The sequence below is a fragment of the Erpetoichthys calabaricus genome, chromosome 5 (genome assembly GCF_900747795.2).
Source record: "Erpetoichthys calabaricus chromosome 5, fErpCal1.3, whole genome shotgun sequence".
Classification (NCBI taxonomy): Eukaryota; Metazoa; Chordata; class Cladistia; order Polypteriformes; family Polypteridae; genus Erpetoichthys; species Erpetoichthys calabaricus.
Window position 1 is genome coordinate 172,505,067 of NC_041398.2, and position 144,179 is coordinate 172,649,245.

General features: G+C 38.3%; 2 protein-coding genes and 1 long non-coding RNA gene across 4 annotated transcripts in view; 1 reads left to right on the forward strand and 2 right to left on the reverse strand.

Moving 5' to 3' along the window:
• Positions 1-25,378: 25,378 nt before the first annotated feature.
• ino80b (INO80 complex subunit B) lies at positions 25,379-69,175 on the forward strand. The gene is made up of 5 exons (XM_028802233.2): positions 25,379-25,555; positions 42,324-42,519; positions 65,204-65,322; positions 66,284-66,456; positions 68,229-69,175. Exons 1-5 carry the CDS (start codon positions 25,513-25,515, stop codon positions 68,685-68,687), a joined length of 990 nt encoding a protein of 329 aa, XP_028658066.1. The 5' UTR covers positions 25,379-25,512; the 3' UTR covers positions 68,688-69,175.
• LOC127527805 (uncharacterized) lies at positions 44,064-45,302 on the reverse strand. The gene is made up of 2 exons (XR_007934945.1): positions 45,106-45,302; positions 44,064-44,755 (listed from the first exon to the last, which is right to left on the reverse strand). It is a non-coding gene; the product is annotated as an uncharacterized LOC127527805 (long non-coding RNA).
• Positions 69,176-101,456: 32,281 nt separating the features above from the next.
• Positions 101,457-144,179, reverse strand: part of intu (inturned planar cell polarity protein) — a 160,911-nt gene continuing 118,188 nt past the window's right edge. For both annotated transcript variants that reach the window (XM_051927641.1, XM_028802234.2), the window contains exons 9-16: positions 129,804-129,857; positions 128,152-128,214; positions 122,845-123,063; positions 118,671-119,162; positions 115,931-116,025; positions 115,533-115,722; positions 103,255-103,409; positions 101,457-101,620 (exon numbers count right to left, since the gene is read on the reverse strand). In XM_051927641.1, the coding sequence (XP_051783601.1) occupies positions 101,509-101,620; positions 103,255-103,409; positions 115,533-115,722; positions 115,931-116,025; positions 118,671-119,162; positions 122,845-123,063; positions 128,152-128,214; positions 129,804-129,857 (1,380 nt within the window). In that variant the 3' untranslated portion in view covers positions 101,457-101,508. The remainder of the gene's footprint in view (positions 101,621-103,254; positions 103,410-115,532; positions 115,723-115,930; positions 116,026-118,670; positions 119,163-122,844; positions 123,064-128,151; positions 128,215-129,803; positions 129,858-144,179) is intronic.

A 144,179-nucleotide genomic window follows, 5' to 3' on the forward strand; every position in this document is an offset into this window, starting at 1 on the left:
CAAGTGCACTTATGGACACCCTTATGCTCGAACATGGTGTTTGTTATGGACAATCCATGACCAGCACAGAAGTCCAACAACTGAACACCACTCGAGTTTAGATCAGGGAGGCCGTTCCTCCCAATCACGCCTCTCCAGGTTTCACTGTCATTGCCGAAGTGAACGTTTAAGTCTCCTGGCGCATAAGCACAAACAACAGTCAGAGTCCTTCCCCCAACTCGAAGGCATAGGGAAATAACCCTCTCGTCCAACGGGGAGAACCCCAACGTACAGGCCTCAAGCCGGGGGGCCATAAGCAAGCCCATCCCTGCCCAACGCCTCTCACCCACAGCAACTCCAGAGTGGAACAAAGTCCAGCCTCTCTCAAGAGGAATGGTTCCAGAGCCCAGACCATGCGTAGAGGTGAGCCCAACTATATCTAGCCGGTACCTCTCAACCTCTCGCACCAGTTCAGGCTCCTTCCGCACCAGAGAGGTAACGTTCCATGTCCCAAAAGCCAGTTTCAGCAACCGAGGGTCGGAACGCCAGAGTTCCCGCCTTCGGCTACCACCCATATCACATTGCACCCGACACATACGGCCTATCTTGCAGGTGGTGGGCTCATAAGAGAGTGGAACCACGTTGCTCCTTCGGGCTGAGCCCAGCTGGGCCCTGTGGTCGAAGGTCCAGCCACCAGGCGCTCACCAGCGAGCCCCTCCCCCAGGCCTGGCTCCAGGGTGGGGCCCCGGGTACCCTTTCCCGGGCAAGGGAAACGCCGATCCTTGTTTTAAGTCCATATGGGGTCTCAGAGTCGAGTTAGTCTGGATCTTCACCTCAGACCTGTTTGCCTTGGGAAGCCCTACCAGGAGCATGTAGCTCCCGACAACATAGCTCCGAGGATCACTAGACCGTACAAGCCCTTCTGCCACGACAAGGCCTCGATCCAAGAATAGTGTGAAGTCATTTGCAGCATTTCTTGACTATGTTGCTTGTTTTGCAAATCGGGGTTTATTGTTTAACATTCCATGCTCTTTCTCTCATTCTCCTGACCCCTTGCCTACCCCTGATTACTGATTATAAGTCTGTTTGTTTTGTTATTCTTCATTTACCTGGTCACACCTCCATTCTGCTTTTAGGCAGGTATTTAAAGCAGCTGATTTTTGTTTTTGGGTCATCTCTGTCACTTTAAAGCCTTACAAAACGTGTTTTCTTCAAGTCTTTTATAACACACTCTCAGTCTCCACTGTAGTTGGGCATAATGGGTAAATTGTGCATAATGTGCTCTTTCACTTAGCAAATCAAGATGCTTAATTAAAAATATACAAGATGCTTAATTAAAGTCACTCTGACTGCCTTATTGTTCGTGAAAGATTTGGTGTGTCATATAAGTCACAAACAGTTGTCTTCCTGTAATTTTCACACATTACAGTCTCCAAAGTTTAGAAGAATAGTGCAATATATAATAATAAAAAACACCTATGAAGTCAAAGTAGAAAGGCCAGAATTGATCAAGCTACCAGCAAGGTCACAAATACTCACCTGGGGCTTCATGCATAAAGCCATGCATAGAATTGACACTATAACATGGTGTACGGACAAAAGCGGAAATGTGCATACACACAAAAAAATCCAGATGCATTAATCTGTGCATTCATCAACTTCCATGTTCTTCCACCACATAAATCCCGGTCAACGTGAAAAATAACGCACATGCACGTGCCTGCTGCCACTCCCCAACTCCTCCCAGAATTTCGCCTCTTTGAATATGCAAATCAATATAAATAGCCCTTAAGCTTAGCATTCTGTGAAAAGATAATGGCAAAAACATGGGGGAAAATAGAAGAATTTCAGCGAATACCAAGTAGAGGCAAGGAAAAACGTACTATTTGTTGGTTTAAACAGTGGTATAAACAACAAAAGGAAGTTGATCGAGTGACATAGAGTGTCAGAGAAACTCAAAATCTCAAGTTCAAAAAGTTGCACAGTGCCTGAAATAAAAAGAAGTTGTCAGATATCAAAGTCGCCATGAAAAGGCGAGTCGTAACTCACCATCTGAGTGTCATGTGGAAGCTTATTAGGGTACAGAGAAAAGAAAAAAAAAATAGGGACACAGTGGGAAAAAAGCTCAAAATGTCAACTTTAATCTCAAACTTTCCACTTTAATCACGTAGTTTATTTTGTCATCATAAACTTCATCTTAAAATTGTTTAATTTACTAGTTTCTCAAATCCCATCGTAACTAAAGTAGCACGTTAAATGCTTTGTATTGTATGTGTTCTTCTATGTGCTCTATGTGTGTGAATCACTACGTGCTTCTTAAACGGGCTTTCTCTTCCTCCGACAGGACACAGAATCCATTACATTCATGATATTACAGTTCTCTGAATAATTGACATACTGAGATGTATACTTGATATCATTTTCTTGATGATAGGAGTTAAAGCATGTTATTAAACATGGGAACATGGTGGCGCAGTGATAGTGACGAGTTGGCACCCCATCCAGTGATTGTTGCTGCCTCAAGCAAGATGCTTGCTGCGCCGTGCACGACCTTCGATGAAATAATTTTTTTTTTTGATTTTATTGATTTTTATTGAGATCACACAACATTCCATACAAATAAATCAATTTTTACAAAAACAGGATCGAAAACAAATCAACCCCCACCCTTGAGAAAGAGAGCTAGGCCAGCAGAGTAAAACTTAAAGCTAGTAAAAATAAGTAAATAGATGAATTAATAAGTGAATAAAGATAAATGGAGAAGAAAAAAAATTGGAGAGAATCTGCTTCCTCAGTGCTTTGAAAGCTTATTCTAAAATGTTATTAATTAGATCCTGCCAGGTTCTGAAAAAGTTCTGCACAGATCCTCTAAGTGCAAATTTGATTTTTTCCAGTTTCAAATACTATATAACATCAGTTAGCCACTGACTTAAAAAAGGAGATTTAGGATTCTTCTAGTTGAGTAAGATAAGTCTATGTGCCAATAGTGTAGTAAAGGCAATTATAGTTTGTTTGTCTTTCTTCACTTTAAGCCCATCTGGGAGTACCACAAACACAGCTGTTAATGGGTTAGGAGGGATTTTGACACCAACGTGGTCTGATAGGCATTTAAAGACTCTGGTCCAGAATGATGTTAATTTGGTGCAGGCCCAAAACATGTGGCCAATAAGGCTGGAACTTGATTGCAATGTTCGCAGTTTGGATCTTGCCCTGTAAATATTTTGGACAATTTTAAGCGAGACAGATGTGTTGATGAAATAATTTATTGCAGCAGTACTGTCTCTTTCAAACATACTAACCCCCAATTCCTGTCCTTTTCTTTCTCCAAGTACCCAATTGCCACACAATCAGTTCTGTAATAGATGTTAAGCCATCTGTAAGCTTAGAATGCAGATTCTTCAAAACTTTTAAGGAACATTGAAATATCTTTGTAGTACATGTTTAATTATTCTATCCATCTATCCATCCAGTGTTGCGCCAGGTCCAGCAAGCATACAGCGCGAGGCAGAAACAATCCGTGAACGGGGCGCCAGCTCATCGCTAGTGCTGCGACACTGTGTCTTCACATGTTTAATATTATTAACAATATAGATTATTTCAGTAATGTTAACATTTTATCTGTATAATGTAATAAACATATTTTGCTGCATTTCATCTTAAAAATTATCTTGTCATCATATGTAAATAAGCGCTTCATAAAGTGGCTCAGGTTGTGCAATATTATAACTGTATTGCAAATTTACAATGAGGTATTGTAATTATAAGTACAAACAGTTCTACAAGGAGCACTTGATGGACTGATTGAGTGCGTTTATAGTTCTTGGGATGAATGTGTTTCTGAACCGCGAGGTCCGTACAGGAAAGGCTCTGAAGCGTTTGTCGTATGAGAGCAGTTCAATAGACTGTGTGCATGGCTGAGGCAGCGTGTGCTTGATTGCGTATACCGATAATTCTCTTTCTGATCAGCTGCTGTAGAGCTGTGATTCCACATACAGATACAGTGGGATAAATACTTGCGAGTAACAACGCTAAAGCAGCTATGGTATTTGGAACAGTTTGGCCATTCCGTGGACCATTATATTGTTACAGGTTAATTACAATCATATGCCTTAAACTAATAAACAATATGCGGTTAATTTCAGTGTATATGATAAAACTGCGTTAGGGATGTGAATCTAAAAAAGAAAGGGAAACTACACTGGAACAAAAGCACTGTTTTGACGCTTTTCAAAACCTGCTGCCAGTTTGCAAAACCGAGCGGAGAACTTGAGTACACCTTGGATTGAGCTAGCGTGAAAATGTGTGTGGCTTTACGCCAAGTTTAGGTTTTATACATGGCGATGTGAGCGTGGAAATGGGCCTACGCAACATTTTTGTGCATAAGCACCGTTTATACATGACCCAACTCTTTACAAGAGTGTTGTGCAGAAAGGCTGTTCTGAATGTTCTCATATATTGTGTCAAATCATGAAGCAGATGAACTACAGCAACTGAAAACAACACTGGATTCTACCCCTGTCAGCTAAGAACTGGAAGATGAGATTATAATAAGTACATGATTACAAAAATTAGAAAACTGAAGACTGGAAAAATGTCACGTAGTCTGATGGATCTCAGTTTCTTCTGCGACACGAAGCTGGTAGGGTCAGATTTTGCTATAAACAGGAATGACATCACTAGGGTTGGTGTCATCCAGTGTGGTAACCGAGGCTGAATTAAGACCCCCACAAGTCCCTAAGTGAATAGATGAACAGAGCTCCTTAACAAGAACTTTATCATACTTTAAACAATGCAGCATACAGATACCCAGGCATTAAGGCAGTGCACTATTAATTTGCACAAACACCCGATCTTCTCATCCAGTGGAGGGGGATTACCCCTTGGTGATTTCAGCCCATGGACACTCAATCATATCATCAGGCAGGAAAGTTAGGGTTTAGGGGGGGCAGTCCCTTTGGTGATTTCAACCTGTGAACACTAAATAATTTATTGATTCTGCCTTGGTGATTTCAGCCCAAAACAATGCACAAGTCAAGAACAGTCATTTGGGTGTCACACCTTCTGATAGTGTCACCAGGTGCACTCCACACCCACCTAGTCATGCCAATTGGAAACAGCATAAAGCAATGGAGCCATCTACACAACAGACTTCCAGCACAATGCCAGTGCCTGCCATCTGCAGAAATTTTCAAATGACTCATCCATGAATAAGCTGCATTAATAATGGAGATGAGTCAGAGTACAGGAAGGTTGTGGAGGACTTGTTTTGTGGTGCAGGGAGAACCACCTGCAATTCAACATCAGCAAGACAAAGGAGATAGTGGTGGATTTCTGATGCGTCAAGGAGCCTCTGAGGCCTGTCACCATTCAGGGGGAGGACCTGGAAGTGGTGCAGACCTACAAGTACCTGGGGGTCCATATAAACAACAAACTGGACTGGTCTGATAACACAGTGGCTCAGTACAAGAAGGGCCAGAGCAGACTGTACTTGCTAAGGAGACTCAGGTTTTTGATATGTGCAGCAAGATGCTAGAAATGTTTTCCATAGTAGCCAGTGTGGTGTTATACTCTGTGGTCTCCTGGGAAGGAGCCTGAGCTCAAAAAGAAGCATAATGCCTGAACAAACTTACTAGGAAAGCCTACACCATCACAGCACAAACCCTGGACACCCTGGAAGCTGTTGTGGGAAAGAGGATGTTGGCAAAACTGGATGCCATCATAAAACTCCCATCCACCCCATTCAGAAGGTGCTCTCTGGGAGCACGTTTTAGCCAGAGACTCTTTTCACCACGTCTCTGGGGGTCTTTTCTGCTCACTGCAATCAGGGAATTCAATGCTCCCACCCAATGTACTCATTAATTTTTTATTTATTTATTTATCAGTTGATTGATTGGAGGTATAATCTGTCCTGTGAGTTGGTATTCCTGTTTTTATGTTTCTGCTGCTATATGCATCTGATTTTCCCCATGGGAAAATATTTATCTAATCTACAGTATGTAATAGAATCTAATATAAAGTTTATACACAGGTAAGTGTACTTGGGAAAGGTATAAGAACTTCAGATGGCCTAACAATCTATTTTCTGCTCTCTGTCTGAGGATACAACCCAGAAGGGCAGTCAGGGACTGCAGGACTTTTTGCAATGTGCAACAAGATTAAGACAGAAAGACTAGGCCCAGGCCTTATGGTCATATCTCCACACTAAGAACTTTAAAAATCACTTTAGTTAAAAAGAAAAAAATAACAGCATTCTCTGTTGGACATCAAAGGTACAGAAATTCTATTAATGAAACTCTCACTGGTACCCAGTTATGAGAACACTAACAGTAACTTAAGCTGTTAACATAGGGCCTATCATGACCTATAGAACATTACTAAAAGTACAGTGAGTAATTCAACTAAAATATATATATATACAGTGGAAGCTCGAGATACGATCACCTCTGTATACGAGAAATTCAAAATACGAGGAAAGTATGAGCGAAAAATTCAGATCTAAATACGAGCATTGGCTCGCGTAACGAGCCACGAGCCAGGCTGTAGGTATAGCTCGCGGCTTAGCGAGGGGGCGAGGTAGCAGTTGCGAGCCGTGATCTGCGTTGTCTGCGTTTCTCACTTAAGTGCACAGGTGGGAAACTGCCCACATCCATGATTGTTCCTGTGGCTGATGGGCTGCAGCTGCCATGTCCTCCCCGCTTATATAGAGAAGCGCGAGCCGGTTAAGGGGGAGAAGAAGTAAAAGAAAAGAGATGAGAGAGAACAGAGGGAGGAGGAGGAGGAGGAGGAGGAGGCGGCGGCGGCAGCAGGCAGGCAGGCAGGCAGCAGTAGGAAGTCGGTGCGGGAGAGCGAGCGAGTGCAGGCTCGCGTGTAGCTGAACAGTGAGCTGAACAGGCGAGCCAAACAGCTGAAGCAGGACGGTGTAGAGAAGGTCAGCTGCATTAAGAGTGTCTCGCCTGTTGCAGAGCCCGCAGGTGAGACGCTAACAGAGAAGAAGCACCGGGGATTGTCATCTGTTTTATAAAGACTGCATCCTTTTGACGTTTTAACCTCGTGTTAAAGGATTGTTATTCTTGTGTATTTTAAACCTCCACTTCACAACTGTTTTAAGGATTATTTATTTAAAGATTTATTGAATGCTCTACTGCACTTTGGACACCTGTTTTGATTCTTTTAACAATCAGTTATATTATTTACCAGTGTTATTTATTAAAGGTAGACTACAGTATATATAATTTATCAGTGTTATTTGTTAGGAAAATTGATTTTTATGTTAATATATTTGGGGTGCGGAACGGATTAACTGGATTTCCATTATTTTCAATGGGGAAGTTTGTTCTAGATACGAGAAATTCGCTATACAAGCTCAGTGCTGGAACGAATTAAACTCGTATCTAGAGGTTCCACTGTATATAGTTTATCATCTATATGCTACACCGATCCCTCTCTTACTTGGACAGAGGCAGTGGTGCTGTAAGAATTATGTTTCTAGACTTCTCTAGCGCCTTCAACACAATCCAACCTCTGCTCCTTAGGGACAAGCTGACAGAGATGGGATTAGATTCATACCTAGTGGCATGGATCGTGGACTATCTTAAAGACAGACCTCAGTATGTGCGTCTTGGGAACTGCACGTCTGACATTGTGGTCAGCAACACAGGAGCACCACAGGGGACTGTACTTTCTCCGGTCCTGTTCAGCCTATATACATCGGACTTCCAATACAACTCGGTGTCCTGCCATGTGCAAAAGTTCGCTGATGACACTGCTATCGTGGGCTGCATCAGGAATGGGCTGGAGGAGGAGAATAGGGACCTAATCAATGACTTTGTTAAATGGTGCGACTCAAACCACCTACACCTGAACACCAGCAAAACCAAAGAGCTGGTGGTGGATTTCAGGAGGCCCAGACCCCTCATAGACCCAGTGATCATCAAAGGTGACTGTGTGCAGATGGTGCAGACCTATAAATATCTGGGAGTGCAGCTGGATGATAAATTAGACTGGACTGCCAATACTGATGCGCTGTGCAAGAAAGGACAGAGCCGGTTATACTACCTTAGAAGGCTGGTGTCCTTCAACATCTGCAATAAGATGCTGCAGATGTTCTATCAAACAGTTGTGGCGAGCGCCCTCTTCTACGCAGTGGTGTGCTGGGGAGGCAGCATTAAGAGGAAAGACACCTCACTGGAGCTGGACAGTTTAACATCTGTGGCAGAGCGAAGGGCGCTCAGCAGGCTCCTATCAATTATGAAGAATCCACTGCATCCACTTAATAGTATCATCTCCAGACAGAAGAGCAGCTTCAGCAACAGACTGCTGTCACTGTCCTGCTCCACTGACAGATTGAGGAGATCGTTCCTCCCCCAAACTATGCAACTCTTTAATTCCATCCGGGGGGGTAAACGTTAACATTTAACATTATACATAGTTATTGTCTGTTTTTCACCTGCATTATTATCATTCTTTAATTTAATATTATTTATTGTATCAGTATGCTGCTGCTGAAGAATGTGAATTTCCCATTGGGATTAATAAAGTATCTATCTATCTATCTAAAAAATCATTGGTTTCTGATGTTTTGGTTTTGTGAGCACCCCCTAGTGGTTGCAATATATATTAAACAACATAAATAGTCAAGCAACTGAATAACTTCAAACAAAATCTATCAAAATATTATAGTTATTGGAAATATTAAATACTTTAAGGAGAGTGGCACTGGAATTTTATTTTTACTGTAATTTTACATTTTTACTGTAAAACTCTTAATCCAGATGTGAAGCAAACACATGTCATTGCTCAAAAATAAAGTGTGAAACGTATTGTCAGAGCAAGAGCAGAAAGTAAAACCTACAATTATATCTGCTGATAAATTCTTTAGAGAAAAATTCAATGTCAATTCAAATTCAAATGCCTCAGGCCAAGACTCAGTCTACTTAATAAATTCTGAACTTCCTCTAGAACTTTTATATCTTTTTTATAATTAAGTGACCAGGTCTGCACATAGTATTGCAAATGTGCCATTACACGTCTTATACAGTTCAAGTAAAACCTTCCTTGACTTGCTCTCCACAGTTCTCCATGTACATCTGTTTTCTAACAACATTTTAATTACTTCCTAACACTGGAAAAATGGTCAGGACGAGAACTGAAGTACTACTATTAAGTGTACTACCTAGTAACTTATTCCATGTAACTAGATTTCCCTCTGCATGCTCATTAATGGTTTGAACAAAATTTAACCAGTTTCCATCTGTGTGAAATGCTACACATATATGCATCTGAAAATAAAGGTATAAAAGATGTAAAGCTGATATGTGAAACATCTTGGTGGCTTGCCTTTACATATGTCTTGTACAGCTTGGATGGACTTTGCAGTCTGTGTGTCCTGCCTGCCCGCGCCTGTCATTTGACTCATTAACATGTAAGTGCTACCGAAGACAGTTTTTCAACATATCCTTCCAGCTGTTTCAAAAACTATTATGCATTCGGTCACCTTCTAGTTGCATTTTATCACAATTATAATGTTGTAAAATATGTTCTTAGATTTTTCAGGTAAGGAAATTAGAATTTTTGAGGTAAGGTTATTATACTCACTGTAGCAGATAAGGCTTTTGTTCACCTCTTGGACCCTCAGGTACCACTCCAAACACCAGGTATAAGCACAATACTTCTTTATTGTACTACTATACAGTGCACCAAGCACCCTCCACTCCACACTATTCATATAATAAATCTATACATATTAATAAAAGGCAAAGCCCTCACTGACTCACTGACTGACTGACTGACTGACTGACTGACTGACTGACTGACTCATCACTAATTCTCGAACTTCCCGTGTAGGTGGAAGGCTGAAATTTGGCAGGCTCATTCCTTACAGCTTACTTACAAAGGTTGGGCAGGTTTCATTTCAAAATTCTACGCGTAATGGTCATAACTGGAACATGTTTTTTGTCCATATACTCTAATGGAGGAGGCGGAGTCACGTATCGCGTCATCACGCCTCCTACGTAATCACGTGAACTAAAAACAAGGAAGAGATTTACAGCACGAGTCAAACGCGGGAACGAAGGTAAATGACGTTAATTTTTGAGTGTCTTTTAATACTGTGTAAGCATACATATTAACACATGTGCAATTAAACGTGTGCATTTACGGGGTGATTTCTCAGGCTTAAAAGCTCGCCTTTTATCAAACGCGGGAACAAAGGTAAATGACGTTGTTCACTGTCTTTTAATACTGTGTAAGCATACATATTAACACATGTGCAATTAAACGTGTGCATTTGCGGGGTGATTTCTCAGGCTTAAAAGCTCGCCTTTTACTAAAAAGGTAAATGCAAAACTATTTTCAATCATTCTATGATCTGCTTCTCACAACTGAAGGCACCGTGGCTGATGTTACGTCACTTGCTGGCCAACCATAAGCGTTACCTGGTAGGTAACCAGCCACTCACTTCACTCCCTTACGGGAATCGAACCTCTGAGGTTTTCTTTTGTTCTTAATTAAAATTTAAAAGCAATACTTCATCGCTGCTAAGCCCCTCTAGCGCTGACGTCCAAGGTTCGATTACCGTAAGCAAGTGCAGTGAGTGTGTACGCCTGATGAGCCAAGAATAAGGGGGAAAGACGTGTCGCGTACTCTTTGCATTATTTGACAGTAAACTATTTTCAACCATTCTATGATCTGCTTCTCACAACTGAAGGCACCGTGGCTGATGTTACCTCACTTGCTGGCCAACCATAAGCGTTACCTGGTAGGTAACCAGCCACTCACTTCACTCCCTTACGGGAATCGAACCTCGGACGTCAGCGCTACAGGCAAAGCCCCTAAAATTGCGCCACGCCGTGTGGTTCGTTTATTTGACAACATGTAGATCGGGGTAATTACATTCCGCGCCACGGCGTGTGGTTCGTTTATTTGACAACATGTAGATCGGGGTAATTACATTCACGGCATTCGTAGTCTGATTCACAATCTGATTGTATGGGTGGTTACCTACCAGGTAACGCTTATAGTTGGCCACCAAGTCAGGTCGAAGTGATCACTCGAGTGAAGGCAGCTTCACAAAAAAACAGATCCTTAACAAACTGTTATTAGTATATTTTCCCTCAATTTAAAAAGGTTTTCTTTTCTTCTTAATAAAAATTTAAAAGCGGTACTTCGCCGGTGCGAAGCGCGTGGATTTGACCGACTGACACATACAGACATATTCATGAGTGCAGGTACTTCGGAAAGAAAGCACCATGTAAACCTAAAGTTTAAATTAAGTTCATAGACCTACAAAAGGTTGCCATTCATTTGAGGCAAGATTGCTTTTCTTCTGTACAACTATACGTTGCATTCTCAAGAGTGTGCTTGCACGGCTTCGGATATAGATATATATATATATATGTATGTATGTCTATATATAAATATGTAAGCTTATAAGTACTGCCTTACTTCTCTTTAAGAAAGGAAGATGTAATGATACTTGATTTAAACGATTCCATGTCTTCCTGGGTTTGCTTAGCTTATTGTCAATATCTTTACACCTTTTTTTAAGACTTATTGACTGAAACGGGCTTTCATGAAAAAAGTTAGGGCTTTGCTACAGGGTACACCCTCCACAAGTTAAGCAAGTAAAAATAAAATATATATTTCTGTTTTATTTAAACCTTTTAAGTTCGTATGCATAGCCCCATTTGGCTGTTTAATTTTTTTTTTCTTTCTTCAGTAATATTTAATCTCCTTAAAGAAAAAGAACATATCCATTTTACTTTTTTTGTATCTCTTTAGTAATATTTTAGTGTAAAAGGATAACCAGTATTTAAACCTTTTATGTTACTTTATATATTTATTTTACACAATGTTGAAAAATGAATAAGAAAGCTACATATTTTGGCAGCTGCTGCTTTAATTTTCAATGAAATGAAAAAAGCTCTCCAAGAGAAAACGTCAATGAAGAAGAAACAGCACTATCTAAAAATGAGAAACCCTCATTTATAAAAGTTTGCTGCAGATGACTTAACTGAAAATAAATGAATAGTTCCTATGTGTATAATACATATTTATCTATTTTACTTATGCCTTTATTCCAGCAACTTGCAACATCTGAGGTACAATTTGTTACATTACTTTTGTTTTTTGCAGCACAGGCAGGTGAAGTGACTTCCTCAGGGTCACACAGTGGTGTCAGTACCAGGATTTGAACTGACAAGCTCCGGGTTTACTGAAATATTACTGAAGAAAAAAAAAAAAACGAAAACGGGCAAATAGGGCTATGCATACAGATGTCCATCCATCCATTATCCAACCCGCTATATCCTAAATACAGAAGCCAATAAGTAGATATGTATATATACAGTGTATGTATATATACAGTGTATGTATGTATATATGTATGTCTATATTTATATCTATATATATATATATATATATGTAGATATGTAAATTTGTATATGTATATATATATGTATATGTGGATGTGTATATGTATATATATATATATATGTATATGTAGATATGTGTATATGTAGATATGTATATATATAGTTACATAACCTCTTTAACACACTACTTCTCCGCTGCTGTATTTTGCTATATATATATATATGACAGCAACACTCATAACAATGACAACACAAGTACATATATATATATGTAGATATGCATATATATATGTGTCAATATATCTATGTATGTATGTCTAGATATATATATATATATATATATATATATATATATATATATATATATATATATATATATATATATATATATATATGTATATATATATGTGTGTATATATATGTAGATGTGTATATATGTAGATATGTAAATATTTATGTACAGTATATATATGTGTCTGTGTGTGTGTATGTATATGTATATGTATATGTATATATATATGTATATATATATATATGTATATATATATGTATATATATGTATATGTATATGTATATATATATGTATATATATATATATGTATATATATATATATATATATATATATATATATATATATATATATATGTGTGTGTGTGTTTATGTATGTGTGTATATATATGTTGATATGTGTATATATATATATATGTATATATATGTGGATGTGTATATGTATATATATATGTAGATATGTGTATATGTAGATATGTATATATATGTATATGTATATATATGTTTATGTGTGTGTGTGTGTGTATATTATATATATAAAAGACAGCAACACTCATAACAATGACAACACAATTACATTGACAATCATGTTACGTTATTTTTAAAATGTTTCCTTTTTTTTCATAACCTCTTTAACACACTACTTCTCCGCTGCGAATCGTGGGTATTTTGCTAGTCACCAATATAATACACTCTCCTCCTCGCCCAGACACTTCGCCCTCCTACCTCCCAGCTCAGCTCAATGTACTGGACTTCCCAGAGTCCTTTTATACACCCTGACTTGAAGGTGTTCCTGCCCAACAGTCCACAGTTCCTTATTCCTTCCGGGTCAGGGTAAACAGTCCTTTTCTTCAACCCGGGAGCACGTTGTTTCTTCCTGTCACGTGACCATGACGTACTCCCGGGTTATAGGGCACATAAGAGCCTATGAGCCCCCCTACAACGACTCCTGGTGGCCCCCAAGGTATCCAGCAGGGCTGTGTGTAGAAACTACAAAGTCCCTGAGGCCCTGCTGGAACTCGGGGCACGTTTATGCTGTCCGGAGAGCTCCTCCTGGCGGCCTGGGGGTGAGGGCCAGAGTAAGAAGCCGGCAATCCACCACATCACTTATCATTGCACAAGAAGAGTGGTCACATATTGCATGTTGATTGCCACATGCAAGTAAGAACGTTACTGTACTCTATGCACGTAACAATAATGTCCCAATAAATCTATTCACTGATAAGATTTATATTCCAGAGCCAAACCCCTTGCTATGTAACTATATCACTTAAACTTTATAAAATTGGTATCAATTGCCACATATCTCATCCAGGTCAATTTGCAGTGATTTTTCGAAGGCCCCAAGGTAACAGTAAACCTGCCTTGCTTAGTGGTCCAGTGAGTAATATTCAGGAGTAAACTACAGCCCAGTGGCCTAAAGCACAAACTGCATGACAGACAAGTAACATCACTTCAGCTGTAGAGAGGGACAGTGTTACAATGTCTCATCTTTATAAGTACAGTGGATCCTTGACTTACGAACTCAATTCGTTCGCGAGGGCTGGTTGTAACTCAAGTTGATTGTAAGTCAAGACTATTTTTCCCATAAGACATAATGGAAATACCCATAATGCATTCCGAACCTCCCACAGCAACACTTACTTAACCTTTTCATAATAAAAAAGGGTTGTACAATGTGCATAATTTACTAAAACACCAATAATTTTTCTAATATACTAACCAAAAAGTTATAAAAAGTGCCTAGCCTACCAGAAACAACAATTTCATACTGTACTCACCATTTAATTTGACATCTTTGGGCTGCAGGAGGGGAGGAGGAGGAGAATGAAATGGAAGGTGGTTATTGTTTGGAAGGAGCCTGCTTATACAAATCTTTTCTTTGTAAAATTGTCAAAATGGTGGATTTCGACATGCTGTACATATTAGCGAGATCGGTCACATGAACACCACTCTCATAGTTCCGCACAATTTCCTTCTTCGTTTCGATTGTGATCGCTTTCGTTACCTTCGTTACCTTCGTTACCTTCTCTTCCTTCCTTAGCAATTATCGAAAAAAATTATATAAATCACTGCACTGACCGAAATTACGTCCACAAACACATGTATCTGGGCTCTGACTGACGCTTACGAATGCTCTCAGCTATTTGTTTACAATCGCACAAGTGGATACACATGAATGCATTCAGGTCATAACGCAAGATGTTGGTCGTAAATCAAAACAAAAATTTTGGTGGTAAATTAAGTTGTTTGCATGTCAGGCCGGTCGTATATCAAGGGTCGACTGTACTGTATATACTTACGGATAGATTCTCCCGTGGATAAGTAGGGAGTTGATTTTAACGTAAAATTTCTGGTATTTTATAATGTCAGTCGTATAAGTCGAACACAGAAAACTCACGGTATTGGTCCAAGAGATTATGATATGCTAACACCCACCTGAGAGAGTAACCATGGAGCACACAGCCTTTTTTTCTATGTATTGTGCCTAAGTGACCACACGGTAATACCCAAACTATTCTGAAGAGACATTTGCACTGTTTTGTGTTTTTTGTATCTCACACCCTCATACACCTTTATTGTAAGAGCATCCCTTATCTACAATGGAGAGTTCGATCAGAAGAAAATATGAAGCTGGTTTTAAATTAAACATAGTTGAAGTAGCGAAAGAAATAGGTAACTGTGCTGCTGCAGCAAACTTCGATGTGCCTGAGAAACTAATGCGAGATTGGAGGAGGCAAGAAGATGTAAAAAAAATATATATAAGCATCACATTTTTTTTTTAAATTTTATTGTAATCATTCCGTACATATAGATCAATGTTTACAAAAAATAGGATTGAAAGCAAATCAAACCCCACCCCTGAGAAGGAGGGCATGGCCAAAGGAGTAATACTTAAGGCTTGTAAACATGCCTAAATTATTGAGTTTAATAGGGCAAAAAAAGATAAATGGAGAAGGAAAAGAAATGTGGAAATAATTATTACTTCTTATTCTAAAATATTATTGATTAAATCCTGCCAGGTTTTGAAAAAAATCTGTACAGATTTGATTTTTTCCAATTTCAAATATTAAGGCGCCATCTACGAGGTGAGTGTGGGGGGCATAATGATTTTAGCTCCAAAACTAGAGGTGCATGATTGGAAATAACAATTGTGTCGTATTTACAAGATTTAATCGTAGGCAAGAAATTATTATCTATAAAGAAATAATCGATTCTTGAGTAGTTATGATGCACTGGTGAGTAGAATGAATATGTTCTTGAGTTTGGGTTTAGAAACCTCCAGGGGTCTGATAAGTTGTGGTTGGTTACAAACTGTGTGATTGTCTTTGCAGTGTTAGATGTCGTCCCCCCTGTGGCAGGAGTCCTATCTAAGAGTGGATTTAAAACACAATTAAAGTCCCCGGCCATTATAATTTTATGAGTGTTCACATTGGGAATGGATGCAAATAGATTTTGCATGAATTCCTTATCATCGGCATTGGGTGCATAAACATTTATCAAAATCATTTTACAGTTAAATAAGTTGCCCATGACCATCACATATTTTCCTTCAGGATCCGATACTACATCTGATGCTACAAATGGGACTGTTCTATGTATGAGAATTCCCACACCTCTAGTTTACTTTGTAAAGCTAGAATGGAACATTTGGCCAGTCCAGTCTTTTTGTAGCCGGAATTGATCATTGCTTAGTAAGTGGGTCTCCTGTAAAAATACTATTTTAGCGTTTAAGCCTGTTAGGTGAGAGCATACTTTCATTCTCTTTAATTCGTGATTCAGGCCTTTAACATTCCAGCTCACAAGATTAACTGTCCCATCATGGAGACATTGATTCTGAATTTTTAATGTCATTTTATAGTCTTAACTGGTAGTGTGGCAGTTTTAATCTTAATTTCCAATTTTCCCACGAGTTATTGCCAAACAGCCTATTGTTGCGTTGATAGTTATAATTATAAGGATTAAAAGGACAGATTAGATATAGCCTGCTCTCCTTCTCTCCCCCCCTTATCCCCCCCCCCCCCCATTTTGCCTCCCCACATGAGGCTAGACCCCACTTCACAATGTCCCAGTCCTGTGACATACCGAGAGACAGAGCACATCCAAAACAAAACAAGCCCACCCCCCACCCCCCCACAGCGGCGTTTGAGAATTAAAAAGTAGAGATATCTATTGCAGCTAAAGTTTAAATACTATCTGCCAAAAATATAATCATTAACAGTCTTTAAACTTAAAATATAATCTTCAGCAATTTTAAAATAATAAGATAATAAAATAATGAACTCTGGGAATAGTATTAAAAAGTGGTCTAAGATAAGCATAGTAAATCCTAATGCAATATAATAATAAACCAAGGGTATGATGTTAAATAGTCTCCTTTAGGGAAGTAAAAGAAAAAAAAACAAACAAACCCTACTTTAATTACTTAAACACACTCACGTCTATAACTGTAATTAAAACATAAACATATAGCGTCCAAGTAAAGAAAAGGATATATGATTATAATACCCATATCTTTACAAGTGGATCAGACAGCAGGTGATAGCTCCTTGCCATGCCATGACAGGATTTGGCTCATTATTGTCTTTCAATAGAGTGTCTGGAACAGCTTCTTTAATTCCTTTTCAGCTTCCTCCTTGCTTGAAAATACATAATATTGGCCACAAACTTCCACTTTCACTTTGGCGGGATACAAGGGGCTGTATTTGATACTGGCTTTCCGTAACAGCTGTTTAATGTTGAAGAAGGCTGCCCGTTTTGCAGCTGTTAAAGGTGAGAAGTCAGGGAAAATACGAATGAGATTATTTTCAAATATAATCTCTTGCTTGTGTCTGAGAAGTGCCATCACATCAAGCTTACATCGTAGTCGCTTAAAGTGAACAATAAAAGACCTAGGTTTAAAAGGTATTTGAACTGCGTATACGATAAGCTGCTGCTATCTCGGTATCTGGTTTAAAGTCATCTCCAATTATTTTAGAGAGTAATTCTACTGCAAATTTCATTGGGTTTGTACTTTCTTGTTTCTCAGGTAGACCTTCGATTCTAATATTATTCCTTCTGCACCCATCCTCCAGGGCTGCAAGTCTGTCTCTGAGTTTTTTACATTTGGAATTCGCAGCTGTAGCTTTTTCATCGGCGTTAGATGCCAATTGTTCCACTGTTTCAATTTAAGCCGTGAATGATTGCTTAACGTCATCCAGCTGATCTGCAAGTTTTTTCAGTTTGGATCTATTTTCTTCAATGTGTTCCTCTATTTTCCCCACTATACCATTGAAGGTCGAATCAAAACAATTAAATAGACGCATTTCCTGGTCTTTGTTATCCTTCTTAAGCCCCTTAAGCTCCTTCTTAAGCTCATTTATGGCTGTGGACGTGACAGTTGCCAGTGTTGCGATCATCTCTTTCAGTTCGGACAGATCGCTTCGGCTTTCATGCTTCGCGGGTGGAATTGCCGCTCCTATTACAGCCAATGCTTCGGGCTCGCGAGGAGTACATGAGAGCACGTACTGCAGGGCCTTTTCTAGTTTCGATTGATCTTCTTCTGAAATCGGCGATCCATCGTGACCTGCATCACTTGCATCTTCGCTCCCATTTTCGCTCTCAACTGGAGACGATGCAGTGGAGCGAGGTCCTAGGAAGTCTGCACATTCGTCTGCCAGTTCCAGGTCAGTCTCCAAGAGGCCATACCTCGCACTTGGGCTTGATGTCTGTCTAGACTTTGATGTAGTTTTAAGTTTCTTTTCCGGTTCTTTCTGACCTCTCTTCTTGTTACTCATGTTTATATACTGTAGTGGAAGCTCCTCGGGTCGGGTAAATACAGGATATCTCTAAATAATAAGAAATACGTGAGAAAATAAAGCCGCTGCTAATGGAGCTCCGCTTCAGATGTCCATCTCCTGTAATGGACGAGACCAACATTTTTGAACGGTGCATAAGTCAGGTCTGATTTTATGATTGATTTTTCGGGTTTCAAGACCTGACTTATACATGAATATATGCGGTATTTCTCACATCTCTGCACAATGCAGTTGGAAGAATGCACAAGTTTCAAATTTTCTTCCACAAAAGGTAATAATAATGTCAGTCGTATAAGTCGAATGCGGAAAACTCACACTATTGGTCCAAGAGATTATGATATGCTAATAGAAAGGTCTAGAAGTTTTTGCACTGGGTGTTAACACAAAACACAACATCAAAAAAAAAAAAGCTTGAAATTGCAATGCATGGTGCCCTGCATCACTACAACACATCACATATTTTAAAAATATACTTTATGAAACAATAAAGGGATAACACTTTTGACCACAAGGTGGTGCCATTGAGCCCCAAACCTCAGACACAACGTTACGCAACACAGTTCAAGGTTCAAGTAATTTTTTTTTTAAATTTTTCACCAACACTTTAAGCACAAATACCAACCAAAACACTCCAAAAACAAATACATTTCGTACTCTTTCCAACTTCAATTGAGTGTCGCCTGCTGCCACCCAACTCTGACTCCACAATGTGAGTTGGCGGGCCTATTTTAAGTTGAATCTGGGGATGCATCCGGTGCCAGAGCACGTCCTATTGGAAGCACTTTTGGTTGAGATAGAAACCAGGGAGGTCCTCCCCCGACAGCACCCTCTCACAGCACCCAGGGACCCTGACAGGATTGCACCTCTGGACTCCAATTCCAATGTACCCCTGGAGATGTCCAAACTGGGAGTTTGGGACACTGACACCTGTTCTATTGGGAAAGGAACTGCTCCTGGCCTCCGGCTTCCACTGGTCCATCATATATAATACACCAGTCGAGCAAGAAGCTGTTTCCTTGTCCAGCCGGTGTGCTCACCTGTCCTAGTACTCTGGCTTCCTGTCAGGGCAAGAAATTATCCTCCATCCTGGCTGGGATGCCTGTCCTTCCTCTCAGGCACTTACATACTTTAGGTATCCATTATAAGCAGTTCTTACCAGTATATTCATATTTCATAATTATGCTATTATCAATAATACATTTTAATTTAAAAGAGTAAGACTTTTGAAATACAGTATGTTATTGTCACTTTGTACACTTTTCTATCAGGTTAAAATAAGTTTATAATATATTCTACAAATTGCATTACCTCTAAAGTTTTAAAATTTGCCTTCTTTATTTAAAAGAGCCATGAAAAAATGTTTATGAATATAAGGAAGTATTATAAAATATGTAATAGCATATATTACTTAAATACTTTGTGAAAGAGGACAAAGAAAAGTAAACAATTAGGGAGACACTGCAACCCCATATATTGTAAAATTCAAAATAATAAAATGCTGTTCAGCAAAAATAACATCTCTGAAGACTTGAGTGTGAAAATTGATTTCCGAAGATGGCAACATTTCCATCAAGAGCATCATTTGGGGGTAGCAAGTGGGGCGACCACCCCAGACCCTGCGCCTAAGTGGGCCCTGCTTTTGAGGTCTGCGTTGAGTGGATTTGTCAAGTTATATTCTCCAATATATATATATATATATATATATATATATGTATGCATATTTGAGATGCTTCTAAGAGGAACCCTTTTAACATCCCTTTTCAAGGTCAAATTCCATACATGTACATCTTTGAAAACATTCCATAGTCCACCTTCATGGCCTGAAAAGATAACCTTCCTAAAATAGATATAGCCCATTACTCGCTGGGTTGGCTTCTCCTATCTATAGAAAAACACATTGCATCCAGATTAGACTATGAAGATGGCATTAATGACTTGTCCAATAAGAAGGCAAGAAAAGTGCATATTCGTCTCTGAAGCTGGAAACCAGTAAGAGATTTCATGATGATACCTCTATGTTAATTTTACACTTCCTGTCGAAACACTGAAACTCACATTTTATTTGTAGGCCATTAACATGATAGAATATTAATGCACAAAAACATGTTTCGAAAATGATAACCAGCTGACATGACATCAACGTGAGTTATGATTATGACATCCTGCATATCGAAACTCAGAGTATACTTGCAATTTGGGTAATTTTCTAGAAGAGGCCCTGTTAATTTCTGCATGACACCGTATCGCATTTTGCACTGTTGTGGTATTGTCATGAATTATGAATTGCATTTTTTAATAGTTATATTTTGATATCTTGGAAAATTTTACCTGAATACTATAATGAGAAATTCTGGTATATGTTAACATTATTTTTATTAAATTCACATGCAAATTAATACAATCCACACATGCCGGTAACAGTGTTTGACGTAACCAGCCCCGCGTGGGGTTAGTCAGCCCTAGGCCCCGCACACCCCTAAGGCTGCCTCTGACTTCTGTTTAGATACAATGAAGGAAGAGGCAGATCCAGGTGGATGGACACTGGAAGTGATGTCAGAGGTGATGAGGTTATCAATTATCTGGTCTACAGAGGGAGAAAGAGACTTTAGTATACAGCACCAACACTGCAGATCGGCGAGAAATTACCACCACCAGTGACTTTAAGCTGTCCCCAAGGCACATGTGTGTGACAAGTTGTATAATTGTGAATTTCCAATTGGGATTAATAAAGTATCTATCTATCTATCTATCTATCTATCTATCTATCTATCTATCTATCTATCTATCTATCTATCTATCTATCTATCTATCTAATCATTTGCCTTAATTAACATTTAACCCTGTTTGCATGTATACACTTTTAAGGCTTTTTAACACTCTAATTGTTAATCTCGCACTGACAATTTTGCCACCTATAATCACTCATAGAAAGCACAATAAAACGCTATCTAAATAAAACCTCTCTTAAAATTAAACATTCTTAGCTAAGACAGGAATGTATAGCAAGGGTCTCCAACTCTGATCCTGGAGTGATATTGTAGCTGCAAGACTGACTTTTTTCTGCAGCTTTACCAACCATTGGTCAATGTACTTTCTGATTTTCATTCGATAACAAGAGGTGTCAATCAAGGACAAGCTGACATATGTGCAAATTCCTACTGACAAAAGGGCACCTTTCTTATTAATATTTGTAAGTGTTCAGTGAATTGTGGTTAATTTTAAAATCCATTTTAGTGATTAATAATATTTCTGAACATAAGGATATTTGGTATCTTTATTTTGTTAATCATAACGCATTTTGTTTTCCTCCTTTTGAGTCATAGGCAACACCATTTTGTAAAGCTCTGTTTCTGCTTTGTTTGCTAAATGCATCAGGACAGGAAGTTAAATTTTGTGATATAAAGCAGCTCATAGCTATAGAGGATGGTGGCATACTAGTTTACATGGTCCAAGGCTCTGAATTCTTAACAGAACACATTTTCAGATTAATTAGTGGTTTCTAATGTTAACATCGAGTTAGCTGGTTACTCTGATTAATAACTCTGCTTTTTTATATTCAGCTTTGGTACTCTCGGTTTATTTATTTATTCATTTATTTCTTTTGACCATAGCCTGTTTCAAGCTGACTTCCTTGCCATCTTGGATGAAGAAAATAATGTAGGCACTGGATCAATAACTGGAAGGGATCTCAGAAGCTTTACCTTCCTTTAAATTTAGTGGTACACATCTCTTCTGTCTCTTTTTATAGCAAGAAGCTGAACAACTCTCTCTTGGGAACAAGAAAGAACTTTCTTCAGTCCTGAAAGGCATTCTTCCCGTAGGAATAAAAAGTCAAAAAAGAGATCTCTTTAATATCATTTTTGGTTTTCTTCTAGACAAAAATGAGATTGGAAAAAACAAAATGGATGCATTTTCTTTTGTCTCATGCTTCTCAGATTTTTTGCATCTTCTCACAAGTGTTTCCTCTTGAGTTTCAGTAGAGATCTCGGCAACATCACACTAAGGGTTTCAGATTTTCCAAGTAGAGCGTTGATAATTTTTTTTTTTTTTTGTAATTTGAAAGTGTTTGTGTGCTCAGTCATATATGGTGAACTGTTTGGACAGTTGTTTATGGTAATAAAACACTTTACTATGATTGCAAAATGTAGTCCTTGCTTCTGAATTATACTATTACTGTAGTTGCTCTAATTTGTATTGTTCATACGTATTCTAGAAAAAAAGCAGGAAGTGTGTCACAGTGGTTAAAGGTTAGAGGTTGTAGGTCCAAATCCCACTGCTGACATTGTGTGACCATGAGAAAGTCACTTCATCTGCCTGTTCGCCAATTGAAAAAACAAAAGAAATGGAACCAATCGTATCTCAAATGTCATAAGTCACCTTGGATAAAGGTATCAGTTGAACAATAGTCTTGAAAGAGACTAGAACACGACTAGAAAATATACCATGCTTTTCAAACCCATTTCTAAATTTTGACTTATTTTACCTCAGTTGTATCTCATGTTACATTTTCTTCTAAAGCTATTGATCACAAGGAATTTTAGAAGAAACATCAGTGACAACGTTGATTTTTAAATTAAACATAAATGAGAATCTCTTTTAAGTCTCATGAGCCATCAAAGTCAAATTTTCTTATGGGTATGTATTGTCTTCGAACTGAATTCCCCAAATTAGCTCTAAGAATCCCCTCCCCAAGCTTAAGCCCTTTCTAGCAGCCAGAGATCATGTAGGTAATTTCAGTGCCTACAGACATCTGCGAGAATGACTTGCATACTGTATGTTTCTACACATTGGCAAAAGACACAGAAAGGGCATAAAAGCAATCTGAGGAAAACAATGTCAAACCCCAGGCTAAGACAAAGGAGCACATGGCAAAGAAAAACTTCATCACCTCAGACTTTATCGTTTCAATCTGGACGCATTGATATGCAAGTGCACACTGCACCAGATGATATTTTTAAAGCACTGGTACTATAAAATTGTTTTGTCCGTATCCAGATAAATTAGAACTTTTAAGTAGCTAGTAAACCACCAGGTAAAGGCCTGCCTTCTCATGCTTGAGTGTTACTGTGAAGACAGACAAACAGACAGACCTGGACAGATTCGCCTATGTAAATATTTGCAGAGACGGAAAGAGGTCGATCTTTTTTTTTTTTTGTTAACTTCGCTTTTTTTACCATTTTTTTCTGCCGTCACATTTTCCAGAGGCGAGACGCGATTATTTTTAAAAACAAAAAAGGACTACATTCACGTATTCACCAGGTGCACAGCATCAACTGGCAAAGTACAATGAAATGGAAAGAAAGAACGCGACTGCTCTCATGCGTCAAATAAGCGCAACACCACTGCTTTGCTGACTGGTGTTAGTTACCAGGCGACATGATATGAGTGGATATTCTGTCAGGGCAGACTTTAGGAAATATAAAGCACTACTTGCAAAGTGGGCTCATGATCCACCTGCAGGCCTCCGCCAGCAGCTCCACGATTCAATAGCTCTGCTGGACAGCCAATTGGATTGCAGGTTTTTGTATCTTGATTTACTTGATTGAGTCAGATAACGCCGCCCACCCCTCAGCCTCGCCCCTTCAACCCTAATCTTAAACGCTTTGTAAACAGGCGTTTTCACTGACTTATAATATAAAGTGACAGCCTCCTCAATAGAGTGAAGCTCTGGAGGTACGCAGCTGGAAACTGCAAATCTTGGCAGCTCACTTCGTCGTTAATATATAAATTGAATTATGGCATGCCACAATCTACAGAAAATTATTTGATTGTTGTTTCTTTAGGAGATCAAGGATGAGGTCAATTCATTTTTGGCAGTTGATGAGACAGTAGAAATTTCACATCGTATATAGCTGTTCCATTTTAATGAGTTAGGAGGATATTACGGGCTTAATTCGAGAGGATTTTATTGGTTTCTTTGATATGTGAGATGCAAACACTGATAAACAAAAATCTGTGACGCTGACAAGTACTTGTTCATACTAAGCAGTAAAGTACAGACGTACTGTAGATCAGGTTAGGCGATACTAATTTTCTTTTCACTTTCCATTTTTGTTAACCACGCAAAAAGTAGTAGACATATTTGTAAAGTTCACATAGTAGATATAGTTGTATAAAGTTCTGAAATAATGCACTTCTGAAATTCTGTGAAGTACTGCACCAGTGTGGCAACTGAAGATAGTGTTCATTCTGTTGAATCATACCATGTATGAGTGTTCCATAACATTGTTTTCATTCTGTTTTACGTTAAAATTGTGCACCATAAGACGAAAGTGTCTGTTCATGCCATTTAAGTTAGAACGATGTGCTATGATGCGAACTCTTGCTGTTAATGTCCATTTGGTATTTCATTTAATTAGATGAAAATCCCTTAATTTGCTTTTTCATCTATTAAGATGCGTTATATATCAGGAAAATGAAGTTATAGGGAGTAGTATGTTTATTGATAATCTAAAATTATCAGCATTCATGGACAAATATTTTCCCAAGGTTGTGAAAATTAGTGTCCCTGAAGTTACACCTACATTTTCAGTGAAATTAATAACGCAGAAATAAAAGTAAGCACTAATTTGTGTCCTGGAATTAAAATGCAACAAATCCTGCCATGTTAAGTGCAACTTCTCCACTTTGTGAGCCACTGCTCACTAAAAGGTGGGTGGGTGCGCATCATCGGTGTTCAGGCTTCCTGTTAATTACACAAAAGAAAAGCTGCAAATAATTCAGTTTTGTTTCATTACTGTGCAATTATCTTTAATTTCATGAACCGATTTTAGCTAAACAAATGAAAACTCTGTAATGCTTTAAATGCGTTAGGATATTGATTTATAGTCCGTTTTCTTTTATTAAAAACCTACCAAACGAATGCCACTTAAAACAACCAGTAGCAGCTCGTGCAATAAATTCGTTTCCATGGGAATCGTTTGCCCTCTGCAGGTCACAGACGGTATTGACATCTAAACCCAAGAAACTGCGCAGTGGAAATTTAACAACAGTAGTGGCGAGATGTCGTAAATAAGGCGCTGATTCCTTCGTTATTGTTAACGACGTGGATTTTAATTTACTTATCCTTGGCTCAATGGGGAAGAAGAAAGACATGTTTCACGATAAATTCCTTTCAGGTGAGTAAATGGGCTTTGCAGTTGAGCGGAACCATTATTAATGAAGGCCTCATTGGAGCCCGGACCCTAAAGTGAATCGGGCATTGGTATATAACACCGGTAAATGACAGGCGTTATAGCTTGGTTAGCTCTGGTTAGAACACATAAACGACTAGAAAATAGAGTTATCCTAGCTGAATGTAAAGTAGAATGCACGTTTAAAAGTTTAACGAAACAAATTAAAAAAAAAAACATTTAAATTTATATCTTCCATGATAAAGTTGCGGCCTACAGGCAATAGCGAACTTTTCAATGAGCAAGGTAAGCTGGTTGAGTGCGCATGCACGGCAGCTACGTCAAAACAAACTTAACAGTTCACGAAAAGCAAATCAGGCTGTTTGTTGTGGTTGTCAATTTAGAGAAGCATTTTGGAATGATGTGTTTTTGATCGGTAGGATTTAAAACGCGTCACAGTTGCCGTAAGATAATATCTGATGAATGTTCTTTTGAAACCGCTGCTTTCTCTGCTATAAATTTGAGTTTACAAAAATTGCATGTGGGATGTGTCAGATCATACCTAAAAGGAAGTGCTATTGCAAGATTTTTTTTTAGTGGGTGTCCAGATAGGGCCAGTGACTATCACGGGGTGGCACACAAAGTCCACAGTATAGGCAAATGACAACATACGAGTTACGTAATAACGATTTTATATTAAATAGAGCAGAAATCAGAGCGTTCATTGGCGTATTAAATGTAAATTTGCCAAATACCAATTTGAAGCAGTCACTTGAAGTAGCTAACCGCTGATGAATGTTATTCTTGATAATCTAATTGGGTCACGTATTCTCTGTAAAATTAAGAGTTAATTACGAATCGCAGAATGTTAATGGCCTAGTTTAAATTAAAGGCACCACAAACCAGATTTCATGTTTTATTTTATTTCCAAGTAAGCTAATTACAGTAAAAACATACAGTATCAAACAATTGCACGGGAGTAACTGAAGCATATTAATAAGCAGTCAAACATTACATATACACATTTATATTCTCTGAAAATCTTCCTGACAGTCAAGTAGTTACCCATGCACAAATGAATTGGCAAGGACAAAATTATTTTATGTGTGGAAAAGAAGTTAAATATAAGTGTGTAGTTTATGTTAGATACAGCTACATCAGGCAGCTTGTAATTTAGGTCAGGTTTGACATGAATAGGTACAGCGTGTTGCCGCACCCACCACATGACAAACCGTCTTGGGATTCTGGTTGGCAACCTTCCCAGGCAGAAATGTGGTCCATTCCCACCCTCCGGAAATGACCATCTGTCTGCTGCAACCAAGTATTACATCGGTGTCCCCTTGGCCTGGTCCAGCTGCTCGGGTCCTCAACAATGAGGCTCCTGCAGGCAGATCACCCTCGGGGAATCTCACTACATGGCCATAGTGCCATAACTGATGCTCCCTCACAATGCAGGTAATGTGATGTACTGTAGCTAAACTTAGTTTGCCAGTTACACTAACTGAGCAGCCAAAGTTCCCTGCTTGGCTACATTACCATTATGTAATTTAGTGCATCTCTTCTGTAGCTGTAGTTAGCATCATAAGTTCCCACCATTCAGACAAAATGCCTTCAACACAGCCGTCCACCCAGAAGAACTGTCTAGGGTTTTCAGCAGCAAGAAATGGAAGAGTTTTGATCTGAGGATGCAAATAAGCATGTTGGTACCATACTGGGACCCAATAAAAGGTTTATTACCATAATAACTGCAGAGCCATCCACAGACAAACAATAATTACCATACAATAAAAACCGTAACTTACTGTTTTTGTTTCCATTAAACAATATTTCTCATACAAATGTTACTAGATGAGTAAAACAGAAAGCAACCATTTAGCCTATCTGAAAGTTTTATTTTCTGCTGTTATTGCAGTTCTTAATGTTCCAACAAACATGCCCTTCACAGTACCAGACTGATACTTTTCAAACCATTTTAAAATAAAGTGAAGAGAATGAATGTGTTTTTGCCAAGGCATATTAAGTTTAATACAAAACCTTCTTTGCTTGTCTGTTACTGATTTTTGGATTCAATGTGTGCTGTCTGCGGTGGGTTGGCACCCTGCCCAGGATTGGTTCCCTGCCTTGTGCCCTGTGTTGGCTCCAGCAGACCCCCGTGACCATGTGTTCGGATTCAGCGGGTTGGAAAATGGATGGATGGATGTGTGCTGTAAAGGCGAATCTGCAATGTGGCACTGCCTGCTTTTCCGTTGCCACTGCATGTAGCATGTGGCATAGCACTAAATATAACCCCAGGCTATTGACATCCCCCTCCCAAACACCCCAAAAATCGTTTCATGCTTGTGCTACATCCAATAGGATCATCTCGACATTTCAAACTAGCACCATGGTGCATTCACCACGCACATTTGTGTGTTTCCCTTTATCTTTTATGCATTTTCTCTGGTTGATTGTAACACTGGTTTGAGCAGTGATGTTGTCGTAAAGAATATTAATTAGCTGTTCATACCATCTGCGGTGGGTTGGCGTCCTGCCTGGGATTGGTTCCTGCCTTGTGCCCTGTGTTGGCAGGGATTGGCTCCAGCAGACCCCCATGACCCTGTGTTTGGATTCCGCGGGTTGGAAAATGGATGGATGGATGTTCATACCATAGAAATGTAAGTTGTTTGTAAAGCATGCGTGCTGTTTTTATATGCATAAGTGTCAGATTGAATCCAACTGCAGTAAATAGTACTCCAAATAGAGGGCAGTATATCACTCTCCACAGAATGCACACTCGAACAGATTTGGTTAATTTTATTACGTGATCATGTGGCAGACAATCGCAAATTTGCTACCCAAAGTTTAAGAAATACTGGTGAAGTGAATAAATGGATGAGGACATGCTGTTGAAATGTAGCCACCAATGCTGCAGTTTTCAGCATCAGTGAATTTAAAGAGGGCAATCTGCAGTGGCCAGTACTTTTTGTATAGTGCCTGTGGCCATCCTTTACTACCTCATGGAAACACCATTGACTGTAGAGCCTGGTGGTTAGTATGTTCGAGTGGCTGGACTGACATTTAAATTCCATTAAATCAGACAATTGAAAATACAGATGTGTATTAGCTGGTTGTCCAATAAAACAAATGATGAATTAACAGTAAATATTATGTTGTCACCCCTCGTCTGTTGCTCATTTTGAGTGAACCCTCAAATTTTAAGACAGATTTCAACTATTCTGTTCCTTTTTTGCCAACAGTTTCGACTAAAGATGACCATAGTTGTGAATATTTTCGTAGGTTTGTTTTTATTTTGGATGAAACAGTAATACTGTAGAAAAAGAGCAAAACCATGCTTATCTTTCTGAAGAATTCAGGGTAATCCATATGTTCAACAATTTGCTGGGGATGTCATACCATACTGTGGTCTACTTGGGAAGCACCAGCTCAGGGATGACCGATATGCACATGAATGAACTGATCAGGGTCATCAGCAGCATTACTGAACTGACTTCCTTGGACTCAAACATTGGCATAAAAGAGAATACTGGCAAAATTAGACTATCAGATCAAATGCTGTAGCCTTCCACATGGTGTATTGTTTGAGAGCCCCTGTAGTCCTCATTCACCTCAATGTAATACAAAGCACCAATGGACCTGTCCTCTCAGTCTGGTCATTCTTTACTCTGGCTCAGGGGTTCCCAAGCTCAGTCCTTGGAGTACCACTATAGCTACACAGGCTTTCATTCCAAAAAGGAAAGGGACCCCATGATACTTGAGGTCTCAGATAACTTTTCGCAGTGTCTAAGACCTTAATTAGCTCAATAGGGCTGTGGCTTGTTCACAGCCATCTTTAGGATATCCCAGTGCAAAGCTGTATAAGTTCTCAGACTCCTCAAACCTTTTCCCAACAATCAGCAGCCATGGGCTCCTCTAAGGAGCTGCCTATCACTCTGAAAAATAAAATAATTGATGCTCACAAAGTAGGAGAAGGCTACAAGAAGAGAGCAAAGAGTTTTCAGGTAGCGGTTTCCTCAGTTCATAATGTTATTAAGAAATGTCAGTTAACAGGAACAATGGAGGTCAAGTTGAGGTCTGGAAGACCAAGAAAACGTTCTGAAAGAACTTCTTGTTGGATTGCTCGAAAGGCAAATAAAAACCTCCATTTAATTGTAAAAGATCTTCTGGTACAGTCATGGACAAAATTATCGGCACCCCTGGAATTTTCCCAGAAAATGCACCATTTCTCCCAAAAAATTGTTGCAATTACAAATGTTTTGGAATACACATGTTTATTTCCTTTATGTGCATTGGAACAACACAAAAAAACAGAGAAAAAAAGCCAAATCTGACATAATTTCACACAAAACTCAACAATTGGACAAAATTATTGGCACCCTCAACTTAATATTTGGTTGCACGCCCTTTGGAAAAAATAACTGAAATCAAGCACTTACTATAACCATCAACAAGCTTGTTACACCTCTCAACTGGAATTTCCGACCACTCTTCTTTTGCAAACTGCTCAAGGTCTCTCAGATTTGAAGGGTGCCTTCTCCCAACAGCAATTTAAGTGTTCAATCGGATTTAGATCCGGACTCATTGCTGGCCACTTCAGAACTCTCCAGCGCTTTGTCTTCAACCATTTCTGGGTGCTTTTAGAGGTATGTTTGGGGTCATTGTCCTGCTGGAACACCCATGACCTCTGACGCAGACCCAGCTTTCTGACACTGGGCCCTACATTGCGCCCCAATATCTTTTGGTAGTCTTCAGATTTCATGATGCCTTGCATACAGTCAAGGCATCCAGTGCCAGAGGCAGCTAAACATCCCCAAAACATCTTAGAACCTACACCATGTTTGACTTTAGGTACTGTGTTCTTTTCTTCGTAGGCCTCATTCCGTTTTCTGTAAACAGTAGAATGATGAGCTTTACCAAAAGGCTCTACCTTGGTCTCATCTGTCCACAAGACGTTCGCTCAGAAGGATTTTGGCTTCCTCAAGTACATTTTGGCAAACGCCAGTCTGTTTTTTTTATGTTTCTGTGTCAGCAGTGGGGTCCTCCTTGCTCTCCTGCCATAGCGTTTCATTTCGTTCAGATGTCGACGGATAGTTCGAGCTGACACTGTTGCACCCTGAGTCTGCAGAACAGCTTGAATAAATTTTGAAGTTGATTGGGGCTGTTTATCCACCATTCGGACTATCCTTTGTTGCAGTCTTTTATCAATTTTTCTCTTCCATCCACGTCCAGGGAGATTAGCTACAGTGCTATGTGTTGTGAAGTTCTTGATGATGTTGCACACAGTGGACAAAGGAACATGAAGATCTCTGAAGATGGACTTGTAGCCTTGAGATTGTTGATATTTTTACACAATTTTTGTTCTCAAGTCCTCAGACAATTCTCTGCTCTTCTTTCTGTTCTCCATGCTTAGTGTGGCACACTCAGACACACAACAGAAAGGTTGAGTCAACTTTTCTCCATTTTAACTGGCTTCAGGTGTGATTAATATATTGCCAGCACCTGTTTCTTGCCACAGGTGAGTTCAAATGAGCATCATATGCTTGAAATAAAACAATTTACCCACAATTTTGAAAAGGTGCCAATAATTTTGTCCGTCCCATTTTTGGAGTTATGTGTGACATGATGTCAGATTTGGCTTTTTTTCTGTTTTTTTTTGTGTTGTTCCAGTGCACATAAAGGAAATAAACATGTGTATACCAAAACATTTGTAATTGCAACAATTTTCTGGGAGAAATGGTGCATTTTCTGGGAAAATTCCAGGGGTGCCGATAATTTCGGCCATGACTGTAGATGTAGCAGAGTCTGGAATGGTGGTACACTGTTCTACTGTGTAGTGACACCTGAACACATATGACCTTCGTGGTAGAGTAAGCGAAATAAAAACTTTCCTTCATTCTAGCCACAAAATTCAGCACCTGAAGTTTGCAAATGAACATCTAAAGAAGACTGATATATTTTGGAAACCAGTCCTGTGGACTGATGAAGTCAAAATAGAACTTTTTGGGTCAAAATTTGCAAAGGTATGTTTGGAGAAAAAAGGGTGCCAAATTCCAGGAAAACAACAACTCTCCATCTGTTTAGCATGGGGGTGGATTGATCATGCTTTGGGCTTGTGTTGCAGCCAGTAGCACAAGGAACGTGTCATTGGTAGACAGAAGAATGGATTCAAATAAATAACTAGCAAATTCTGGAAGCAAACATCACCTGAAACACACCTCCAAGTCTACAATGGGATACCTCATAGAGACGCAAGCTGATGGTTTTGTGATGGCCCTCACAGTCTCCCGACCTAAACATCATTGAAAATCTGTGGATGGATCTCAAAAGAGCAGTGCACGAAAAACAGACCAAGAATCTTGCAGAATTAAAAGCCTTCTGCAGGGCGAATGGGTGAAAATACCCCAAGTAAGAATTGAAAGACTCTTAACTGTCTAGAAACCGCAAGCTATGATACCTGCCAAAGGGGACTTACTAAGTACTCACCATATCGGGTGCCCAAACTTCTGCTTCAGACCATTTTCATTTTTTTGGTATTTAGTACCTGTGAGTGATGGAAATAAAAATGTATTCTTTCTTTAATAGTTCAATAAATGTGTCATCTTCAAGTTTATGCCAATTTTGTGATCAGTTCATCTTGTGCCCACTGATCTGTTCACAGTAACAGACATTTAAAGCAAGGGTACCCAAACCTTTGCATGCCACTATATTTCCCGTGTTGGCATACTTGGTTATAGATCATCGCATGATAACCATGTGCTTTGAGTTTTAAACAAATACTCCACCGAACAGTTACATATTTTTATGTTTTACTTACCCCTTGCAGTGTTTAGTAATGTTTTAAGCTCATTCATTTTTGTGTTGTCTGGCAAAGCACAGTCAGGCCATTTCATATTTGTCTGTGGTGTCTTTCTTGTCTTCACCTATGCAGAGATCTTGATCAACATAACTAATAAACCTTTATAACTACGGAACTCTGGTGGTATTTTAGGGAGACTTTTTGGCCTTTCATTGGCTTCCCTAAGTTGCATTTTTGTTTGTTTGTTGGGTTTAGGCGATGGTATGCGGCTTCTTTTTCTTGATTATTGAGCCACCAGTGGTCTGAGGGAGATTCAGAAACCTGGAAATAGTTTTGTACACGTGTACTAATGTATTCTTTTTATCACTTTGTCTGACTTCCATAAAATTTTCTTTAATCTTCATTTTATTATTGTTCCTTCAGACTCTCTGTGCAACAAAACAGTCATGAACAGACTGGCATTTTTTATCTAAAAATGTGGCAATTGTATAGGCAAAGGCCAGTAGGAAGGCAATTATCCCTTTACTTGGGTCATTTCATTTATATGTGAAAACGGAACTACTTGAGCACAAGTGTTTGAATACTTGTGGAAACAGAATAGTATAGTTTTTGAGTTTAAAGCTATCTGTTGACAACTCCTTTCATCTTTAAAAATGTTCTTCTTGAGAATGCAACATTTCCATACAAATATAGGCTGGAATAAGAGGGCTAAGTGACATTTTTAAATCTAGCAACATTTCAAAAGCTTTTAAGGATCCAAATACCATTTGTAGGGCTTTGTGTGCGAGTACCTCAGTATATCTGAACATCACTGCTGATTCAGGCGCATTTCTGAAAGGACTTGTTTCATCAGGCAAACACTTCATGAGGCTTAGAATTTTTATAAACTGAACATGGTACGTGATGGTGAATTCACCATAATGCCGTGGTTCCCCCTAGATCTTAAAAGAATACTTCTCCCAAAAATTGTATAATTTTTAAACTGTTACTTAGCCTGTGTTGTTAGGGCCAAGAAAAACTGTTAATTTCATGTTTTTATGGAAAACTGAGACAGGCATTAATGGGGACCCACAGCAATGGGGTGTGTGTGTGTATATAGATACAGTATGTTTATTAGTTATAATTAAGGCTATTTTGTTTTTCTCATTGAATGTATAAGACAGTTGTAATGATAGTACAGAGAAATTTATGAAATACTAATGATGTTCTTATAATTTAAAAGTGATTTAAACTTTCATGTAAAGAATTGTTCAGGAGCAAGTTAGACTTGTGAATTAATAAAGAACAATTCAAGATCAATAGAGACAACAATGATTCTGATCTTTTAACTTCCTTAACATTACATTTTCTTCTCAAAAAAACATGTAAAAAGAATTGCATTTTTTTTGGCTTGAAAAATTACATTTTTATTAAATCTCTCCTTTGTACTGTAAAACATGCAAAACACTAAAAGTACAAAGTCAGAAGTGTAAAAAGTATAATATGAAATGAATAATAATGATGATGATGCTAATTCCATATATACTGTCAAAATATGTCTTTTGTGTGAAATATTTTTGAACGGGAAAACTGCTTAGGTGCGCAGTCTTTTACCTGACACTATTCAGCATTACGGCACTTCTCAACAATTCTTTTGATCACGCCATCATCAAGAAATAACTTCAAATAAGTAAGTGGATCTGGGCCATCAACCTTCACTTTAATTCCTGGCCGCCCCACAAAATCAAAATAAGGTGGTGCTGGTTTATTTGAAGCAGGGTCAATAGAAACCCAAACACAGTCATCATTTTTGGTTTCACTGTCTGTTTCACTTTCACTGCATGAAGACAGATTCACTTTGTCAGGCTCCTCAACATCACTGCTTGTATCACTGTCAAGAGCGTGCAACCCCAGAGCTTCTGAAAAACATTTCATTTAAGGTGCAATCACGAGGCTAGATGAAGATGTGTCTACACCATTTCCCAGATAACGCTTAGGACTGACATTTATGTACAGCACACCTATACCATTGCCTGAGTAATCCTTGGGTCTAACACATACGTGAAGTGTGTCTATACAGTTGCCCAAGTGACACTTGGGACTAATGCTTTTTTCCACAGTCCAAGTGATGCTCACATGTAACACTAGGGAGGTTGAAGGACATCAGTAATGTAATCGGAATAAATAACAAAAAACAGAGAATGCCAATGGAAAATGGTAAAAATATGTCACTATGCCTCCAAACAATAAAATAGTATACAGTAATCCCTCGCTACTTCGCGGTTCACTTTTCATGGATTCACGACTTCGCGGGTTTTTAAATACTGTACAAGTGATTGCCCGCCTATCGCGGAAGTTATGTTACAGACCCATCAGCAACAGGAGAAAATCCGCGATATAGAAAGACCATATAAATAAACATTTTTATAGTTTAAGCCTTAAAATTCCCATCCCACATGCTTTAAACACATGTAAACTTATAAAACACACTTTGTTAACACATGATATGTGGATGTCGGGCTAAGGATATGAGTAACATCTCACTATTATAAAACATTTTAACTTCACGCAAGACAAGACAGTGAGACAGGAAAATAGGTGATGTACACCTAAAAGCCTGATTGTACAGGCTTTTAAATTATTGACACGCAGAGCGACAAGCAGCACAAAGCCAGCACAAAGTCCACTTCTCCTTAGCGTTCATTCAGCTCCCCACCCCCTTGACAATGCGAAGTGGCAGGAGCGTACTGCGCTTCCGGGGAGGGGGGGTTTGAGCGAAGGTGCGTTCAGCTCTCACACACACACACACACACACACACACTCCTCGCGCAGAGCGACAAGCAGGCATTTTGGCAGAAGCAGCACAAAGTCCATTTCTGCTCAGCGTGAGTTCAGCTGCCCCCCTTCACAAAGCGAGTGCAGACACATTGACGTCTGATCGCTGCGTGCAGTGTGCAGTGTTGGTCTGAGGTGTTTAAGAATGTAGAAAGTGTTTAAGAGCATAGGAAGTGTTTATAAGAGCATGGGAAAGGTTAACAAGAGAGTGAGAAAGGTTTATAAGAGTGTGGGAAGGGTTTATAAAGCCTTAAAATATGTATAAATAATAAAATAAATATAGGTCGCTACTTCGCGGATTTTCACCTATCGCGGGGGGCTCTGGAACGTAACCCCCGCGATAGGTGAGGGATTACTGTATACAATTAGGTCCATAAATATTTGGACAGAGACAACTTTTTTCTAATTTTGGTTCTGTACATTTACCACAATGAATTTTAAATGAAACAACTCAGATGCAGTTGAAGTGCAGACTTTCAGCTTTAATTCAGTGGGGTGAACAAAACTGTTGCATAAAAATGTGAGGCAACTAAAGCATTTTTTAACACAATCCCTTCATTTCAGGGGCTCATTTCATTTCTAATACTTGGTTGAAAACCCTTTGCTGGCAATGACAGCCTGAAGTCTTGAACTCATGGACATCACCAGATGCTGGGTTTCCTCCTTTTTAATGCTCTGCCAGGCCTTTACTGCAGCAGCTTTCAGTTGCTGTTTGTTTGTGGGCCTTTCTGTCCAAAGTTTAGTCTTCAACAAGTGAAATGCATGTTCAATTGGGTTAAGATCAGGTGACTGACTTGGCCATTCAAGAATTTTCCACTTCTTTGCTTTAATAAAGTTCTGGGTTGCTTTGGCGAGAGAGCTCCTTTGACCGCATGTTGTCTGTTCACAGCAAAATCTTCCACATGCAAGCACCACACCTCAAATCAACTCCAGGCCTTTTATCTGCTTAATTGATAATGACATAACGACGGACTTGCCCACACCTGCCCATGAAATAGCCTTTGAGTCAATTGTCCAATTACTTTTGAGCCCCTGAAATGAAGGGATTGTGTTAAAAAATGCTTTAGTTGCCTCACATTTTTATGCAATCGTTTTGTTCACCCCACTGAATTAAAGCTGAAAGTCTGCACTTCAACTGCATCTGAGTTGTTTCATTTAAAATTCATTGTGGTAATGTACAGAACCAAAATTAGAAAAAAGTTGTCTCTGTCCAAATATTTATGGACCTAACTGTAATAAATGTACATCTTTATGCAACTGTTTGGCTCCCAGTAGGCAGACTTCATTAAAATTTAATACAATTATTTTTAAAGGAAATTTGTGGGATTTCATTGGGATGTTTTAAAAAGAGAGTGCTAGACACATTTTTGAAATTTATAAAGCTTCCATTTAAAAGCATTGACACCTTTACTAAATCGTATGTCTTAAAACAAACATTCTGAGTGATTATAATGACTGAGCATTTACTGTTTCAAATTTACCTTCAGAGAGGTAATTTCAACTTGAATATTTTATATATCCTACCATTTTACTCATTCCTTAGCCAGCCCTGATGGTTAAAAATTCTCTTAACAAACAGACATGGACAAATTTGTTGGTGTTTCTACAGCTTGTTGAAAAAGTGCTGCATGCCTCATGAAAAGTGATTAAATGAAAGGCAATTGTCCCATGTATACCAGTATATACTGTATCATCAAGTAAAGCAAAGCAAGTGTGAAAAGAGATCAAGTATTGCTTATTCTACAAAGATGTTCTAAAATGGCCTGGACACACTTGTTGGTACCCTTAGAAAAGATCATAAATAATTTGATTAGAGTGTTTGTTTGTTTTTTCAAACTAGTTGTTTTCCTTTAATTACTATTATACATGTCTCCAATTGTGCAATTAGTCATTCAGTTTAAATGGAGAAAAGTAGTCACTCTGCCGTTGGGTATTGTCATGTATCCCACACTGAACATGGACCAGAGAAAGCACAGGAGAGAGTTGTCTGAGGAGATCAGAAAGAAAATTATAGATATGCATTTTAAAGGCAAAGGCTATAAGACCATATCCAAGCAGCTTGATGTTCCTTTGACAACAGCTGCAAATATTATTAAGAACTTTAAGCCACTCTCACTATTCTTCTGCCCATTCTGGGGTTGATTTCCCTCTTGTGGCCAATCACTCTGAATGCAGCCACAAGAGGGAAATCAACCCCAGAATGGGTTGAAGAATAGTGAGAGTGGTAGACACAAAGCCAAGGACAACTTCCAAAGAGATGTAAGCTGAACATCAAGGTCAAGGCTCAGCAGTGTCTGATAGTACAATCTGTCAAAAATAAAAAACACAGACTGGAATTTGCTAAAATGCATATTGACAACAACAACAACATTTATTTATATAGCAAATTTTCATACAAAAAGTAGCTCAAAGTGCTTTACATAATGAAGAAAAGAAAAATAAAAGACAAAATAAGAAATTAAAATAAGACAGCATTAGTTAACATAGAAAAGGAGTAAGGTCCGATGGCCAGGGGGACAGAAAAAACAAAAAAAAAACTCCAGACGGCTGGAGAAAAAAATAAAATCTGCAGGGGTTCCAGGCCACGAGACCGCCCAGTCCCCTCTGGGCATTCTACCTAACATAAATGAAATAGTCCTGTTTGTAGTTAGGGTTCACACAGAGTCACTTGATGCTGATGGTCATACAGACTTCTGGCTTTTAATCCATCCATCATTGTTGGAACATCACGGTGCTTTGAGTAGCTGTGCCACCACCAAAAGGACACCGGAAAAGGAAACAGAAGAGAGTAGGGGTTAGACAGATTTTAGAGCCACAGACAAACCACAGTACTTCTGGAAGAATGGCCCTTGGGCAGATTAGACAAAACTGGAGCTTTTTGGTAAGTCACATCAGCTACTGCCCAGTGTCAGAAAGCTCAGTCTTTGTCACAGGTCATGGATCCTCCAACAGGATAATAACCAAAGCACACAGCGAAAAGAACCTAAGATTGGCTGAGAACAAAACAGTAGCCTTTTCTGAAGTGGCCTAGTATGAGCCCTGATTTGAATCCTATTGAACATCTGTGGAAAGAATTGAAACTTGCAGTCTGGAGAAGGCACCCTTCAAACCTGACACAGCTGAAGCACTTTACTCAGGAAGAATGGGCCAAACTACCTGTTGACAGGTGCAGAAGTCTCATTGAGAGCTACAGGAATCGCTTGTTTGCCGTGATTGCCTATAAAGAATGTGCCAGAAAATACTAGGTTGAAGGTCCCATCATTTTTGTCTGTGCCATTTTAATTTCTGGTATTATTTGAAATATTATGTTGAATGAAAATTCTAAAGTAAAGTCTGATTTTTGTTAAATATAGAATAAACAATGATGTGTGCCAATTACTTTTGTCCATTTCAAGTTATTTCAATTATTAGTTCTTCCTTTTTATGGAGTTACCAACAAATGTGTCAACTGAAAAGAAAAACATTTTTATTCAGCAACATTTGGCTTTGTAAGTCATTTGAATACAGTGAATAAACTTACTCGGAATTTACATTACACTATAAACAGTCTCATGGCTGCATTATCAGCAGATAACAGTGCAATGCATTTCTCTGGCTTTACTTGTATAGTATTAGTTGACGGTATTGAAAGCTCCCACAATACTGCTCTTTGAAATAACTATATTGGCAAGTACTTTTGCATCAGTTAGTATTGTTGTATCTTAGTTTTTATTAGTATTCTCCAAAATGTCTTATTGTTAATTTTTGGTGTTAAATTGACTGCATATTTTACTCATTGCTGGTTTAATCAAAAATGCAGTTATTTCAGACAATGTTGACTGCATAGGCAAGATTTATAACTGCCACAGCTCCAAGATTGCCTTTGTCTGAGTCTCAGGGCCATGAAATTGATTCATTAATGAAAAATATTTTTTCCTTAGGTAGTCAAGAATTTTGTGTTGGTGAATCAGTTGTGGACATGTAGCCTTTTCTATATAATAATTCAGGGAATGAGTAATGTAATAGATAGAGAAACATTTTATCTAAACACAATTTAAATAGGAAAGGAATTCTCTTTTTACCATATGTTACTATCAGGCCCTAATGTTAAGCTGCTCGCTTTGGGAGGCAAATTGCCATTAAATGTTAAATGGTTAAATTTGCTGGTACCCCAGTCACCAGTAAAATGAACTGTGCTGTATATTAAGTGTTAAGACTGTGCTTAATTTATTATGGCAAGCAGCTTTAATTAACATGCATAACTTTTCAACTAGAATTATTTTTAAATTCAGCATATGTGTTTATGTATCTAAACATAATGAGCTTTTTCAGTATTTTGGAGATAAAGAAGACATTGGCATAAGGCAAACACAGCTCTTCCAGACTTACAATGGCATCCTACAGTACACCAACAACATGATCTCCTTTAGAGAGATGTACCCCGTCTGAGCTAAGATCATATTAATCTGGAAACCTTTTTGTTTTTTTTCTGTTTTTCATACATCTTATATGTAGAGACATAACCCAGAAAACAGTTAATTAAAAGTTCATTTCAGTTAACTTGAAACAATTAAGTTTTGCTTTTGGTTCCACCATTTATTTTTGAGGATTTGGAAACTTGGATTGAGAAATTTCTTTGTCTATAATGGATTTTTTTTGTCATTGCATTTCTCAATTGTGGAATATGAGTTGGGCTCTTTTCAAATTTTATAGAAACTCTATACAATGTCTGGTAAAGCAATTGAATATGAGAATACAGTTAATGATAATTGTAGTCATAATTCAGTCTTTTCTAAAATTAAATAGGACCATCTGTATGCTTATGCTTGAATAATTAGGCCATCTGAATTTCATTTTGGTGGACTTAGTTGTAGGTCCACAAATTATAACTCTTCAACAAATCATTTGTGCAAAATACCAGATGCTGTAGAACACTAAGTTTAGAAAGCACATTTAAATGCTTGCTGAACTATAGGTTTCCACATATATACACAGTCATATGAAAAAGCTTGGGAACCCCTCTCAGCCTACATAATAATATACTCTACTTTCAACAAAAAAGATAACCGTGGTATGTCTTTCATTTCCTAGGAACATCTGAATACTGGCGTGTTTTCCGAACAAAGATTTTTAGTGAAGCAGTATTTAGTTGTAGTGTGAAATTATATCAAATGTGAAAAACTGTCTGTGCAAAAATTTGAGTACCCTTGTAATTTTGCTGATTTGAATGCATGTAACTGCTCAATACTGATTACTTGCAACACCAAATTGGTTGGATTAGCTCGTTAAGCCTTGAACTTCATAGACAGATGTGTCCAATCATGAGAAAAGGTATTTTAAGGTGGTCAGTTGCTAGTTGTGTTTCCCTTTGACTCTACTCTGAAGAGTGACAGCATGGGATCCTCAAAGCAATTCTCAAAAGATCTGAAAACAAAGATTGTTCAGTATCATGGTTTAAGGGAAGGCTACAAAAAGCTATCTCAGAGGTTTAAACTGTCAGTTTCAACTGTAAGGAATGCAATCAGGAAATGGAAGGCCACAGGCACAGTTGCTGTTAAACCCAGGTCTGGCAGGCCAAGAAAAATACAGGAGCGGCATGTGCGCAGGATTGTGAGAATGGTTACAGACAACCCACAGATCACCTCCAAAGACCTGCAAGAATATGTTGCTGCAGATTGTGTATCTGTATATCATTCTACAATTCATGGCAATTTGCACAAAGAACATCTGTATGGCAGGGTGATGAGAAAGAAGCCCTTTCTGCACTCATGCCACAAACAGAGTCGCTTGTTGTATGCAAATGCTCATTTAGACAAGCCAGATTCATTTTGGAACAAAGTGCTTTGGACTGATGACACAAAAATTGAGTTATTTGGTCACAACAAAAAGCACTTTGCATGGCGGAAGAAGAACACCGCATTCTAAGAAAAACACCAAATTTGGTGGAGGTTCCATCATGCTGTGTGGCTAGTTCAGGGACTGGGGCCCTTGTTAAAGTCGAGGGTTGGATGAATTCAACCCAGTATCAACAAATTCTTCAGGATAATGTTCAAGCATCAGTCACAAAGTTGAAGTTATGCAGGGGTTGGATATTCCAACAAGACAATGACCCAAAACACAGTTCGAAATTTACAAAGGCATTTATGCAGAGGGAGAAGTACAATGTTCTGGAATGGCCTTCACAGTCCCCTGATTTGAATATCATCGAAAATCTATGGGATGATTTGAAGCAGGCTGTCCATGCTCGGCAGCCATCAAATTTAACTGAACTGGAGAGATTTTGTATGGAAGAATGGTCAAAAATACCTCCATCCAGAATCCAGACACTCATCAAAGGCTATAGTAGGCATCTAGAGGCTGTTAGTTGAGCCTCCTTTTGCAAATATAAGCATTGATGTAATATCTCTGTTGGGGTGCCCAAATGTATGCACCTGTCTAATTTTGTTATGATGCATATTGCATATTTTTTGTTAATCCAATAAACTTAATGTCCCTGCTGAAATACTACTGTTTCCATAAGGCATGTCATATATTAAAAAGCTCAGCCAATGATAAACAAAAATCCAAAGAATTAAGAGGGGTTCTCAAACTTTTTCATATGACTGTAGTTTTGTTATATAATGTATCTTAGTTGTGTCCATTGAACTTGCCTAAAAATCATTTGAAGAAATATATTTTATGGAAATCAGTGGTATTTTAGCATGAGATTCTAATGGCCTACACAGACCTAGGATAGAGGCACCGTGAGAAGAAGTGGAGCCAGTCTGCGAAGCCATACAAAAGCAATTGATGTGATTCATGATAATAATAATGACAACTCCAGAAATGGGAAGATGTACAAATTCATTAACCCTATATATTATATCACCAAAAAAATCAACTAATGGGCCACTCAGAAGGGCTTTAGCCCTGCAGGGTCAATGGGCCTCGCAAAGCAGTCTGGAAACAAGTTAGTGGCTCGAGACACAACAAAATTTATCATACACTTAAAAAAGCTTTCTGTAGATAAGAAATTACATTGAGCACATCATGAAATATTGGAAAACCTCAGTATGATAATAACAAGTTGAGTTTGCTGTCAAAAATTTAAGACTGTGTTCTGTTTTTTGGGCAAGTTTACACTTAAGTTTGCCCTTAATGCAGAAGCTTCACTGCTCACGACCTAAATTTAAATGTTTTTTTGTTTAGGTGATGGAGATGACTCTGCTGGCTATAGCGGACATAAAAAGAAACACAAAAAACACAAGAAACATAAGAAGAAGTATCATCATGAAGAAGGTGGACATAGTTTTTCTTCAGAAGCTCTCGAGTCTGATTCGGGTGCTGTGAAACCTCAGTTGAAATTAAAAATCAAGCTGGGTGGGCAAACCCTTGGCACGAAAAGGTAAGCATTTATCCAGCAGACGGAAAAAATAGCATGATTTGCTGTGACAGTTAAATTAGAGGTTCTTGATGTTTAAAATTGACACTGTTTCTGTTGCAATGATGCTATTCTAAGTAGGCCATATTTATGATTTAGACACATTTTATAGCAAAAGTTTAATTTTTGTCATTTCAGTTGGTGACAATCAAGTGGCAGCACTGCGTATAAAAGACATTTAGGATATTACAACAACAACATTTATTTAAATAGCACATTTTCATAGAAATTATGTAGCTCAAAGTGCTTTATATGATGAAGAAAGTGAAAAATAGAGTTAGGGAACACTAATTAACATAGAATAAAAGTAAGATTCGATGGCCAGGGAGGACAGAAAAAACAAAAAAAACTCCAGACAGCTGGAGAAAAAAATAAAATCTGCAGGGGTTCCTAGGCCATGAGACCGTCCAGCCCCCTCTAGGCATTATACCTAACATAAATGACCTTAATCAGTCCTCATTGTATTCAGGGTTTACATGGAAGAACTTGACGGTGACGGTCACATGGACTTCTGTCTTGGAGTTATCCTAGTGTTAAGGACAGTTTGATCAACCCTAATCCAAAATTCCAAAATCAGAAACTCTTTGAGTAACAACATGACACCACAAGTGGAAATTCTACACCTGACCTTACTTGCTGATGTGTAGCTCTGACCAAAGTACACTGCAAAAAACTAAGAAATAAGATAAAAACACTGAATTTCAGTAGAAAATGACTTAATATTAGTGAAAATATCTGTCCATGCAGCAAGATAATTTTACTTGCCAAGAAATCTTAAAATAAGTTAGTTCCAGTCTAGAAATAAGAAAGCTCTTATAGGTGTTCAAAGGTTTGAAATAAGTAGAAAATGCTGTTTTTTAGAACAAATTACTTGAGATTAGACTTTCTACAGTGGAAATACACTGAATATTAGAAAATAATTTTTAATTCGGTTGTTTTGAATTCTTAATTTTAGCACACTGAAAAATGAAGTCCAAGGAACAAGAGAATAAATCACTAATATAAGTGGAAAATTCTTAATACCAGTGGAGAAAGAGAGTCTTGTTACTTGAAACAAGTTAGCTCATCTTGAAATAGGTAGTCCAATATTTAATCTCGATTATTTAATTTAATCATATATTTAATAGATAGATAGATAGATAGATACTTTATTAATCCCGATGGGAAATTCACAAGAAATGTTTGAAATAAGCAAAATTATATGCCAGTGGGGTGAGATATATTGACTTGGATTTTTAAAAAATCCTGAAAGTAGTTCATTTCAACACATGATAAGCTATATTTGCATGATATATACAACAGATTTCAGTCCACCTACAAAAGAACAAGGTAAAAGTAGCACAGTGCTCTCCTTTTAGGATGGTCTTCATTTCAAATTGAAACCAATTATTTTAGCAGAGGTTTGAATTAGGAATTCATTCCTACATTCAAGACACATAATTAATATATAATTTCCTGATATATGTTGGCTTCCTGAATAGATAAAATAACTTACAATAAAGACATAATCATTAACATTGCTCTTTATTTAAGTATTACATCAGTATCCAACAGCACTACTGCTGTGTTTACAATACAGAAACAGAGAAAAACATAAGCACATGAAAATTAGTTGACACAGGAAGATTACCTTGTATATAACACAAACGTCATATCCATATCATTATTGTACATTGTAGTTCAGGACTGTCTCATCTTGTCACAGTCAGAAATGCATAACAAACTTAATTACATAAGCAAAATTTTAACAGTGGTAACTTTGCCAAAAAACAAGACAAAGAAAATACAACCTAACATGTTACAATCCACAAAATATCAAATTATCTACAATTTATCCAATTGATTTTCAAATATGGTAATGGTAATTATATACAGTACATCATAGACATGCATTTCCTGTTCTACATTTGGCGCTCACAATTTTTCTTCTAGCATATTTGTATTTTCCCTTCAAATTGCATCCAGTAATATTTCAGTTTGAATTGCAGAGAGGACCGCGGCAATGCACTTAGGATATGTTAGATGTAGTGCATAATAGTACGCCATAAGGTACATGATACCTTCCTACAACATTTCTTGAGGGAAAGTTGTCAAATGGTCACTTCCAATAGCTAGCATGCAGTTATCTTGGTCCACAATAAGGGCAGCGCTAGTCAGTGGTCAGTCTTTGCTGTAGAAAGGCATCAGGATTCTCGGAGGTCTTCAAGACAAACAAAAACCAACAAAGAAAATAGGCTAAATTTATTTTATCCTCTGTAGTCCTATACAGATTTATTATACATTTACTTATTATAATACTGAATTAATGTGCTAATTTTAACAAAAGCAGTTATACACAGCTTGTAATTGAAATAGTAAAGAAATCACTAAAAATTGAAGATTGTTATAGTCTGTTGAGCCCTTTTAATCAAACCGTTTAATGTACTGTATAATGTCGTTCCTGTAGCTAACATTAAAAACAACCCTGAAAATTGCTGCCAGTCACAGATGGATAGAATTGCAGTAACTGTCTTAATTTTTTCTTTAAGCAATGTAAAAATACAGTTTTACCTTAAGGCCATGAACTAATGCCTCATGTTTTGTTTCCCAGCTTTTTTGGGGGTAGAGAAAGTGAAGGAAACATGGATGGCAGAGCTCTTAACATGGCGATGGCATTTTTCACTAATGGAAAAAAAAAAAAAAAAAAATCTTATTAAATATATCTTTCGCATTATGTTCTAATATAACTCAAACATTCTCCTTTTAATGAAAACAACAACATACAGCAAGCTTTAAATTAAGAATGATTTATAACAAAAATGATATGATGTCTGATATTATTTTTACCTACTAATATGCTAGAACATGAACAAACAATTGAAATGAACCTTACATAGATCAAATTTAAAGTTTTAAGTATTATTTAAAATATTCCTTCATTATTTATACCTAATAAAGGATAGTGTCAGTCAGTTTATTATTCTGTTGTGTCTTAAAAAGATGCTAGACAAAACTATTTACAATGCTAATGCTACAATTTACAACTACAATTTACAACTATTTACAATGCTAATAAATGGCTTTTTAAAAACATAATTAAAAGGAAAAATTAATTTCAGAATAACACAGTGCAACTTTCTAATACAATGAAGAAAAGAGAACCTGGAATTCACAAATCAATGTTACTGGCAAAGAGAACAGTAATAATATTTTGCATGAAAATTTCTTAAAGTTTGGCTTACTATAATATAGACTAGGTCTTCATGGAAAAAATGGCATAAAAAAGTGCAACCCTTTGAGCATCAACTGCAAAATATCATAACTTTAAACAACTTCAATTTGACTTTCATTTAGGCCTATCATGCTGCAACACTGAGTAAAGTGCATAACTAACTATAAAATGAGTTTGAATAAAATATGAATGACAAATGTTACCATGATCGTGCATATGTGGAGACTTCAGGATCATCTTCATTACTCCATACAGCTGTGCTTTTCCATAAAAACTGGTCCATCTGCTCTTAACTTCTATGATGTAGTTAAGATTATTCCAACTAAGAATACAACACATTTGATCCATTACCTATAAAATAAGCACACTCTAAGTCAGCACATATTTTGTTTTAAGAAACCATTTTCAAAAATATTTCAGTCAAATGTCTACATTTGATTTCACGTAAGTGTTTTATGTACTTACATGATCCAGTTCTTTAAAGCATGGGTAAGCCTCCCATAGAATCTATAAATGACATCTGTGAATTAAATTCATGATCAAGGAGCTAGGTAACTGCAAATTTATTTGGCTTTGGTTTCTTGTAAAGGTCCTGTAGTGTTTTGTAGTGCCTGGTGTGTATTTAGTGGCTGTCAACTATTGTGTCAACAGCTGCATAAATTAATAATCCAATCAGTTGTGTTTTCTAAACAGTCTGATCTAAGATGGGATATGACCATCTCTATTGTGCACTTACCAGATGGTTCACATTCTTTCTCTGCTGTAACTTCTTGGGTACGACTAGAAGGTGACACAATAACAAGCGTCGCTGAAGCAATAGAATTCCCCGAAGATGCAGTGGAATCAGCCTCACCTGAATTCTTGACTTCAGCAGCATCAGGCTTGTCAGTGGTGATGCCGAGACATCTCTTTATTTATTTGAGGCATACAGTCCTGTCGCTTCTGAGGTGTGCAGATAGATATTCTGTAGCCTTTTCAGGAATTGTTTAAACACAGGTTCCTGTATTGAGATTACACTCTTTTAAAAAGTGTGCAAGTGAATACAAGGTGTGACTACTCAGTCTAAAACCCCTATAAAAACTAGTTACTTACACTCACCCATGAATTTTGAACTTCAGCTGCACATAGCTTTGGATAATACTTGACTGTACGTTTTGCCATTGAAGAAACCTCATGTTTGGAGGTATATTTGTCTTCCTTTGTTGTTGTCCTCAGTATGGGCACTATGTTGGTCACTGTATTTCTAATTAATCTACAGTGCAGATCCTTTGAAAGAATACAATATTCCTCTTTCCCTATGCGCTACAGTGTTTTCTGACCTGCTCCAACTCACTGTCACTATGAAGTATGTATTCAGGGCTTGGTAGTTGAATGATTTTAGAGGGGCTGGCTTCTCTTAAAAGTTTTCTGGAACATTATTGCTCACTGGATTGATGGGTATGTGAAAAACAGGCATTTTTTAGAGTATTGCATTCAGAAGAGGAGGGAGATGTGCAGCTGTCTTGTAAGTTATCTTGCTACACAGAAAACTGCAGCTCATGTTAAAAAAAAAAAAAAAAAAAAAATACAGGTAAAGGACATTGAAAATAGTCACCAGTTATCAATAAACTGTTTATGAATTATGAAATTGATGAAGCCTGACATAAATGGAAATATTTACTTTTATTTAACATAAATGAAATTAGTAATCAAAGACAGCATTGCTCAAGTATCTGACCGCTTATATTTTCATTGTTAAAATTTTTAGGCAACTAAAAACAAGATGGTAGTCATCATCTTTACTTCCTGATAAAACACAGAAATGATATGTGCTCAGTTATCTATTGATATGGAGTATTTTCACAATATGTTGTATTGAACTAAATAAGTGCTACATGAGCACTGCGAAATTCTTACTTCTGTGTGCTAATTAACATGTAACATGCTATCATTCTCTGGCGCCATGATAAAGTTTATCAAAACATTTGTAAATTAATATAGACTTTGTATAAATGACAAACATACATAAATATGTGTTTACACAAAGATTCATATGGTGAGGTGAACATGTTTGGGAAACAGCCTTGATGGATGCATGAGCTGTCTTGTGCTCAGGTGACATTTCAAACTGCTTTTATTGAATTATGGAAAATTTTAATTGAGAAGGACCAAGCCCAAGTTTCTACTCTTCAAATGTCCACATCTATAAATATATATTTATATTGTCATCACTTTAATATCATAAACGTTCTCCTTTTCCCTATTATCATTTGTATTTCTCCCCTGCTTGATCTCAAATATCATCAGGACATGGACACTTCTGACATAAAAGTTGCTACAGAAGCCTTTAATCTCAACAAAAAGAACATAGCAAAAGTGATAATAACTATATTGTTTGCTTGACAATATTTCTTTAAAAAATAAATAACTAAATAATGCTGACCTCTTGATGTTCTGCTGGCCATGAGGTTTTCTTCGAAGGAAATGTTCAGATCTTCACGTGAAAGAGTCCCTAGAAGATCTTCTGTAACATTCGCAACTTGAAAACAGAGAAGACCAGTAATTCATTCATATTTGGACGTCATCTGCAAAATTACCGGCAGTCATTTCCAACTCTGGTTTCAGGCTTTAAGTGCTAAATTTACAAATTTTTATAAGTTTAAGAGTACAAGTGCAAATCATTAGGGATGCACGATAATATCGGATTTATATTTGTATCGGCAGATAATGGGTTAAAATAATTTTATCGGCATCGGACCGATGACTAAATTGGACCGATAATTCGAACCGATATTGATGACGCATTCACTGTGTTCCGGATGTGCCGGACGTTTAGGCGACGCTGGGCTACTGTGCGAAAATGTCTGCGGTGTGGAAGTTTTTCAAAGTGAGTGAGAGTGACATAAAATATGCCATTTGCAACACTTGTTTGACTAATGTTTTGCGTGGAGGGACCAAAGTGCGAAATTTCAATACCACCAACTCAATTACACACTTGAAGACAAGCCATCCTGACAAATATACATAATTCCTCAGAGCACAAGAGGAGAATCCTGCGCCACCGCGCACAAAATCAAAAACTGCCGTTAATCAACGTGTTGATCAGTTACTTGAAAAATCAAAGAAATTTGATAAAGATAACCCTAAAGCTAAAACAATTACTGCAAAGGTGATGGAATTTATTGCTCTGGACGATCAGCCATTTTCTGTTGTCGAAGATACAGGATTTCGAAGGCTGCTTGAGTATCTCGAGCCCCGTTACCAGATACCCAGTCGCCGTTATTTTTCGGACATAGCGCTTCCAGAGTTGCATAAAATTGTGGAAAGTCATGTGCACACACTCCTTGCTGAAGATGTCACAGCCATAAGCTTTACCACTGATATATGGACATCTGATATGAGTGCTATTAGTATGCTTAGTTTAACTGCTCAGTGGATCGACCGCAAGTTTGAATTGCAGAAAGCAATCTTGCACGCCCAAGAATGCTCCGGATCACACACGGGTGCTGCACTCTCTGTAGCTTTTAAAAGAATGTTTGAAACATGGAAAATACCCAAAGAGAATGTTCATGTAGTATTACGAGACAATGCACGCAACATTGCAAAGGCTATGGAGGAATGCGGGATCCCAAGTTTGCCATGTATGGCTCATACTTTACAGCTTGCCGTGAACGATGGCGTACTATCCCAGCGCAGTGTCTCTGATACAATAGCGATCGGCAGAAAAATAGTCGGTCACTTTAAGCATTCACAATTAGCCAACTCGCGTCTCAAAACTATACAAACTGAACTTGGTATGCAGCCGAAAATGCTTCAGCAAGATGTTTCGACTAGATGGAGCAGCACATTCTATATGCTGCAAAGCTTGCTGGAGCTGAAAAGAGCCCTTGGGGCTTATGCCTCCGATTTTGAGTTACCTGCAACTCTAACGCCTAATCAGTGGGGTTTGATCGAGAACATAATCACACTCCTTGCTCCATTTGAACAACTGACAAAAGAAATTTGCCAGTCTGAAGCCTTGGCTTCTAACGTTATTCCCTCAATTAATGCCTTAAAACGACTGTTGACTAAAAGTGCTCATACTGACTTCGGAGTCAAAACCAGTAAAAGCGCTCTCTTGGAGGCTGTAAACAATCGTTTCATTGAGATTTACAAAGAATCCATGTACTGTGTTGCCACTATTGTAGACCCGAGATACAAAGACCGCTATTTCGATGCAGATGTAAAATCACTGGCATTCAAAATGTTGCAAGCTCAGGTGGAACTTGCATCGAACGAAATGCAGACGACTGAATCACAGATAGATGGTCCACAAAAGAAAAGGGCCAAGAGAAATGACGAAGTGGCTTGCACGCTCTTCGAAATGTACAACGAAATTCTTGAAGAGAACACATTGATGCCTCGGGAAAACAGCCAGATGACAACAGAGGTGAGTTAAAAAAAAAAGCTCTGTGGAGATCTTTACAACATTGTTTTAAGTAAATAACATGGGCTGTCGGATATAATATCACTATTCTAACATAATTCGAATGTATACAAAATCTTGGAAGGCAAGAAAGAAAAACGGCAATCGAATGTAAAAAGAGCGGTTGTTGGTTTTACCTCGCACTAACTTTGGCTTCATGTTACTTAAGACGTGCTGGACACTTTTGTGGGATTTTACAGATCTGTTTTTGCACGTAAGTTTTTAGGATCAGTCTATGCGTATTTCTAAATTGTTAACCCATATTGTTATTAGACATTAGTTAAACGGCCGGCATCTTCTGTGTTAAACACAACCATTTTAAAGATTGCTAGTTTTCATCAAGCGACTGAGCCTACTATAGCCTATGCTTCTTTGCTTCATATTGTTGTTCGGTGCGTGTTAACTAAATAGTTTCATACATAAACAAACTCGTTTTACATTTTTTTGTTACTTTGAAAAATGCTGTCTGCTAATAATTGATTATAATACTTTGTTGAGGTCTTTCAAGTATTTTGTGTAACATTTAATACACTTGTTTCATTTGTAAAACACTTAAAGGGTCACAATGCTTCAGTTTATTTACTGTAAAAAATAGACAAAGGGATATAAGGTCCTCTGGCCTCTAGGAAAAAAAGAAAAAAAATGACTGCATTTACTTTGTTTGAGCAATCACTGACAATTTTGTTTGTTTTTCTTTTGAACGTTGTCTTTAGAAAGTGCCAGTGCGGTTTGTGTCTTACTTCTCTTTGCGTTGCTTTTTGTGGGACAGCCAATCACATTCATGGAAGACACTGTTTTCAACTGAGTCTCTTAAGCAATAATGAGCAACTTGTAAGCAGATCATGATCATGCCCAATGCGTCGATCGTGTTGCATTCAAAAAAAAATTTTTTTTAAACGTTAGTCTATCATATATCCTCCCTATGGCATCTGCCACTTGATTGACATACAGGGCGGCCAGTCTGAGATCTCTTTTCTTCTAACACACTAGTCATCCCGCACTCACGATCAAACGCGCGAGCTACTGCAAAACTCCGGCTGTTGATCTAGTTAGCCTTCCAATTTATATCGACTAAAGAAGGGATTTAAAAAAAAAAAATTTGTTTGGGCAGGGTATGGGCTGGATGTGGAATTGGAAGAGGATTTTTTACTCACAATGTCACAATCGAAGTGCGTTTGTCTGATATGTCAATCTATCATTGCTATTCCAAACAAGGAAAATGTGGAAAGGCACTTTCGGACTGTTCATAAAAACTACGAAACTGACTTCCTTCCGAAAAGCGATCCGAGAAAGAGAAAGGAGAGGGAACTAAAATCGCCGTTAATCGGACAGCCGTCATTTTTCACATTCAGCTGAAGTCTGAGGCTCATGGACAGTTTTGGAACTTACTCACAGAGAAAAAGTTCCCAAAAATGAGGAAATGTGCTGCCTCCTTGACTGCATTATTCGGCTCTACTTATTTATGCGAGTCAGCCTTTTCCCATATGAAGATTATTAAATCCAAGTACTGTAGTGACCATAAATGTATTGAATTGTTATTGTGCCATAAGGGTTATTCAGTTATGCAAGGTATGACAACATATATTTTATGTATAATGTATACTCAGTATGTATATATATATATATATATATATATATATATATATATATATATATATATATAATTTTTAATGTAGGTAGATCATTTCGATCTGGTCATTTTAAAAGTAGCTCGCAAGCCGAAAAAGTGTGGACACCCCTGATCTACAGTGAAAAGCAAAAATATTAATAATAAAATGTTTCAAAAAACAGCAAATACAATACAGACATGCATTCAATTCAAATGCCATATACTTTTTTTTATTGTAAGGATTCTAATCTTAATCTGACAGCCCTGGTAAAAGCCAAAATGCAGATCTATCTTTTAGATATGAAAGATGACACAGAATATAATATTGTATATGTATGCATGCTACTTGGCAGGTGCAGGGATTTCTTTCTGAAGCACCAATCCCGAGGAATGAAAATCCACTGAAATATTGGAACAACAACTGGAGTCGGTTTCCTACCATTACCAAAGTAGCACGCAAGTTCCTGTCAGCCCCATGTACTAGCGTGGATAGCGAGAGATTATTCAGTTTGGCTTCTAATGTGATCAACGAAAAGAGAAACAGAATTTCCTGTGGCAAGGCAGAGATGCTCTTGTTCGTTAAGAAAAACCTCCCCATCATGCTTAAAAAATAGAAAAGAATGATAAGCCTCCAGAAAAAAAAAGTTACTTATTTCTTTACTGTTGTACGCTTTTCTGATTTTTAAAATTATAGATTGGTTAGATTTATTCCATCAAAAAAGAAAGAAAAAATGTTACATGGTAAACTATTTAATACTGCAGACTGTAAAACAAAGGATCAGATAGCCAGTCAAATGTGATTGAGCAGAAGCCATTTTAATGATTGTAAATAATCTGCAAAAGTTGTTATTCTTAAGTTGTATTGCTTATTTCATTGTAATTGTACATTTTACCATTTTTTTTCAGTTTTCATTTTTTCGATTATTGTTGAATTTGTTGTATTTGTTCCATCAAAAAGAAAGAGAAAAGTTATTTAAAGCAAAAATCTGTAGAACTGTTACCCATATAACCAACAGGTAGCCAGCTAAATGTGGCAGATATCATTTGTTTTTAATGATTGAATGTGGTGTGCAAAATTGTTATACAAATAAATGTTCACTTTGTCTGTAATTCTTGTCCAGACAGATCAAGTCTCATTTTTCTCTGTATCTTATAAATATGTATATCGGCATCGGTATCGGCATCGGCAGATAAGTACATAGACATTATCGGATATCGGCATCGGCCCAAAATTCCCATATCGGTGCATCCCTACAAATCATGATACCTTTTTATAAATGTTTTACATTTTGTTTCCTTTCTGATCAAGTATATCATACTGAGGTTTTAGGCAAGTAGAGATATCATACAGAGGTGTATTTACCGTGTTGCCTGATCAAGGGCACGATACATACAACTTACTAACTTAATTTGTGAGTGTATAAAATTAGCAGGGTGTTAACATTTCACTCAGACTGGGGCCTTCACCTGTGCCATTAAAGTAATAAAGAGCACTGTCTCACTCAGGGCTGACTCTAGAATATATATATTTATATGATGCGCTCATGTATGGCATTGATAACGAAGTTAAGGGGGAAAGGTGCTCCCATTGCAGTTTCAAGTGCAGCAATCTTTTTATAATCGAGCAATGAGCTTACAATTGTGGATACCTCAAAATCGATAATAATTTTAAAATACTGGCCTCTAAATTTTAAAGTTTTTCTTTAAAGGTATCTCAAATAGAAGTGACTTGGGTCATGTTCGCTTTTACTACTGGTAATAACATGAGGCGCGTGCAACACAGTTAGAACTTGGCACATTTTTAAAAGATACATTTCAATTTATTTTTAAGCAAGCAGAAGTCTGTATAAGAACGTCTTTAACAACTTTTTAAATAAATCACTGTAACAAATAAATCAACGACATTTAACTAACATTTATTTCATAATAACTCTCTGTATATATGAAATCTAACAATCATGGCGCTCGATAAAAAGAGTCCGGTGTTGCTGTGCAGCCTCAAACCACTCATTAATGCCTAAAATGGCAAGAGAAAGCGCTAAATGTACCAATATGTTTGAATGCAAGAACTGCGTGCAGTGTAAGTTATAATTCAGGCCAGTGTTTGCTGGATAAATTGCAAAAGTGAAAACTGGAAATGAAAAAATAAATATTTATAACATAAACACCTGCATTGATTTTTTAAATTTTATGTAATGGTTACACGAAACTAGCTTGCCCCACTACTTCTGTTGTGTGTTGTAATGATTATAGGTATCAACGTGGACAGGTGAATTCTTGTGGATTCATAAAAACAGAATGCACTGCAGCAACAGTAAATGTCAATTAGAAACTTACCTTTTAATATTTCCAGTGTGACTTCGTCAAGTGAATCCATTGGTTTATATGCGTAAATATGTTACTTATCAGCTGCGAAGAGCACAGCAGTATTTTAGCTAACTATGTAACGTTGTTAATAACCTTACGGTGAGAACGTTTCAAAATGTAACATCTGATGCGCGGGAGAGCTAAGGACGCTTCACAGAGAACGTGTTTACGCATGCTCAAAGAAAAGTATGTCCCATTACATGACCAAGAAGGGGTCAAAAAGAGCGCTGGATATTGTTTTTTTTTTTTTTTTTTTTTTTTTTTTTTTTACAAATATAATGTAATTATACCGTTAGCTTTTCATATACTCAACAATGTCATTGATGTAAATAATTTTTTTTCCTAAAATAATGGAACGATCCTGTATATTACATCACATAACAGCTACAGTCGCTCAGCACTCATGCTTTTTGCTGTTTAAACACCAAAGATGATTTGGCATTGTTTTATTTGCTGCTCGTTTGTGGCTTTGAGTTTAAAATGACTTGAACCATATCAACACTACACATTATATTGTTTGGGGTTTCAAGTTCATGGTGCTGTGTCTTTGATAGAGATGTTTTGTAATTTGAAATTAAAATCCCTAACCTGGATAAATCCACCCGATTTGTTGATGCTATGAAGCTGGTTAATTTTAATTCTAGTGAGACTATATGACTGAAAAACAAAATGTATATTCTTGTTAAGTACTATCATGGGGATATCATTGAACTATATAAAACTTTTAAAGATTCTTAAATTCTTGAACTTTTCTTTTTATGTTAATAAACTAGCAAAATACCTGCTCTTCGCAGCTGCCAAGTACTGCCTTAAAATTGTTATTAAGAAGAAAAGTAAACATTTTTAAACTGAGGGAAAATATACAAATAATTATTTGTTAAGGATCTCTTTGTATACCACGTTGTCAGGTCGGCCCTCCGGTTGTAATATGACCAAGCTGTGCGCTGAGCTTACTCTTGAGCATGCAACGTACAGTTGGCCATGTGAAAAGCAATCTTGCCTCAAATCAATGCCAACCTTTTGTAGGGTTTGTCCCTGAGACTTATTAATTGTCATTGCGAAGCAGAGCCTTACTGGAAATTGGAGGCGTTTGAATTGAAATGGGAGATCAGAGGGTATAACGGGGATGCGAGGAATAAAAACTCTCTCCCCTGAGCCACTGCCAGTAAAAATAGTTGCCTCAATTAGGTTCTTTTGCAGACACGTGACCTGAAGTCTCGTGCCGTTACAAAGTTTCGGTGGCTGTACGCAAATCCACAATCGGCTTTTTTGAGCCAAACCTGTTGTTATAGTTTGAGCCTCTTTTTATTATTGGGATCGTACCTAGAAACAGAAGCTCTATTAACTTGTGGATTTGCGTGCGAATATTTAGCGGCAGCGTCTCTATTAACTTGTGGATTTGCCTGCGAGTATTTAGCGACAGCGTCTCCATGAACTTGTGGATTTGCCTGCGAGTATTTAGCGACAGCGTCTCCATGAACTTGTGGATTTGCCTGTGAGTATTTAGCGACAGCGTCTCCATGAACTTGTGGATTTTTCTGAGAGTATTTGGCGGCAGCGTCACGAAGTTGTTTCCGTCTAGCTGCATCAGAAAATGTACCACAACGTCTGACACGCCTCCTTTTTGCTGTTTTCTCACAGCTTGGATTGCTGCTGTCATAATCGGTTTGAGTATCATGGTTTGTTTCAATTACGTTAGTATTTGCAGGACTTGTTGTGTTAAAGTGACATTCGGCATCTGTCAAGCGTTGTAAGCATACAACCGGTTTCATCGATAACTTCGCATCCAGCTTTTGAGAATTGAAACATTCATAAACATCAAAGTGTCCACTACTCAAATCGTCACCTGTAAATCTAAGATGTTTAAGAGGCATTGGCGGTTCTCCAAACGTGTAAAATAGGCAGGCAGCCAACTACGTGGGAGGCGTGGGGATGGGGGACGCAATATAGGCAGGCAGCCAACTACATGGGAGGCCGGGGGACGCAGGACGCAACCCCGCCTCACACGGCGACCGAGCTGCAGGCTATGGACGTATATATGTACGTAAGTAGGATTCAGTTATGACCGTTACGCGTAGAATTTCAACTTTCTACCTACACGGGAAGTTGGAGAATTAGTGATGAGTGAGTCAGTGAGTATGGGCTTTGCCTTTTATTAGTATAGATTCCAGCAACACTGTTTGGATTAAGCCATTTATTTGACACAGTGAAAATACTCTTGCATCAAACCACCAGGCACACTTTTTATACAAGGATCATTTATTTTAAAATGTGGAAACAATTTTGATTTGAAGAAAAATATTACCATTTGAATTGAATTAGGCAAGTGTTAATCTGAAATGTGGTAGTTGTTAACAAAATCAAGGTTGTATTCTAAAACCTTTCTGGAGTAAAAAGAGTTTAATTTAAGTCTCAGGGTTGTGTCTTACTCATTTCTTAAAACAAGACAAACCTAGAAAGTTTTGGTTCTTGAAATAAGAATACATGTCCTGCTATGCTCATTGATGTAGTTGATAACAGGCTTTTCTCTCACAGTTGTGCTTTTTTAAAGTTGAATTGTCTTGGAATTACACTTTTATATCTAAGTCCGATATCTTAAGACCAGTTATCTTGAATTGAGCAAAATAATCTAGCAAGTATCATTGCAACATGAGGTATTTAATCTCCTGGGGCAAAATATTATATATACAGTTAGGTCCATAAATATTTGGACAGAAACAACTTTTTTCTAATTTTGGTTCTGTACATTACCATAATGAATTTTAAATGAAACAACTCAGATGCAGTTGAAGTGCAGACTTTCAGCTTTAATTCAGTGGGGTGAACAAAAGGATTGTATAAAAATGTGAGGCAACCAAAGCATTTTTTAACACAATCCCTTCATTTCAGGGGCTCAAAAGTAATTGGACAAATTAAATAACTGGAAATAAAATGTTCATTTCTAATACTTGGTTGAAAACCCTTTGCTGGCAATGACAGCCTGAAGTCTTGAACTCATGGACATCACCAGATGCTGGGTTTCCTCCTTTTTAATGCTCTGCCAGGCCTTTACTGCAGCGGCTTTCAGTTGCTGTTTGTTTGTGGGCCTTTCTGTCCAAAGTTTAGTCTTCAACAAGTGAAATGCATGTTCAATTGGGTTAAGATCAGGTGACTGACTTGGCCATTCAAGAATTTTCCACTTCTTTGCTTTAATAAACTCCTGGGTTGCTTTGGCTGTATGTTTTGGGTCATTGTCCATCTGTATCATGAAATGCCGCCCAATCAATTTGACTACATTTAGCTGGATTTGAGCAGACAGTATGTCTCTGAAACCTCAGAATTCATTCGGCTGCTTCTGTCCTGTGTCACATCATCAATAAACACTAGTGTCCCAGTGCCACTGGCAGGCATGCACGCCCAAGCCATCACACTGCCTTCACCGTGTTAATACAGATCATGTGGTATGCTTTGGATAATGAGCTGTTCCACGCCTTCTCCATACTTTTTTCTTGCCATCATTCTGGTAGAGGTTGATTTTGGTTTCATCTGTCCAAAGAATGTTTTTCCAGAACTGTGCTGGCTTTTTTAGATGTTCTTTAGCAAAGTCCAATCTAACCTTTCTATTCTTGAGGCTTATGAGTGGCTTGCACCTTGCAGTGCACCCTCTGTATTTACTTTCATGCAGTCTTCTCTTTATGGTAGACTTGGATATTGATACGCCTACCTCCTGGAGAGTGTTGTTCACTTGGTTGGCTGTTGTGAAGTTTCTCTTCACCATGGAAATGATTCTGTGATCATCCACCACTGTTGTCTTCCGTGGACGTCCAGGTCTTTTTGCGTTGCTGAGTTCACCAGTGCTTGCTTTCTTTCTCAGGATGTACCAAACTGTAGATTTTGCCACTTGTAATATTGTAGCAATTTCTCGGATGGGTTTTTTCTGTTTTCGCAGCTTAAGGATAGCTTCTTTCACCTGCATGGAGAGCTCCTTTGACCGCACGTTGTCTGTTCACAGCAAAATCTTCCACATGCAAGCACCATACCTCAAATCAACTCCAGGGGCCTCATGTATAACGCCGTGCGTAGAACTCACACTATAACATGGCGAAAGCACAAAAGCGGGATTGTACGTACGCACAGAAAAATCCAGATGCAGGAATCTGTGCGCACGCAAACTTTCACGTTCTTCCACTTCATAAATCCCAATCAGCGTGAAAAGTAACGCACGTGCACACGCCTTCTGTCCCGCCCCAACTCCTCCCAGAATTATGCCTCTTTGAATATGCAAATCAATATAAATAGCCGTTAAGCTCAGCCTTCTGGGAAAAGCACGGGGGAAAATATAAGAATTTCAGCGAATACCAAATGGAGGCAAAGGAAAAACGTACTATTTGTTGGTTTAAACAGTGGTATAATCAACAAAATGAAGTTGATCAAGTGACGGAGAAACTCGAAAGCTCAAGTTCACAAAGTCGCACAGTGCCCGAAATAAAAAAGAAATCACATATCAAAGTCGCCGTGAAAAGGCAAGTCGTAGCCCACCGTTTGAGTGTCATATGAAAGCTTATTAGGGTACAGACAAAACAAAATAGGCACACAGTGGGGAAAAAAGCACAAAATGTCAACTTTAATCTCGAAATTTCCACTTTAATCACATAATCTATTTTGCCATTAAAGTAGAACATCATAAACTTCATCTTAAAATCGTTTAATTTACTAGTTTCTAAAATCCCATTGTAACTAAAGTAGCACATTAAATGCTTTGTTCTGTATTTGATCTTCTATGTGCTCTGTGTGTGAATCACAACCTGCTTCTTAAACGGGCTTTCTTTTTCTCTGACAGGACACATAATCCATTACATTCGTGATATTACAGCTCTCTGAATAATTAAAATACTGAGATGTATACATGATATCTTTTTCATGATGATAGGAGTTAAAGCATGTTATTAAACATGGGAACACGGTGGCGCAGTGATTGTTCATGTCTCACGCAAGAGGCTTGCTGCGCCATGCGCGACCTTCGATGAAATAATTTATTGCAGCAGTACTGTCTCTTTCAAACGTACTAACCTCCAATTCCTGTCCTTACTTTTCTTTCTCCAAATACCCAATCGCCACACAATCAGCTCTGTAATAGACGTGAAGCCATTTGTAAGCTTAGAACGCCGATTCTTCAAAACTTTTAAGGAACATTGAAATACCTTCGTAGTACATGTTTAATTATTCTATCCGTCTATCCTTCCAGTGTCGCGTCAGCACGATCAAGAATACAACGCAATGCAGGAATAATCCATGAACTAGCTAGCTCTGCGGCACCGTGTCCTCACATGTTTAATTATTAACAATACAGATTGTTTAAATGAAGTTAAAGTTTTATCTGTATAATATAATCAACATATTTTGCTGCATTTCATCTTAAAAATTATATCGTCCTCATATGTAAATACGCGCTTTATAAAGTGGCGCAGGTTGAGCAATATTATAACTGTATCCCAAGTTTACAGTGAGGTGATTGTACTTATAAGTCCAAACAGTTCTACAAGGAGCACTTGATGGACTGATTTAGTGCATTTATAGTTCTTGGAATGAAACTTTTTCTAAACCGCGAAGTCCGTACATGGAAGTCTCTGAAACGTTTTGCCGTGGCTGAGTAAGCGTCTGCTTCATGCTGTATACCGATAATTCTCTTTCCGATCAGCTGCTGCTGTGATTCCCCACTCGGATACAGTGATATAAATACTCCGAGTGGTGCAGTGAGAGTAATATGGAAAAAGATGATCTGCTGTGGCAACCCTTAACGGGAGCAGCTGAAAGAAGAAGATGCATTGAGAGTAACAACGCTAAAGCAGTTATGGTATTTGGAATAATATGGCTATTCCCTGGACCATTATATTGCTGCAGGTTAATTACAATTAGATGCATTACACTAATAAACAATATGCAGTTAGTTTCAGTGTATTTATAAAGCTGCATCAGGAATGTGGATCTAAGAAAGAAAGGGTGACCACACAGGAACAGTAGCACTGCTTTGACGCTGGGTGCCGCCAGTCTGCAAAACCGAGCGGAGAAATTGCGTACGCCAGGGCATGAGTTACCGTGGGAAAGTGCGTGGCTTTACGCCAAGTTTAGGTTTTATACACCGCGATTTGAGCATGGAAACATTCGTACGCAACATTTCTGTGCGTACGCACCGTTTATACATGAGGCCCCAGGCCTTTTATTTGCTTAATTGATAAGGACATAACGACGGACTTGCCCACACCTGCCCATGAAATAGCCTTTGAGTCAATTGTCCAATTACTTTTGAGCCCCTGAAATGAAGGGATTCTGTTGAAAAAAAAATGCTTTAGTTGCCTCACATTTTTATGCAATCATTTTGTTCACCCCACTGAATTAAAGCTGAAAGTCTGCACTTCAACTGCGTCTGAGTTGTTTCATTTAAAATTTATTGTGGTAATGTACAGAACCAAAATTAGAAAAAAGTTGTCTCTGTCCAAATATTTATGGACCTAACTGTATTTCCTTAAAGTAAGAAATTTTTACTTGTTAAGAAAAAATGTTTTGCAGTGTACCCTCTAGTTTTTTATTTATTAATTCTTTTATTTTTTTTAACTGTTAAGTGGATTTGAATAACACATGAGGTGGTACTCTCCATTTAAGATTTCTTTAATATTTGTTTGAATTTTAAGCAGCACAAAATATCAACACACGAACAACAAATGGGGTGCAGGGGGATCACTGGTGGGGAGTTTTAGGAGCCGGGGGGTGTATTACCAAAGGGTGAAAGGGATAATAATCGCTGCACAGCACTTTTCAAACTACTATGCGAGAAGAAGAGGGAGTGGCTCGATAACCCTACAGCTTACTCTGTTGCCGCCAGTTTGTTATCAACCATTGTCACCAACAGTGCTACTTGTATAACTCACTGTGTTTTTGCTTGCTCTCCGTGTACTGTAATGTTTTAATCAAAACACAGTATCATAGCTGGAGACAAGCCTGCTGTTGTTTGGTGTTGCTGTTTAACAGCTGATACAAGTATTTTGCTAATGTAACTGTGCACAAACTTTGTTTCATGGAAAAGTCATTATTTGTTTCATGTCAAAAGTATTAAACATATTGTATAAAATTACCTTCAGACTATGTATATAAGGTATATATAAAACATAAATACATTTTGTGTTTTGACTTGTGTCCCATCCCCAATGTATTTGCAAATATTCCAAAATTTAAAATACTTTTGTTACCAGTCATTTCAGAATAGGGATGATCAGCCTGTACTTAGTTGTTTTATAATTAAATGGATTTTTTATGACCAAAACATGAGTATTTTCCATGGCTATGGCTTTAATTCTGTGCTCCCTTACAACACCAATTTTTGAATGATGTCACAATTTGGAGAATCATTTAATGAGGATTCTTGCAGCTTTTCCATTTGGTCTTCTTACTTGAACTATAAACCCCTTAATTTGTACATTTTGTTCTAGTCATCGCTTTCAACATTTTTCTGTCTATTCCTAATAACAATTTGTGACAGGTTTATTACATTCTGGTGTCCCGATTTCCAGTTTCTTTCACTCATTACCTGGCTGGTTACCCTACCTTTTCTTCCTGGGCCTCCATGAACATCAGCTTTCAGAAACACAAATCCAGATCTTCCTTATACCCTTAAACTTTTATCATCACCTGCTTATGTGCCCCTTATTCCAAATGGCTATCTTTGTATGGACTCACTCTAAAATAAGGGTTTGCTGAGTCAGTTAAGATTTGCAAAATAGATAGAAGAACCAACATCGCCTTGTTCTCATATATTCAGGAATAGACTTTAGAGTGAACAGAAGAGCCATTGGTGTGAAATGGGGAATGTAGTGGTCCTTACTTTCTATAATATTAGTTCAGCTTTGTTTAAACATGTAATTCTTTGGCATTGTTCAAATTACACCATAATCCATCAAGGGATAGAAGCCTAAATGTCATGAAAAATAACCTAGTGTGTTTTTTGTCTTTTACTTTTATCCACTAGATGGCAGTAAATGTCACATGATGAACCAATTCATGCAAACCAGGAGTCACTCTCGTGAAATAAAAAATATCCTCTGCAGAAGGTATTTGGTGCATTCATGATGGCTCACATTCTGTACTGTCAGATAAGGACTTTGAGCTGTCAGAAGAAAGTAACAATGAGAGTCCCTGTTCTAAACAATGTCACCAGTCCAGCATGTATCACAAACAGTGTGGTTTAGCAATACGTGCAATTGGCTGCTTTGAACAGACTGATATGTTTCAGAATAATCATGTATAGGGAATTCATACATTGTTAGTTTGTTTTCCATAATTTTAGAAATACAAAATGACACTTTCAGAAAAAGCTGTTTAGGGCTTTATGAAAAAGGTCAATTTTGACAAATTACGGAGCAGTATTGTAACTGAGACTCTGAGGCAAGTTTTTAAGATAGAAAATCTGTCTGAAAATGAAGCAAATGTCTGTTTAGAACAGAAAGCATTGTTTCTTCTGCTGATTTATAGCACTTGGACCTTTGTTTGATTCCAGGCTTGATGAAATTTGATGTGGAGTTTGTTCTCCTCAAGTTGGCAGCCTGTTAGCCACAAGCCTGTTTGCCACAGACCAGTGGGTTATGGGCCGTGTGTGTTTTTTTATTTGTACTCTAGAAGAAGTGGATTTTAATAATAATAATAATTCATTACATTTATATACAGTAATCCCTCCTCCATCGTGGGGGTTGCATTCCAGAGCCACCCGCGAAATAAGAAAATCCGCAAAGTAGAAACCATATGTTTATATGGTTATTTTTATATTGTCATGCTTGGGTCACAGATTTGCGCAGAAACACAGGAGGTTGTAGAGAGACAGGAACGTTATTCAAACACTGCAAACAAACATTTGTCTCTTTTTCAAAAGTTTAAACTGTGCTCCATGACAAGACAGAGATGACAGTTCCGTCTCACAATTAAAAGAATGCAAACATATCTTCCTCTTCAAAGGAGTGCGCGTCAGGAGCAGAGACTGTCATAAAGACAGGAAAGCAAACAAATCAATAGGGCTGTTTGGCTTTTAAGTATGCGAAGCACCGCGGCACAAAGCTGTTGAAGGCGGCAGCTCACACCCCCTCCGTCAAGAGCACAGAAAGAGAGAGAGAGACAGAGAAAAACAAGCAAGCAAAAATCAATACGTGCCCTTCGAGCTTTTAAGTATGCGAAGCACCGTGCAGCATGTCGCTTCAGGAAGCAGCTGCACAGAAAGTAGCAACGTGAAGATAATCTTTCAGCATTTTTAGACGAGCGTCCTTATCATCTAGGTGTGCGAATAGCCCCCCTGCTCAATCCCCCTACGTCAGGATCAGAGAAAGTCAGCGCAAGAGTGAGAGAAAAGTAAGTTGGGTAGCTTCTCAGCCATCTGCCAATAGCGTCCCTTGTATGAAATCAACTGGGCAAACCAACTGAGGAAGCATGTATCAGAAATTAAAAGACCCATTGTCCGCAGAAATCCGCGAAGCAGCAAAAAATCTGCGATATATATTTAAATATGCTTACATATAAAATCCGCGATGGAGTGAAGCCGCGAAAGGCGAAGCGCGATATAGCGAGGGATTACTGTAGTGCTTTTCTCAGTACTCAAAGCGATATTCACACAGGAAGGAACTGGGAAGCAACCCCACAATCTTCCACAGTCTCCTTTGAAGGTGAATGAATAATGGAAACATACTATTTTTTTCAATTTAATTCTTTTTATTTGGAGACAAAACCTTATTTTAGAACACAGTAGAATAGTAGAAAACTTTCCATGAAACTTGGCAATAAACCTCCATCCAAGCAAAATGCACTAATTCAAGACTTGAGCAAAATTCTGTGTTGAAGTTGGGACATGAAGACAAGATGTTTTAAGATGAATTTGTGTAATATGTGGAAATGAGCTCAAGTGAAAAGCCTTTGACTACTTGAGCACCCCCAGTAAAAGCCTGAATGGTCAGTTGAGATGGCTCAGACATTTGCTGTTCCTGCTTCAGGTGGAGAGCAGGTCACAGGTTTGAGTACATGATCTGGTCTGGGAGTGACTTTCATGTAGGGCACCAGTTGTATGAGACAATTCCAGATACACACATTGCACTCTAGCTTATTTCCATTCTCTGTGGGATTTTCATGTGTCCTCTCATGTTTGTGTTGTCAACATGGTTTCTGCTAACTGTCCAAAAACATGCTTAATGACTGTAAATTGGCATGAGTAAGTGTTTGTAGTGGTTGGCTTCTGGTCCTGCCCACTCTCTGAATGTAGGTGAGTGGATTTGAACACATATGCTTATGTTAATTTACTTTGATTGCTTAGGGTTGTCGTTTCAATGGTTTTAATGCATTTTTACACACACTATGTACAAGGAGCTCTGATTTTCATAAGGTTTGGTTGGTATTTCTTTTTTTTTCCCTCTGCTGTGTTAAGAACATATACAGTATATTATGAACTGATGTTTGTATCATAATAGATTTGTGTAGCAATATACCCGAATGAGATTTATTAATCAGCCATCTTAATGGTAAATTGTCATATTTGTGCACTTGTCAAATGAAAGACTAACCTGGACAATTATTAGCACATCATACTGAGACAGCTGATGAGTGGTAGAGTGTCTGTTCCAGCTTTATGAATATTAGAAGTATTAGAGTCAAGTTGTCTTACTCAGATTAAGAGGGGTCTGTAGTAGATCACACCAAAAACTTAAGTTTCAGTGCTGTTCAATCCATGTACCAGGCAGAACTTTTTCCTAAGATATTACTGGTTGTTTGCGGCTGCTACCCCCATGTTGCCAGTGCACACTGGAAAATGTGTGTTGGTGTGTGCTGCGAATTGTAACAGCACATCCAAGTAAACCTTCATCGCCTTTGTGCCATTTCAGTTTGTTCTTGACTTCTGCTAGCTGACCAATGGATCTGCATTACCTACAGACAAAAAAACAGAAAAAGCTGGGCCTTGGTTTTTTAAAACAAGATCTTGAGCTAAGTGAACATGAAATGTTTTGTATTTTTTTAGTGTCCCAACATTTACAGTGGTACCAGAGGTGAGTCGGTCACCATCACCGCTAATGATCGTGGATGATGATGATGAACCAACTGAAGGAGTTCCCATTGAGCAGTATCGAGCCTGGCTTGGTAATTAATAATATTCTAAGATGTTCAGATTTAAAGTGCTTTTGTAGTTTATTTATTTAACAATAAAGTACCCTTAATATACAGTGAGTGGCTGCCTTATTAAGGACATCTAGTAGATTTCAAGCTTGTCCTCCCCTTCTTGCCCACAGATCATTCTAACTTGATCAAGGCGTGTATTTAAGAAGTTGTCAAAGAGGGATTCTGGTCAAATCCATGTTGTGTCCCCTTGTGTTTGAAAATTAGCAGGTGGATGTCTACTCTGAACAGCTTGCTCTGTGTCATCATGCTCATGCTTGGTTTGCAGTCTGTTGAATGTTGAAGATTTTTTAATGCCATGGTCCTCCCATAAGGGTGAATCTGTGGAACACAAATTTTGTTACACAAGGTAATATTTCAGCGTGTTTGTGCACCTTAGCCTGCTATAACTCATATGTTTTTTCACGGACATGATGTGCAATATTTTAGGATGCTGGTTGTCATTACAAGCTACTAGTTTTGTCTCTCACATCAGCAAAGTTGTATTTGACTATTACTTGGCAGAAGCCTATGTCCATTCTGCAAAAGTCCCATCAGTATCTGTCTTCTACATGTCATTGGCTGTCATGCATGAAAGCCTTAGCAGGTTTTCTGTTTCTGATACAAAAAATGCTGATCCAGTAGCCCTGACTGCTACGCTGCATTCAAAGACGCTGAAATCTTTGAAATCTTGTTTTTTCCAAGTTTCACACAAAAATGACCTGTCTGTATATATGATGATGTTACTGACTGAATTGTCAAGGTAGGAAAAGTGTATTTAATAACGTAGCCACTCTATCTAAATAAACAAGTAAGAATATATCAGAAACATTTCTTACTGTTAGTGAAATACTGCTTGTGTAGTGCTGCTGTAGTCAATTCATTTTAACTTCAAAAGAGCACCAGTTTTGAATCTAAGGTCTGATTTAAGTGTCAACTGTTTCAGATGAAGACAGTAACTTAGACCCTTCACCTTTGCCTGATATGGACTCAGAGAGCCTTTTGGGAGCTCCTGAAGATGAGGAGGAGAAATGGCTTGATGCCCTAGAGAAAGGAGAGCTGGATGATAATGGAGAGCTGAAAAAGGAGATTGATGAGTCACTGCTTACTGCAAGACAGGTAACCTGCCGAGCTTTCAGCCCCCTTTTATGCTTCTGTTTTTTGTTTGGCTGAAGCTTTCCTAAGGCAGCAACTTTCAAAGTGTACAAGAGCTTATACTAGAAGAACATTTTTCCCCAAATCTAACCTATTGCCTCGGAAAATGCTTGACATTTTTATTTAAAATTAATCTCTTCTGGGATTCATTGATAGTACAAGCAGCATTTTGTCTGTTTTGCTTAAGAACATATCAGTTTTTCAACACATCCACATTTTAATCATTAAAATATTGTAACAATTACGAATTCTACACATTATTACATACTCTAAAATGCAAATAGACCACCTAGAAAACCACAGTCAAGGTTGCTATGTTTATACTTCAGGACAGAAAATCCAATTCTCACTTTTGTGTGATCTTTTGTCCAACTGTTGAGGAAAACAAAGGCCCTCATGAGTCATTTCCAAACTGAACTAGCTAAAAGAGACCACAATAGGCAAATTAGGTGTTTATTAATTAAAAAAAAAAACTTCAGCTGTTTTCTTGAGTCACCTTATAGTACGTTGTCGCACCAGTACCCTTCTACTTATTCCTTTTCTCAGTATACTCTGGCCTGTCCTCCTCCTGCCAGTCAATTCCTCCTGTCTTCATATTCACTGGGGGGTTTTTCCAGAAGAGCGATTTCTAGTACAGTCTGGGGTCAACTCTCACTTCTGAAACTTCTGGGGTTTTCTGGTTAGAAATGCCTCTAGCAGTCAATAGTGTAACCTTGCAGTCATGAATCCCGAGCACCTACTTAAAGTACCAGAACTATCTTACAGACTTCTCAATAACTGTGTGCGGGACAGTGCTCCTATTCTAGCCATGATCGGAAATGATATAGAAAAATAAATGTAAAACTGTTGGGATGGGATAGTTACAACTGAGCCATTTATTACTTTGCAAGCTGCCATCTCCAATAACATGCACCTTGGGTGGTGTCCACCGTTTTCTTTTTTTATTTTGCTTAATTGTGGAAGGGCAACTGGTATGTAATGATTTACAGAGTAAATATCTCTGTAATTAATCTAAGTAGAACTCTGCATTGCACGAGATACATTGATTTGTTTGACCCTTTTTTTTTTTTTTACAAAGTTCTACTTCACCACAGAACACTGGCATTCTAGCAGGTATATCTGTATAACATGTATTAAATGATCTGGCGTCCCATCCGGGGTTAGTTCTTGCCTTATAATTATCAGGTATTTCAGAGATGCAGAAGTAAGGGAGTGAGAAGGTAGAAGGATCCTAATTAAGTGAAGCAAAGGCATTGACTTTGACTGTTGTTAACTACTTGAGTCTGATGGGTTGCTGAATAGAAATCTACTTGTCATCTCAAAATGAGGGACAGAAACAAAAAATTGCATTGCCATCACTTTTCTCCATTTGCATACATTGATCCATTAGAACACCAGGCAGAATTAATTCATCCTTGCTGAAATTACATGCAGAAATTGGCCAAAATCATTTTTATGGTCTTAACACATTCGTTTCAGTTTGTGCCCTTGGTGTGGTAAATGTAATTAATAATAAATAATAAAGCACACACTTCAAACCAATTCTACTCTGATCCCCATATCCCAGTTCCTCTGTGTCAGTCATATTCTTAGATGTTGCATATTTTGCCTATATCGAAAAATACAACATCAGAGCAATCTGTTCAGGTGCAGCCACTTGTAAGCCTTTTGATTGCCAAAAGAGTCTTACCATTTGATTTGAGATTTTTAATTTATGTAACCTTTTCATCTTGCAGCGAGCTCTGCTACACAAGCAACAAAGCCAGCCTCTCCTAGAATTACCAATGGGCTTCAAAGAAAAGGAAATGACAGAAGAAATGATGCTGAAGCGAGAGGAGCGTGCACGAAAACGCCGCTTACAGGCTGCAAAGAAAGCGGAAGAGAATAAGAATCAGACCATTGAGAGATTAACTAAAACCAACAAAGCTAAAATAAAGACACTACGGGAGAAAAAATCAAAACAAGCCCAGTGTCCCATGGTTAGATATATCAGTTCATTTAATGGAACGACGATCTCCTATCCAGAAGGTGTTTGCACCCCCTCAGTGGCTGCCCCCCGTGTTGTTCCTGCAGCCACACTTTGCGGAGTTGTTGGTTGCTCAAACCTCAAGAAGTACTCCTGCTCAAAGACTGGGATTCCACTTTGCAGCCTGCAGTGCTACAAAAAGAATTTGACTGTCCAGTGTCCAGCGTGAACCTCTCTAGCCATGCTGTTACCATCTGATTGAATTTGGCTACCCACAAGAATTTTTGATTTTTCTATGTGCAGGAAATTTAACCAACCTGACCAAAGGTTTGAACTGCTTCAAAATCATGTAGTGTGCTATGGCTAAGTGTGTGTTTGGTTCTTCTTCATAGTTGTTTTTGATTTCATTTTTATTTTAGTAAAGTAACAACAAAGTTAGGCCTGAAGAAGGTAGGCCAGAAAAATGGGTGCAAAGTAAAGTAACTAAAGTTGAACTGAAAGATTACTGCAAGAATGGACTAATTTAATACGGAATTAAGAAGGACAAAGTTATTCTTACGTGATTAGGGTTTATTACTCTCTGCAATTTATTTATGAGCGCACCAAGTGTGAGCTGTCCAGTTCTGTAAAAGAAAGAGCTTGACTGGGAAACAAGGAGTTAAATGGATTCCTTAGTTTGTTCTGCTGTATGTGAATTACAATAAATGTGTACATTTATCCTTTTTATTTTCTTTCACCCACTTATCTGGTTTCTGGTAAGATGGAACAGCAACAGACCATGTAAAGCAAAGGCCAAACTGTTGGAAAAGATGCCAGCCCTTCACAAAACAAGTATGTTGCCAGTTCTTTTTTTTTTTTTTTTTAGCAGTATTTTGTAAATACCTACCAATATAGTTGTGATGAAGTCATTATAGAGAGAATTTAATTTTAAGTAATACTCCTCAACAGTGGTAGTTGAGTAATTGAGCACAATAAGCTAGTTAGGTTGTTCAGTGTTAATTCTAGTGTACGGATATTAGTGGGTGGAAATTTTTAATGAACCTAATGTCTGCTCAGTAAGTACCACAAGTACACAATTGCACTCGTTAAGCAGAAGGCAAAAACTGAATATGTAGTGTGGCACGCGGCTGGGGGTGGCACCCAGCCGGGACACCCAGGAAGACAAGAGGAGGGCTCATGCCTCCTCCAGACCACAAGGGGGCGACCGCCCTGGTTGATTTGGGGGCCACGGGTACAGAGCTTGGAAGCTCAGCCCTGTAGGGACCTGTGGTCACCACCAGGGGGTGCCCCCATGCCTGAAGGTTCCTGGACCCAAGTACTTCCGCCACACCCGGAAGTGCTGGGGGGAAGATGTGTGGGGACACCTGGAGTGTTTCCAGGGATACAGCCGGCACTTCCGCCACACTGGGGCGTGTCGGTGGGAGATTGCCGGTGCACACCTGGAGCACATCCGGGTGCAGATAAAAGGGGCCGCCTTCCTTCACAAGGAGGCTGGAATCGGGTGGAAGTTGGATGAGGTCTGGGAGGAGAGATGGGAGGCGGCCTGAAGAAGAAAGGCATTGTGTGGTTTGACCTGGACTTTGGGGGAGTTTTGGGGTTGTGTGGCACTTAAACCTGTAAATAGACTTGTAAATAAACATGTGTTGGGTGACATGAATGTGTCTGCCTGTCTGTGTCCGGGCTGTTCCCCACAGTAGCCGTGAGAGGCATCCCTCAGAGGTCCAACCCCCATTAGATTTCACACAGTCCAGTTGTTAAGCCATTTTCTTTCAAATTTTGGATAACTGGAGACAGAGCCTCTTCCAGCAACTTAAATCATGGGGCATTAGAGTGTTATAACAGTCTTGTCAAGAACAGGCCATTGAGGCTAACAAACTTGTCAATCGTATTCACTGAATTTCTCCAAAATAACATTAAGTTGATTTTTGAAAGTCCCCAGCATCTTGCCGTCTACCACACTACTTGGTCATTTTTTTTCACGCATTGAATGTTCTCTTTGTAAAAGACAGTTTTCTGATGGTTGCGCTAATGCTTTACACACCCACTCTCATTCATAACATTCTCAGTGTTGCCTAATCGAACTCCTATAGAGACTCATACAGAATTAGAGTGCAGGAAACTAGGTGTGTCGCAATACCACAATTTGTGTATTTGATACCAATACCAGTGAAATTTTACAGTACTTGATGCCTTTTGATACCTGTTGGATGGCCTTTAATTAAAGTACCACCATTATTGAAATTAACAATATTTTGCCTTTTTCTGTAATACAATATGAAATATATAAACCCTAACAGTAACCACTTTTTAAAAAACTGGTCTATCCATCAAGTAGTTAATCAACTATCATTTAAGTAAACAAGTGCAGTATCGGCATTCATAAATATCAAAATACAATACAGAGCTTGAACCTTTAATGGGGTTTTCCCCCCATGTGTAACAACAATTGGGGGGTTTTTAATCTTGGGGTGATTTTAGTGTAGAGTTTATAAAGAATTATATCATCATGAACCACTGGATTTTACACTGACACTGTCTGTCCAGTAACTGAAATCTACTACATAAAAGCCATACTATGTATAAAATAACAAACATATATATATTGACGCCCCTTCACTCTATATTCAGGGGGAGCAGCCATGAGAGGTGCAATACCTCCCTCTGGACGCTAGATGGCCGCCCCCCTGGGTTGGAGCGGTGCCTCGGTTTCCCGCAGGGCTCAATGGGAATTGGAGTTGGGTGCAGCCCTGTTGGGTCCCGCAGGGGGTGCTGCAGCTGGAACTCCTGAGCCCTTATGGGCAGTGTTTTCACCACACCCAGAAGTGCAGCCGGAACTCGGCAGTCAACCACCTGGAGCACATTCGGGTAGACTATAAAAGGGGCCAGCAACCATCACTCAAGAGCCAGAATTGTGAGGAGGAGGACAAGGTTGCCTGAGAGGAGTGGTGGAGGAAGAAAAAGAGTGCTTTGCGGTGTGTTTAATTTGGTGTTTGTGCACTTGGGACTGTGTTGTGCCTGTGGGGATTACGGGGAAGACGTGGCCCACAGGTGAAGAAAAATAAACGTTTATTTTACACGTGTCTTCTATGTCCAACTGTGTCGGGTCAGGCGCCCATCTTGCGGCTTTTGTTACAATATATAATATACTGCTCAAATGAAAGGAACACTTTTTAATCAGAGTATAGCATCAAGTCAGTGAAACCTCTGGGATATTGATCAGGTCAGTTAAGTAGCAGAGGGGGTTGTTAATCAGTTTCAGCTGCTTTGGTATTAATGAAAGTAACAACAGGTGCACTAGAGGGGCAACAATGAGATGACCCCCAAAACAGGAATGGTTTAACAGGTGGAGGCCACTGACATTTTTCCCTCCTCATCTTTTTTGACTCTTTTTTCACTAGTTTTGCATTTGGCTACGGTCAGTGTCACTGCTAGTAGCATGAGGCGATACCTGGACCCTACAGCGATTTCACAGGTAGTCCAACTTCTCCAAGATGGCACATCAATATGTTCCAATTACCCGAAGGTTTGCTGTGTCTCCCAGCACAGTCTCAAGGGCATGGAGGAGATTCCAGGAGACAGACAGTTACTCTAGGAGAGCTGGACAGGGCCGTAGAAGGTCCTTAACCCATCAGCAGGACCGGTATCTGCTCCTTTGGGCAAGGAGGAACAGGATGAGCAGTGGCAGAGCCCTACAAAATGACCTCCAGCAGGCCACTGGTGTGAATGTCTCTGATCAAACAATTAGAAACAAACTTCATGAGGGTGGCCTGAGGGCCTGACGTCCTCTAGTAGGCCCTGTACTCACTGCCTGGCACCATGAAGCTCAACTGGCATTTGCCATAGAATACCAGAATTGGCAGGTCCACCACTGGCATTCTGTGCTTTTCACAGATGAGAGCAGGTTCACCCTGAGCACATGTGACAGACGTGAAAGGGTCTGGAGAAACCATGGAGAATGTTATGCTGGCTGTAACATCGTTAAGCATGACCAGTTTGGTGGTGGGTCAGTGATGGTCTGGGGAGGCATATATCCATGAAGGGATGCACTGACCTCTACAGGGTAGACAACGGCACCTTGACTGCCATTGGGTATCGGAATGAAATCCTTTGACCCATTGTCAGACCCTATGCTGGTGTAGTGGGTCCTGGGTTCCTCCTGGTGCACAACAATGCCTGGCCTCGTGGCAATAATAGTTATTGTCTGTTTTTCACCTACATTATTATCATTCTTTAATGTAATATTATTTATTGTATCATTATGCTGCTGCTGGAGAATGTGAATTTCCCATTGGGATTAATAAAGTATCTATCTATCTATCTATCTATCTATCTATCTATCTATCTAATAGTATGCAGGCAGTTCCTGGAGGATGAAGGGATTGAGACCATTGACTGGCCCCCACACTCGCCTGACCTAAATCCAATAGAACACCTCTGGGACATTATGTTTTGGTCCAGCCGAAGCCGCCAGGTTGCACCTCAGACTGTCCAGGAGCTCAGTGATGCCCTGGTCCAGATCTGGGAGGAGATCCCCCAGGACACCATCCATCATCTCATTAGAAGCATGCCCCGACATCGTCAGGCATGCATACAAGCACGTGGGGGCCATACAAACTATTGAGTATGATTTTGAGTTGCTGCAATGAAATTTTGGCAAAATGGACTAGCCTGCCACATCATTTTTTTACTTTGATTTTCAGGGTGTCTTTGAATTCAGCCCTCTGTAGGTTGATAATTTTTATTTCCATCAAAAGATGTGGCATCCTTTCGTTCTTAACACATTACCCAGTCCATATCAGTATAGATGTCCAGCATGATTTTTTTTCCTATTAAGATCTGATGTGTTTTCAAAGTGTTCCTTTAATTGTTTTGTGCAGTTTATATACAGTACACTGTTGAATTACTGAATTTCAAGATCATTCAAGATATTTACAGTTAAACAAACTCTGTAGAGCTGGTTTTGTAGCAACATGCTTTTAAAATCTGGTTTGTCAATGAAGCAATAAGTTAAGTTTTTAATATTTCCTCTTGTAAGATTTATATTTGAATAATTAGTTGATTAAAAGTATTTTGTAAAGAGTAATAAATAACAGATGAGTCAATTTAAATTTCAAATGTCAGAAACACAATTACTTTAACATTTCAAATTGGTCCCTCCTTTTTTTTTTTTTTTTTTTTTTTTACATTTGGCCCAACTTTAAAGCCTTTTGTGTGATATTAAACTTGTCAGTTTTATATGAATCCTTTACTTTAGAACTCCTAATAAACGGCCTGTGCTTTGCTGTTTTTGAGGTTTCACCCGTGATTGATCACATTTTGTTCTTTCTTACGCCTGTTTACAAATTCAGAATTAGAAAATTATGGGGTTTGCCGTTACATGTACTCATAAAAAGTCAAACTGTGAGGCTGCGTTACAATATTCAACCTAATATTTGAGGTTTACTTTTAGTTACAAATTACACTCATGAACATTAGTTTGCCTTCAAAAGCCAGTTGAATTACAAAAATTCAGTATTTGCAGATTCATATTTAACAATACAGTATGCTGTTTGATTTGTCCTGCTAGCTCTGTGTTTTGGCGATTATGCATCTCTGTTAACACAGTAAATGTCTTCTTAATTGGGAGACGTGTCTTATCCTTAAAAGCATTGAAATATTAAATACATTTTATTTTGGTGTTAACAAATGGAGCAACTCGTGCTATTGCTGGTGTAGACAAGCCCCAAAGCCCCTTTGTTTTAATCTTGCCTCGATGTTTACTTGCTTCAGCCCTTATTTCCATTGCCAGTCCTCTCACAGTCCTATACGTGGAACTGTGGATGTGTGTGAGGTCCCCCTCCTCGATCTGCAAGATTGGACTACACATGAACCGAATGGATGCTTGAACTGATGGACATTTGTAAAAATGCTCATTACAATTGAAGAATGAATACGAAGCCTCCATTCATTTATGTGTATGACACTACTGTATTAAAAGCTATTAAGTACATTATCTCTTCATTCAGATACATAACAATACAAGTAAAACGATTAGACCTCATTTGATTGGTAATGTTTCTTTTTTGCTTTCAATGCATGCACAAATCTGTTTCTGCAATAATTGCATACTGTGGTAAATGTTGCAATAATGTGAGCCTGTATGTGTGTGTGTTTCCCTTTTTTTTTTAAATTTTATTTAAAATAACAAGTACAAATCCTGAATTTGCATGCTGCAGTTTTTCCGTGCAAACATAAAAGTATGTCCAGACATTACTTGAGTTGTTTTTCTTTTTGACATTTGTAGATGTGATGCTGTAGCATCACCAATGTGAGACATTTTTATATGCAGTTTTTACTGTTATTGTTATGTATTATTGTTCCTTCTGGAGTAATTCGTCTTCCTGCAGTCATGCATGAATTCAGTACCAACTTTCTTGGTACTACCTATACAGTAAAAAAAAAAAACGGATACCATTACGTTTTTAGACTTTTGGTACCACATTAGTACCAAAGTATTGGGTTTTTGTGACATTACGACAGGAAACCACTCTAGACTGGGTGCAAGACCCGCTGATGCACAGACCCACACCCACATGGTGCTAGTTAATAAATGCCAATCCACATGACATGCACATCTTTAGGGATAAGGGAGGGAAATTCTTGCAGACGGATAAAACCTGCAAACTCCACCCATAGAATAATAGATAAAAGATACAAAACCAGAACCCTGAACATGATGTCATCCTCCATGACATTCTAAAATTCAAGGGAATTCAAATTTCACCAGTTAACCTTATCTTTGAAATGTGGGTGAAAACCCCCTCAGACACCAGGAGAACATGCGTGTTCCACAGCCACTACAGCAAGTCTAGGACTCAAATCCAAAAAGTGGATCTACCACTTGACAATTGTGGCACCATGCTGTCCTAGTGGGACATTACATAACATAAAAAGCAAACTGTGTCGACTGAAGCATTGTTTTAGTGTCAGATGGCTTTCTAACTGTGGGCCTGTCCACTAGATGGTGAAGTGTAATCACTGGCGCGATGGCCCTCATAATATGTACCAGATGTTCCAGCCACAGAGCAAAATTTATATCTCTACAGCAGCATATGCACACATGGAAATCATTTACAAAACATAAGTCTTTCTAATTGGAAGCACAAGCAATATATATTTATGAAACTAAGAAAAGTAGGATCTTAGTATTTTTATACTAGCAACTTTCAATTATTATGATTGCTAATTGATTTTAGGTTTATCCTCAACAACACTTTTTATGCAGAAATGGCTTTCTGACACTATGTACACACATGTCATTCTTGGTTTCTTGGATTATTTATGAGTCTGTAATTTAAAACGGTACAGAGGTCAGAAAAATGTTATTTCATTTCAGATGTATTTTTATATAACATGTTTTCAAACCCAACTAATCTTGTTCAAAATCCAGGGACCCAGAACATATCCATGCGGAATCAGATGCAAAGTCCGTCTGTCACAGGGTCCTCTCGTAGACGCAGAGGCACACAGAGTGACTGTAGAATTACCAGTTGATTTAACATGCATGTCACTCAGACATTGGAGGAACACTCTAAGCAACAACTGGGCACAGGGTCCAAAGGGTGGTATGCTGGATCGGTGAACTATCAGTGCTAACCACTGCTCCATCATATTAATTTTGTATATGTGCAATTTATCCATAACACGAAGTCCACCGAATCAAGCTGGATATGTGCCTTGCATTCCGAATTCTGTGTAAATACCACAGATCGGAGGATTCCTGCAGTTCAGAACTGGAGGGTTGTAGTGGCTACAGCTTTTTGTTCAACCTAATTTCTTAATTCAGAGTCAGTTATTGTTGCTGAAGTTTTACACTTCATTTTTGTTAACTTGCTTGTTATGATTTCTCAGTGCTTAATTGCTCCTTTTAGCCTTAAACCACTACATTCACTGTTTTTAATGGCTTCTTGTTTTCTTCTCCATAAGACGATAAATAACAAAGGACCTGCCTAACTTAGTCTCATATGTATGTGTTCTTGTTATGAAGTGTCTGGTTGATAAAATATTCAGAAAGAAATAGAAGGAATGAGAATAACTCATCCTGCTATGGCCTACAAATCATTTGGATCAAATCCATGGAAGTAAAAAGTCAAGAGTATGAGAATATCTTGAGGTGGCTGAATGAAAGGTCTAGAATTAAATAAATTCTGAACAATAAACAAGGATGGGCTTCTGATTTTTTAAAAAAATGACCATATATACTCGCGTACAAGTCACGTCTTGAAACCTGAAAAAATCAGTCATAAAATCAGACCTCGACTTATACGCCTGTTCAAAAATACGAGTTATTTTTTTTTTTTATTACATCTTCTTGCTTCCTCCAATCTCGCATCAGTTTCTCAGACACATCGAATTTTGTTGCAGCAGTGCAGTTACCAATTTCTTTCACCACTTCAACAACTTTTAATTTAAAACCAGCTTTGTATTTTCTTCTGATCGAACGCTCCATCATAGATAAGGGATGCTCTTACGATAAAGGTGTATGATGATGTGAGATACAAAAAACAAAATATTGCAAACGTCATTTTGAAATAGTTTGGGTATTACCGTGTGGTCATGTAGGCACAATACATAGAAAAAAATGGTTACTCTCTCAGGTGGGCGTTAGCATATCATAATCTCTTGGACCAATAGCATAAGTTTTCTGCATTCGATTTATACAACCGACATTATAAAATACCAGAAATTATACTGTAAAATTAAGTCCTGATTTATCCACAGGAGAACTTAAACACGAGTATATATGGTAGGTTGGAAGAAAAATTCACTGCTGCAGTTGGCCCCCAGAACTGAACTATGAAAACCACCTTATCACTGGAAAATAACAGTACTGTATGTGTTATTAAGCTTGGCATTCAGTAGGAGCATCATGGTGGTGCAATTCGCAGCTAAGGGACTCCCATAATAAAAAGAGGAGTTTGCAGCAGAAGTGGCGATTAAGCCTGCCAATTTTACACCATGGGTTAGATGGCAAAGTGATCTTGTTGCATCATCAAGGCCTCTCCCAAGCAGAAATTTTGCATCAGACAAGAGTTTCCAGATGTGCCATCCAAGTTCTTCTGCAGAAGCCCAAACAAAGGCAGAGGATCGGAAATGCAGTGTTCAAACACTGAAACCCAGTGCAACAAATTAAAAATACATCTGGCTTACGTCTTTTATCACATCAAAACTGGGATAAATAAACACTCGGAAACGTGTATCCATCTATATTATGGAGGAGTCTTATCAGAAGTGGACTTCATGTCAGAATTGCAACTAAATAAACATTTATCTGAGGTGGAGTAAAGCCAAGCAACTCAATTGAGCACAAAAAAACAAGGACTGGATTGCAGAAAAATGGCAGCTGGTGCTCTCGACTGGCCAGTCACAATTTGAGTTTTTTCCCTGAAACATTGGAGAATCAATTCTGCAGGTACCAGTGAAGCATGGTGGTGGTTTCCTGTAGGTTTGAGGCTGAGTTTCCACCAGTAGAGTTGGCGAGTTGATCAAAATTGATGGTCCGCCCCTCACTGCTGAGAAGTGCAGACAAATTCGTATCCATCAAACAACACCATAAGAGAGGCATGTAATTGGCTCCAACTTCATCCTGCTGTATGACAATAAAACCAAATGCATGGTCACAATTATTAAAAAAAATATATATATATATATTGTAGTGGATGGACGGCCCTTCTGCTCATGTTCCGGGGGAGCCACCAGAGACTCCTCAGTACCTTTCCCCGGGACGTTTGGAGCCCTCAACTGAGCGAGTGAAGGTGCAGGAGTTTCCTGCCCGCTTTCACTCCCGCAAGGGTCGAGCCGAAGGGAGTCGAGTGTGCTACAACTGTGGTCGCTGTGGCCACATCTGGCGGTGTTGTCCTGTGAGGACGTCCAAGTGGCAGGGACGTCGGGGCAACACCCCCAGACTGTTTGTTTTTGTTTCCACAGGACAGAGCCGTAGTGCTGAGGACACCGACTCCCCATTATGGAGAAGACCAGCCCTCGCGGGACAGGCCGCTGAGTCCCACAAGACTCATCTGGAAGAGGGGCGATGTAATGGGCCGCCGGGTCCCCTGCCCGGCCGGGACGCCCCTTCTGCTTATGTTCCAGGGGAGCAGCCATGGACTCTTCAGTACCTCCCCCGGGACGCTGGGTGGCAGCCTCCCTGGTTGATGATGCCTCAGTTTCCCGCAGGGTTTCATGGGAGATAGAATTCTCCCCAACCCTGTGGCGACCTGGGATGGCCGCCAGGGGGCGAGGCAGAGATCGTTAAGCCCAGCTGGTTTAATCATCTACCCCACCCGGGAGTGCGATTGGGAACAGGTGAGCAAGCACCAGGAGCACCATAAAAGGAGCCAGCAACCACCACTCAGGGCCAGAATCGGGAGGAAGAGGACGAGGTGCCTGAGAGGAGTGGTGGTGCCAGCGGAAGGATTGCTGTGTTGACAGTAAGGTGTTTTGGGACTGTGTTATACCTGTGGGGTTCACGGGGAAAATGTGCCCCACAGGTGAAGAAAAATAAAAGATTTCTGTTCAATTTACACGTGCCTCAGTGTGAATCTGTGCCGGGTCAGGCGCTTATATAGCGTCTTATTCACAGATATATAATATATATATATATTATATAATCTGCAGCAAAAAGAGAAACAGGGTCTCATTCCACATATGGTGTGGTCCCCTGTACTAAAAACAGACGCAAGCAAGAAACCAAAGGCTGCAGTGGAGCTGAGACAAGTTCTCCAAGAGGTTTGGGACAAATGACCACCTGAGCACCTTCAGAAATGGCATGTGAGTGGACCTAAGAGGAGACAAAGGGTGATCACACCCAATATAGATTTCATTGATTGATGTCTTTTTTTTGGTTTACTACACTTTCGAGGATGTTTATTGATGTAATAGTTACTATTCATGGTAGGACTAAGCCGATTGTTGGCGATATCATCCATCGCCGATTGGCTGGTTATGTAAAATAAACATTGACGATTGGCTCCAAACATTTGCAGAAATTTCCTCAAAGTGCCAAACTTAAGCTGTCACTTGTTTTGTTTTTTTTTGGTCCCTCATGCCTAGAAAATAATAAAAAGAAAAAGCCATCAGGCCCTCACATTTGCAGCAGGAGGTGCGTGAGATTCCCGAGTGTAGCTATAATTGAACAGCGGCTCACTGTCAATGAGGGAAGGCAGCCTGGCCAATGTGTCACACAGAACGTTTGAGTGGGAAGAGCATATGTGCCGTTGCTGTGGTTGCAGGTGCCGAGTGCCCATGGTTTCTCAGTCTTTACGTCGCTCTTTATAGCGCAATATCCTTAAATAATTGCTAGCTTTGGCCACACAAGTTAGAGTTCATTTGAGGCTTTATCTAGTTTGCCTCTTTTAAAGAGTCTCCTGTAGCCACTCAATTGCATATTGAATGTCAGCTCTTATAGTGGGTGGCCGATCCCTGCAACCTGCCAGCAATGTTACAGTATTTACCATTCAGGACCCGTTTTCCTAAACAGCTTATCCTGCGCAGGGAGCCTATATATTTTACATAATAACCTATGCTGTGTGATTCTGGTGCAGGACAATGCCCATTGTGCCCATACATTTAGACAGCCCTGAACTGAGGATGCTGTGTTTGAGTGACTAAAAGTGATAAGTAACTTCTAGTTTCCTGTTGGTATTCAGATCCAATGTGGCAGATCTAATTTTAATGTTTCATGCCAATCCAGCATTCTGATTTGTGTCAATAATAATAATAAAAAAAAAAATTAATAACCTTTGAGTTATCTTAATAACATTACCGAATACATCAACATGTGCTGAGCTGCAAAACAATAAAACAGATTCCTGCATCCCACACCTTAGTTTAGACTCTTTCTGCGGTACAAGCGTAGAGTAGCTAGTTATTCAGAATCCACAAGCATCTCTCCCTGCAGAAATGACCACCCCAGTAGATGATAGTATCGAACATCATTGATGTTTATAAATGACATTTTGAACTTTAAAGACCTCGCGCAGCTCTAATTCATGGTATTATGTTTGACAACATTCTTTTCATAAGTGCTGAAGTCTTGCACAGTGCTGTGTACTGTATGTGTGTGAATGTAATGAAGATCTTACTCTGTTGGGCAATTGAGCAAAGCCATTGACCTAAAAATTGCTCTGGGGGTGCTATACAATGGATGACCCTGTACTCTGACCCCCAAAGGATAGAAAAGGTCCCCTCAGGGATTAGCAAAGTATATCAAATAAAAAAATATATATACAGTATAAATGTATGTGTGTGTGTGTGTATTCCACATTATTACACATAATTTATGGACATTTGTTTTGATTTCTTTGTATGTGTGGATTTGCTTGGGTTGTTACCGACATCTGGTGAAAATTTCATGTCGATAGCCCCATCTTCTTATATAATACGCTACCGTGGCTGTCTGTCTGTCCAGGATCTACTATCTGCTTTCAGGGTGATGATTGACCCCCAAGTTATTCCTCTTTTTATTTTATTTTATTGTACAATCAACTCTCGGCAGCGACCAGCAGGGCGGCTGTGCAGTGCATACGTACGGGCGCCGTTCTCATCCCTACCACTTTTGCCGTCACTTCTCTTCATATCTTAAATCATTCTTGAGGCAGATTGAAGACTTAAGTGCCAGCTTAAGTGAAAAATTAAGAAAAACGTACTAAGTAATTGCAATACAAACACTGACTTTATCAGTTTTAACGTGAAAATGCCGACGGAAGAAGAGAAGCAGCGGGCCGCTAGGGTGGAGAAAAGAAGAGCTGCTCACATCAACCTCTGAGCAAACGAATGCTAAACGTACAGAGAAAGAGGATGAAAACTAGGAATACTCAAGTCGAGTGTATTCACTGCACATTATCGAAAACCAGTTACGCATTCCAATACTTATTTTCCCCACTGCATATGTGTGTGTGTGTGTGTGTATTTACTGTACATGCATTATCAAGCTACAAATCACCATCCATTATATTAGCAAACTCTTTAAGTTGAGTTCACAGTGGCAGGGAGCCAGGGCTTCTTCTGGTAGCATCACCAGTCAGGAACTTGCCCTGGGTGAGGTGCCAGTCTGTCATAGGTGTGTGTGTGTACTCATGTCTGGTTATTTATTTATTTATTTCGTTTAAACATTTGCTTTGTTGACAGGCATTGCAAAGTGACTAGTTGAGGGTTTCTGTATAAATAACTTAAGACGCTTAACTGAAAATTCCAAGCATATTTCTGAGAGCGCTGAACCTAATTTCGTACAATGCACTGCTAAATTAAAGGCTGAAGAGTGATTTTATTTAAGGATTAAAACGGTTGACAATACCACGGTTTCAGAATTGTAACTGATGCCAGTAAACCACAGTTTGTTGTTTTTTTGGTTTTTTTTTTGGAGAGACTAGAACTTGTAAATGTTTTAAGACGGAAACTGCTGTATAAGTTTGGATTTGAGCATCTGGGTGGATATTTTATCCACAATGGACTTCCATAGTGGTGGCATGGTGGCGCAGTAAGTAGCACTGCCACCTAGTGGATTCAGTCTCCCGTATTTGAATCCCACCACCTGATGTTGTCTATGTTGGTTTTTCTCCCACAGACGTGCTGGTTAGGTTCATGGCCAGTTCCAAACTGTGTGAATGTCACACAGACAACAGAGTTTGGCTGTGTACCTGAGTAGCCCCTGTGATGGGGTGGCCTTCTGGCTGGTGCTACTTCTTGACTTTCACAAAGTCCAGCCGGCCACATTCGTGAAAATCATTAGTGAATGTTATATTATTATAGAGCTCTACATGTAGTTACTATGTAGCAGAAGAATACTCTGGAAATACTCCATGTGATTCTGTGTATTGTAAATGTGGACAGGTAAGCAGACCTAAGTAGCCAGGAAAAAGGCTGGGGTGCCAACTGGGCAAAACTGTTTAGTAAACACAAACAAAGGCGATTAGCCGCTCAGGCAAGCAAACAGTCAGGGCTTCGGTCATTGAACAAGTCGGAGCTCCGTCTTCCTCTTAGGGTCCTTCTGCGGTTGGGTGCTTTTTATATTGTGTGGGCTTGGAGGAGAAGGGCTTCACTTGGGTGTTACTGTGCTACAGAGACTGTTAGCATCAGCACCCCCTCTTACCCCAGGGTGGAAGTGCTTATGTCTCCATAGCCAGGAAGATGGTCCCCAGGCACACATGTGACAGTATACTGAAAAAGTAATTCTGTCCATCCATTACTAAACACATTTACATGAGTGGAGGGTCTCGGGGGTCACCTGCAGCACTGGGTATGAGGCATGAACCAAAAAACGCCAGGAAATTGCAGGGCACCCTCACTAAAAGTGGGCCAATTTAGAGCTGCTGATTAACTTAATGTGCAAGTCCTTAAGGTATTGAGGGAAAACCAAACTACAGAGGCAGGAAAAATAAATAGACCTGCGGAAAACAGACTGCTGCTTGAAGCTATGACTCTTCACTCTGCGCTGATCACTTTTCCAGTGTCCCACCCGCCAAATTCATGAAATTAAAAAATGTGTTATTTTGCTTGGATCAAACCTGTACAGCACTCTGAAGTTAAAAAAAAATGTCATTGGGTCCTAACAAAAAGAAGCTACAGTGGTGAACGATCAGGGCTAAAGAGGAAGACAGAAAGCAAATTGAAATTAATAAAATGGCCTGACAAAATATTGTCCAGTGAGTCAGCATAAGTCAAGAATATTAGGTAAAGAAACTTACAGTCGTCTAAGAAAATCTAATTTATTCTTTACACCTCTATACAGATTTATTCATTTAGAATGTAAACCATTCATGCTGTATTAAAAATATAAAATGACTGAGTAGTAAAGTCCAGCATTTAGGGTGTTGTCTTAAGAGGGACCTTTTGTTCATACTTTCACTATATCTAAGTACTGTCTATAAAACTAGCTGTGCTACAAGTCTAAGACAGTTTGAAAATCAAAATAATCAAGATAGATTTCAGCTTTAACGTTTGTAGTGCACCATCTACTGAAATGTATTTTGTAATGCATATAGTAATAAAATGCATTGCATTTGTCATTTCAACAGATGGTGTGTACCAAATATGTGTAGTAGTAAAATGCATTGCATTTAGCATTCCAACGGATGGTGTGTACCAAACATTTGTAGTAGTAAAATGCATTGCATTTAGCATTCCAACAGATGGTGCACAACAAACATTTATAGTAATAAAATGCATTGCAGTTGTCATTCCAACAAATGGTGCACCACAATCATTTGTAGTTATAAAATGTATTGCAATTGTTACTCGAACAGATAGCATTTGCTACACTAAATTGTGTTCTAACATTGAATGTTCTCTATAAATAAAAAAAATACATATCTAGTTGTGGCATTTTACAATAGATCAACTGGGCACGACCGGAAAACAAAAGCCTAAAAATGTACCTGATATGTCAATTTTTCAAGCCAAGAAAGTTGTTGAGCATCAATCCACATCTTGCAATTGCACACACATTGTAAAATAGCTTATATATATCATTTTTAACAAGAAAACAGCAATATTACAAGAGTCAGCCATTTTAAAAGAAAATCATCTTATGTGCGCAACCTCAGTGCAGAAGACAAAATCACAGTAAACTGCCATGTACTTGGTATCATGCTGATTTTTTTCCAGATTTTTCTGAGAACTGCTCCTCCTCCTACTCCTGTCACACAAGCAAATAGAGAAAGCCATAGTGGCAGGAATATGCGACACAATGAGTATTCCCAGATCCCTTTTGTTGCCACAAACGTGCATTGGAAACACAAAAAACATGTTTTCTTGTATTGAAACTTTTGCCACTCCAAAGTAGACCAATTCAGTAAGCTTTTAGGTTTTGTTTTCTGATCGTGTCCTGTACCCACTTGGTTTAATTGTAAAATGACAGGGCAGGCAACATGTTTTTTAATCCAGTGTCTGTGTGTCGTCGAGTTGCTATGTCTCGGTCTTTCCAAAAGATTGAACATCATAAACATTCCTACTGCTTTTACAAATCCCATACCAAATAGCACATATGCATTGCATGGTGCACTGGCAACATTAACGCTGAGGTCTACATTGACTACTTGAAGTTCAACCTGAATAGCACAGCTAGTTGAGACCATAACCATGCACATTTGCCAGAATTAATTGTACCAATTTGATCACAATGCTATAGTATAATGTCGGCATTACATCATTTGAATTATCACATCAGATTGAGGTAATTTATGTTAGGTAGAATGCCTAGAGGGGACCAGGCGGTCTCGTGGCCTGAAACCCCTGAAGATTTTATTTTTTTCTCCAGCCGTCTGGAGTTTTTTTTGTTTTTTCTGCCCTCCCTGGCCATCTGACCTTACTTTTATTCTATGTTAGTGTTCCCTAATTTTAATTATTTATTTTGTCTTTTTTCTCTTTCTTCACCTTGTAAAGCACTTTGAGCTACATTGTTTGTATGAAAATGTGCTATATAAATAAATGTTGTTGTTGTTGTCGTTGTTATTCAGCAAAACCCACCTTCAAGATAAAATAGCAGCATTTCAATGTTTAATAACCTAAAGTTTCCTAATGGGCTGAATAGCCTGTTTATATCAAAATTGTTCTAATGTTCTAACATTCTGGCTCTGTTGCTAACTGTAGCAAGTGTGCCAGCACTCGTCTATTCTATTCTACAAATAAAATCCGCTTTTCCGTTACGTCAATCCGTTTCCATACTTTGTTTATTTTTTGCCAGGTCTCTGAAGTCTTTTGGCTGTTTGTTGAATGGCACAGGGTGTGCTTCTGTAACTAGAAGCCATTGGAGCTGAACCCATCCATCCATCCATTTTCCAACCCGCTGAATCCGAACACAGGGTCACGGGGGTCTGCTGGAGCCAATCCCAGCCAACACAGGGCACAAGGCAGGAACCAATCCCGGGCAGGGTGCCAACCCACCGCAGTTGGAGCTGAACCATGTTAAGAAAAAGGAAACATCCAGTTTGTGTCTCTGCTGTTGAATGAAAGGAAAAAAAAAACTACTTGAATTTTTGATAATAGACTCTTCGTCTGTGATGAATACCACTTAAGATTTCATCAGATCTTAATTGCATTTCTGGTTTGCCACCAACCAAATACCAATGAATCCAGCTTACCTCATAGCTCCAGAAATTTTGGTGTCTGCTTTGGGTCTTGGCCACTGTCTGTGGAGTTCTGTATGTTCTCCAAATGCTGATGTGGGCTTCCATCAAAACGTTTTTAATTTGAGGTTAACTAAAGGTTCTAATGTCATGTAAGATGGGGGTGACCAGCAACTGACTGGCAACTTGTTCGTTGTTGGCCCCCATCTTCCACCTACTGGTGCCCAAATAGCCTGCCATTCTGAGACCATGAAAAAGAATTAACGGGTTCAGAAAATGTACAAATGATTAAACACAGTGAAGCCAAAAGAACAGTCAGTTCATTTAGTGAAGATGCAATGAAGATGAGAATTAACACAAATACTCGGGTGTTCTAATCTAAATAAAACTGTACTGTCCAGTTTGGTCATATGCTTTGGGAGTAAAGATGTCTGACAAGCACTACCGTTTAAACTTTTCATTGTTCAGTGTTCTGTAATAGTGGAGGCATCTTGGCAGGGTTTCATTTCACATCTCTGCTTGACTCCCAGCTAAGAAGTGGCATTGATAATGGGATGTTGGTGGACTTGTTTATACCGCGTACAACCAAGACGCAGCAGCCAGCCGATTTTCATGGTCAGATTGAATTTCAAAAGGCAAGTCAAGTGCAATACTGAACTGGATGACATGTATAAGCTAACAAACTGTCTTCCAATTTAATGCCATATGTTGCTTTTCTTTTTGTAATTTAGCTTTGACAATTGTAGGATAATAAGCAGTGTTATTTTTACTAGGCATCTAAAAACCTTTAAAAATGAGAACTGCAATGCCAGTTTGTGACACAGATGGTAGCATTTATGTTTTCACTCTCGGGAGAAGTGACCCATAACGCTAATTTCAAAATCAAGGCCAGGATATATGAGAAATAACTTGAGCATAAGTCCATTTATTAGCTGTCATTTCAAGCCTCCGGTACAAAACAAAAACTAAATAAATAAAGCAACCAAAGGCTGCACTAATTTATTAGAATGTTTTTGTTCAGGGATTGGATTAACCTCCTTAGTGTCATATACGAAACATAAAAAGCATTGCCATTTTTGGCTTGACATGATGACATTTTTATTAAATCTTATCTTTCCACTATGGAACATGCAAAGAAGTGTAGAAAGCATAATAATGATATAATTATTATTATCTCTCTATATATAAAAGAAAATCCTGGAACGGAAAGCAAATGCAAGGCTACAATACGTGATAATATCGAAAGACATTTTAAAGACCCGCGAGACCAAGGAGACTTGCCACGGTGCGTCTCACGGGGACCGTAAACATGAGACTTGGTGCCAAGAGATTGTCCCAGGGCCGTAGCAAAAAGGACAGCGGCTGTACAGGCTTTAAAAAGATCAAAGGGCAGCACGACAGCAGCTACCACAACCGAACGCGAGCAGCGTTATACATCCTGCAAGAAAGAATTCAACCATGCCCGGGGTCAGAAATAAAAGACAGGTATTGCTTTTACAACGTCACGCGAGACCAGGCAGTGAGCCATCATTTAAAAGAAGTCAACAGACCTCTAAGCTAGCAGTTGTTGGATTGCTTTTGGCAGGCAAGCATCATGTGTTCCCAGCTCTTAAAACAACGACATGCGACAGGCAGAAGAGGCAGCTAGCAAGCAGCAAAAAGACAGCAAATGATCCAAAGGCATATCCTTAGCGTACGTTCAGCCGCAACACCCTTCACAACACGAGCAGTATTATACGTCTGGGAAGAAAGAGATGTAACCACGCGCAAGGCAGGAAATAAAGAAACAAGTATTGTTTTTACAAGTTTTTAAAGTAAAAGTGAAAATAATGCATATGTAACAATTCACAAGAAAATAACAATCTCTTTAAATTGTAGATTGCCTGCCTAAGATAAAGTCATCCCTGATGAATGGGGACGTGGGAATGAGGGGTCCTTTCATCGGATTAGCACTATTTCAGATGTGGAATGGCAGCTTGATGAATGAGGTCTCCAGGACTTGAAACAAATCCAAATCATATTATGTGATATCATCTAATGTGAAATTCTACTCCGTACTTCTAGAATTTTTATTTCTATACTGTATTGAGTATTTATTCTGTTCTTTGTATTGTGCTGTATTGTATTGACCCCCTTCTTTTGGACATCCACTGCACGCCCAACCTACCTGGAAAGGGGTTTCTCTTTGAACTGCCTTTCCCAAGGTTTCTTCCATTTTTTCCCTACAAGGGTTTTTTTTGGCAGTTTTTTCTGGTCTTCTTAGAGGGTCAAGGCTGGGGGGCTGTCAAGAGGCAGGGCCTGTTAAAGCCCATTGCGGCACTTCTTGTGTGATTTTGGGCTATACAAAAAATAAATTTTATTGTATATCTGGTAAACCAAACACAGGGGTTGGTGAGCGAAGCGAGCAGGGGGCGGAGCCCCCTAGTTATTAATAATAATAATATGAACAGCACACTGCACATGTGCAAGTGACATGAGCGTCACTTTCGGATTCACTAGAATCACTTTCTGTTTCACTGTCTGAACACAGATTCACTTTGTCATCACTGCCGATGACAGGCGTTTCTTACGAGATGCCATTATGAGGCTAGGAGAAGACGAGTCTACACCGATGCCCAGGTAACGTTCAGGCCTGATGCTTACACAAAACACGCCTATACCATTGCTCAAGTAATGCTTGACATTAATGCTGTTGGCACTTTTACAGCCCAAGTAATCCTCGGGTCTTACGCAAGACGTGTTTATACAGTTGCCCGAGTGACACTTGGCACGGATGTTTTTAGCATTGTTTTCACAGCCCATGTGACGCTCGGATCTAACGCTAAGGAGGTTCACGTAGTGTTCAAAACAAATGGATGTGTGGATATCAAGAGTCTACACATTCTTTTAGAAACTTATCTTTTTTTGATTTCAAGGCCACCACCAAAACCAATCATGTTGGATCTTTTTAGTTGTGTTCACATATGATGCTGCTAAAAGCACCTACCGCAATGTCTGCCTGTCCATCACATGCAACAAGGAGCCCCCCATGGACCAGTTTTCTTGAAATATGACACACTACCTTCTTCAAAGAAATTTTTTGAGCCTGATACAGTATCTCAAACAGATCTTGTGCTACACAAAATTTTGACATTTTCATAACCTCTCATTGAATAGCAGTAGCATTCTATAGTAAAAGACAGAAATGTTCTGCACAATTTCAACTTCAGAGTAGTTTCCTGTTTCAGTTTTACCTTGACAGCATTTGTATATTTTCCTGTTTTTCCACTTCTGATGGCAAACAGATCCCCAATACAAGATAACAAACACCAGCAGACTCTTCACATGGGCCAAACTCGCTGTCTTCAGCTATTTAAGATGTGCACAGGTGTTTAGGAATAATGGTGCGGCTAAGGCTCCATGGGTGTGCTATTTGTGGCCCCAGAATGTTTAATGGGGAGATTGGGGCTGATCGCTCTTGCATATGAAGGCACAGCTGGTTCTAATTTCCTCATTGTAAGTTGAAATTAGGACACAAGTCCACCAGGTATAAAAGAGAGCCTGAGTGAGATAGGGAGGAAGAAAAACAAACAAACAACAACCAACAAGCAAACCCCATCACACCCCCAAACACAAAAAGAACTGTGAAACCAGATGGAAGTAGACAGAATCGGGTGCTTGAGCCAGTGAGGTGGCTGGTATCCACATGGAGGACTCCAGGGGTGATTACCCCCGCTGAGCACTTACTGAGGTTTAGGGGGGCCAAAAAAAAAAAGTGCCCTCCCAGAGACCTAGTAGATGCTAGGAATAGGGCATACAGAAGATGGAGGGTCATTTCTGAGCATCATGGCAGATGCCAAAGGAGGCAGTCGAGACCAGAGCTGGAAGAAGGGATCACAGCTGCTGGCATCTCTGCTGACTAAGAAAACTGCTAGGGTGAGCTGAGGAGATGGAGAGTGGAAGACATGCTGGTCTGGGAGAGCAAGAGGAAGAAAAGAAAAGAAACCAATGGCTGCATGGTTTTATTCAAGGATTTGTACTGTTTTAATAGTTGCTGATTTTACTCATACAGTACCTGGTTTTTATTAATTATTTATTGGTTTATTTTTATGAAGATCTGCAATGCACTTTCATTTTGAGATTTTTTTTTTTTGGTAAAATAATAGCATCAAGACACTTTTGTACCTTCCCCTATTACTGTATGTGCCCTCTTTGCCTGTCTCATCTCAGTCATAACTATCAACGGTCCTGGTTTCAAAGATATTATTGCAGCTGAAGTCAACCTGGACCATCACACAGGCATAAGCCAATACTTGATGAAAAAAAGAAAAAGTAAAACTAATTTATTTTATAACATCCACCTTAATAAAGGGATAAGTGTCTCTGTCTCTGATAAGTGTCTACCAGAGCCTCACCACATGCTCTGCTCACTTCTTCCCCAGGCTGTAAGGTCACCGAACCCCTAATAACCCAGTCTTACCTTTCCTGCACTGTGTATTGAATCCACCAGCTGGTTTATGTGTAATTGTACTGCAAGTTACTTTTTCTTCACTCTTATTTACTTATTTTTTGGTCTTTGCTTATTTATTCATTTACCTTCTTCATTTATTACTCATATTTATTTACTGTATATCAGCACTTATATATCATCACAACTGTGGCACAAGGACTTCACTGTGCTCTTGCAATGTATGTGACAGTTAAGATCTCTAATCTAATCTTATAACCAGCAGTTATATTTATGTAGCGACAAATATATAATTTTCAGAAAAAAACAAAAAAAAAAAACATTAATTTCCAAAGAGCAATAAACATGGACACCCTTTATAATGGGGTTTGCAACCATGTTCAAGTTTGATTAGTCACAGTCCAAATTTTAAAGCAATATGTGATGATTTCCAGAAATGGTGAGCTATAAAAGAATATACAGCAAATAAAAATGGTTACATTTTTCTTGGGTACTCCATGTTCCACACATCCATAATGAGCTCATGGAAGTTTGAACGGTGACTCTGAATTGTCCCATTACGAGTGAGTGTGTTGTAGGACAGACTGGCATCCCATCATGAGTCATTCCTGGCATTTTCAGCTCTAGATTCTCACATCTCTGAATTGAAATAAATGCGGTATGAAAACGATTAGATGCTGGAACTTGTGGGAAGCAGGCAGACAATGTGGCTAGGGTGTTGGACATTAAAATGCACATTTCAAGCTCTACTTCTGACGTAATGTGAGGCTACAAACAAGTCACTTAATTCAAGTGTAAAATCTATATTATACTGTACCATGATCATCTAAGTTGCCTTATATAAAGGATGTCTGCCAAATAATAATAAAATAAAACTTATGCTTAGGTCAAACAGCACTGAAGTTCCAAGTCTAAATTATAGAGTGCCAATGAGAATATTCAGTGGCCCCATTCCCTAAAGTTATAAATTATGGACATGTCTGTTTACTACCACAGAATCACAGGGAGTCAGTCAGAGCTACTGACAACAATGGACCCAAGTGTTAGATGGCAGGGCTCAGTTACTCTGGCTCAGTTTAGAGCAGGGGTGTCGAACTCCAGTCCTGGAGGGCCGCAGTGGCTGCAGGTTTTCATTCTAATCACCTTCTTAATTAGTGACCTGTTTTTGCTGCTAATTAACTTCTTTTGCCTTAGTTTTAATTAGCTTGACTCAGACCCCTTAGTTCTTTCTTTTTCCTTAATTAGCAGCCCGACAATAATGAGACACAAAACGAGCAAACAGGTGACCAGCTAACCACATTATCTGAACATAAAGAAAGGTGAGGGTCTCGGTAAGGTTGATCTCTCAGGTCAATAATCAGAAACAGAAAATCAACAGTTTGGGAAATGTCTGCTGTAGCAAAATTAGAGCAGCAGCAAGCTGTGGAATTAAGTAACGGGTTTAATTAACAGCAAGAACTGGCTTCTCGTTAAGAAACTGGTTGGAGTGAAATTGGTTGGAGTTTGAACCCCCAGTTTAGCTGGTCATCTGTTGGCTCGTTTCACGTCTCATTTCTGTTTGGCTGCCATTTAATGAAGAAAAGAATAAATTTAGAGGATTGAATCCTTAAAAACAGGGCTATTAAAATTCAGGGGAAAGGAGTTAATTAGCAGTGAAAACTGGTCACTGATTAGGAAAAGAGTTAGAATGAAAACCTGCAGCCACTGCGGCCCTCCAGGCCTGGAGTTCGACACCTGTGGTTTAGAGTCATCACAATGAAAGTAGTTGTTGAAAATGTACTTTTTTGTGATGATGCTTTTAATCAAGATAAATACTGAATTTATCAGTCTGCCTGAAATATCATGAGATAAACATATGTGGAAATGCACTAGGTTATTGCCATTGTAAATTATTCTCAGGTATGAAAGGAAAATGTTTATGGACATGGCAATTATTATAATAGCTGTACATTTGCTAGAAATTTGACTCCATGTTATCAGTTCTGATTGTTAAAATACTAGATATAATGGTTTACCATTGTGATCATCAAATTTATTTAATATGAAATACTGTGCAGGGAGTGGGCCATGAGCTGAATTGACTCACAATCCTGGGTTGGTTCCTGCCAAAGTAGACTCCAGGTCTTCACAACCTTGAATTGGATTAATTAGGTTTAAAAATGGCATGGCATGCTATGATTCACAAAGAGCACAACATAATTATCAACAGAGGAACCAGAGTTCCTTCTTTCATAGTCAGTGGACAAGCAATCAGAAAAAAAAAATCTATAAAATCCCAACTAACAGCAAACTTACAACATATAAAAACCTGGACATTGACACAAATAGATGACCATATGCAGGCTTGGTCTGCAACAGAAATAGAATCCTGCAGTTCATCTTAATATTCCTTGCTTTGCGCCCCAATAAATGCAAATTATCACCAATAAACTAATAACCCAATAGTGCTTCACTCACTCAGAATATGGAACCAATGTAGGAAACATTTTAAGATAGAGAATCTTTTATCGGTGGCACCTCTGCACGAGAACCACCTTTTTCAACCATCGCAAACATATGCAGTTTTTAATGTCTGGAAAACATTTGGGATTAAATCACTTAGAGATCTGTACATAGACAATGTCTTTGCATCCTATGAACAATTACATTCTAAATTTAACTTTCCAGCAACACATTTCTTTCACTATCTTCAAATTAGAAACTTTGTTAAACAGAACCTGCCTAATTTCCCTCATCTCCCACCTCCTTCTATGCTGGAAAAAATACTCATCAGTTTCAAGGACTTAGGCAGAATCTCTGCAATATATATAACCATTTTACAGTCCCTCCCTCAAGAGGATTCAAGAGGACATTGGGAAAAGGATCTCTCCCTCGACATATCAGAAAAGGAGTGGAAGGTAGCAATGCAGAGAATTCACTTGAGCTCTATATGTGCAAAGCATACAATTATTCAACTAAAAATTACATATCGAGCACATCTGTCTCGCTTAAAATTATCCAAAATGTTTCCAGGGCAAGATCCAACCTGCGAACGCTGCAATCAAGTTCCAGCCTTACTGGGTCACATGTTCTGGGCCTGCACCAAACTAACATCATTTTGGACCAAAATTTTTAAATGCCTTTCAGACAGCCTTGGTGTCACAATCCCTCACTAACAGCTGTGTTTGGTGTACTTCCAGAGGAGCTTAAAGTGGAGAAGGACAAACAAACTGTAATCGCCTTTACTTCACTATTGGCACGTAGACTTATCTTGCTCAACTCGAAGAATCCTAACTCTCCCCTTTTAAGTCAATGGGTAACTGATGTTATATATTATTTGGAATTGGAAAAAGCAAAATTCTCACTTAGAGGATCTGTGCAGAAATTTTTCCAAACCTGGCAGGATCTAATCAATAACATTTTAGAATACGCTTTTAAAGCACTGAGGAAGCAGATTCTCTCCTTTTTTTTGTCTTCTCCATTTATCTATATTCACTTATTACTCTATCTATTTGCTTACTTTTACTAGGTTTAAATTTAATTCAGCTGGCCATGCTCTCTTTCTCAGGGGTGGGGGTTGATTTGTTTTCAATCCTAGTCTTGTAAAATTGATGTATTTGTATGGAATGTTGTGTGATTTCAATAAAATCAATAATAAAAAAAAAAAATCCCAACTAACTTGGTTTTCAAGAACATCTGAACTGTGCATGGAAGAAATGTGCAAAAAAAATGAAGGAGTCTTAAAATCTGTAACTACTGTCACACATGCCCACTGGAGGACCACCTCTCTGGCTCTAGTGAGGTAAGCACTTCCATCTCAGGACAACAGGGGGCGCTGACAGTAACATTTTCGTCTTCTTCTTCCTCCTCCACAGAAAGAAAAGGACTCCCAAAGAGACTACCTAATCCCGCCTCCATATCCAGAACTGGCCCCACCCCTTTTTGGTTCCTGCCATATAAAGCCAGCATGCTTCAGGAAAGTGTTGTTAGATGTTTGACTGACATATGCCAAGGCCAGGGCTTCTGACTTTTTTTGTTTCAACACAGATAGAGAAAGAAAATGCTGTGTTTTAGCTCGAGTCGTTTAGATTACTGTCTGTTGTTTTTGATTATTGAAAGGGTTTGCTCAGCTGGCACCCCAATCTTTCCTGGTTATCTCCCGCAGTCTGCTTCCTGGCTTCACTTACACTACTCAATGTAAAGTATGAGGGACAACACTGACTAGTTCTAGCTAGATTTCTTCTGCTAAATGTGCGTTACTTGCCTTTTCATGAAAAACATGAAATGCGGCTTGAAGTTGCCTTGGTAATAATCTTTTGCCAATCTGCTAAGCTATTTCACTATTTTTTTGGCACCAAATGGGAAGGCACTGCATTTTCTGAACATGCCTATCATGAACCGAGAAATATTTTCAGGCAGTCAAAAAGGATAAAAAATACATTTGCTTGAAAATGTACATAATATATTACAAGTAAGAAATTAGTCAAAAACCAGAGGAAAGAACAGAACATAGCCAAAGTGTGGCTGTCAGCAGTCATCTAACTAGCTGGTGATACAAACATCTGTCATGGTGATATTACATCTAGTATATACACACACATGCTCCATTAGAGATCAGTGGAGATTCATGGGAGATATTAGTTGTGTAGAGTTGGACGTGTTGGGCTGGCTTGCCATGTAAGATCATATGGTCTTGCCTACTAAAATGGCCATAGCAACCTGTGCAGATGGCCAACTACTGCAGAAAATAGTGACCCACAATATTAACGCTTCTGAACTATTGTATTATTGTCAACTGTTCTGAGGAGAGGCAAGTAAAAATTTCATTGCACTTTTACTATATACACAATGCAAACTTGACGTGGTGATCATCAGTAATTCATGTAACCAGCAGTTCTCTACTGAACATTTCTAACATGTCATGAAAACTCAAAACACTATGCAATAGTTGCATACTTCCTAATGAACATTTGTAGCTTGTATTCTATATAATGCTGTGCACGTTTTAACTACCTCTTTATCTAGAGTGAAGGAATATGAATAACTTAAAATGCTGAGATTTATGAGACTTCTGGACTTACCTGAGCATGACATTGTCTGATATGACTTCAGACTCCCTCAATCATCTCTGCCCCCATTTCTCCCTACCACCCATCCATATCATCTCAAGCTAGCTTGTCTGACAGTCTCACTGATTTTTCCCAATCCAGCCCTTCTCCTAACCTCTTCATTCCTGTCTGTCCCTCAATAAGACCCTCTAATGATCACCTCATAATTATTATTTCAGTACTTTTTAAGTTTCTCTTTCTCTCTTTTCCTTCTTGTCAATGTCTGTGAACTGTACATCAGCACTAGCCTTACTTCTGTTAAACAGATTTGTTACCTTTGTCTGCCATCCTTTTACCACATACCATCTCCAACACTTTCTTCCATTCTTCTATACTATCTTTATTTTCTTGTCTACTAGCACTTCACAGCCCCCTATTGGGTTATAACTGCCTCCAAGTATGTAAAGCTCTCTACCTTCAGTTCTACATGTGCTCTCTCTTGTATTAACAATCTATCTCCTTTCTTCCTGCTGCTAAAGATAACCTCCAACTTTCCAGCATTTACTTTCAATCCTCTGTGTTCCAGTTTTGATCACAAGGTCATCAGCATATTACAATTCCCACAATGTGCCATTCCTGATGCACTTGATGAACATCTCTAATGCATTGCACATTAAACATTTCTGTCTCCATATGCAGTTATTACTGTAGTTACTTATCCCACATAAATTATATACAGTATACCAGTCATACCAACTTTTCTAGCAAGTTCCTCTTCCATAGAAATTTTAACTCCATAAATCCCTGGTTCTTTTTCAAAGTCCTTTTCCCAATGTAAATGTATCATATAGCCTGTTCATTATCCTATAACCTCTTTCCAGAGGTTGTTACACAATATAAATCACATGTACTATCTTTTACCTTTCATGAACCAATACTTTGAACTTCTATTCTCACAAGTTCTATTAATACATCATCTATTATTATTTCTAAAGTTTTCATCAAGTGTTCAGTTAACTTGGTTCCATGATAGCTTCCACAATCCAATACATCTCCCTTGGTTTTAAGCAAACGGTTGAGAACATTCTTTTTTTCTTTCTTTGAAAGCTTGCATATTGTAATCTTTCTAGTTAGCCAATAAAAGGTGTAATTTTGCTTAAATTCTCACCACATCCATAATGGCTAATACAGTACAACACCCTAGTACTTCAGCTATCCATGAAGTTTTCTGTATCTCCACTATCACTACCTTTAATTTAAGCAGCCAGTCCTTTCTTTCACTCTTCTCTCTGGGCTTTCTGCATTTCAGTCAGCACCCCTGAAGGTCCAAGTACTAATCCAGCCTTCACCTTGCATGAATTATTCTTGATTTCCGAACTTTTAATCTCAATCACTGGTCATTCTACCTTTCAAGTTGTTCCCTATCATTCTGACAAAGGAACTTGAAAGTAATAACATTATCACAAACCTGGTGCTGTTAGTACTTTTTCCATCTAGTCTCATTATCCCTCCCCTCATACAGGATATTTCGATCTCCTTCTTTAATTACACAAACTCTTACCATATCTTGGTTTTCTGATATCTTATACACGTACTTTTCTCATTCATCAGTTTCTGACTTCCCATACATATCCTCTTCGCTCTTGGCATCTTCACTGCTCTCTTTGTCTTCCTGTACCATTCTTCTCCTGCTATTAAATTCATCCTTTTCCTTAAAGGCCTTTGACTTCATCCTTCCTGCACTTTACTGTCACACTAATACCCCTCTCTCCCCTTTGGTAAACCATATCCATTTGTTACCCCACTGTCTCTGCTTCATCCATATAAAATATTCTAATTTCTCTCCTAATATCCTCTCCGCTATTCTCTTTGTAACTTCCCAACTGATTCCTTTTTCTTATCATGTATATTAACTGCTTTCTTTTCTCATTTCATATCCCACATCCTGATTCTAGACCTTCTACATATCTCTGCTTAGGCCTGCTTCCATGGATCTTCAAGACGAGTAAGAGATGCTTGTGTTGTTTCATACAGGTCTACCTTAGTATTACATTGCAGTTCAGTACAATCTTTCGTTCATCTCACCAGAATGTAATCACCAGGGGCCTCATGTATAACGCCGTGCATAGAACTCACACTATAACATGGCGTAAGCACAAAAGCAGGAATGTGCGTACGCACAGAAAAATCCAGATGAAGGGATCTGTACGTACGCAAACTTCCATGTTCTTCCGCTACATAAATCCCGATCAGCGTGAAAAGTAACGCACATGCATGCACCTTCTGTCCTGCCCCAACTCCTCCCAGAATTACGCCTCCTTGAATAAGCAAATCAATATAAATAGCCTTCTGTGAAAAGAATGGGGGAAAATATAAGAATTTCAGCGAATAGCAAGTGGAGGCAAAGGAAAAACATACTATTTGTTGGTTTAAACAGTGGTATAATCAGCTAAAGGAAGTTGATCGAGTGACAGAGTGTCGGAGAAGCTCGAAAACTCAAGTTCACAAAGTCGCACAGTGCCCGAAATAAAAAAGAAATCACATATCAAAGTCGCCGTGAAAAGGCGAGTCGTAGCCCACCGTCTGAGTGTCATATGAAAGCTTTTTAGGGTACAGACAAAAAAAAACAGGCACACAGTGGGGAAAAAAGCACGAAATGTCAACTTTAATCTCGAAATTTCCACTTTAATCACATAGTTTATTTTGCCATTAAAGTAGAACATCATAAACTTCATCTTAAAATCGTTTAATTTACTAGTTTCTCAAATCCCATTGTAACTAAAGTAGTATGTTAAATGCTTTGTTTTGTATTTGATCTTCTATGTGCTCTGTGTGTGAATCACTACCTGCTTCTTAAACGGGCTTTCTCTTTCTCCGGACAGGACACATAATCCATTACATTCGTGATATTACAGCTCTCTGAATAATTAAAATACTGAGATGTATACGTGATATCTTTTTCATGATGATAGGATTAAAAACATGTTATTAAACATGGGAACACGGTGGCGCAGTGCTTGTTCATGTCTCACGCAAGAGGCTTGCTGCGCCATGCGCGACCTTCAATGAAATAATTTATTACAGAAGTACTGTCTCTTTCAAACGTACTAACGTCCAATTCCTGTCCTTACTTTTCTTTCTCCAAATACCCAATCGCCACACAATCAGCTCTGTAATAGACGTAAAGCCATTTGTAAGCTTAGAACGCCGATTCTTCAAAACTTTTAAGGAACATTGAAATATCTTTGTAGTACATGTTTAATTATTCTATCCGTCTATCCTTCCAGTGTTGCGTCAGCACCAGCAAGAATACAACGCAATGCAGGAACAATCCCTGAACTAGCTAGCGCTGTAGCACTGTGTCCTCACATGTTTAATTATTAACAATACAGATTATTTAAATGAAGTTAAAGGTTTATCTGTATACTATAATCAACATATTTTGCTGCATTTCATCTTAAAAAAATGATATTGTCATCATATGTAAATACGCGTTTTATAAAGTGGCACAGGTTGTGCAATATTATAACTGTAGTGCAAGTTTACAGTGAGGTAATTGTACGTATAAGTACAAACAGTTCTACAAGGAGCACTTGGACTGATTGAGTGCGTTTATAGTTCTTGGGATGAAACTTTTTCTAAACCGCGAAGTCCGTACAGGAAAGTCTCTGAAGCGTTTTGCCATGGCTGAGGCAGCGTCTGCTTCATGCTGTATACCCATAATACTCTTTCCAATCAGCTGCTGCTGTGATTCCCCACTCAGATACAGTGATATAAATACTCCGAGTGGTGCAGTGAGAGTAATATGGAAAAAGATGATCTGCTGTGGCAACCCTTAACGACAGCAGCTGAAAGAAGAAGAAGATGCAGTGAAAGTCACAACGCTAAAGCAGTTATGGTATTTGGAATACTATGGCTATTGCCTGGACCAGTATATTGCTGCAGGTTAATTACAATCAGATGCATTACACTAATAAACAATATGCAGTTAGTTTCAGTGTAATTATAAAGCCACGTCAGGAATGTGGATCTAAGAAAGAAAGGGTGACCACACAGGAACAGTAGCACTGCTTTGACGCTGGGTGCCGCCAGTCTGCAAAACCAAGCGGAGAAATTGCGTACGCCAGGGAATGAGGTACCGTGGAAATGTGCGTGGCTTTACGCCAAGTTTAGGTTTTATACATCGCGATTTGAGCGTGGAAACGTTCGTACGCAACATTTCTGTGCGTATGCACCGTTTATACATGAGGCCCCAGGCTTTGAACTCCACCACTCTCATAGTATCAGACATTGCTTTGTTTTCTTTGAAGTTTTGATTTGCTTTCAGGAGTTCATGCACACCCACCAAAACCTTTGTGCCATTTCCAAAATGTATGCGTCATCTTCATTTCGTTTTCCCAATCCTTCTTCACTACATCATTGTATTTATTTCATAACCCCACCAGGATAATTGTTTCCCTGCTTCTCCATCCCTTAAAAGATAACTTTGGCAATTTTTTTTTAAGTCTTAAAGTTATTTCTTCACAATCATGGTATATATTAATTTGTCAAATTAAATTGTGTTCTAAAGTGAAGAACTGAAAGAAAAAAAAAAAAACAAACTAAAACAGCCTGCCTGTTCTTATAGATTAAAATGGGGTTACAAACACACCAGTCCAAAAACCAATAGCTTTAAAAACATTAAAAAAATGTCATTGCGTATCAATCTATGTTTTGAGATCATATTGTAAAACAGCATAACCAAGTTGATTTTGTTAGATATATATTCAATCATTTCAAAAGAAGAATGTATATGTGCTTCACCTTGATACTCATCTCCTTTTGCAGCAATCATTCAGCTCCATGTTTCTGAATGTGTCTGCAAAGGTGTGAACTAGTGTCACTGTTCTGTAGATAACTAGGCAATTTAAAAAAAATGCCACACTTACAGTCACTCATAGTCTGTCACTACATTTGATGAATAAGATAATAGACAAATTTGAGAAACTGATACCACTGTAGTTATTTCAATTGTGAACCATGGAAAACATCTACCACAGAAGTGCAATTGTGGATACACTGAGACTATTGCAAGACTCCACATTATGAAAGACTCCATGATCAGCGGTGTTCATTAATGCTATAAAGATGCTTAAAAACATTTACAGATGATTTCAAATTACTACAAATTTCAACTCACAACAACATTATTATAGGCCCATGTAACTGTTTACCAAAAGTGAATAATACTAATTATATTAGTGAATAATACTAATTTAATTCTGCTAAATTCAAAAAATCTACAACTTTCAAACACAGAAGGCATGTTTTCTAAAATCTGAACCGCTGTGTCTTCAAAGTGGATATACAGTATTAGGTTTTCAGGCTTTTGTTTTCACGCCTGGACTGGTGCTTCTTCAACACCACTATAAACTGCAGAAACAGCCTTGATATGTAGTGTTTTAATTTATAAAAGGTGGTTCCCTTTAGTGCACAATATCATTTGGAAAATTAATATATACCCAGCCTATGAAGAAATAACTGCAACTTGAAAAATACCATTCACACTTCCGATTCCAGCTCCTCCCTAAATGTTTCTTTCTCTTCTTCTCAACATCCCACCTGAGGGGTACATGCTGATATTACATTTATGATGCACCAAAATAAATTAATATTATGTTAACTAATCTATCATTAACTTTGTAACTATCATCCCCTTAACACACCACTCTTCTCTCACTAAAACAATCCACACAATTGCTTTGATTCAGTGAGGCACAATAATATAATTTAATCCCATCTGATCTCCTTAACACATGCTCCCGTCCACCGTGTTACACCCCTGTAACACATTCTACTGAAAAATGTTATTGGGTGTAGAGATCCACAACCCAGTCATTTGCAGCAGCTACTGAATGGGACACACAGGGGCTGGCATACTAGCAGGCTAAAACAAACACTCTGAATTTGTGAAGGAATTGTAGGGTTTTGATTTACTAATACTGCAAGGCAAGAAACCCAATATTTGTTAAATAAACTGCACACACTTCCAGTCAGAATTTAAAGGTATTTAAAAAAAAATGCAATTTTGTAAAAAAAAAAAAATTAAAGTTATATCAATTTTTTAGACCAGAGTAATTATATATAAATTACAGTCTTTACAGAAAGCATATTAGTTTTTGCACATTTTTAGTAAATCTATATTTAAATATAAAACATTAAAATTGGAGATTTTAGACCAAAATTGATCATTTACCATTGCAACTTAACTTATAAAGTTAGCTTTACTAGCTTTATCAGATAAAACCATCATCACAGTCTTCAATATGTTATCAATTATTGTGGACCCATGCACAAGTATTATTATTGATATTGAAATCAAGTGCAAACACTCAGTTTTTAAATTTTCTTAACAATTTTAAAAGTGCTGTAGTACAAAAGGATGATTTTATTATTGTTTATTGTTTGGGAGAAAACACCGCACGCTTGTCCTGTTCTTCAGACTGCCACTCCAAACGATAGTCTGAATGCAAGCTCCACTGGAAACTCTGCCACTGAGTCATGAAAACACACATAGAACTCTTGAGGGACTGGCTCTAGAAAAAGCCTCCTGTAAGATAAAAAAAGTCACTGTGAGATATTACTTATAGTTCCTTATACAGTAGATTCAGAAAGTATTCTGAACCCCTTTATTTTATGAATTCTTTATTGTGTTGTATATTTAATTTTAAGTACATAAAAGTGCCATTTTTGTCAGTCTACACTCAGTTATCATAATGACAAAGTGAAAACATGGAATCTGCCTGAGGCAAAGAAAATTAATTTGACATAACTTAAAAAGGCACCTGTGTCTCCAAGGTCACACAATTCACACTGAATGTCAGAACAAAAACCAAGCTGTGAAGTTTAAGGAACTCATCGTAGACCTCTGTTATCAAATTGTGGTAAGACAAAGATCACAGCAAGGGAATAAAACCATACTCCCGGTGGCACAGTGGACTCAATAATTGTGAAATAGAAAAAGTATGGAACAACTAGGACTCTTCCTAGAGCTTTTCACCTGGACAAGACTATGCAGGCAAGAAGGGCCTGGATCAGTAAGGTGACCAAGAAGCCAATGGTCACTTTAATAGAGCTTCAGAATTCTGCTGCTGAGATGAGAGAACCTATCAGTCAGAGGACCATTTCAGCAGTACTCCATCAATCAGGCACTTAAGGTATAGTGGCTAGACAGAAGCCACTATTGAGTAAAAGACACACGACATTTTAAAGGAATCTGAGAACATGAGGAAAATGATTCTCTAGTGTGATTTGACAAAAATTCAACTCTTTGGGCAGAACGCCAAGCGAAATGACTATTGAAGGCCAGGCACAGCATAATGGTGGCAGCATCCTGGTATGGGGATGCTTCTCAGCAGCAGGGACAGGGAGAAAGGTTAAAACTGAGGAAAGGATGAATGCAGCTAAATACAGCAAAATCATTTAAGAAAACCTACTCTAGAGTGCATGCAACCTCAGAATGAGGTGGTACTTCGCATTTCTGCACATGACCCGAAGCATACAGCCAAGGCCCAGCCAAAGCCCAGACTTAATCCCTGTGGAGAGATCTGAAGATGGTAGTTTACAGAACCTTCCTATCCAATCTAACAGATCTTGAGAGGATCTGCCAAGACGAACATGATAAACTGACCAGACCCAATGCTTGTAGAGCTGCCAAACATGCCTGTCTATAAATTATGGAATTAAGAGTCTGAATACTTATATGAATGAAAAATTTCATTTTTGACTTTTAATACATTTGCAAACCTTTCTGAAAATGTTTTCACATTTTCATTATGGTTTACTGAAAGTAAATTTAGAAGCAAATGTCAAATGTTATCCATTTAAAATTAAATTTACAAAACAATAAAATGTGCAGAAGGTGATGAGGTCTGAATACATTCTGAATCTACTGTATATCAATGGAATCAAACTCATGTTTTATCTGTACAAGACTTCTGAACTGAACTTAACTAATGAAATGACAATGATGGGTATTTCTCTGTTGTTGTATTACTATTCTATAGTCTCTACATTAGGCAAATTCATGAGTATTTGTTTAAGACATTTATTTCTCTTTGTGGTAACTACTAACAGACATCAAAGATCACCAGTTATTATATAGACAGCATGCTATGTCAATAGTCTACAATATTTGCATGTTTATACTTTTCTATATAATAAACTTTTTCTTGCATCTCTTACCCTACAACCCAGTACGTCATTGTGGGTGGGGACTTCTTCTGGTCAGTCCAGTTTTCTGGTTCACACTGAAAAAGCACACCATGCTCTTTGACAATTCCAAATCCAGATGAGGTCTTCCTTACTGAAGTATTAGTGCAGCTCACAAATTTTCTTTCCTGTTTACCGAAAACAAACATTTATAGACACTGAAATGAAGTGTAGTAGCAGGGATTCAGTTTTAATCCAATGAAAAAATTCTATAATGACTTTATTGCCCCAGTTGGGCAGGAAATCTATTACTAGCTGGCATATCTTACTTTCCTCTCAGCATATGCAAAGACTGGAATGAGCAAGCCTGGCTTTATGTGTTCCTTGGCAACAGAAACGAGAAGAAGCCACTTTGACAGTCAAAAGATATTAGAAAGCTTGCAAGTAATAATAAGGAAACATATACAGGGGTCTAAAAACTACTCTCTCTCTCAGTAGGAACCTATCACTGTTAAAAATGTCAACCAGAATTTTTTTTATATTGTACCTTGATAAACTGAAATTTCAGCTGTCTCTCTAGAGCCTGCTGTTGGCAGGATGAACTCTAAATTCTTAAAACCGCAATCAGGATAAGCAAATATAGAAATATTACAGCTATGTTTTAATATAAATTAATTTTTTTAACAAAAGCAAAGCAAAACAAACATCACAAATCTCAACATTTATATAGTGTTAGAGATACTGAAAGATATTCATAGTACATAAATTATTTCTCGAAGCACAATACATCTTAGTTGTCTGTATTTAATGAATTAAGAAGGCAAGTGAAAAGACACAATACCTTCTGATTAATGCAATGCAAGTCTAACTGAGTCAGCATACATACTTCACCAATTCTCTGATCCTGGTTTATCCATTACACAGCTGTGAGGAGTCAGGATTTCTTTCTAACCTCTGGCACAAGACAAGAATGCTAGGAATTCACTAAATACATATCTATATGTCTAAAAAGAGCTTTGCATGAGGTAAAGTGCCCACATAATCCAGTTTTTGAATCCACTTATTTCAAATTCAAGGCCTCTGTGTTTAACCTGGTAGTGTTGTTAGGTCCAAGACAAACAGCAACCATGCAATGGGCACCAGACTATAGCAGGATAAACATTAATTACACACATTGCCACATTACAACTTGCCAGGTTACTGTAAAGACACCTCAGACACAGGAAAAAGTTAAGAGTATCCACAGAAAATCAACACATACATGAAAATGTAAAAATGAAATGTATATTAAAAACACAGAATCTGACACACAGGCAGTCAGTAAATTCCACACAGGAAAAATGGAGGTATGTGTAACATGACACAAGGCTTTTCATTCACATACAGAAAATGCCATCTGCAGAGAATCAAGGAATAAATTTTTCACCTTTCCATAACATCAGCATATTTAATCACTAATGCAACTATTTCCTAATATATATTATATTACATACATACACACACACACATACATACATATTGATTACATACATATATATGTATATACAGTGATCCCTCGCTATATCGCGCTTCGCCTTTCGCGGCTTCACTCTATCGCGGATTTTATATGTAAGCATATTTAAATATATATCGCGTATTTTTTGCTGGTTCGCGGATTTCTGAGAACAATGGGTCTTTTAATTTCTGGTACATGCTTCCTCAGTTGGTTTGCCCAGTTGATTTCATACAAGGGACGCTATTGGCAGATGGCTGAGAAGCTACCCAACTTACTTTTCTCTGTCTCTCTTGCGCTGACTTTCTCTGATCCTGACGTAGGGGGTGTGAGCAGGGGGGCTGTTCGCACACCTAGACGATACGGACGCTCGTCTAAAAATGCTGAAAGATTGTCTTCACGTTGCTACCTTCTGTGTGCAGCTGCTTAGTGAAGCGACATGCTGCACGGTGCTTCACATACTTAAAAGCTCAAAGGGCACGTATTGATTTTTCACTCTTTGTTTTTATCTGTCTCTCTCTCTCTCTCCCTGCTCCTGACGGAGGGGGTGTGAGCTGCCGTCTTCAACAGCTTTGTGCCGCGGTGCTTCGCATACTTAAGCCAAACAGCCCTATTGATTTGTTTGCTTTGCTCTCTGTTTCTGACAGCCTGTGCTCCGGACACGCACTCCTTTGAAGATGAAGATATGTTTGCATTCTTTTAATTGTGAGACAGAACTGTCATCTCTGTCTTGTCATGGAGCACAGTTTAAACTTTTGAAAAAGAGACAAATGTTTGTTTGCAGTGTTTGAATAATGTTCCTGTCTCTCTACAACCTCCTGTGTTTCTGCGCAAATCTGTGACCCAAGCATGACAATATAAAAATAACCATATAAACATATGGTTTCTACTTCGTGGATTTTCTTATTTCGCGGGTGGCTCTGGAACGCAACCCCTGCGATGGAGGAGGGATTACTGTACTGTATACTGTGGCGAGTGGCTGGGGGTGGTACCCAGCCAGGACGCCCAGGAGGACAGGAGGAGGGCTTACGCCTCCTCCAGACCACGAGGGGGCAACCGCCCTGGTGGCTTTGGGGACCACGGGAACTGAGCTTAGAAGCTCAACCCTATAGGGGCCCGTGGTCACCGCCAGGGGCTGCCCCAATGCCTGGAGAGCCCTGGTCCTCAGCACTTCCGCCACACCCTGAAGTGCTGGGGGGGGAAGACGACCAGGGACACCCAGAGTGCTTCTGGGTGCACAGCCGGTACTTCCGCCACACTGGGGAGTGCCGGTGGCAGATTATCGGGAGGCACCTGGAGCACATCCGGGTGATTATAAAAGGGGCCGCCTCCCTCCGTTCAGTGGCTGGAGTCAGGAGAGGAGAAGGACAGAGCTCGGGAGGACAGGAAAAGAGGCAGCCTGAAGAGAAAGGCATTGAGTGAGAGGCCGGACTTTGGGGGAGTTTGGGGTTGTGTGCTGTACCGTGTAAATAGTTATGTATAATAAAGTTGTGTTGGGTGAACCATTGCTGTCCGCCTGTCTGTGTCTGGGCCAGCTTCCACAATACATTAACGTACAGTACATACATACAGTGGGGCAAAAAAGTATTCAGTCAGCCACCAATTGTGCAAGTTCTCCCACTTAAAAAGATGAGAGAGGCCTGTAATTTTCATCATAGGTATACCTCAACTATGAGAGGCAAAATGAGAAAAAAAATCCAGAAAATCACATTGTCTGATTTTTGAAGAATTTATTTGCAAATTATGGTGGAAAAAAAGTATTTGGTCAATAACAAAAGTTCATCTCAATACTTTGTTATATACCCTTTGTTGGCAATGACAGAGGTCAAACGTTTTCTGTAAGTCTTCACAAGGTTTTCACACACTGTTGCTGGTATTTTGCCCCATTCCTCCATGCAGATCTCCTCTAGAGCAGTGATGTTTTGGGGCTGTCGCTGGGCAACACGGACTTTCAACTCCCTCCAAAGATTTTCTATGGGGTTGAGATCTGGAGACTGGCTAGGCCACTCCAGGACCTTGAAATGCTTCTTATGAAGCCACTCCTTCGTTACCCGGGCGGTGTGTTCGGGATCATTGTCATGCTGAAAGACCCAGCCATGTTTCATCTTCAATGCCCTTGCTGATGGAAGGAGGTTTTCACTCAAAATCTGACGATACATGGCCCCATTCATTCTTTCCTTTACACGGATCAGTCGTCCTGGTCCCTTTGCAGAAAAACAGCCCCAAAGCATGATGTTTCCACCCCCATGCTTTACAGTAGGTATGGTGTTCTTTGGATACAACTCAGCATTCTTTCTCCTCCAAACACGACGAATAGAGTTTTTACCAAAAAGTTCTATTTTGGTTTCATTCCTCTTCTGGGTCATGCAAATGCTCTCTAGCAAACTTCAGACGGGCCTGCACATGTACTGGCTTAAGCAGGGGGACACGTCTGGCACTGCAGGATTTGAGTCCCTGGCGGCGTAGTGTGTTACTGATGGTAGCCTTTGTTACTTTGGTCCCAGCTCTCTGCAGGTCATTCACTAGGTCCCCCGTGTGGTTCTGGGATTTTTGCTCACCGTTCTTGTGATCATTTTGACCCCACGGGGTGAGATCTTGCGTGGAGCCCCAGATCGAGGGAGATTATCAGTGGTCTTGTATGTCTTCCATTTTCTAATAATTGCTCCCACAGTTGATTTCTTCACACCAAGCTGCTTACTTATTGCAGATTCAGTCTTCCCAGCCTGGTGCAGGTCTACAATTTTGTTTCTGGTGTCCTTTGACAGCTCTTTGGTCTTGGCCATAGTGGAGTTTGGAGTGTGACTGTTTGAGGTTGTGGACAGGTGTCTTTTATATTGATAACGAGTTCAAACAGGTGCCATTAATACAGGTAACGAGTGGAGGACAGAGGAGCCTCTTACAGAAGAAGTTACAGGTCTGTGAGAGCCAGAAATCTTGCTTGTTTGTAGGTGACCAAATACTTATTTTCCACCATAATTTGCAAATAAATTCTTTAAAAATCAGACAATGTGATTTTCTGGATTTTTTTTTTTCTCATTTTGTCTCTCATAGTTGAGGTATACCTATAATGAAAATTACAGGCCTCTCTCATCTTTTTAAGTGGGAGAACTTGCACAATTGGAGGCTGAATAAATACTTTTTTGCCCCACAATACATATACTGTGAAATAGTGCGGCCAAGACACAGACAGGCAGACACATTTACAACCATCACCACACGTTTGTTTACACTAATATTATATACAAAGTCTTAAGTGCACCGCCACACACAAACCCCAACGGTCTCCCAAAGTCCAGGCTTCACTTAGCTACCTTTCTTTCTCTTTCTCACTCTCTTCTCACACTCCAGCTCTCTCCTCTCCTCGCCGCCTCCTCTCCGACCTCGTCCACCTCCTCACCCGACTCCAGCCTTGATTGAAGGGAGGCGGCCCCTTAAATAGGTAGGCAGCTGATGACCACACTCGGCCACCTGCCACAATACACACACACATTTTTAATATATATTCTTCATGAGAAAGGATTTGTATACATATTTATCCATTCAGTATTTCTTAATGTGAAATCTTACACTGTAACAGTATATTTTCTGTAGATAATCACCTGATTAGAGAAACACAAAAGTTAGTGATTGCATATGTATTTAAACCTATACCTACCTAGCTTTGGAAGGTTTACACAAATGACAAATTAATCATAAATGACAAAAAGGTGACAATTATTTGACTATAAATAAACATAATTAGGTACTCCTTGTGAGTCCTTTTATGTATCTTTAGATATAAAAAATCACTCTTTGTAAGGGCAATAATCTTTGTTGGACAATCACTACAAAAATGAAACAAAGGAGCATTCTTCTGATGTGAGAAGCAAAGTCATTGAAATGCACATTGCAGGAAGTGGCTACAAAAACTATTGAAGAGTTTGAATGTCCCGTTAGGCACTGTTAGATCCATCATCAGAAAGTGGAAAGTTCACTACAGCACCCAGACTCTTACTAAAGCAGGCCGTTCTTCAAAACTAAACTTCAGAGCAAGACACTGACTGGTGAAAGGCGCTACTAAAAATCCAATCGTCACTCAAAGATGTCTGGTTGAAACTGGAGTGAAGGTTCATGGGTCCACAATCCCATGAGCTCTCCATAACACAGGTGTCTACAGGAGGGTAGAAGGTTTTATGGTCAGATAAGACCATAACAGAACTTTTTGGCCAGACTTTAAAGAGGTACAGTATGTGTGGCTTAAAACTAACACAGCCCAAGCCTCAAAAAACATCTTAACCATGGTGAAATATGGTGGTGGCACCATTAAGCTATAAGGATGCTTTTCTTATGCTGGGACTGGGAATCTTGTCAGATTTGAAGGGACAATGAATGGACATAAATACCTCACAATATTGTAGGAGAATTTGTTCCAGTGTGCATGAACCTACTGCTCAGTAGAAGATTCATCTTTCAACATGACAATGTCCCTAAGCATAAAGCCAAAGTGACACTGGAATTGCTCAAAAACAGAAAGGTAAATGTTTAGGAATGTCCAAGTCAAAGCCCTGATCTTAACCCTTTTGAGAATCTGTGGCACTATTTGAAACATGCTGTTCACGGGCATGATGCCACAAACTCTACAAATTCTGGCAAGAAGAATGGGGAATAATCACTCCTGAACAATGTGCAAAACTGGTACATGCCCCAAAACAATTAAGGCGGTTATTGCGTAAAAAATGTTCTCAACAAAGTATTAATCTGTAGGGCTTGAATACTTATGCAAACACCAACTTTTGAGTTTTTCTTCTTCAGTTAAATATTTACAGAAAATGGTTTATTTCGACTTTGGGCCAGCTTCCACAATACATTAACGTACAGTACATACATACAGTGGGGCAAAAAAGTATTCAGTCAGCCACCAATTGTGCAAGTTCTCCCACTTAAAAAGATGAGAGAGGCCTGTAATTTTCATCATAGGTATACCTCAAATATGAGAGGCAAAATGAGAAAAAAAATCCAGAAAATCACATTGTCTGATTTTTGAAGAATTTATTTGCAAATTATGGTGGAAAAAAAGTATTTGGTCAATAACAAAAGTTCATCTCAATACTTTGTTATATACCCTTTGTTGGCAATGACAGAGGTCAAACGTTTTCTGTAAGTCTTCACAAGGTTTTCACACACTGTTGCTGGTATTTTGCCCCATTCCTCCATGCAGATCTCCTCTAGAGCAGTGATGTTTTGGGGCTGTCGCTGGGCAACACGGACTTTCAACTCCCTCCAAAGATTTTCTATGGGGTTGAGATCTGGAGACTGGCTAGGCCACTCCAGGACCTTGAAATGCTTCTTATGAAGCCACTCCTTCGTTACCCGGGCGGTGTGTTCGGGATCATTGTCATGCTGAAAGACCCAGCCATGTTTCATCTTCAATGCCCTTGCTGATGGAAGGAGGTTTTCACTCAAAATCTGACGATACATGGCCCCATTCATTCTTTCCTTTACACGGATCAGTCGTCCTGGTCCCTTTGCAGAAAAACAGCCCCAAAGCATGATGTTTCCACCCCCATGCTTTACAGTAGGTATGGTGTTCTTTGGATACAACTCAGCATTCTTTCTCCTCCAAACACGACGAATAGAGTTTTTACCAAAAAGTTCTATTTTGGTTTCATTCCTCTTCTGGGTCATGCAAATGCTCTCTAGCAAACTTCAGACGGGCCTGCACATGTACTGGCTTAAGCAGGGGGACACGTCTGGCACTGCAGGATTTGAGTCCCTGGCGGCGTAGTGTGTTACTGATGGTAGCCTTTGTTACTTTGGTCCCAGCTCTCTGCAGGTCATTCACTAGGTCCCCCGTGTGGTTCTGGGATTTTTGCTCACCGTTCTTGTGATCATTTTGACCCCACGGGGTGAGATCTTGCGTGGAGCCCCAGATCGAGGGAGATTATCAGTGGTCTTGTATGTCTTCCATTTTCTAATAATTGCTCCCACAGTTGATTTCTTCACACCAAGCTGCTTACTTATTGCAGATTCAGTCTTCCCAGCCTGGTGCAGGTCTACAATTTTGTTTCTGGTGTCCTTTGACAGCTCTTTGGTCTTGGCCATAGTGGAGTTTGGAGTGTGACTGTTTGAGGTTGTGGACAGGTGTCTTTTATATTGATAACGAGTTCAAACAGGTGCCATTAATACAGGTAACGAGTGGAGGACAGAGGAGCCTCTTACAGAAGAAGTTACAGGTCTGTGAGAGCCAGAAATCTTGCTTGTTTGTAGGTGACCAAATACTTATTTTCCACCATAATTTGCAAATAAATTCTTTAAAAATCAGACAATGTGATTTTCTGGATTTTTTTTTTCTCATTTTGTCTCTCATAGTTGAGGTATACCTATAATGAAAATTACAGGCCTCTCTCATCTTTTTAAGTGGGAGAACTTGCACAATTGGAGGCTGAATAAATACTTTTTTGCCCCACAATACATATACTGTGAAATAGTGCGGCCAAGACACAGACAGGCAGACACATTTACAACCATCACCACACGTTTGTTTACACTAATATTATATACAAAGTCTTAAGTGCACCGCCACACACAAACCCCAACGGTCTCCCAAAGTCCAGGCTTCACTTAGCTACCTTTCTTTCTCTTTCTCACTCTCTTCTCACACTCCAGCTCTCTCCTCTCCTCGCCGCCTCCTCTCCGACCTCGTCCACCTCCTCACCCGACTCCAGCCTTGATTGAAGGGAGGCGGCCCCTTAAATAGGTAGGCAGCTGATGACCACACTCGGCCACCTGCCACAATACACACACACATTTTTAATATATATTCTTCATGAGAAAGGATTTGTATACATATTTATCCATTCAGTATTTCTTAATGTGAAATCTTACACTGTAACAGTATATTTTCTGTAGATAATCACCTGATTAGAGAAACACAAAAGTTAGTGATTGCATATGTATTTAAACCTATACCTACCTAGCTTTGGAAGGTTTACACAAATGACAAATTAATCATAAATGACAAAAAGGTGACAATTATTTGACTATAAATAAACATAATTAGGTACTCCTTGTGAGTCCTTTTATGTATCTTTAGATATAAAAAATCACTCTTTGTAAGGGCAATAATCTTTGTTGGACAATCACTACAAAAATGAAACAAAGGAGCATTCTTCTGATGTGAGAAGCAAAGTCATTGAAATGCACATTGCAGGAAGTGGCTACAAAAACTATTGAAGAGTTTGAATGTCCCGTTAGGCACTGTTAGATCCATCATCAGAAAGTGGAAAGTTCACTACAGCACCCAGACTCTTACTAAAGCAGGCCGTTCTTCAAAACTAAACTTCAGAGCAAGACACTGACTGGTGAAAGGCGCTACTAAAAATCCAATCGTCACTCAAAGATGTCTGGTTGAAACTGGAGTGAAGGTTCATGGGTCCACAATCCCATGAGCTCTCCATAACACAGGTGTCTACAGGAGGGTAGAAGGTTTTATGGTCAGATAAGACCATAACAGAACTTTTTGGCCAGACTTTAAAGAGGTACAGTATGTGTGGCTTAAAACTAACACAGCCCAAGCCTCAAAAAACATCTTAACCATGGTGAAATATGGTGGTGGCACCATTAAGCTATAAGGATGCTTTTCTTATGCTGGGACTGGGAATCTTGTCAGATTTGAAGGGACAATGAATGGACATAAATACCTCACAATATTGTAGGAGAATTTGTTCCAGTGTGCATGAACCTACTGCTCAGTAGAAGATTCATCTTTCAACATGACAATGTCCCTAAGCATAAAGCCAAAGTGACACTGGAATTGCTCAAAAACAGAAAGGTAAATGTTTAGGAATGTCCAAGTCAAAGCCCTGATCTTAACCCTTTTGAGAATCTGTGGCACTATTTGAAACATGCTGTTCACGGGCATGATGCCACAAACTCTACAAATTCTGGCAAGAAGAATGGGGAATAATCACTCCTGAACAATGTGCAAAACTGGTACATGCCCCAAAACAATTAAGGCGGTTATTGCGTAAAAAATGTTCTCAACAAAGTATTAATCTGTAGGGCTTGAATACTTATGCAAACACCAACTTTTGAGTTTTTCTTCTTCAGTTAAATATTTACAGAAAATGGTTTATTTCGACTTTGGAAATGTATTGTTACAGCATAAGAGTTAAAATTAAAAATGCTGAATGTGTATAAATACTTTGTCATGACTTTCAAGGAGATTGAATATTTTTTGTATGCCCCTGTACGTAAGCATGCATGAAAGTGCTACGCGCAAGCCACTTTGCGCTTCTGCCGCTCGTGTATGGGGATGCGAATGTACAATTTAAACAGGTTATTTTCATGGGAATTGTTACATATGCATAACAGAACTAACTATTTTACATTACAGCGAGTAATTAACCACATTAAAAAATAGTAAAACGTAATAATTTGAAAGTAAATTAATGTTTCATGTTGCGTTCCGAGTTTTTCGTAACGTTATATGATTTCTTTCTGTTTGACTTTGAAATTGACACGCAATTATTTTTTAAACTTAAGACTTTTACTGAAAAACTTCAGTAAAAAACATTTTTTGAATTACATTTTCATTAATATCACACTGAATTTTGATTCCGTGTTTGGACTTACATCATGACAACACAACATATAACTGGCTGTGAGAGAATTTTGTTTCTTTCTCTCTAATAAATAAACCGACTTTTTCAAATGTTTGTCTCTGTGACTCCTGCAGAGCATGCTGGAACCTGTAGTACTCTGATGCAGCCCTGTGGTGTCTGCTAGGGGGAGCTGAAGGGAATAATCATCCCTACTTTGTGGGACTTCCATTGGGCTATGCCCTAGCACTGGAAGTACTCCTGGGTCCAAGATAAAAAGAAATGTCCTGTCACATCCGGGTGAGTTGAGTTAGGTGGAAGTGGACAACGATTGCGTGGGTGGAGTGGAGGAAAGAAAAAGAGAGATTATGTGGCGGTTTGTTTCAAGCCTGTTGTGAAAGTTATTTATAAGAATAAACCCTTTTATTTACACTGGGACTTGTGTCTGTGGTGGTTCACAATACACACACACACACACGAAGTGAATCATAGAACTATATCCCCTCCTACACATCCTCTCAAACTGCCGACGGGCTAGGTATATCCTGTGAATAGCTCAGTCAATATTTGCACAAAAATAGGGTGAAAAAAGCGAACAGCGACACAAGACAATACAATGCTCCCGTGCACAATGCTTTTTCCGTAAAGCAGTTTTTCGCTGACAAAAACATTCCTGTCCTCGATCATCCTCCCTATTTGCCCGATTTAGCTCCCTGTGATTTTTACTTGTTCCCAAAAATCAAAAGTGACCTGAAGGGAACACATTTTTCTTCAATGGATAAAGTGAAGAAAGAAACGGAAAGCCTGTTGAAGAGCCTCAAGCAAGAAGACTTCCAGCACTTTCAATCAATGGAAGATACTGTATGTATGGAGCGGTGTAGAGATTGAGAGGGGGAGTATATAGAAGGTGACAATGTTTAAAATGTTGTAATTCATCAATAATAATGTATGTGTGTGTATCTATATCTATATCTATCTATATATATAATGCTTGGACCTTAAACAGCCTTAATTCTGTCAACAGCTTCTCAAAAACATCAGCTTACTCAAACATATAAAAGATTCCTTCAGCAAGGAAACCGGCAAGAAAAAAAGACATAAAAGGCTGTTTCTTTTGGCTTCTTGTCTGCATGGCTTGCTCCATGCTTCTTATCCCATGATGTTGCCTCTTACTAAATACTGCCCTTTATTCAAGTACCTACCTGTTTCAAAAATGTTCCTAAAATTTTTTTTCCTAACATCCGGTATAGTCCTCAGCATGGACACGTGATTTAAATTAAACAGTTGTGCCTACTGGAGTTCATATTGTCATGCAGATAACAAGCCAATATGCCTAAACTTATTTCTCTAAGCACTCATTTTCTACACAAGCTTTTGTTGCAAAATTGAATGAGATGTGTACTGAACACAACCTGAGGACTTTAAGCTTTAACAAAGTGCTGCATGAAGGTGAACAGCAAAGAAAGTAGAAGAAATGAGTATACAGTGGTAGAAACAAAGCAAGGTTATTATTATATTTGTCTAACATCTTCACAGAAGATGACTTACAAGGCCATGATAAGTTACAACAGTTATAAACTGTTTACAGGTATTTGTGCAATTGGAGCAGAGGAAAGTTAAGTGTCTTGGTTATGGTATAGAAAAATAAAAAGGAGAAGCAAAAAGAACAACAAATGCCAAGGTAAATAATTTTCTATTCACCATATGCATCATTCTGTTTAATATGATGAACTGTTTTTAATTTAAAAAAAAGGGTAAAAAGCAAATACTTGGGGATCTCCCCATAAGCAGATAGACCCCCAATTGATAAAGCATACTCAATGTTTGGATATCATAGTGTGATTAATGTATTAGTATTTTGAAAATGGCAGAAAATTGACAGATTTACACAAAGTCTACAAAAAAAAGAAGTTCCATGTATAAATTATAGAAAAGAAGCTTGACAATGAACAACTGATCAACTCTGACCTTTTTGCTAATGCAAACACAGCTCTGTGTAATTGAGATACCAGGATGACTAGTATCCTGACAATCAAGCAGTCTTATGCAGCAAAATGGAGTGACTAAACTACCTGTCTTTGGTAGCACATAAGTATATTTTCCTTTTCTTTAGTATGCACTTTATTGGCTAAGAAAGAAAAGAGGTGGAAACTGGTGTGAGGTTCATAAATTAGTGGTAATGCATCAATTTATTCAGTAAATTGGAATCTGACTAATCCTGTTTAAAAATTGAAACATACCTTTCCACACATTGTCTGTTGAAATATTGATCTTATAGAAAGACAGCAGCGATGAAAGTTTTTGATTAACTGTGGGTGAATGGAACCACTGAGTTGTGCAACTTCTTTGTGAGTCGGAGCTATAAATATTCCTTGCACTGCTTCCATTGACACATAGTGAAATAATGTGTTTTCAGATCCAGATGTTAATCTGTACAGACAAAAATGAACAAGTTTGAAACCATGAGTAATAACTAAAATAAGCAAATTGCAAAAATATTATTTTCAGACAATAAAAAAACTTATTAACGCTATCAATTAACACTATTTACTTACTGATGAATGTATGTGCTTTAGAGCTTGCTAACTACACACAGGGTAATCTACTGTTAATATTTTTAAAAAGAAACTAGACTTACTTCATCATGTTGTACATTTCTTCAGTGTCTTTTTCTGAAAGACTGTTTTTTAATGTACCCAGATAAAAAGGATTAGGATGCTTCTTCTTATATATCTGCTTAATGAAAAACAACTGTGTCAAAAAACTATGAGAAGAGTCTACTTCATCACAATCCCTTATCTGCAATTCCGGATGTGGAAAGCTCAGAAAAACTGAAATTTCATTTTTGGCAAGCTGACTGACACAGAACATTACATGATACCAGATGGAGCAAGAACATGCTTTGCACAGCATGCTTTTTAAACCTTTCTGCACGTGTCCAAAATTTAGAATCAACATAGTAACAAGTCATAATTGTTATGGTCATGATATCAATTTCAGAAACATGTATCATAAAATCAAAAAGAATTACAGAAACATTCAGAAACAATGTTTTTACATTGTGTTAAATGGAGAAAACAAGACGAGTACTATCAAATGTCGTGTATGAATAGATATCTATGAGTAAGCATCAAAAGATATATGTAAAGAACATAAAAACACACAAAGATTACTTTATATTTTTTATTGAATGCATTTATCTATTCTGTATACAGTAATCCCTCCTCCATCACGGGGGTTGCGTTCCAGAGCCACCCGCGAAATAAGAAAATCCGCGAAGTAGAAACCATATGTTTATATGGTTATTTTTATATTGTCATGCTTGGGTCACAGATTTGCGCAGAAACACAGGAGGTCGTAGAGAGACAGGAACATTATTCAAACACTGCAAACAAACATTTGTCTCTTTTTCAAAAGTTTAAACTGTGCTCCATGACAAGACAGAGATGATAGTTCTGTCTCACAATTAAAAGAATGCAAACATATCTTCCTCTTCAAAGGAGTGCGCGTCAGGAGCACAGACTGTCAGAAACAGAGAGGAAAGCAAACAAATCAATAGGGCTGTTTGGCTTTTAAGTATGCGAAGCACTGGCCGGTACAAAGCTGTTGAAGGCGGCAGCTCACACCCCCTCCGTCAGGAGCAGGGAGAGAGAGAGAGAGAGAGAGAGAGAGACAGAGAAAAACAAACAGTCAAAAATCAATACGTGCCCTTTGAGCTTTTAAGTATGCGAAGCACCGTGCAGCATGTCGCTTCACGAAGCAGCTGCACACAGAAGGTAGCAACGTGAAGATAATCTTTCAGCATTTTTAGACGAGCGTCCGTATCGTCTAGGTGTGCAAACAGCCCCCCGCTCACACCCCCTACGTCAGGATCAGAGAAAGTCAGCGCAAGAGAGAGAGAGAAAAGTAAGTTGGGTAGCTTCTCAGCCATCTGCCAATAGCGTCCCTTGTATGAAATCAACTGGGCAAACCAACTGAGGAAGCATGTACCAGAAATTAAAAGACCCATTGTCCGCAGAAATCCGCGATATATATTTAAATATGCTTACATATAAAATCCGCGATAGAGTGAAGCCGCGAAAGGCGAAGCGCGATATAGCGAGGGATTACTGTATAGAGAATATTAATAATGTTCGTTCATACCACTACATGATCTGAATAATTCTAAAACACATATAACCCCAGCAATTTTGGAACAGGGATTAGAAACCTATATTGTATTTGTAAAAGAAGAAATTGAAATCTGTACTTTTTGTGAACATTCAAAAAATTTCTATTACATGGGTAGATATTCTAAATGAGATTAGTTGTGTATGTTCAATAAAATCAATTGCATTCATCCTCAGCAGTCCTGAAGAGTTGGCATGACCACTGTCATTTGCCCCCAGGCAATCCCCAGAGGTTTATTTTCACTATTTACATTAACGTGTCACAGTCTGTATAATGTCTGGACCTTCTGCTTGTGCCCAGTTAGCTCTCTCCCTGGGCTTCCCACTTTTATTCTCAGCATTCCTAAACTGACACGTAATGAGTATGTGCAAGTGGTTCCCTATGGCTGACTATCTTTCAATCCTGGATTGATCCCTGCCTTCCATCCAGTGTTGCAGGACAAGGCTATGACTCCCACAACACTCTATAGGAAAAAACAGTGTACAGAAAAAAGAAAAATCAACTTATCTTTCATTTCACTTTAAAAAACACTTAAAATAAGGATTATTCTGAATGTGAGTAAGAAACTAAATTCAGATATGGAATTTGTAGTATGTGCTTTTGCTAATACATTAAATTAGACAACCATTGTGTAAAAGCATTTTATAATTATGGAAAGTTAAATTTAAAAATTATCATATTAGACTCTGGTGAACATGTGTGTAGGCACATAGATTTAGCTATTTGTTGTTGCATATAATTTCAGTTATATCATGATATAACATTCTCAAAACTACAACCAGTGGAGGACTATGGGGGAGCTAGAGTCTATGTCAGAAGCAATTAAGTGCAAAGCAGGAAGCAACTTGGGAGAGGCCGACCTCAAAGGGCCTATTCATATACACACACACATTCACACTTCTATAGTGCAAATATGTAATTGCCAGTCAATCTAACACGCACATCCCTGGTATGCAGAAGGAAAATACTTCAGACACATGAAAAATGTGCAAACTATACATGACCAGTAACCAAATATTGAATTCTAACCCAGAATACTGTACCTGTAAGGCAGCAGTAATATCCTCTGCTCCACTATGTCACCTGTCATTTCAATTAGCAATATCAAGCATTTTAACACATTTATATCCATTTTATCCAACAGAGCATGTACTGTTCTACAAATGACAGAAATTCCACATGCAATGCAACAGTAAACCATTACATACCTTAAACAAGCTTCCACTTCCTCCACTACCATCTGATCCACCAGAACCCTGGGATTCCCTGCGCCCCAGCTTCCTTATAGAGTCTGGAGTTGAGTGAGGGCTGATACTTGTACCAAATAACACATTATCCATTTGGCTTTCACTGACATTTTCAGAGATCCCAAAATTTTTCTGGGGACTGGCTTTTTGATTCTTTAATGAGGATTTACTGTTGGGAGATGTTGCTTTTGATATACTCTGCCACCTACTAAAGATTGGAGAACTGGTAATGCTATTGAGTCTATCACGCACAGTAGGGATAAACCAGTCCGCACATGATAAGCAAGGAGTGGGGGGCGCTGCAAGTCTCTCCTCAATACTGTTGTCCAAGGATTCCATTTGAAACAGCGTGGCTTTTGCTTGGTCTACATAAACACAATCTGGACCTGGGTTCCCAATAGCCTGAGATGCACATCCTCCTGCTTCCAAAAGTACACATAACATGTAGTGTTTCTAAGAACAAAAAAAAGATCAGTTTTACTATAAGGGACTATTATGCAGCTTAAGTCACATATTCCTCATTAATTTTAAACTATTAGAAAGCAGCTCCTGTACATCATCCTAAAAACTGTGCGAATTCATTAAAGTAAATGATGGATAGTCCATCTGACAGAGTGGAACAAAATATCTGTCATGCTCCAGTATTCAATTATTTTAAGACACTGCATAGTCTCTTTTTATTCACTTATCTCTTGATAAAAGTCTTTAGATTGTGTGCTGCTGTCTTAGGCCAGGCTGCAGTCACCCACAAAGATAACCTGTTATAAGACATTAAAAATGTTAATTTTTTTCTGAGACTTTGTTTTTACCCTTTGACACATAAATAACTGAATATGATCTTTGCTTTTTATGAACAAAACAAACCTTTATAATATTCAGGCAGTAATAAGTAAATAGATGTATCATTTGATTTTTGTTCCAAGTACATTTTTGTTCTTTCTTAAGAATATTGGCCTTCTGTACAAGAGTATTACAGTCAATATATATGAAGCCATTCTACCATTACTATTTATAAAAGTTGCATACAGACTTGTGTATTTATAAACGTTTAACTTGTAGGAGGCAAAGGAAGCTGAGAGTTTAAATTCAGTAGCCACAATGGCCCCTAAACGATGTGAGAAATATACATATTTTTATGCTGATGCCTGGAATGTACCAAAGAAAAGAAGACACATAAATGAAGAAAAGTGAAAAAAGGTGCAGACTAGCAGTTATCAGAACTATCAAAGAAACCAGTGTACTAGAAATGTATACCTCACTACCACTGTTGACATCAAGCAGAATAAATTCATGGACTCATGAAGGTCATTATTCAACACAAACTTACTATAACATACATAATGTTAATGTTTAGTCCAGGGGTAACCTCCTGTGGCTGCAGGTTTTTTGTACCAAACAGTTTCAAAATAAGCCAGTTGTATTACAAGCAACTAATCTCATTGTTTAATAGGCTGATTGGTTTTCTCTTCTGTTATTTTTACCTTCTGTAATGTGAAGTAGTGTCAGAATTGTATTTATAAAAATATCAGAAATATTTCCACTTTTCTATTGCTTTTAAACACTTAATTCTCTTTTGTTATTGACCCTTTTTTGCTCCCTTAACCATGTCCAAATAATGATAGGTAATAACAAAATGTGCAGACAACAGGGCAAACAACATGCTCAAGTTACTCTTGTGTCAGACCCTCTAGGGTGCTTATTGGTAACAGAATGTCAGGAAAAACACAATAAAAAGCATGAAGTTAATGATGATGAAAATCTTAAAAACCAAGATAAAAACATTACATTATCCCCATATAACATACACTAATTAATTCACTGGCACACTTGATGAAGGCTACCTTCACTTTCTCATACCTTCTTTATGTTTCAGTGTCAGAATAACCTTTACATTTTCTATTTGCAAATGTACAATAAGACAGCCCTTCACTAACATACATTAATGCCTGCTTTATTCCAAAAAATGTAGTAAAATCAGTTTTGTAATTTTTCAATTTACACTTAAACATTTAATTATTATTATTTAATTAATTTAAACATTGCCTCTGCAACATCGCATGGACATCGGGGACAGTGCCTCTGGACTGGCAGACCGGGGTGGTGGTCCCACTCTTTAAGAAGGGGGACCGGAGGGTGTGCTCCAACTACAGAGGGATCACACTCCTCAGCCTCCCTGGAAAAGTCTATTCAGGGGTCCTGGAGAGGAGGGTCCATCAGAGAGTCGAACCTCGGATTCAGGAGGAACAGTGTGGTTTTCGTCCTGGTCGTGGAACAGTGGACCAGCTCTACACCCTTAGCAGGGTCCTGGAGGGTGCATGGGAGTTTGCCCAACAAGTCTACATGTGTTTTGTGGACTTGGAAAAGGCGTTCGACTGTGTCCCTCGGGGAATCCTGTGGGGGGTACTCCGAGAGTATGGGGTACCCCCTGATAAGGGCTGTTCGGTCCCTGTACGATCGGTGTCAGAGCTTGGTCCGCATTGCCGGCAGTAAGTCGAACCCATTTCCAGTGAGAGTTGGACTCCGCCAGGGCTGCCCTTTGTCACCGATTCTGTTCATAACTTTTATGGACAGAATTTCTAGGCACAGCCAGGGCGTTGAGGGGGTCTGGTTTGGTGGACTCCGGATTGGGTCACGGCTTTTTGCAGATGATGTTGTCCTGTTTGCTTCATCAGGCTGTGATCTTCAGCTCTCTCTGGATTGGTTCGCAGCTGAGTGTGAAGCGACTATGATGGGAATCAGCACCTCCAAATCCGAGACCATCGTCCTCAGCCGAAAAAGGGTGGAATGCCCTCTCAGGGTTGGGAGTGAGATCCTGCCCCACGTGGAGGAGTTCAAGTATCTCAGGATCTTGTTCACGAGATGAGGGAAGAATGGAGCGTGAGATCGATAGGCGGATCGGTGCGGTATCCGCAGTGATGCGGGTTCTGCAGCAGTCTGTTGTGATGAAAAAGGAGCTGAGCCGCAAGGCAAAGCTCTCAATTTACCAGTCAATGTACTGTATGTTCCTACCCTCACCTATGGTCATGAGCTATGGGTAGTGACAGAAAGAACGATATCGCGAATACAAGCGGCTGAAATGAGTTTCCTCCGCAGGGTGTCTGGGCTTTCCCTTAAAGATAGGGTGAGAAGCTCAGTCATCCGGGAGGGGCTCAGAGTAGAGCCGCTGCTCCTCCGCATCGAGAGGAGTCAGATGAGGTGGCTCAGGCATCTGATCAGGATGCCTCCTTTTACGCTTCCCTGGTGAGGTGTTCCAGGCACGTCTAACCGGGAGGAGGCCCCGGGGAAGACCCAGGACACGCTGGAGGGACTAAGTCTCTCGGCTGGCCTGGGAACGCCTCGGGATTCTCCCGGAAGAGCTAGAAGAAGTGGCCGGGGAGAGGGAAGTCTGGGCATCTCTGCTCAAGCTGCTGAACCCGCGACCTGATCTTGGATAAGCGGAAGAGGATGGATGGATGGATGGATGGATGGATGGATGGATGGATGGATGGATGGATGGATGGATGGTACTTAAACATAGAAACTAGGAAATAACAGATTCTTTAATAAAAGCAGAAACCAATTGGAACAAAAACTGTAGCCACAGAGAGCCTTGAGGGCTGAACTTGAGAACCACTGAATTACATGTTACAATAATATACGCCTGAAAATTATATTAATTGTAAACCTCAAAGAATCTTTTAATAACATTTTTTTAAATGTAAGAAAGAACAACAAGCATTTTAATTTCAAAGTAAACTTTAATAATGTCTGAAAGAAGCATTAAGCAAACTTCTTTTTATTTGTTGGTATGAAATAATTTGAAGAAAACAAAATCAACTGTATCAAAATTATTCATTTTGTAAGTTAGTACACAATGCATAGTAAAAGTAAAATTAAACAGACTGACAATTTGAGCAAACACATGAAGAAAGAAATAAATTGATGTATGGCAAATATAAAAATCAATGCGGCAGAATAACTCCAGAATTAAATAAATATATATAAAAAATAAATACATATAAATAAGTATATGTTAATTAAATTAATCTTTAGAAAAATCAATGCTTATAGCAGATATTGATAACGGATATTATTCTGATTCAATTATTAAAGGGAAAAATAAAGTGAGTGACACAAAGAACAAAAATGCACTTACAAGGCCAACTATCAGAAGAAAATATCTTGCTTTAGGTTCCCGGTAGGCTTCAAAAGATCCTTCGCTGACAGAGGACTGTCGCTGGGGAAAGACCTCTCGCCATATGACCAGCTGACCAATTTTCTGCTCAGTTGCAAGTGGTAAAAGGCAATAAATTTGACAGTAAAGAGCAATGTCAAGAAGATCCTCCTTTGGCAAGTGGTTTTCTATTAAGTAACCCTGAAGGAACAAAAACGAAAGACATACATTTGCAACATACCTATACAAAATATTTTAATGCAAAATTCAAACCATTTAATATTGGTAAGTTTTACCCATCCATCAGTTTCAAGAGATATTCTCTCTTAATCAATGAAATATTGCCTCTTCCTTATGTAATTTATACTACACATACAACCAGATCTTTGCAGTGTCAATCCACAGCAGAGCAGTGGCAAAAGCAGCGTTATATAATCAAAAAAAAAAAACACCAACATGAAAATGGGATAAACTTTCAAATGCCATGCAAAAGGCAACATGACTCTGTACTAAATCTAGGGTTCATGTACAGTAAAGGTGCAACTTTTTTGCCTGATTTATAAGTTAAACCATATAAATTTTTGGATGTTTTACTTACAAATAAAATATTCACGTCACTATTTGTAAAATGCAAAAAATAAAAAGTGAAAAGAATTTTAAGTCAATAACATGAGTGCATAAATGACTTCTATTCATTCATTTAGTGCAGTGCCTGAGCAGGGATGCAAAAATAGTTTCCTAATATTTTAAAATCAACTATAACTGTTAATTATTATAAAATTAGCACACTATTACCATGAGGTACTGTATTTATAGAGTTCCTATAAAAAGTTTTCACCCTCTTGGAAGACACTTTGATGTCAAAGTGAAAACAGATCTCTGCAAAGTGTTCTGAATTGACTGCAAATATAAAGCACAAAGTAATTGAACCCATAATTATTGTCTGTGTGCACAAGTCTCTCTCTATTCATTTTTCACATCTGGACACTGCCATTTTAGCCACTCTCTTTTGTAAAGCAAACAGCATTTCTTGGGTCCAGCCACAAACACTCAATTGGACTGAGATCTGAACTCTGACTTGGCCACCCAACCCAAGGACATTAACACCGTTGTTTTTAAGCCATTCCTGTATAGCTTAGGCTTTATACTTGGGGTCTTTGTCATGCTGTAAAACAAATCTACTTCCAGTAGGCAAGTTTCTAGCAGAGCGCATTAGGTTTTCCTCAAGGAAATAGCCCATATTTTTCTGGAATTCATTTTACATTTTTCCCTCACAAGCCATCCAGCATCTGCTGCAGAGCTGCATCCTTACCACACAATGCTGCCACCACCATGCATCATAGTGGGGATGGTGTGTTTTTAATATTATGCGCAGTCAAAAATGGTGTTTAATCAGGCCAAAAAGCTACATTTTGGTCTCATCGGAATCTTCTTCCAGGTGACTTCAGAGTCCCCCATATACCTTCTGAGACAATATGTGATTTTTTTAAAGGTTGCTTTGTCTTTACTAATCTCCCATAAAGCTATGATTGGTCTCTCCAATTTTAGCTACTGTGGCTTGAAACTCCAGAATTATGAAAGGTCTCTTGGTTGCTTTACTCACTAGTCGTCTTCTTGCATGATCGCTCTGTTTTTGTGCATGACTTGGTTTATGCAGATTTACAGGAGTGCTGTAGTGTTTCTTAATGAAACTGGTCTGGACTCCAATGCATATTCAGAGACTTGGATATTTTCCATATACAGGTGCATTTATACAACAATCATCTGAAACCCCATGACTGCAGGCAGTTGATCCCCATTCAACTAATAAAGTAATTTCATAGACAGACAGACAGACAGACAGACAGACAGACAGACAGACAGACAGACAGAAAGAAAGAAAGAAAGAAAGAAAGAAAGAAAGAAAGAAAGAAAGAAAGAAAGAAAGAAAGAAAGAAAGAAAGAAAGAAAGAAAGAAAGAAAGAGAGAGAGAGATACTTTATTAATCCCAAGGGGTAATTCACATACTCCAGCAGCAGCATACTGATAAAAACAATATTAAATTAAAGAGTGATAAAAATGTAGGTATAACAGACAATAACTTTGTATAATGTGAACGTTTACCCCCCTGGGTGGAACTGAAGAGTCGCATAGTGTGGGGAAAGAACGATCTCCTCAGTCTGTTAGTGGAGCAGGACAGTGACAGCAGTCTGTCGCTGAAGCTGCTCCTCTGTCTGGAGATGATACTGTTCGGTGGATGCAGTGGATTCTCCATGATTGACAGGAGCCTGTTCAGCGCCCGTCGCTCAGCCACAGATGTCAAACTGTCCAGCTCCGTGCCTGCAATAGAGCCTGCCTTCCTCACCAGTTTGTCCAGGCATGAGGCCTCCCACTTCTTTATGCTGCCTCCCCAGCACACCACCGCATAGAAGAGGGCGCTCGCCACAACCGTCTGATAGAACATCTGCAGCATCTTATTGAATTGGCTGTACCAGTGATAAATTTGGGTGTGGCATATTAAAGGTGGGTGAAACTTTGTACCCACAGTCAACTCTTTATTTTATTTATTTTTTTTTTTTTTAATTTTATTAATTTTAATCATTCCATACAAATAGATCAGTTTTTACAAAAAATAGGATTAAAAACAGATCGACCCCCACCCCTGAGAAAGAGAGCATGGCCAATGCGGTAAACCTTAAAGCTTGTAAACATACCTAAATTGATTAGTTTAATAGGGCAATAGAAATGAATGGAGAAGAGACAAAAAATGCAGAGAGAATTGCTTCCTCGGTGCTTTAAGAGCTTATTCTAAAATATTATTGATTAGATCCTGCCAGGTTTTGAAAAAGTTCTGTACAGATCCTCTAACTGAGAATTTGATTTTTTCCAATTTCAAATAATACAAAACATTGGTTTCCCACCAACTTAAAAAAGGAGAATTACGGTTCTTCCAGTTTAGCAAAATAAGTCTGCGTGCCAAAAGTGTAGTGAATGCAATAACAGTTTTGTTTGTCCTTCTCCACTTTAAACCCATCTGGAAGGACACCAAACACAGCTGTTAATGGGTTAGGAGGGATTGTGACACGAAGGCTGTCCGACAGGCACTTAAAAATTTTGGTCCAAGATGATGTTAATTTGGTGCAGGCCCAAAACATGTGACCCAGTGAGGCTGGGACTTGACTGCAGCGTTCACAGGTTGGATCTTGCCCTGGAAACATTTTGGACAGTTTTAAGCGAGACAGATGTGCTCGATATATAATTTTGAATTGAATAATTGTATGCTTTGCGCATATGGAGGTTGAGTGAATTCTCTGTATTGCTATTTTCCACTCCTTTTCTGACATATTGATTAAGAGATCTTTTTCCCATTGTCCTCTTGGATCTTTGAAAGGGAGGGACTGTAAAATAATTTTATATGTTGCAGAGATGGTGTTTAAGTCCTCAAAATTCAGCAATATTTTTTCTGGCATGGAGGAGGGTGCAAGATGAGGAAAATCAGGCAGGTTCTGTTTAACAAAGTTCCTAATTTGAAGATAGTGAAAGAAATGTGTAGCTGGAAAGTTAAATTTGGAATGGAATTGTTCATAGGATGCAAAGATGTTGTCTATATAAAGATCTCTAAGCAATTTAATCCCAAATCTTTTCCAGATATTAAAAACTGCATATGTTTGCAAGGGTTGAAAGAGGTGGTTCTCTTGCAGGGATGCCACAGATAAAAGATTCTCCATCTTAAAATGCTTTCTACATTGGTTCCATGTCCTAAGTAAGTGAAGCACAATTGGGCTATTAGTATATTGGTGATAACTTACATTTATTGGGGCACAAAGCAGGGAATATAAAGGAGTACTGCAGGATTTTACTTCTATTGCGGACCAAGCCTGTGTATGTTCATCTATTTGTGTCCAGGTTTTTATAACTTGTATGTCTGCTGCCCAGTAATAAAACTGAAAGTTGGGTAGAGCCATGCCACCTTCTGCCTGAGGTCTTTGTAGGGTCGTTCTTTGACTACGTGGATGTTTTGAGTTCTAAATAAATGAGGTTATTGTTGAATCTAATTGCTGAAAAAATTATTTATTGATGTATATTGGAATGTTTTGAAATAAAAAAAGAACCTTAGGAAGAATATTCATCTTAACAACGTTAATTCTTCCAGCTGGAGTGAGATGAAGGGTTCACCATCTATGCAAATCTTGCTTAATTTTTTCCATACAGACAGCGAAATTTTGTTGATAAAGAGCTTTGTGTTTACTTGTGATATTTACCCCTAGGTATTTAAATTGATCTGCTATGGTAAAAGGTAGGGTGTCCAATCTAATATTATATGCTTGAGAATTCACTGGAAAGAGTACACTTTTATTCAGATTAATTCTGAGACCAGAGATCTTTTGAAATTCTGTAAGTGCTGTTAAGACTGCAGGCACAGAATTTTGTGGGTCTGATATATATAGTACCATATCATCTGCATATAGAGAAATTTTCTGTTCCAGTACTTCTTTGATAATTCCCTCTATCTGATAAGCATTTACAGTCGACTTTTTAATGCCAAGTTGTATACTTGCTCAAAAAAGTGGTTATTTAATTGATTTAATTGATGTTATTTAATTGTTTGATGTAATTTCAGCTATCATAAATATCAATACTACGTTAAATGTAATAATACATGAGAAAGAGGTTTGCAATATTTATTAGTATTTTCGGTAATTTTAATATATTGACACTCTAGTAACTTGCTAAACTTGTGGTCAGAGAAATACAGATCAGCACTCAACAAATCAACAACATCTTCAGTGTCTAAGTCTAGCAAAGACTTTGTGATCACTAACAGAAAATGTCTATATGTGGTACTTTGAAAGCTCCTGGAATAGGATTCCTACTGAGACCACAGTGAACAGATTTATGGCAACCAAGCCTGTCATATATCAAATGAAATAAAAGAGCAATAAAAGGATCAAAACTGATCATATTTGAAAATGACACAGTATTGTATGAATGTACAAAGCAGATACACTGGATCAAACACATGCACTTTTATTGGCTTATATCTTGAACGGCCTAACAGAATCCAATTGGTATAAGTTAATTGCAAAGTTTATTTAACATCTTGCAACATAATAGAAAAACTGTAGTCTAAAATAACTAGTCATAAAGTCAGATGTTAGGGTACATACTTGTAGACTATTAGCATGGGGGTCTAAAGCAACTTTTAAAAATTTGTTCTACAACTATTCATCCATACTTTACACCGTGTGATTTAAAGTCTCATAATAATTTAGTCTGTAAGAAGTCTAACATTCATAGTCATTGTCTCACCTTATAGAACAGACAACACCCCAGGATTGTGTGCAGTCTCCTCATTCCATAGTAATCCTCAGACTAGAAACAGAGCAAGACTAAAATTAAATTGTGAGCACTAACTAGATCCAATGACATGTCAATGTTTAGAGAAAGAAAGCATACAATTAACAAAACTGAGTAAGTATCATAGAAAACTGTAGAAATGGTAGAAAAATGCCAAAGTAAGTTCTCTAAAAGTCACCAAATTATATTATTTTTTTTAAACTTTGCCAATTTAGTATTCAGATCTCCAAAGAAAACAACAAGCAATAAGAAGATAATGATAAAGTGTATGTTAAATCTGGTTTGAATTATACAGTAGTAAAAATGGGTTTTCTTTTGTGACTCTCACTCTTAGGAAAGTGCTGTAATTTACAACAGTGCCTAGTCCTCAAAGAAGAAAAAAAGATGTTTTGATCCCCTGAGCTTTCACATCAATCTTTGCTTTGATTACAGGCTTTCCTTGAAAAGTAAATATTAAAGTATATCTAATGCTTTTACATAAGCAGTGCAGTCAAGTGATGAGTAAGGCCAATTTAAAATAAAAAACATTGTTGCTTCAAGTAACTATAATTCTAGGCAAGACATTTATAGTGCTTCTGCTGAAAGAACAAGAATTTACTTTATGATCTTCATGAAATGTGTTTCGTGATATTTCTACATGAAAAGCACTTTACAAAATATTTTCCTCATGCACTGACCACAAAGGCACAATGATATAATAGAGCAATTTACTAAAACAGTGACTCATTTTTATCAGGTAAATTACTGTAAAAAAAATAACATGTCAAAATCTTCTCAAAATGTTAAATGAAAAGCACAAATGAAATAATAAAAGAGGAAAAAAATGCATCGCATTATATCCTTCAGTATTAAATAATCATGAGAGCCATAATAAACTGTGGGCCAAATGGTAATTCACAGATTAGATAACCATATTTATAATTTGAGACTACAAAATAGATTTTTATGTAAATTAATTTTCATTTTTTTTTACTTTTCTGCTTTTTCAGTTTGTGTATTCTAACTATGCAATGGCATGTTTTTACGATTTCATTATAAATCTTATTTAGGCAAGTACGCTGCTCAGAAAACTTTCAGTGCAAGTAAATGATGCACTATACATCATAACATTTGGTTTTGTTTTGTTTTGCAAATAACTGCAACTATTAATGTTGTGGTATCAGACAATTTAAAAGTATGTCAGTTATACAACTTGCAGACATCAGTGATTACAATCCAGAGACTGATTATTATTCATAAAGTGTTAAGACTCTCTAGATCTGAAAAACTCTTTCATACTGAATGAACTTTAAGTACAAGTAGACAAGCCAGAGAGTTGAAAAGGAACATTTAGACAAAGCAGATATTAACTGCACTGCAAGGAGTTTCTAGGCAATAACTCAATCAGCCACGCCGGATGTATGTAATTAACGGTTATTCAGCTTGCGTGTGCAGCATGTGAAGAGAAATCATTAATGAAATCTTGCCACACACAAAAGCTAGTACTGCATTTATATTTTCTTCTATAAAACTTAGATATTTTGTGGGTATATTAGCATATACATAATGTATTGGTTACCAATTCCCTTTATTTTATAAAAAAAAAATTAAAAATCATTATTTACCATTTCCCCAAAATCAGATGCCTCAAAATCTGACAGAATTGTGCTGATTTCAGCCTAAAAAGGGAAACAAATATTAATTGTAGATGTATTTATTTGGATGAGACTCACAAAAGGTATTAGTGAAAAATAAAACTAGGTTTAATCACACAATGTATTAAAACTAAAAAAACAAAGGAAAAATAGGAATTTCTTTTCACAGTCAAATGTTCTTTCACATACAGAAAACAAAACATATTTCTTTAGCTTGGTTTTAATACATTTCATTTGAATTAAACCTTAATAAAAAATATCCGAGTAACTATGAAATATAACATAGTAACATTCTCAGAACTGCCTAATCTAATTCAAGGTAGAACAGATGAAGTAGAACAGACTTGCTTCATTAAATTGTATATATTTTTGAAACAGCATATAAAATATATTTGATTCACCAATAATAAACTCACTTCATACTTAAAATGATTATATTTCAATGAGAGGTACAGTATATAATAGATAAAGAAGAATTAATTTAGGTTATATATAAAATGGAATTCTCAGAATAGCACAAAGTATGTTTTTATTTAGGAGGGCTATGCAAGGGACACACAACACCAAAAAAAAAAAAAATTAGGATAGCCTATCTGGTTTCAAATGAAAATGACCTTGATCCCAGTTAAAAAAAATATGAACTAGGAAACAGAATAACAATGACAGAAGCACTACTGGAGAAAGTGAGGACATAATTCAGCAAAGACAATACAGAATTTTGGATGTGTGACTCAAAGTGGTAAATAGCCTGCTAGATGTTTTTTTTATACTGCATAAAGGAAATATAACCACTTTTCCAAAATTAAATGGGAGTAATGACTCAGTAAAATGACATTTAGAATAGTTTCTAGATTGTTTGCCACAAATTTCTGTTTTTAATATATTGTATTATAAAAATCTTATATTTACAACTTACTAATGAGATTATGATGTGCCAGTACATTGTATATACTAGCCACACATAATGAAAACACCATTTACCATCTTGCACACAATAGTTGTTGACTCTGTTGCCTGTACATGCTAGCCATTACTATTCCTTTGTACTGAACTTTAATACTGTATCACCTTCACCAAAGTCAAAGTTTAAAGAAAGTTATTCTACTGCATACATGTTAAGCAAATATTCATAAGCAGAACTCACAATAATTACCTAAACAGAGACTACTTTTAGATGAATTGTTCAAATGTTGCCCTATATTGGATTTATATCTATGTATTTTACTTTCCTTAGAAGGCGCAGTCTATTTTAGTTCTGTAGAGGTACACGTGTGAGTATTACAAGGATTCACACAACACCCAATGCATTGTTCAATTGTACCCTATTCATTATCTAATTTATGCATGGCTCAGTTTTTCTTATGTTCTTGAACTCTGTTTTACAAGTATAGTTGCCTGCATTGTTATGAATATACTGTACAACTTTGTCTATTGTACCCTATATTGTAACAGCCATTGTGTAATTGTGTATGCATCTTATATTTCCTTTTTAATTTAAATTTTTAAGGATTTAAAAATGGTTGAAAAACTGTGTACAATATCTGTTGCAATAATGACAAATGAAACTATAATACAAAAACTATATCTTTAATCTCCAGAAATGGTGTTAGTTTTTTTAAACTTATTTATTTTTTTATTTAAGCTTAAGGACAGTTAGAACAAGAACAAGCAAAGAAAAAGACAGACACTTAATGTTATTAATGTTACCACTGGAATCCTTGCCCTAGCCTCATTAATAAAATAAGCGAAAGATGTCATAAAATGTGAGTCGGGAATATAAATTCAGTAGTGCCATGTTGCAATGTTCTCTTGATATAAAGAAAGATAAGTAATAGGACAGACTGGAAGTGTCTAACTATTCTTCATCAAAAGATACACACTTTATGCTTGGGATGACAAAATGTCCTTTCTTCTATCTATGTTCGGATTTGGACTACTACAGCAGGCAAGCCAGGAAAATCCAGAGAGCACTTCTAGATCAGCTCACAAAACACCTCTTCTCTCATGTTTTGTCAGTCTAACACTATGAGATTGAGTACTCAGCAGTAGTTGCCAATAAGGTTGGGTTCCAGAAATAAAAGCAGTCCTATAACCAAGCTCTCTCTTTCAAGACAAATGATTGATGTTATGTCCGTGACACACTGCTATAGAACTTTACTTTTTCCACAACTTATCAATAAACAACTAAGTCAATAGTCTGCACACAAATTGTGTCACTCATTAATAGGTATAGGGCCATATGGCCATAAAAAGGACATTCTAGTGATCCCAAGGACTTCAAGCCAGTTGCTCTTACTTCATACATCATGAAGACCTTTGAGATGCTCAACCTAAAACAGCTATGAACCCCGGTTTCAGAACATCTGGATCCCCTGCAGTTTGCCTATCAGGCACATATAGGTGTGGAAGATGCTCTCATCTACATGCTCCACAGAGCCTGCTCCCACTTGGACAAAGCTGATACTACAGTCAAATTCATATTCTTTGACTTTTCCAGTACTTTTAACACCATTCTGTCTCATCGAACAAGGAAAAAACTCAAGGCTTTGAATTTTGATGCTCCCATAACCTCATCGATCACCGACTTCCTGACCAACAGACAGCAGTTTGTGAGGCTGAGGGACTGTGTGTCAGAAATGGTGGTGTGTAATACTGGAGCACCTCAAGGAACTGTACTGTCTTCTTTTCTGTTCACCCTCTATACAACAGACTTCCAGCACAATCCCAGTCCCTGGAAAAAAACATCTGTAACTCAACATCTGCAAGACAAAACAGCTGGTGGTGGTCGTCCAGTAAGCCAAGAAGTACAGTGCAAATTTATCAAGAAAGCCTGCTCAATCACAGGATGAACTGTGGCGCAGTGGTAGTGCTGCTGCTTTGCAGTAAGGAGATTGTGGGTTCGCTTCCCGGGTCCTCCCCGTGTGGAGAGCGCTTTGAGTAGTGAGAAAAGTGCTATATAATTGTAAAGAATTATTATTATTATTATGGACACACTGGAATTTGCTGTGGAAAAGATGACAATAGCCAAATTGGATGCCAACATGAAAAATAATCCCCATCCCCACCAGGAGGACCTCTTTTAGCCACAGGCTCATCCCACTATGATGTGCTAAGCACCATCTCTGGGCGGCTTTTTCTGCCCACTGCTATCAGGCAATTCAATGCTTCTACCCAATGTACTCGTTAAATAAAATTTGATTGTTTGGATGTATTATCTGTCCTGTAAGACTGTATTCCTGTTTTTTATGTACCTGCTGCTAAATGCATATGAATTTCAAAGGGATTAATAAAGTTACCTAATCTAATATAAAACTCAAAACACAACAATAACAAGGAATGAGGAATCAAAATGCAACTATAGACCCAACTTGAAAACAGTTTACATATTCATTTAGCTGGGTTACCCCGGCACCATTTTCTAGTCTTCTTCGAAAACTATATCCAGTTTCCAATCTTGCTTGCTCCATTTTATGATTCCAGGAAGTTGGAGACTACCCTGGCAGTATCTAGTGCAAAGAAGAAACCAACAAAGTGCCAGTCTGTCACAGGACACATTCACACACATGTCAGTTTAAAAATGCAAATCAACCCCAACAATACATGACACAATGGAACATGCAGAAATGCTGAATAGGCATTTAATACCGTGCATAGTGCCATAAATTTATCAATACAAGGTGCATTATATAAAAAATTAACTGAATTAAACTGAAGTCAAGATTGTGTTCAGTAAAAAAAGTATATTACTCAAAACTGCATGCTTTTCTCAGACAAGGATTTTAGACAAAGGTGCAATGCCTAGATGAATGCAGATTTGCATGAAATGTTTAACTTAGTTCATTTATACAAGAACCAGTATACTTAAGCTTTGCATATTTACTTGCAGGAGGGTAGGGCAAAACTATCAGGGATACTTTGTAGAACTATGACAGGTTTAAATGGTTTATTTAATGTTCTAATGAATTTCAACTGGATTTTAATAACCCAGGGTAAGTATTATGGACAGTACTTTTGAGGTTGTCAAGCAAACAGAGAAAAATAAGAACTACAAAAACACCAGGGAAGCTTTAAGTTAAAACCAGTCACTGAAATAAACATAGCCCTGTAAAATCTTGCAAGGCATTTAACACTATGTTTGTGGATTGTGAATATTTATTGAAAATTAACTTTAAAGTCTAGGGTACAAAAATTTAATTTTCTTCTGTTTTCTTCTTCCCTGTTTTAAAATGAGCAATTTTACAGACTGTCTAGTCATAAATGTCAAAGGAAAATGCCCTGTGCCCAGTAAGGAGCATTAGCTCCAAGGGGGAATCAGGTTCAGTACTGAAAATTGCAGTTTGGAAAAATTGGTCCACTTACAGCATCTCTGTGACAAAACAATCACAACAACAACACAGATCAATGCCAACACAAATAATAATTGTATACTTAAGTCTGTATTATGGAATCTTTCATCATACAAATTCACCATCAGACCCTGTTGGGAGACCCCAATAAAAGACAATGGAGATGAATGCAGCAGTTTGCTAAGATACTCAATGATTCAGATGCTATGTTCTCCAGATATCTGTTGGAGCCTGCATTAGTTCACAAGGTGGAGGGTTACAGTTCAAAAATCCCACTTCGCCTCACCATGCTAGACAATCTTAGGAAACAAAGAACTTTGTCAGCATTTCTAAGACTCAAGATATATTATCACAGTGTAATAATGAAAACAAAAGCTAAAGTGTATAATAAAAAAGAAAGCCAGGTAATGTGACACAATAAGTAAAGATAAAGCAAGAATGAAAAATATTTCATAAGCAAGTTTTATGCATGCAAAACGTACTGAATACACAGACCACAGTGATGCATGGAATATTAGCTGAACTACATGGCTGCCTAAACGTACTCTCACTATTCTTATTTGACTAACTGAAGAGTCAGTGTGTGTGAAGAATATATTCATATTTAAAGTGTCTGGCTGTGGTCAAGATGTGCTAAACACATAATAAAAAAGGCTACACTGACCCAAAGATGATTCATGGATTTAAAACATGTAAGAAAACAAAATGAAAAAAAAAAACAAAAAAAAATAAACTTGGCCACAGTCAAAATTTAAATTTTAGTGATAGCTTATTTTAGAACAATATCTGTGTTGTTTGATGGGGTTGGCATCCACCCTAAAATGTTAACTAAAGCACTATTACAAAGTTGTTTAAAAACAATTAACAATTAAACAAGCATGATGAATTAATAATGCATTGCAAAAGATCTACAAGATATTAAAATTTAAGGAAAGACATTTTTATTATAATACACATACTATACATTGCAATTAAATAAAGATTACCTATGTCTTAACTGATAAAAACCACATGCATATTATGCACTTTATTGTGAGAGAAAAAAATGGCTTTGTAAGAAAGGAGTGTTGTTGCAGACATTTTCTCAAAATAAAACGCCCGCAGACCAAGCTTTAAAAACACTGTGGGAAACCACCAAATTACTACATTTTAATTGGATTGGGGGGAAAAAAAATTCAGGATTGATGCACTCCATTTATTTTCAAAGTTCTTTTGGCTTTTACCTAATTGGATATGCCAATGAACTCTCTATAATTAGTTTCTATTTGTATAATTAATAACCTTTCATATGGTGATTAGGTAATCATTTCAAAGCCTGCAGTCCACAAAGTGCAGGCACAGCAGTAGAGAACAAATGAATTACAATACAGAAAAACAAGTGGCCAGTTGGTCAATGCGGAATTTCTCCAGCGTTTAACTATACTCACTTAAAAATGAAGAGATCAGCTGAGTTTTGTCTGAAGCAGACACAGTATAAACAACATTGAATATTTAACAACAGATGCAATCTAGAAATAAACAGAACATTTTTCACAGTGCACAACTAATTTAAGGAGAACCCAACTTAAACAGATGCTTTTATGATGAGACAATCTAACATCATTTTTCAACATCTGTAGGACTTTAGTTCTACATTTCAGGTAACTTTTATCATGAAAGATCAACATCCATCCTAAATTCTTCTTTTTCTGTGTAAAACAGATTTTACATAACATTTGTTTTTCTAAATTTGGATCTTTTGGGTCTCAGTTAGTAACAAATATCACCATAACGTCACGAATCAGTATTCTAATTTAGTTTTACTTGTATTAAGCCAGAAACATTGCTTACCATTTATTTTACTTTCTTTCTATTGCACTACACAGTCTAGATTTCTGGATATATACAGGTGACATACCGTACCTATGGAAGCATGGAGGTGTTTAGGAGAGATGGCAGTAGAGTTTTTAACCAGATTGTTTAATGGAATCGTGGAAAGTGAGAGGATGCCAGAGGAGTGGAAAAGAAGTGTACTGGTGCAGAAATTTAAGTATAAGGGGGATGTGCAGGACTGCAGTAACTACAGGGGAATAAAACTGATGAGCCACAGCATGAAGTTATGGGAAAGAGTAGTGGAAGCTAGGTTAAGAATTGAGGTGATAATTAGTGAGCAGCAGTATGGTTTCATGCCAAGAAAGAGCACCACAGATGCAATGTTTGCTCTGAGGATGTTGATGGAGAAGTTTAGAAGAAGACCAGAAGGAGTTGCATTGTTGTCTTTGTGGACCTGGAGAAAGCATATGACAGGGTGCCTTGAGAGGAGCTGTGGTATTGTATGAGGAAGTCGGGAGTGGCAGAGAAGTACGTAAGAGTTGTACAGGATATGTACTAGGGAAGTGTGACAGTGGTGAGGTCTGCGGTAGGAGTGACAGATGCATTCAAGTTGGAGGTGGGATTACATCTGGGATCGGCTTTGAGCCTTTTCTTATTTGCAATGGTGATGGACAGGTTGACAGACAAGATTAGACAGGAGTCCCCGTGGACTATGATGTTTGCTGATGACATTGTGATCTGTAGCGATAGTAGGGAACATGTTAAGGAGACCTTGGAGAGGTGGAGATATGCTCTAGAGAGGAGAGAAATGAAGGTCAGTAGGAACAAGACAGTATACTTGTGTGTAAATGAGAGGGAGGTCAGTGGAATGGTGAGGATGCAGGGAGTAGTGTTGACGAAGGTGGATGAGTTTAAATACTTGGGATCAACAGTACAGAGTAATGGGGATTGTGGAAGAGAGGTGAAAAAGAGAGTGCAGGCAAGGTGGAGAAGAGTGTCAGGAGTAATTTGTGATAGACGGGTATCAGCAAGAGTGAAAGGGAAGGTCTACAGGACGGTAGTGAGACCAGCTATGTCATAAGGGTTGGAGACGGTGGCACTGACCAGAAAGCAGGAGAAAAGAGCTGGAGGTAGCAGAATTAAAGATGCTAAGATTTGCACTGGGTGTGACGAGGATGGATAGGATTAGAAATGAGTACATTAGAGGGTCAGCTCAAGTTGGACGGTTGGGAGACAAAGTCAGAGATTGCGTTGGTTTGGACCAAGGTTATTATAGTTTTGCCTTTTTATATTAGTTTTTATTTGTTTTTTTCTGACCTTACTTGGAAATTCAGTTTAGTTTTAGTTTTCCTTCATTGTGTATGTTAAGTTTTAATTTAGTTTTTATTTTACAAAGACATTTCTATTTTATTTTTATATATATTAGTTTCAGTTTTACTAATTATAGTATGGTTAAAGAGCTACTATGGAGTTTAGTTTTTGTGTCACAATGAAACAGAACTGTACACTTAACGGGTTTCGATATAAAATGAGTTTAATGTTAGTGGAAGTTTACTACACTAAATGGTTTACTACCTGGTTTTGTTTTTGTCTGATAAAAACAAGCATAATCAAAACCAGGTACTGAATATGAACAATTTTACACAATGTTATAATTTATAAAATATGTCATATGTGCTGAACAAATCTATGCTGCCTGTTGGCACTTTTTTGTGTGAGGGTTTTTTTACTCTAAATGTCTACAGCACACAACATATCCTGTTACAATGACAATGTTCCTATAATGAATGCCTTCAATATGGCATTCAAAAATCTCAAATACTGGGCTTTGTTATTTTCTACCAGCCATATTGATCTCTGATTCCATTTTAGGCACAAACAATATATAGACAGAATTTTGCACCTGCAGACCCGAAAACATATCAAAAATCAGAATAAAAATTCTACTGTGTTCTGACAGGTGTGACCATGAAAATCATGAAGGCTAAGGAAGAACAGGGCTCATAGGCTTGAATCAGTGTGCAGACCCCACCTACCTATATTGAGGGAAACAAAGAAAAACAAGCATGTATTGTGCAGGTTAGGGGCAGAGAGACTTGAATAGCCCATGCATAAGAAGAGTAAACCCATAATGCGCAGAACAAGTGCAGGTAATAAGAGTATGGATTGGCACAAAATAACAGAGACAGCATCTGAGATTAAGAACAATATATACATTATCTAAACCTGTTTATCCAGAGCAGGAACCTGGCGCCTACCCAAGCAGGTTTGGATGCAAGGCAGAAAAAATACCTGATGTGCAATATGTATCATATGGCTGATGTTAAAAACAAAAAAAATATGATATTTCAACTATCTGTTTTGAGAGAGAGACACATTGAAAAATGGGGACAGATATTTTAAAACATAATTCTGCTACTGGATTATTTTGACAATGTCAGGTATTTTGAGTTGTGAATATGAACTAAAAACAAATTAATAAATATAGAATAAATACAAAAACACATTAGTATGCTTAGCTTTTCATCACTTGGCAGACACTCTTCACCTACTTACCTGCAGTTCAGTGGAGACATTGCCAACTCAGGAATTTTACAAGGTTTGTATCGCTTCATTGTTAAATGACATTTTTAAAGCAAAAGTGATTGATCAGCAACAATATGCTGATCTTGTATGTTGACTGTCAGTCTCTCCATCAGTGCCGTTTGATTTTCAAAAATCGGGAGTGGTCTCCCCTCGACTTTCTCGAGTACTCAGATATGGGGATGGATATTTGAGGAGTAAACCGCAAGACAATGATTATATTATGTACATTAAAGAACCATCAACAACAAATCAAATCAAATATAAAATATATTCAACAATTATTATAAAAGTAAAGTTGAATAAACCGGACTCTGCAGCTTCATGATTAAAAAAAAAAATCGAGTATGTGTTCATGTACCACTTCCAGTTAATGGATTTCAGTTTTAGAGTTAAAAGTTATAAGGGTTAAAAACTAATGAAAAGAACATTCAAAAATGAAAACAAATTTTTTAGTAAATTATTATTTTATTTCAGTTAGTCTTTCCAGATACTTTAATAGTTTCGTTTAGTTTTAGTTTTTCATTTCGGCTTTGTTAATTATTTTATTTCAGTTTATGAAAATGTTTTTAATAATACAATAATCCCTCCTCGATCACGAGGGTTGCGTTCCAGAACCCCCCGCGAAAGGTGAAAATCCATGAAGTAGAAACCATATGTTTATATGGTTATTTTTATATCGTCATGCTTGGGTCACAGATTAGTACAGAAACACAGGAGGTTGTAGAGAGACAGGAACTTTATTCAAACACTGCAAACAAACATTTGTCTCTTTTTTAAAAGTTTAAACTGCGCTCCATGACAAGACAGAGATGACAGTTCTGTATCACAATTAAAAGAATGCAAACATATCTTCCTTTTCAAAGGAGTGCACATCAGGAGCAGAGAATGTCAGAGAGAGAGAGAGAAGAGCAAACAATCAAAAATCAATAGGGCTGTTTGGCTTTTAAGTATGCGAAGCACCGCCGCACAAAGCAGTTGCAAGGAAGGCAGCAGCTCACACCCCCTCCGTCAGGAGCAGAGAATGTCAGAGAGAGACAGAGAGAGAGAGACAAAGAAAAACAAACAATCAAAAATCAATTTTGCCCTTCGAGCTTTTAAGTATGCGAAGCACAGTGCAGGAAGCATGTTGCTTCACGAAGCAGCTGCACAGAAGGGAGCAACGTGAAGGTAATCTTTCAGCATTTTTAGACGAGCGTCCGTATCGTCTAGGTGTGCGAACAGCCCCCCTGCTCACACCCCCTCTGTCAGGAGCAGAGAATGTCACAGCAAGAGAGAGAAAAGTAAAAATCAAAAATCAATACGTGCTGTTTGATCTTTTAAGTATGCGAAGCACCATGCAGGAAGCATATCGCTTGATAAAGCAACCATATGTAAGCCCAGAAAAGAAGAGAGCAATGTGAAGGTAATCTTTCAGCGTTTTTTGAGGAGCGGCCGTATCCTCTAGGGGTGCGAAGAGCCCCCGTGCTCACATTATATTTGAGGAGTTTTATTTAATACGTAATACGTGCTCTGGTTGGGTAGCTTCTCAGCCATCTGCCAATAGCGTCCCTTGTATGAAATCAACTGGGCAAACCAACTGAGGAAGCATGTACCAGAAATCAAAAGACCCATTGTCCGCAGAAATCCACGAACCAGCAAAAAATCTTCGATATATATTTAAATATGCTCACATATAAAATCCGCGATAGAGTGAAGCCGCAAAAGTCGAAGCGCGATATAGCGAGGGATTACTGTAGTTTCAGTTGTGATTTTAGTTTTCGTTAACTATAATAACCTTGGTTTGGACATGTGCAGAGGAGAGATGCTGGGTATATTGGGAGAAGGATGCTAAGGATAGAGCTGCCAGGGAAGAGGAAAAGAGGAAGGCCTAGGATGGGTGTACCAGAACAAGATGCAGAGGACAGAAATATATGGAAAAAGATGATCCACTGTGACAACCCCTAACGGAAGCAGCCGAAAGAGGAAGAAGAAAAAGATACAGCTTATCCATTCATGACAATAAAGTTCTGAACTAATTTCAAAAATAACTACATCTCCTTCTTTCTTGATTACCCAAATTTTGGGTGATAGTATACTCTTGGCAAGGGTCTATGGTACCTATATCTCCTAATAATCACTTTGAATGTGTTCCATATGATACTCAATGAAACACATTTTGAATAATACCCTCATAACTTTGTTTTGAATTTTTTTTTTTTTTTTTTTAGAAAATGTATTAGTACTCACTGTCAAGTATTTTTTTAATTACCTATCCAGTACAGGCAACTTAAACAAATGGTTGTACAAATTCTAAAATTAGCTGAAACTCTAAATTTTAATTTGTGAAAGGATAAATTTGTTACAAGATAACAGGAAATCTATTCTTATCTCAACAAAACACAGTTCCAAGAATTTGGTTATTACAAGGATGTCTCATAAATGTGAAAGGCATTTTTACTTAAATCAAAACCTTTGCTGCTTCAAAGTGGACATACTTGGTAATTTTTAAATGGATGTTTCATTCATCTATGAACCCATATATTCATTAGTTCCATTGTAAGGTACATGAACAGACAAGGTACAGTGGAACCTCGGTTCACGACCATAATTTGTTCCAAAACTCTGGTCGTAACCCGATTTGGTCGTGAACCAAAGTAATTTCCCCCATAGGATTGTAGGTAAATACAATTAATCCGTTCCAGACCATACAAACTGTATGTAAATATATTTTTTGTAAATATTTTTAAGCACAAATATAGTTAATTATACCATAGAATGTACAGCGTAATAGTAAACTAAATGTAAAAACATTGAATAACACTGAGAAAACCTTGAACAACAGAGAGAACTAACACTGCAAGAGTTCGCGCTATAGCGCTATGAACCACTCGCTAAAAACTTTTTTTTTAATGAGTTTTAAGTACAGGGAAAAAAATGAACATTTGAAAAATCCGTAATTTAATAAACCACCAAGAAAAGTAACATTGCAACAATGCACGCTACGAACCGATCGCTGTAAACAGAAGTAAAGTGGAGGTTAAAATCCAATAGAAAAAAGTCTTCATTAAATACAACGAGGTTAAAACAATGCTGGAATCTGTCTCTTTAAAAACAAGCCCTTATGCGGCCGGCCCCTACTCTCGCATGCTCGAGTGTGTGTGTGTGGGTGTGCGTGCATGTGTGTGTGTCTCTCTCTCTTTCTCTCGTGTGTGTGTGTGTCTGTGTGTGTCTCTTGCTCGCTGCACAGGGAATGCACAGGGAGAGACTGAACATGTGTGGAAATCATCGGCGCACACAAACTGAAAGGGAAACTGGCTTGCTCATATACCGAGTGTGTGGTTATGAACAGATGCAAAAGTTTGGCAAACTTTTTGGTCATAAACCGATTTGTACGTGTTCAGAGACATTCGTGAACTGAGGAATTTATAAAAAACATTCAACTTCAGTACAAAATTTTATGTGATAAATTAATATACTGTAGTTGTGAAGAAATAACTTTGACATGAAAAATACTGATACAAATTTGGGATTTATATTATAAATACAGTGTAAAATTATAAACCATTCAATAAAATATTTTGTATTTCTAAAAAAATCCATAACATTCACATAGACATTGTGGAAATGATTAACAGCCCTTATTGCATACCCAGTGTTGTAGATTTTATGTATTGTTTTGTATATTAAGCCAAGCTTTTCAATGACTAAAATGTATGTGCTTCTCTACAGGCTTTCAGTTAATGGTTATTATCAATCAGCTTTGCCTTGTCTTGTTATGGTTATGGAAAAAGCACTTTAATCTCACTTTGAGTCTCTGTATCTCTACCTAGCATCTCCGTGAACATCAAAACATTTAATGGTTCACTGAAAGAGAGAGAGAGATGTACCACAATATGAAATCAGCAAAGAAGGCTGCTTCTCTGGGTTCCCAGGCCTCATTGAAAATTTCTAGCTGAATCAGGCTAGAATTGCTGCGAGTGTTTATTTATTGCTGCTGTTTTTGTCGTCTGGGGAAGAGGGTTACCTTGATACACATATGTGACTCTGAAGAACAACCTGTCTACCTATGCATCTACCCCACTACAATGTGCTTCATACTACACAATGGCACAGAATTTCTCACAAAACCTATTAAATAATTTTACTATGTTCACTGGCTGCTTTTGGGCAATCTAGTTAGACAAGCTCCAATAATCATACCTGGGCTCCATGTCTGGATTTTACCTCACAGAACCAATAACTGTACAGATTCTTCATCATTTACTGTACTAGGTGATTTATATATTTTTTTTAATTTTAATTTAAAGATGGCTTCTGTCTTGGATGTAGGCCATGAAGATCTCAATGAAGTAAAAACTGATGTAAGGTGAAAGGGTTCTGTAAGAAGTGTGAATAACAATGGTATATAATATGTTAAATGTACAGAGAATAGGATACACCACACGGAAGAGTGTAGTGAATAATTCAAATAACGAGAAAAAAAAGGTGAAAAAGACTGCCGTTATACTATTTAACACTGTTAAAGATAAGAATCTTGAAGGGGTCCTTCTCATTTAAGTACATTTTTGACCTCAGTAAATTTCAGACAAACACCATGAGCACAGAATAGGTGTTAGGTTGTATTATAAAAATGCTGTCATGCATGGGTGTCTGAGGATCAACATCTAGATTTTATTAAGGTGTGTAATACCTCCCCATGACAAGAAGGGGTGCAGTGGGTAATCATGTCATCTCTTTTTGTCCCTGCAACGCTGAGAAGCTACCCCTTGAGGGCAACTGAAATACCGTCCCAAAATCCCAGAGACCCAGGCCATCTGAACTGGGCACTATAAAACCAAGACATTCCCAAAGAAAGACATCTCACTGCAGGGAGAAACCTCTGCATTATGTGACAGACCTGCTCAGATGAGCTCCTTTTACTCCCAAGCCTAGTTGGCCATGATGGCCCTTATGAAGACTGATTTCTGTTGGGCCACTGAGCACTTGTTTATGTTCAGTTTTTCAGACAATTTCGTTAAACAGGGTGGCTTGTTTGGCACCGCAACTTTGGTTGGGTCTCCAGTTGTCCTTCCGTTCATCACAATGCATATGGTCTCATCATGCAATGAATTTGCTAGCTGCAAGTCATTAAAATGACAAAGAACTTTACATTGCTCTTTTATTCACTGATTTCATAGGAAATTTCCATTTTAAATTAAAGGCTAATATCAATATTATGCTTCTACACATACATTACAATAATAATAAAAATATTTTTATATTTTTCACACTAAAACTTTGTCATTTTTTACAGTGTACCTATTTTAATTGAATTTAAACTAAACTAATCTTTTTTTCTGCCAATGCAGAAAAACTGAACTGCACATTACCAAAACATTTTATGCCTAGAAAACCTAAGAATATTTACTACTATAAAAGCAAAAACCACAATTTTGACTGACCATGGATGGTATAGAGAAGGTAGTGAAGAATGGACAACGATGTTTATTCTTGGAAGGCATGTTATCCTAATGTTTAATTAAAATAAGAGCCAACTCAAAGTGATGCACCTTGTGACAAACTCTCCTTTAACACCCTGGCCTAGCAATAAAATGAAAGTTCAGTTCTTTTCTTGCCTTTAAGA

Bases quoted from the DNA above. Each gene is read 5' to 3' on its own strand.
- ino80b (XM_028802233.2), top strand. From the start codon at position 25,513: ATGGGGAAGAAGAAAGACATGTTTCACGATAAATTCCTTTCAG. The intron at 25,556-42,323 runs GTGAGTAAATGG...TTTTTTGTTTAG, and splicing joins TCACGATAAATTCCTTTCAG to GTGATGGAGATGACTCTGCT. The intron at 66,457-68,228 runs GTAACCTGCCGA...TTCATCTTGCAG, and splicing joins CACTGCTTACTGCAAGACAG to CGAGCTCTGCTACACAAGCA.